Genomic DNA, 144,179 nt, shown 5'->3' with positions numbered 1-144,179 from the left:
GCTATGGCTCAGAAAGCCTATCCTCAGCAAATATCCAGAGCTAACAACTGTTCTGCATTTAGTTGACATGCACATGGCTGTGCTAAGCCTGGCCAATCACTGCTATCTCTGCTAAGACGCAGGCAAAAAAAAAAAAAATCCACAGATGTTAAATTGTGTCAGCTTGCCTAACCATTTGAGGTAATTAATTCGGCAGACTATTTTTTACTAAGTCTACAAAAACTACATCATTCCTCCCTATTGCTTGTTCTTTGCTTATTGTGTATATTGCAACTTTCAAAATCACAGACAACACACAAATGCTGCAGCACACATGACACCCTCAGGAAGCAAACTCCCGGCTTTTCTTAGTCCCCTCTGTGGCACTTCATGATTATGAGAATGAGTAGGACGTTTCTGTTTGTCATCGCAGTCTGCCCATGTGAAGAAGGTTTTGAAAGCAGATAAGATTCACTTTTTCAAAATGTAGATAAGGTGGAAACAGCTGATGACAAAGGTAAAGCTAGGGAAGGATAAAGCAAGGCTGTAGTGAAATGTAACAAGCTAGAGGAAGATGGACTGCAAACTCCAGCAGAGCTCTGGGAAGCCTCTGGAAGCAAATTGGGAGTTTCTGATCATTTATCAGACTGAGGAAAGGGATGTTGGTGGAATAGGTTGGGGGTTTTTTGGCTCTTGGATTGGCACTAATAAGAATACACCAGCTCAGTACTTGGCTCATTTTTTCTGTCTTTATGGCACACAGGACCCATGGAGAATATGAGGAAGCAGGACCACTGCCCCCACACTCCAGTGGGACAGAGGTCAAGTTTAATGTGCTCTGGTGACCTTAAAGTAGGGATTCAATATACAGGCATGGTAGAGTTTGTGGCTAAATGAAACTGCCCATGTAGACAATATTTGTAGTCACATCTGCACACTCCTGGCTCTACTGCTGTCCACAGGCCACTAGAGTGCAATTACACATTTGCACACTACAGCAATCGATATGCTCGCTCTCTAAGAGTAGGCCCAGAAGTCCAATATTTTTACAGCCTTGTTGGCCTCAGGGCCAAGCAGCTGCGTGCCTGTGCAATGCAGGCTCCCAGGGGCTCCGGGGTGAGCTGATCCCAGCTCCCAGCCTCAGCAGTTACCACTGCTCTCACTATGGGGAGCCGGCAGCAAGCAGCTGGGAGAGCATCTCTCGCCAGATCTCCAACCATCCAGGGCTTTTGGGGCAGGCTTAGCTTCTCCTATTTGCTTAGTCACCTGCAAAATCAGGCATTGAGATGGCTGGACCATTTTCACCTCACTGTTGCTCAGCTGTGGGAAGGTTGCTTACCAGTTGTTCATCTCTCGGGACTTCAGTGCTAGAGCTTGTTACCAAAAAAAGGATTATGTGCTCTTTGCAGTGCCTCACTAGTGCTCCCACAAGACACTATGCTCTGCTCTTTGTAGTTAACTGAGTGATGAAGTAGTTATCAGCATCTACAAGCAACGGGTAAAGGTGTTACAGACCTTGGAAAGGAAGCTGAGGATCAGAGAGAAAACAACCACTGGTGTTTTGTTTTGCATTGTCATTTTAAGGTGAGCTCTGGAATCATGTGGGTTTAGTTTGGCTGAACATAAAATCTGTATTCTTTGCCCTCAAAATTGTGAGAATAGACTAGGTAACAGGAATTCTAAAAGCTTATATGCAGAAATTAAATGCAGATAATTCCCCTCCCTTTTCAAAGTCTCTTTTTTTTTCCCCCCTTCTTTTTTTAAATATTTGGATTTGCCACTGCTGAAACTTATGTTCACTGGACTTTTCCCCTAAATGCCGGAAGGCTAAACTAACCACCCAGTGAGCTGGAAATGGATGCAAAGGCCATAACTAATGCCAGAAAGGTAAATCACTGTGACAGTAATAGTTTGTGGTCAAGATGCAGCGCTCAACTTGAATAAGAAAAGAGAGGATGCAAAAAGGCTCTTCCTTGGGTGCTGGGTTAAAAAGCTTGGAACTAATGAAGAGTTGATTTTAAATATGAAAAACTGAGAGTTTAGTTCAATTTCTGTTTGATTCTCTTCACTGTTTTTTCTGGAAAGCTCATTTCCAGTCTTTAGCTCCAAGATTACTGGCTGCCTTTTCCTGCATTATATGCTCTTTCATATGATTTCTTTTTCATATGGCTGTCTTCCTTCAGCTGTCTGCAAGCTTCAAAGCTGCTGACCCTGGTTCTCACATTCCCATGCACAGTGCAAGGCTCATATGCATCTCATAAAGTGATATTGCAAGCTTGCATCATTCACTTTGGGCAATTATAGAAAGAAGACAGGAGGAGAGGATGATGGACCGAATTGGTCTAAAGTATATTTACACATGTTTATAAATGTCTAAGGGAAACGTGGGAATGCCTTTGGCCAGCCAACCATCAAGAGGCAGAAAAGCACCAAAAGACAGGTCTGCGTATGGAAATAGAGTATAGTCATTGAACACAAAGGTTGAATAGCCAGTGCTGATCCTTCCTGGCCAACAGAAAAACAGAGCTCAACAAAAAATACCCTTGCTTTAATAACTGTATCCAGTCCTTTATTAGCAATGGGGACCTATCAGGAAAGTGAAATAGGAGAAGCTTTGAGACACATGTAACTCTGCAGAATTAAAAAAAAACCAAACTGTTCCTATTTTCCTTGTGTAGCATGCAGGTCAATCTCCAAAGCCAGAGGGGTTTCATGATGTTAGTGCACACTCTCACTGTGAATGACTAATGTATGGAGCATCATGTTCACCGGTCTCTAGCAGATTGCCATGCAGAGCCCAATCCAGTAGGAACTCACTCCATCCATCCATCCATCCATCCATCCATCCATCCATCCTTTGTGTGGAGAAAGGCCATTTCAACAGTTGCAAATTCCATACCTGCAGTAAACAAGACAGAGGCATTATACACACCTGGGATGTAAAACCTGGACTGTAAGAACTAGTCCATATGTATGTAAGGAGGTTGCAAAGCAAGGAGCACTCAGATTAGCCCCATAGCTAGGCAAAAAGCAGAACTTGCATGCTTACATGCACCGCACCCAGGCACTGGGATGCAAGCCCTGAGATGCAAGCCTGAGGCTTGCAGCATTTGCTAGTATCCTTGGAGTAGCAGATTTTTCATTTTCTCTGGGGGATATTAGCAAGGACAAGAATTTTTTAAGAGTTCCCACCACCATAAACTATTAAATATTTATTTGGTTGGAGCTGTCATCACCAGGAAAGAACAATTCAGTCAGGGTGTTTGACACATAGTACATGAGGCAGCTGATAACCTTGAAACTGTGGCCCCAGGCCTTGAGAATTAAAGTGTTCCCACAGGATGGAGATAGGATTGAGCAGAGGGAGGAGGGCTGGGAGCATTACTGACAAGGAGTAGGGTAAAAAGGCTCAGGCAGGGGAAGGCAAGGCTTTGCAGGGAGTAACTGCAGAAGGCAAGGATTCTGACCCTGTAGGTAGCCCTTCCCACGGATGTGTCCTCTGCAAGGGGGCTTTGTACATGGGTGCAAAATGCTAACACCCTTCCAATCTTACAGACTGTGGGCCTGTGAGGCAAGAGGCTCGTCTTGCTGTAACTTACTCCCACTCTGTCCTTGTAAGAAGTGTGGAGGAGTGAGGAGCAGGCACTGTGCTCGCCTTCAGGTGCCTTCACAGGCTGTCTGAGCCAGCCCTGCTCATCACCGCTGTGAGACAGTGGAGCAGCAAACACACGGCACCCTTGGAAATAGCTCAGCCAAACATCCTCCTCCACACAACTTCAAAAGCACAAACAGCACCTCACGCTCTCAGCCAGCCGTGCCCGCTGAGCCTGAGCTGGGGAGTCCTTGGGAGCTCATCGCTGCTCAAGGACAGAGGAGAGGGAGTGGGGTCTGCATCAAGGAGAGGCCAGGGAAAAATATGTTCATGCAGGTTCAGCCATGCAGCTGCTGAAGTTACAGGAAGTTTAGTTAGAAACATGGTTGAAATTCAGTGCTGAATTGGCACTGCGTACACCTCTGACCGGGGTGCTTCTTGTAGCAGTTGGCCATGTTTCTGTCCTATCAAGCCTTCCCTCCATGTACCCGTGTGGAACAGATCAGCTTCTCCTCCTGTGGGTTTCACAGGAAGCCTGGTGCAGAGAGCTCTTTGCCGGGCATGCAGAACCTCAAGTTCCTGCTACTAGGCCAAAACATCATTTTTTTTAATGGAAAAATCCATCAGAGAGGGCCAGGAAAACTCTGTGTGTGTGGTTTCTGCAATAGCTTTCTGTCTCACAGTTTCGAACCATTCTCCCTCTCCTGAGGCTCACAAGCCAGGTTTTCAGCAGAGCGGGATTGTCACGAGTTCTGCTTCTGGCTGCTACCTTTTTGGAGGATCATTTTAAGAAGGAAAATAAGGTGGTATTAATTTGAAGCAAATTCCCAGCTGGTATCTACAAACAGGAGCCCATAGTTAGGGCCCCAGTCACCACAGCCTCTTCTTTCTCTGGATCCCTTATGCTGCCCAGAGGGGCAAACGAAAGGAGGGGGAGCTGCAGGAAGGTGGCTGAAGTCCAGGTCTCAGACTTCAAAATTCCTCATCGCAAATTGCGCCTAGCAATTTTGCATCCATTCAGAGTTTGGGCCTTTCTTGGTGAGTGTTGTTTTTCCACAATGCTGAAAAAAAAAGCGTGACTTTATGAAAGAGCTTCAGGCAGGTTTTCAAGTTTTTGAAGTATGGAGTTATGTTTTGGATTTGTGCTGAAACAGCATTGATAATACAGGGATGTTTTCATTACTGCTGAGCAGTGCTTACACAGAGTCAAGGCCTTTTCTGCTCCTCACCCCACCCCACCAGCGAGGAGGCTGGGGGTGCACAAGAAGCTGGGAGGGGTCACGGCTGGGACAGCTGACCCCAACTGACCAAAGGGCTGTCCCACACCATATGACATCATGCTCAGCATATAAAGCTGGGGGAAGAAGAAGGAAGGGGGGGATGTTTGGAGTGATGGCATGTTTTCTTCCCAAGTAACTGTTGTGCATGATGGAGCCCTGCTTTCCTGGGGATGGCTGAACACCTGCCTGCTGATGGGAAGCAGTGAATGAAGTCCTTGTTTTCCTTTGCTTGCACATGCAGCTTTTGCTTTCCCTATTAAACTGTCTTTATCTCAACCCATGAGTTTTCTCACTTTTACTCTTCTGAAACTCTCCCCATCCCACCGGGGTGAAGTGAGTGAGTGGCTCTGTGGTGCTTAGTTGCTGGCTGGGGTTAAACACGGCATCTCTTTACCCCATTTGAAAAACAGCAGCCACCAGAATAAATAGCTAATTCAGTCTTCAGGAGCATCCATATATCCCCTAATAGATTTTTCAGGGAATTTTGTGCTGTTTTGGTAGGCAAACAGCTGCAGTTTTGTACTATTAGTCCTGACATATATATAGCAATACAGACACCCAGCATACACCATGAAGATGCTTCTGTCTCATCAGGAAGAGGACTGAGATCAAGTCCAAAGGTGCTGGTTTGCTGCTATATAGTATCCTGGTGCACCCACAGCAGCCAGGTGCAGCTCAGATCTTGACTTCTCAGGAAGGATGTAGCAGGTTAGAGAAGGGCAATTAAGACAGCTGAGAGGATGGAGAAGCTGCCTTATAAAGAGAGACTAAAAAGGCTAGTACTCCCCTGTTTGGAGAGAAGACCGAGGCTGAATATGATCAAGGTTTATAAAACTATGGAGACAGTAGATAGATAGAACATGAATATGGAGATGTTCATGAAACCCCACAATGCAAGAAGTTGAGGGTGAGAGGACTCAATTAATCTAGTAGGAGATCCATTTAAAACAGATTTGTAGAAGTCCTTTACACAGAGGGTGGTGAACTTATGGACCTTCTTGCCACAGGAGGGTGTGGAGTCAGAGAGTGTCAGCAGGTTCAAAAAGGCATGAGACAAATTCATGGACAACAGGTTCATACATGGATACCAAAAGGTATACATAGGTATATACCCTCTAGCACCCCAAATATAATAGCTGTGGTTGCTGGGAAAGTTCAAAGGGGAATGAACTACAGAAGGTGGCCAGGTTCACACATTCTCCCTAAACAGGGTCTCCTGCCATTGCCAGAGACCAGGCAGTGGGCTAGGTGGGTCACTGATCTGACCCAGTAGGTCATTTCTCATGTTCTGTGTTTCCCTGGAAAAAAAAAAAACAAACCACAAAAAAACCCAAAACAAAACTAAAAACAAAACCAACCCATATATTTATATACTGTGTATATCCGGCCAGTGGCCTGCCCATTGAGATTGTCACCAGAAAGGACAAAGGTAGTGTTGATTTCTGTCTTTCTGGAATAGGAATAAGACAATTTAATAACAAATAAATAATTGCCACAACCAAGGCTACCTGAATTTTGACAGATGTCCTATAAATGAAATTGGATGTTTTATTGCCAGTCCCCTTAAGGCTTTTAAGCTTCTGCCTCATGGAAATTTGTTTTGAATTCTTTTCCAACAAATAACTACATTAATAGATTTTAGCAGATGCCTTAACTAGTCTCTGTTCTCAATGGGAAAGTTACGTGAATTAAAAATCAGGGCTTTTATAGATAGGGAAAGACGTAAATGATACTAGGTTACTGAGTAAAAAGGGATCCTTCAGCAGGCAGACCTCAGCTGAAATCCTGCAATTATGCAAGGTGGGGCTCTTTTGAAAGGTCTCAGAGGAAGACATGCCATTCTCACCACGAAAATTTGCTTCCAGCAAACAAATTAGAGCCTCTGTGTTGCTGTTGCTGCACAGAAAGGGAAATAAGTAGAAGTCCTTTGGGGGTACTGGTGAGAAAAGAAAAAAAATAAAAAAGAACACCAAGGCAGATGCCCTTGGAGAGACCTGTAGACCAAAACCACATTCTCTATGAAGGAGCAAAATGAAAAACAGGAAAGAGTGAATCAGCAAGCCCCTGGGCCCATTGCTCTGCTGTTGAAGTAGTATCTAACCACGCAGACTGTATAGCTGCAGTGTATCCTCACTGATTGACACATGTCTAGTCTGTATATTTTATCAGTGGTTACCGCATCCTTTCTAATCACCTTCACAGCAGAAATGTGGGTTCCAAGTTGCTCTTATTCACTTGAGACATCCCACTGACTTGGGAGGGTACAGGCTGGCCCTTCCAACTGCATGCTGCAGGGCAGGAGCTTGTCATTGTTACTCGTCTATAAAATGTCACTCGTTGTTGTCATGGTATTTTACCAGTTGTAATTAGCTCCCTGTAGACATGGTATTGCCAACCCCAGCAATCTTTAATGGCTTAATTATCAGAGTCTTCAAACAAGAAGCATTGTGTTCTTTGCTGTCTGAGCCATTGTGTTCCGCCTTCACTCTTGTCCACATTCAAACAAACTTGAAAACAAGCAATCGAGATGAAGGGCTCACCACATCAGCTCTCTGCAGAGCTGCAGCTTTAAGGAAAACCACCAAACACTATGCATCTTGATACATATCTTATCAAGAGAAACCATCATTAAAAGCATGGATTCAGCCATCTCCTGCAAAACTTGCCTATGGTCAGCCTATTTGTAGCTGACAGGAGCCTCCCTTCATCCCTCTGTGACTTCTCTCCCACTCCTCAGTCCTAAGAGTCAGCCCAGATCTTAAAGGGTATAAAGAGTCTTGTCCAGATCCTCTGCAGGGACACAGATTTCACCCTCGAAGCCTTTAAGCTTACAGTGCGATTTAGAAGCCTGAACCTCACTGACTTTCAACATAACTTTGGCATTCAAACCACCTGAGAGCTTCTGAAAATATAATTTGTTTGCAATATTTCTAAAGACTAAATTTTTTTTTTCCTAAGTAAAAGCAAGATGATTTCAATTCATTCCCGCTGCGAGTTTTATGTTGCAAGTCACATCGAACCTTTAATGATGTTGTAGATCTTGGACAAAAAAAGGTCAGTTATGAAATGTATTGTTATCAAGTGATATTCTGGGACAGGTTTAATGGTAACAGAGGAAAATGTAAACTTTTGGGTCAAAATCAGGAAGAAGCACCAATATATCCTCTATCTTACAAACAAGCAATGCTTTCCAAAATATGGGCTGCATTCAGTTCTTTATTGCTGCCTGTCCCTTCCTAGATAATAAAGCACTTCACTTTTAGCAAGGGTTTACTGTGACATATCTATAAGTTTTGTTGTTATAGAGACTTCTGTAAAATACTCCCCCAAAATTATTTTTAGCTTGCTATCAGCATGTTCATAACAAGCAGATTGGAACATGGCCACCTACTTCATAAACAAATCAAAACAAAGAAAGGGGAAAAAAACCAAACCCTGAGTCATACCCTTGTCCTCCTGACAACACTGAGTCCAATGTCACGCACTACTGCCTTAGTAAGGGGTAAAAGTAGTTAATCTGTCTTTGGACTAGGTAGTATGACATTGAATTGCTGGCCAGTTTATTCACAGCCCAGAAAAGAATCAGTTGCAGATAAAATGAATAGACCCTTCACCTCCCTAATAAGCTCAAACGTCTGCTGTCTGTTCCAGATAATTCATCTTTGTCTGCTGTAAAGTGCACGTCACCTGTACCCCACTCAGGAACAGTAAACACTTACTCATGTAATGAAGAGGATTGCCTCTGGCAGATTAATTGCTCTGACTCCCCTCCTCCTTAAGTAAAACACAGTTTCTCATTTTTTTCTGGATTTGTTATTTCAGTACTTCATCCAAACACTTGGCAGAGGGGCAAGTGCCCTAGGCACTCCTTAAAACTCCACGACCAAGCTCCTCATTTTATTTAGTATTTTTGTAGGGCTGGGTTAATAAATAAAGTGCTTTACAGAGCTATGGTTTCAAGGAACACTCTCTGATTATTTATTTTTTTAAATGAATTTGCTTAATTTCCTCCTTTTTTTATTTTTTAAATCAGTTATGTAACACAAACCTTTCATGAAGATATTCCTGTTCTTGGCTCTGTATTTTCGCAAAGTCCTCCCAGCGGAGACAGCTGGAGTTACTTATGGTCATGTCACTGACCTTGAGTGAGCCTGGCACCCGTGACAGCAGAAACACTGCACGGTCCATACCAGCCTTGCACTTACTTTCGTGCGATACTGGAACTAGCGTGAATCGTAGCCATGTAGTAGGCTGAAATGCTCAATGAGGGCTTTTCATAGCGTTGTGAGAGAAGTTGCTTATCCTTTCTGGATGCTTGGCAAGGAATTCTGGGAAGGCTATGGAGGACCACGGGTGGTCTATGGCAGTAGCCTGCAGCCACTCTACGAAGCAGTGTAGTATGCCCACTTGACCGTATAAGCCAACTGATCCAAGCTACAGAAGGGTTTTGTGTGCAGATGGCAGCTAAAGTAGGGCAACACCTGTGCTCTAGCTCAAGTTAACAAGGAACACTTTTGAAGTAACTAATAAAGGAAGTTTGAGAAGCCATATGGTGAAATGATGACAAAGGAACCGGGTGGTGGCATTGGGATTATCTACCATCAGCCCTGAATGGGATGTGCTTCAGTGAGTTACAGGTGAGCATCCACGTGGCTTACTTTCCTGATCTGCAGAATGATGCTACCACATTTGCTTGTCTTGCAGAGGAATTAGGGAAGGCTAATTCTGCCATGCAGGATTTGCAAACCTTTTTGAAACCTTTGAGCGGAAGGTGCGCTGTCACACGTGCAACGCTTGTTTCCTGTTCGCCATATTGCCAGCACGTATGCATGAGTAGCCTCGGTTGATGGTGCTTTCTGCTTTCTCTGCAGTGACAAATGTCAGTTCTGCTTCATCAGTACAAGATGCTGGCACTGTCTGTAACACAAATCCTCTTCCTAGCCCATGCACCTCAGCGTGGTGGGGCAGGCTCCAACATGGGAGGCAAAACAACCCTTTGCCTCTGGTACCTTGCACCAGCACAGCCACGGAGTCAATTGCCTAAGCTGTGGGAGTCTGAAAGATGGAACCACACCCCAGGATGCCTCTCTTCCGTAGCACGTGAGATTGGAAGGAGAAGCTGGGGTCTTCCCTGGTTGTACAGACAACCTCAGGAGCTGGGGTAGCGCTTATCCCTATCCTACTCTCTTACGCAATTGAATAACACTCATTTTGCTACCAGCTTGTCTTTGCTACTTGCCTGACTTTTTAGTTTCACGATGGTTTGTAGCCATCTCCTGGGGAGATGGTCTGTAGCCTCTGAGCTTCATGTATTTTAGCAGAGCAGTTCTGTGTTCCTACTCAGGACAGAGAAACGGTGCAGCAAGCTGGACCCCTTTCTGGCAGAAGGCACCAGCCTGCCACATCCAGTGCAGAAAGCTGGCTCTGCCGAGGGAGCACATCTTGCCCCTGTAGGCAGTGGAAGGATACCTCATACATCTCTGTACAAGGCACCTTCTGCATAGTCCAACAGCAGTGTAGTTTTTGCCAGTGACGAGAAACATCACTATATAGTGAGTAAAGGAATTGGTGAGGACGATTCCTGTGCCTTGAAGGGAACAAGGAAATCATTGCGTGCTATAGGAAAATGTTAAGCAAAATCAATGCAAGAAAGAGACTGTCAGATGTGTAGGATGACAGGATTCAACTCCCCTGGCTGGTCCGTACATAGCCCTGTGCCACCTGTCAGTGCAGACATTCCTCTCTTCCTGACAAAGAAACAGGCACGACTGCCAAAACCATTGAGGAAAAAGAAATATTTTTTTAAATATTACTTTGAGGTCTGAGGACCGCAGGATCATTTTGAGAAGATTCTCCTCAAAGGGTGGTTGGTCGCCGTGGGGTTTCCCGCCAGCCCTCCCCAGGGCCGCCCGTAGCGCAGGGTGCAGCCCGCTGCACTAACGGTGCTGCTCTCCGGGTGACTCAGCTTCGAAATCTTAGGGGCAGCGTAACGACTAGCAGTGTTAGCTCACAAATGCTGAATCCAAACAGCAGTTGGAGCTTCTATGTCGTGGACACCTTCTGGAAGCAGGCAAGCTTCCTATGAACTTCTGAATGTTAAAATCCTCTTATAAAAATAAATAGGCTTCGGAGAAAGCCCAAGGGCATATTTCAGAGCACTTTGGATTTTAGCCTGTTTCAGCCTCTACTGCCAGCTATCCATCTGTCCTGCTAATGTACTTCATTACACAGCTAGATAATGAGCCTACAGCTCCTTTACTGGTGGGATTATAATTGTGAGAGGACAGGGAGACAAACTTGTTATGTGGGACTCAAGGCGGGAAGGACCATAGGGGGATTTTCTCATTTTTCATTCAAACACGGTTAGAGTACATATCGTTCCAGTGAAGTTATCCCCGTTAGTAAGAAATATGTCCCTTTTCCTGGCCATGGGGAAGCTGAACTCTGGTTCAAAGGACTTGCCACAGGGGCTCTCAGAGGTGATGTTTCACTGACATGAAGTGGTGTCTCTGGATCTGGCCATGCTGCCTCAACAGAGCATAGGAACAGCCAGACCGATCAGGGCAAGAGGAACATACTTTTTCTATTATGTTTTCCCTGCACATTAAAAGACAGAGATTTTAGATACAGAGCTCAGAAATGCTCCAACTCCAGCAGTCACAGCTTGCCTTTTATTCATGCCTGGAAACCACTCAGCTGGCACAGGTGGCTTCTGAAGGTCCAGCCAGCATGGACGGGATACAGCAGGATCAAGCTCTGGCCAAGCGCCTGCTCCTCCGCAGCTCCCCTCGCCTCCCACTGTTCCCCTTGCTGCCTGAAGAGATCCCTGCAGGTCTCATTTACACGGGTCAGCCTTTCCCGGGCTGCCTTGGGAACTTCCCCTTTTGCAAAGGAAGGATAGCAGGAGGCACATACATCTATTATCACCCTTTACCCTCCTCTACAATGGGTAGAGACTGATCTTTCTAGTGGTTTATGGCTTTAAAAGCTATTGTGTTTTCAGTTAATTCCTTGATTTTATCTGCCTGAGTCATTGATGACCTGATTGTTTTCATTTTAGTGGCTTTTACTTTGTCTTCCTTGGAATGGCATTGCCCAGTGGTACGCAGTTTGCCATCTAACTGGGCTAAGTATAAAAGAGTTGTTATATCTTGCAGTCATGGCAGGGAAAGAGGATTTGTTTTATTTTGATCAGTAGCCTAAATATTTTCGTATCAAATTTTGGCATTTTGAATGCAGAAAGGGCTGCCTTTGAACTCCACTTAGCTACTGGGAAATGGCATTTCTGCTTTATGTCACCGAGGCATCATCTTCTATAGATTTCTAATAAGGTTTGGATCTGACCGACTGTGAAATCGCAATGTCAGAATAAGTTGACTGTTTTCAAGTACATTTCTCACGTTAAGTGCTTGCCTTAGTTTAAAAATAATAGCTAACTTGGTATTTCAGTAATTTTACATTTCTCTTTGGTTATGAACTTCTCATGATTCTAAAAGTCAACTGTAATCTAGTCATGGGAGCACAATTATTCAAAGGTGGTGCAGCCAAAAAATTTAAAAAAAAAAAAAAAAAAGATTATACGCATACTGTACTTCTGGAAGCAGCCAAGAATAATAGAAGATGAAAATTGTCAGCAACTTCGGCAACAGAAATCAAAGCCTTCAGGAGAGGCACACAGATACTGAGACTTCCAAAATGCGAGGTTGCTTGGAAAAGAGCTTGATCCCAGTGCTTTTCTTCAGGGCACATGCAGGCTGACCCCACGGGTAGCTCGGGTCTCCTGACAGTCAGCAGCGCTCCAGTTTCAAGGTAAGAGTCTCTTTCTCTTATGCTATGGTACTTCAAATGGAATTGAGTTCCTCTAAGCTTTATGCTTGATGGAGCGAAATAATGTTCTAATTGTTGAAAGATTGGCTATTGGCCATAGTAACTTAAAAAAAAAAAAAAAAAAAAAGTCTGAATTCTAAAATAGACAAAAAAGCTTACACTCAGGCTGGCTTCAATGCCACTAAGCAGACTTAGTGTTAGCTGTGGCTCTGCCTTTAAATATCAGCTTGCATCCAGCACCGTCAAAGAAATATCCCCCTCAGAGAGCCCAATTCTCCAGCAGGACCACTCTGCTGGGGAAAACGTTGAAGAACAATGCTCAGGCAGAAATAAAAGGCCAAAAAGCTGCAGCTGCATCGCTTGAAAAATAGAAGCCCACGCTGAAAGAACAAGGGCTGCCTTGGACTGCTTGGACAGCTGATACTGTACCAATAGCAGGAGGCAAAGACAAGGTGTAATTCTGCTATCAGCTACCCAGTGTAATAGATGACAGTGGTGATCACATTACCGAAGACCCATTTATGCTGTATTCTGTTTTTCCATCAGGATAAATACCTCATTTGGTTCATTTTTGAGAAAATAGTGACATTTATTGGTTAATTGGTTTAATAAATAAATGTATACCACGTGTATGCATACTGAATGATTTCTCTCATGAACTCATCATAAGACCTTTGAACCTACTTATATCCTCATCCTTTGTACACAATAAATCTTATGGCTAATAACCATCACTCTTCAGGCAGATGTTAAGTATCAAACGCCTAGGCCATGATGAACGGTGACACAGGCACCCACATACCCCCCATTTATACCCAGCAAGTCCCACCACCCACGCACCCTGGATTGTCAAGCCTCAGAGCCCAAAGGCAGATTGTTGACATCCCTGGGAGGTACCTCACATACAGCAGCATCCCTGCTTTCCCCAGCTGGCCAAGTACTATGGAGGGCTTGGGATGCCTTACCCAGCCAGGCAGCAGCTCGCACGCACGCTCGCTCGCTCGCTCAACCCCTTTTGTAATTGCTGTGCAAATCATTCCTCACCTCACTGGGGCTTTGTGTGTGTTTTAACAAATGTCTCACAGCTTTAGTAGTCTTTGCACATTCAGAGAGAACTATCTTCACCTGGAAGGATGAAGCCTGGGACTCTAAGCTTTTGGATTTTCCTTTACATTTTCAGGCTCATTTTTCAGAGGAAGAGTGAATGACCCCCACACTCATTTTCCCCTTGTTTTTCCCTCAGCTCAGGTTGTCCCTTGTCATGTCTAAGCTAGAAACAGAACCAGCAAACATACCAGAGCAAGTTCCACCACCATTTCCTTAATCCAATCAAGCAGAGTTTAGTCCTACTGAGAATTACTCTGGCTAAACTGGTGCCGAAGGCGCCAATCGCTCCCAGACAGAGCAGGAAGCTCCTCAGTGCCAGCACTGCTGAAGTCCGATCTGCCACAGATTTGTACCCTATATCCTTAAGCCTTCCCTGCAATTTCCCCTGTGTCCCATCCCTGACCCTTCCCGGTCTTTTCCACGCCCTCCCCTTCACGCCTGCGAGGGCAAGTCCCAGCAAGGGCAGGCTGGAGAGGACGGCTGTGCCGACGGGCTGACCGCGAACTGCCTTTGGCATGCACCGGGGTGAGTTATTGCTGCCTACCTGCCAGCAGCAGGCTCGCGAGCGGGTGTGCGTGTGTCTCTCATCTACCCACATGCCAGTGTCATGGGTTATACTTCACAGCTCTGAGACCTCTGCTCCCTCTCAAATTTGTTTAAAATTAGCATATGGATGTAAAAGCTATGAGTGCCTGTGTGTGAGGGGCAGGGAGGGTAGGGCTGCTGAGACGTAGTTGTGAAAGCATAATTCACTTAGGAAAATAGGCTAAAAATAATAAAGCTGCATCATCACATTCTTTCATAATGCTTCAGAAGAACTGGAGTGGCGCTTACAGCTGCGACGAATCCTTATTAAAACGAAAGGGAAGTAGGTGAGGACAGAGAAGCAGCTCTGTGTCCTGCTCGCTCTGCCAGCCAACACTGGACCAGGGTGCTGGAGCCCCTCGTCCCATCCCGCTCCACACAGCCCCACTTACGTGCAGGCTGCAGAACGGGTGCTGAGCAAAGTCCTCACCACTCCACTCTGGGTTACCAAGCGGAGACCTCATTAAAACGTCCTCTTGGCTGAAGGGCTCCTGGGCCTCCTAAACAGGTTTTTGAAGACAGCTCGTCAGCAGGGATGAAGTCAGGTGTTAATCTGTGTTTCCCCCAAGCACGCTGGCTAATTAACTAAGTTCGCAGGCTGGTTCTCTGGGAGCTCTGATTGCATTTGTATGAAGGAGGAATATGACTGTTCAGGAAAGGAGAGACTGTAGGAATAGTAGGACTGTTTAGACCAAAGCTTTGCTGAAGTTTAGGGTATCTGAATACAAAATCCTGTGTGTATTCACCCCTAGTTCTGGCTTTTTTAAACATTGCTGCCCGAAGATGAGTATTCCCGTTATTGCTAACTTTTAGTATGGAGTGGAGCCATGCATGCAACCACCAACCAGCACGGAGGTGGTTGCCACATACAAGGAAGGCTCCTGCTGCAAACAGCTGACACACTGAGGATAAGATAGGAAGAAAAGAAAGATACAGATAAGAAAGAGAGAGACCACAGTGAACTGCTGAGACTGTATCTGTCAGTACAGCAGGCGGTGGTCTCAGCACGCCAGGAGCTGAATCACTGCAAACCGCTGTGTAGTAGGGTGTAGACAGAGGCTAAGCAGCGTCTTCTTCAGCAGAGCGTGCAGAAAGAGAAGAGAGAGGGCCATGGGGACCCAGCACAGCCTTACAGGAGAAAGCGCTTGGCTGAAAATAAACCTAGAGGGCAATGGCCCATGGCACCGTGGCGGTTCAGAGGTGAGAGTCAAGCTCGCAATGAGTGATGAGAAGGAAAGGAAGGTCGCTTGTTTCTCTGCTCTCATTTTCTGCCCCTGTCCCGCCTGTGGAACCGCCCTGGCGGTGCTGAAGGGGATGGGAGCGGGGCCGTGGCTGAGCCGCTCGGGCACCAGCCGCAGCACTTGTGCTTTGGGGCTTTGTTTTCCCTCCTTGAAAATTTGCTGTACCTAAGATGGGTAGACAATTTTAGCATGTTACAGTTAATTCCTTTTCTGAAACTACATTTTTCTGTGAAGACGCTCAGCTGGTCCCATCCCCTAAGCAGTAAGGGATATTGCTGTAGCAGGGCATTTATGTCCCTCATTTATATCCATCTCCTGGAGGTGTCTTTACGGCAGGTTGGTTGATGCAAAGGAATTGAACACCATGCTGGGTGTCTGTGCTACGTGGGACCTGAAGGAAAACAGGACAGATGCTTTCTGGTAAAGAGAGGAAGAAAAGGCTGACAATTCATGTGGTGTGATGCTGTGAGGGCTGCAATAAAAAAGGAGTCGACGTTTCTCTTTGACGGAGCCACGTTCCAATGGCTAAACAGGCTTTATAGTCAAGAAAACCCCACATTTACACTGCAGTAGAAAATAGTGAGCATACACTTTTATTATCTCATTAACACCCTCTCTCCACCTCCCCAGGATCATTTGGCTCCAAGTCTGGCAGCAGGGTACAATAATGTTCCCAGCAGAAACAGCTGGTATGGAGATGGGATATTGTTTGAAATGGCCCTCATCACCAGGTGGCATTTATCAGCCGCATGCAAACGCCGTGCTTGAGTAAGGCACTCTAAGACGGGTATATATCCAAAAAAACAGAAGAGAAGTACAACTTAGCAAAGAGAGGATTTGTAGCTGAAACCTCCTTTTTGGTATAGATGGAAGGGGAGGGAGTAATAAACAGTCCTGTTAAGCGCGTCTGTTGGCTTTAAACCAAGGTAATGAGGCATGCGGGTGCTTTGACAAGGAGCCAGAAACTGCATTTTGCCACCAATTTGACTTCTACCTTTTTTGTCTCTCTTAAGCTGACAGTAAATTCCTCACAGTCCACTGAGCATATCAAAATGGGGCTCAGGCTAGGTCTAATGCACTGTTAATTGGGGATATAACCTTTTAAAGTACTACTAGGAAAATAATTTACTTAATTAAATATTTCCAGTTGTGGAAACCACCCTCTAAGCAAATTGCACCACCTCTTCCCTCTTTGCACACACAAAATGTAGAATAAAAATGGATATGTTAATTTTTTTCCTGCACACAGCGTTTCCCACAGCCGTTCCTTCTCAGCTGTCCTTCCTAGGGCTGCTTCCACAGGAGAGAAGATTACTCTCGTGATTGGGTCTGAGAAGTGGGAGGGTGAGCTTCTGGCTCTGCTGCCCACCTGTTTTGCAGGCCTGGACAAATTTCTTAACCCCTCTTTGCAACAACTTCTTCATCTACATGGCCTGGAGACGAGCAGTGTCCTTCCACTCCATCACTCTGCTCATCGATTAAGTGTCCACAGAGCACCTTAGTCCTCCTTTGGTAGGACATGGACAGAAGAGTATTAAGAGTTTGTTCAGGCCAGAGCCCTGCCAGTCTGTTCCTTGGATAGGATATCGTTCAGCTCTAGGCACAACAGACAAACCCCTGCCTTTGGGGAACTGCAAGCAGCATGACCCCACCACTTGATCGAAGGTGCATGACCATACCAGGGAGCCACTGGTGGCCTGCATTAGCGGAGTCCGTGTAGGAGGCCAGAAGTACCCAGTCATTTCATACAAATCTGCCTGACACTTGAGAGAATCTCATCATGAAAGAAAACTTGGGGTTTGTACAGAGACAAGCCTCCTGAAAGGAGAGCATCAAATCTTAAACTCTTTTGCAGGAGTACTTTTATTCTCCAGATGCAGTACCATCACAGCCGGACTGAAAATGTCACCACTGGGCTTCTAGATCCTTTTTATGAGGTGAACACAAAACAGAAACAAAGTTTCTACAGGAGAACAAAGCATGTTAGCGATCTTTTAACAACCACCTCTAACTAACTTGCAGTACTTGCCCTGTGGTAGATAAGCTCCTTATATCTAAAAGGTGCCCTGCAGCGAAAAGATTGAATCAAAACATACCTACATCTTTGTGCACGGTAGCTGTTCAGTGTATAACCCATACCAGGTCCCCAACAAGTTCCTAGCAGCCGTATTTTGTCCAAGGCCATGTCTACCGGTATCTGCTAATGTTTCTGCTTTGCGACTGAAAAAATTTCCCCATCTCTGTGTATTTCGCCTGCCTCCTCCTAGGTACCACCACAAATATTTACAAATGATGGCTTGTAAGTGAGGCAGGCACAGCAAGACACACATTAGATTTGCTTGTACTGCTCGCACACTTGTTAACTTGCTCTCTCCTGCAAACCATTCAAAGGCTGGGAGATGCTTTCTCCAGCGTCCCCATCGCAGAAGCGTAGGAGGCCGGTGATGGGAGCCCAGCTTGGGCTCAGGACATCAAGCGCTGCTCCGGGGGCTGCTGCGCACACCAGGTTTGAAGGTAGCACCAAAAGCACTTTGGGGCATCCCGAGCTGTCAAAGGATGGTGTTTCTCAGCTGGCAGGAGATGCTTGCCTCAGAGCTTGCTCACTCCTCGCAACGAGAGAGCTGGCCAGCTGCAACACAGAAACCGTGTTTTGAACTGCTTCCTCAAAACCAAGGAAGAAAGAGATTTTTTTTTTTTTTTTTTGGCCTGTAATGAAAACAAAGGGGAAGTGGGGAAGCCACATTTATGATCTGGGTAGAAATTTTACTATCCACTCCAAGAGGAAGGATGTTTTCTGCCAGCTCTTCAGAACACCCGTTTTTCGCTGCAGCGCACCTCCCAGCAGTGCCGGCTCTACCGCTCGCTGGTGTGTTTTGACAAGGAGCTGCGTTCCTTCTGACATTATAGACTCGGAAGAGGCTACGGTAATCTCTTCACCTCATGCAGGCCACAGAAGAGCCCAAGTTCATTAATATCTGAGTTTATTCTGCATGAAATTTAGTCTGGAATAACCACTGCAAAATGTATCTTTAACAGCCCTCAGAAATAATAAGCCCTCAGAAAGACAATGTTCTGCTGTCTGAGCGTAGCAGTAATTATTTGATTATATGGGACATTTCAGACCCTTTCGCATGCAGCTATTATGAGTTGTCCTACCTGTGCCTGTTTCTGCGTGAGTTTTAAGTACATTAATTGATGCTGCACGCTGCCTCCGTAAGGAACATGTGAGTCATTTGGCAGATCATGTGAAGCCAGTTGGTGGGTCTCAGCCCAGGCCACAGTGGGGAGATGTCAACGTCACAGGGCGCTCCCAAGTGTCCATCCTGCAGCCTAAATGGCTGGGGCCCCCCGCTTTAAAGACGACCCTCGTTACAGAGGTTTATGTAACATTTGGATAGATGCCTCTGGTCTCTGGCCCTGTCAGTGTGATACCTTTCACTGGCGAGGAGCTGGAGCTATTTTTAGGATTCAATGGGGAAACAAACCTTCCAGTGGTCTTACTGCTTAATTGCTCTCTATTGCCTTAAGTACAATGGCTAACAGCTAAAATGGACTTTGGGGTGTTGCCTACAGAGCTCTGTAATGGTTTCCTGCTTTTTCTTTCTATTTGCAAGCTATTTTAAGTCGTTCTACCTTTCCTGGACTGCCCAAGAGGAGCTGTGTTGTGCGCTTTCATCAGCTGATTCTGGGAAATAACAGTTTTGCTGTTCTCCTGTTAGTAAGATGTTTCTTGAACGATTTAAAAATAGCACAGTATGAAACATTTCCATCTTCTCTCTTCTGGAGGAGAACTGAGGGGGAGTTAACTCTTTTCTGCTTCGCTGGAGAAGTCGTACAGCGTTCAGGTGCTCTAGGGCTGGAACCAGCCGACAGAGGCAATGCGACAAGGGCGCCTGGTCAGAGCCTGAGCTAAGCAAGGCCCTTGCCGTTGTGGGAGCCGCTGGCAGTCCCGGCATGCATGGCAGCCATGCCAGTCTGGACACAGCAGAACTGGGCATCCGAATGCTGACCTGCCTCTCTGCTGCTTTTACAGCTTGCTCAGAGGGCTTGCCAGCCAGCACCCATAGGGCCAGCTGATGCTGATCACGTTAGAGCTCCTCTCTGTGAACTGCTCCAACACATACTAACCCTAGAGTCTAAACCTAACCTGGGAACTACATCTACCAGACATCCACATCAGTCCTACAGTACCATCCCATTTTTAACCCTTGTTGGAGCACCTCATCACTAGCTGCTTGGTCTGTGCCTTGTGTTCATTGGTGTCTCCTTCCTCAGCTGTTTGGTTGCTTGTTAACCTCTCCTCCTGTTTTGTTTTGACCTCCCAGCACCGTTTTCCTTTCTTTTTTGGTCCTCCATCCCTGGCTTTCTCCTTTTTGCTTCTCCATCTCTGACATTTCCTCCAGGGGCACCTTCTCCTATACTTCCCATCTGAAGGCAGCTTGAAAGACAGCCATCTACGGTGCTGTCGCAGGGAGCTCCTTGGCAGCAGCCTGCTGTGATAAACCTGTATCTACATATGTTAGAGGCAGCCAGAAAGCAGAGGGAGAAGAAAGATCCTTTTATCACCCAAGCAGTAGAAGCATATGCTCATCAGACGCAGCTTCCCCTATCCGTTTGCACTTGCCATGCACTTTTCCTCTGGTCTGTGGCCCCTTTGGGACTACTCTGGTAACCACAAGGTTGGGAAATACTCTTTCAACCACAAAATGCAGCTTCCTCTTTCAGATGACAATTAGCTTTTCCCCGGTGCCTGTGTACAGCCTAGAAACATTTAAACAATGACTGGTCTTGGCCTGTTTGTGTAAGCATCTCCAACATGACCGCATGGTTGCTCAGATTTTTTCCCTGGTGGCTTTCCCTGGACACTTGTCTCCTCCAAACCTCCCCTGCTGAGTGCAGCCCCTTCCAGCTTTGCCTCCCCCTTGGAGTGACCCAGGTTTTCTAGGTGCAAGTAACAGCTGTAACCATGCAAATGCAGATTGACCGCATCATCCGGAGTTGGAGGAACAGCAGAGGTCGGTAAGAGTTTACTGGCACATGGTGGTGGTGGAAGGGCGAAGAGGAGAAACAGTGACACAGTTAACTACAAATGACTTGTCCCATTCTGGCTGAGGCTTAGTGCTGCCTTTGCTCTGTGCCACAGGAAGGGCTGCACAGGAGAGTGTTTGCTTTGGAGCCCGCCCCATTGAAATGAATACAAATATCCCCACCAGCCTCATGTGTCTGGGGCTATGGGGCATGTCTTTTCAGATAGGTATCTAGAGGCACATCAGGGCTTCAAACTAGTTCCAGAATGGTGCTACCTCATTTTGTTTTCTTTCTTTTCTCATGGGCAAGTATTACTTGTAGTAGGTCACCCTTGCTTTCTCTGCCTGCCCAAAACTGCTTCAAAGCACTGATTAGATGCTTATAAATCACAAGGGAACTATGGTATTTTGAATCACTCTGAACTTTGGCATTATAGCTGAGGTCTTGAATGCACTCTCCAGCAAATCCACTCGATATTGGTTTCTGTTTATTCAGCAGTGATGTCTTATCAAACTTTCTGGAGCACTCTGACAGAGACTTAAGTTTATTAAAAGAAGTCTGGATAGCAGAGCCAAGTTTAGCTGCAGCCAAGTTATTCAGTAAGACAGCAAGTTGGGTAGCAAAGCAGAAGGATAACTCTCACCTCTGTGGTGATGTCTGGCTGGAGAGCCTGCATCTGGTCTGTCTGCAAATGCTGCCATGTGCAAGGGTCCGTCCTGAACAGGAATTATCTGCACCCACAGCGACCCAGGGTTTCAACCTTAGCTCATGTGAAGAAGATGCCTGTGTGCCTTATTTGTCTCCACTTGAAAATAATGGGGGATGCCCCTCTACTCTGCTCTGGTGAGACCCCACCTGGAGCACTGTGTCCAGCTCTGGAGCCTTCAGCACAGGAAGGACATAGACCTGTAGGAGAGGGTCCAGAGGAGGGCCACAAAAGTGATCAGAGGGATGGAGCACCTCTGCTCTGAGGAAAGGCTGAAAGAGCTGGGGTTGTTCAGCCTGGAGAAGAGAAGGCTGTGGGGAGACCTTATTGCGGCCTTTCAATACTTAAAGCGGGCCTACAAGAAAGATGGGGACAGACTTTTTAGCAGGGCCTGTTGCAATAGGACAAGGGGTAATGGTTTTAAACTAAAAGAGGGTAGATCCAGACTAGATATAAGGAAGAAATTTTTTATGATGAGGGTGGTGAAACACTGGAACAGGTTGCCCAGAGAAGTGGTAGATGCCCCATCCCTGGAAACATCCAAGGTCAGGCTGGATGGGGCTCTGAGCAGCCTGATCTAGTTGAAGACGTCCCTGCCAATTGCAGGGGGGGTGGACTAGATGACCTTTAAAGGTCTCTTCCATCCCAAAGTATTCTATGATTCTATGATAATACTGGCCAAAATGCATTTTCCACCAAATAAAGGCCCTACAGACATGAGGAGAAACAGTAGTAAATTTTGCAAGAAAATGTTTTCCAGTGGGAAAATACTAAGTTGCTAATATCTCTCAGAAACAACTTATTTTCCATGAATTTTTAAACAACATGAAGGAAGGTTTCCAAAGTTGCTTGGCAAGCAGCATTGCATCATACCATGCATGGATTTTCCCACAAGTTTCCTTGCTCCTCAGGAACCCACCAACACTTGCCACGCTTCCCCAGCGCTTCCCTGAAAGAGATGCAACAGCTGGGAACGCACAGCTTTTACATTCCCTGATAAAGTACTTCCTGGGAGATATGGACTCGGGAAGCCTTTGACAACTACTGACTAAAACTGGCATGGTTCTTGTCATCTCCACCACTCCTTACAGCTGAATATCTGCACTCAAACCTCTCTACTGTAACGGCAGAGATCACGTCACTTCAAAGCAGCAGCTACCCCAGGTCTATGAAGCATGTTTCACCAAAGGGGAAAAAAAGTAGCTACGTCTGCAGTATGAATTTCCTGTGATTTCTGTTTCCTGGGCAATTCTGAAGAGAGTATTTTCATTTAAGCGTTGGAACAAAACCAAGAACGAGGACTTCGTACAAACAGTAAACCCCAAGTTTCCAGCAGCCCTTTGCACATGCATGTTCCCTGCCACGTTTGATGCCCCCTGCACAGCCAGGCTGGGGGGGTCTTCTCAATCCAGCTGAAACGCGAGCACTTCTTGAGGGATGTGGGAGGTATACGGAAAGGGGTAAGAGTAAAATATTTTTAATGGCTTTTTGTAATGCACCTAAAACAAAGTTACCAGGACTAGGTGCAGCCACAGCTTTCTACGGGCACAGCTTTGTTTCCCCAGTAGCAGCAAGTCATACTGCTCTAGCAGGTTAAAGTATGTTTTAAAGTGCTGCATACCTGTTCAAAATCCCCTGAAAATGCTGCATGCTGGTGGCCTTTCCAAGCAGCCGGGAGGGGACCGGTGGCTGCTGCAGGGCCAGGGCACAGCGCCCGTGCCGGGGGCCCGTCTTTCACAGGTTTGCTGCACAGCCTTAGCCAAAGCACTTTGATGCTGCCTGCCAGGCTCTCGGGCAGTGTATTAGCAATAGCACAAGCTGCCTCACACAGGGAAGTCGGGTGAAATTCAATGTTTATAAAGTACAAGCAGAATGTCCCAGGGCAGCATAAAATATTACCTTTTTTCCTTCATTGACACTCACAGGAACAGTTAATGCTCGGTTTGGATAGAGCTGACGACTTTGCTGTTGTTCATCATTTATCAATTCTGGATTATTGTGGTTGCAAATCATTTGGCTGATTTCTCTTTTTGTCTGTTTCGCAGATGGCAGTGTCCGTGAAGCATGACACCCTTGCAGGCATCTGCCTTACTGCCAGGCAGGAAGCTCGAGGACCTTTGGGGATAAAACGACCCTCAGTATTAATTGACCTCTAACGTTCATGGACTGATGCACTGTGATTTGTGCAGTCCTCCCCGATACAAACTCTCTCTGCCTGGGTCTCTGCTTGAAGACTGTGCTGCTTCCGAGAGGAGCCTCTGCCAGTGATGGGCCAGCAAACATAAGACTGTAATTTTATTGCTGTACTACTTAATGTTCATGCTTCAGCTCCAGTTCCACCTCTTCCAGGGTGGGGGGCCTAATGCACTTAAGCTGTAGCTAGACCAGGGCAGCATGGAATAAGCCCACCACTGTAATTTTATGTGACAAGAAACATGCAGAAGCTGCACTTCTCCAGCCGATGTCCTGTTTTTTCCAGGGTGGACAGCTAGCAGAGCTGAGGAGCTCCTGCAGGTGCAAACGGAGGGTGTTTCCAGCCCCAAGACACACTGAATCAGTCAATGTGCTGTTCTCTGCTGCCTTATTAGCAGTTAAAAACTAAGAAAACACAATGTCTTCCCCAAACATCTGCCTCATTTGCCTTCCTCTCAGCATAGCAACAGCCCGCGCCGCAGACTAGCCCTCATTACAGCAGCTCGGGGGGAAGCGTAGGTCAAATTCTTCTCGCATAACGAGCTGCAACCCTGTGATCTTTAATAGGATTATACTGGGGGAAAAGGACAGGACTCAGCCTTGTGGTTGCAGAGCAACTTAGGATTCATGGACATCAGTGTATTATCTGGGGACGTCCTGGACATTGCCGCCTCCTCCTCCCATTAAGATCTCTTTGTGCAGAGACACAGGGTTTGTTCAGCTGTTCCTGACCTCAGTCCCTGACCCTGCGCAGCCAGCACTGTCCAGCTGCCGGCAGCTGGGCCAAGTCCAGAGCGGGATGGAGCTGCCTGGTGAGCAACAGAAACGACCAGGCATGCTCTCTTGGGGCTTGTGCCTTGGGGTTGACTGGCTTTTCACTGAATTGTAGTACAATTGGGTCTTATCTCCTCCTAGCCCTATAAAATACAGCTTCTTTTCACTTTACAGCTCTCCCCTGGAGGAGTACATTGGTGACAACACGCAGGCTGGCATGTGCTGCAGCACTGGTGATTCTTGGAGGCAAACCTGGGAATGATGCCATGCAACTTTTTTTGGTGAAACTTACAGGACCGTTGCTATTTTTGAGGTCCCCTTATTCAAATTTGGTTGAAATTGGCTAACGGGCTCGAACATAAGGTTGACAAAACAGGTAGTCCACGAGATCACATGAAACTTCCTTCCATAGGAAACGGGTCTAAAACATACCTAAAACTAGGTAAAGGATTGCAACTTGTTAGGAAGAGGGGCAGATTTACAGGACAGAGCCAGAGCAGGTGCAGAGGTACATGCCCCTCTCCCAGGAGCATCCTTCTGGACTGCCCTCACAGCCAAATAGTTCATTCCCACCCTCAGTTAAAAGCTCTTTCCTCCATGTATGATGGACCTGTACTGAAGGGTAAAGACCTAGGCGACGCTGAATCATGCGTTTGCCACCTCCCACCGTCACTAATGCACTGTACGCTACTTAGGAACGAAGGTTCGGGGTTTCTAGAAATAGAGTGAAATAAAATATCATGTCATCTGCCTGAAGATTCAGCAGCCCACGTGTTCTCCCACACATGCTGCTGCGAAGGTACCACGCTGATGCTTTGGGCAGTCCTCTGGCTTGTCCTTCAGTAGCAGATTAGATTCCAGCTCCGACTCCTGAGCAGCAGCATGCTTCGGAGACAAGCGCTCACACCAGCAGCATCTACCAGGTGCGGTGGTCCTCTCTGCACCAGGGTGAAGCTTGCCCGAGTTCAGGACAGAGGACCACTACCAGCAATATTATCAGGACAGCCTTCATTTTTCTTTTGCAGGAATGGGATGATCTTACTGTAACCAAGCCTGAATACAAGCCCCTGTCTTCTCAATTTAGCCCACCCCTTCACTGCAAAATACAAAAGTTGGTAAATAAAATTCCTAACATATCCTAGTAGGGAGAAGAGATTCTCCAGAAAGCGTCTAGTTATATAATCTCTGCAGCGCTCAGATACCATGGAAATCGGTACAGAATAATACCTTGGCGAGCCTGTTGCATTGCAGCTTTATGTATCATTCACTGTTTGTTACCAAGCTTAAACCTCTTTCAGGGTTTCTGCACCCAGGCTTGTCCCAGTGAGTAGCTATATTTTGGGATCGCATTTCATTTTCCACAAATTCTACCATATTATTTCTAGCCATTTTTCCTTTCTCTGAGCCCCCGGGTCCTCCCTGTTCAGTAGTCTCCAGGAACCACAGCCAGATAATGCTTATTCCTCCACCTGGCTTCTGCACGGGGATATTTCTGAATATAGATTGCAGACTATTTAACATGGCACATCTCAGTACCACCCCATGATTCTCTTGTGCTCTCCACTGATACCTTGCTGCTGGCTATCCTTTATTAGCGGTGCTTTGGGCAGTTTTTAAAATTGCTAAGTCTTTGTCAGAGCCAAGGCAATTTGAATGATTTTTGAGGAACTCTTTTTAAATGTTTTACTGACACCCAAATATATTCCACCTTATCACATGCCCCCTGAATCTACTAAGCTTGCAATTCTAGGTGGTAGATTAATTTAAAATTCATTTTGCTGGGGCATACGTACATTTGTTAGACTGCTTATCCCATATTCTGAGGAAACTGCCTTGTAGGCAAGCTTCTATTGCTGGGAAGCCTAAAGACCAAAGTCCAAAAGGGTTTAGTTCACGTCCAGCTCCTGAGGTTGTTCACTCATTAAAAGAGATTTCATCTCCGTCTGCAAACTTCACGCTGCCTTCTGATGGGTCACAGGCTTGTTAGAGACTCTTGTCTTCTGCTCATTTTATGTGAGCGATTGTGATTGCAAGCTCCAAACCCTGATCCTCCCCTTGCCGGGGTCCTGCAGGAATATCTGATTTCTCCCTGGCCCTAGTTATTGCTGTGGAGCTCACGGCAGTTCAAGTCAGGCAGATGGGCAGCATCCAGAGGACCTGCCTTGGGGGATAAAGACTAGGCTACAGCTTTACATGGGTGGTTTACTAACATATTTATCTGAAGCCAGAGAGGTCACGCATCCTTTTCTTTAAGCACTTGGGACATTAGGAAAAAGCTTTGGACTGTCTGTAAATATGTACAAAATATGAATTATTCAGCATTGCTGAAGAGAGCTCTGTTGTTCAGGGAGCAACCCAATTCAAAAAGCTCTCCAGGTGTAAAGAACTATGAAAGAAATTATGAAAGAATAGAGAGGAATAACATGTGGCTTAGGCTATAAAGAGCCACGTTACTGAAACACGTGACAGGTCCTAGCCCTGGGTTTGCTGGCCCGCTGGCCGTGGGCACGTGCGTGTTGAAGTGGCAGCTGCACGCCCTGTGAGGAGAGAGGGATGTGTTTGCCTTGCACTTCCCAAGTGACACCGTTGCGTTTGATCCCCGACCCTTGTAACTCCATGTGCCAGTATCCACATTTACAGATTTTCTTGAAGCAGGTATCTTTGTACCAAGCAAGCTCACGGCTTGTCGGGCATGCAGATATCCTAGCTGGGAAGTGATAGAAAGATCCGGAGGATTGCAGAAGGGAAGGTATTTTGTTGGTAGAGAAGAGCAGATCACAAAATGCTCAGATCCTGAGCACAGTAAGGGTGAGCAATTAGTGACGAAAGGAATCCGCCACCGTGCAGGCAGCGATTTGGATGTACCACAATCAATCTTGGAAGATTACCTTTTAAATACCCCAAGTCCTCTGTCTGTTCTTCCCCTATAGCAGTCTGGGGGCTTCTGTTTGAATAAGCAACTTTGTAGGTAAAGACCAACTCTCTCAGCCAGCTGCTTCAGTGAGTGGTTAATAGGACGGTGCCGGTCTCTACACCCCTGGTGCGCTTCATACCTGCCCCAAGAAACAAGCCCCCGTCCGCACTGCAGGGACGTGTCCTTCAACACATGCCAAACGCATCTCCTCGCAGTATTTACAATGATCTATTGTAGCTTTTCAAACAATAAAAATGCAAAAGAAAGCTTTCATGCTGTAGGCAACTGCGAATGCTAGATCATTTGGGCCATTAACCTTCTTTCTTGTGGATACTGCAAACATTTAAAGATCTGCCTGGCTAAGCACCCTTTCATTAGCTCATGTAGCTGGAAGTTAGTGGGGAGATAGGAACCAATGAAACAGAATGCAATGAATGACTGCAAAGAAGATCTAAGTGGACTGCTAAAAGCAAAGTAGTTTTATTTTTCAATTAAAACCAACATTTTGATTAGAAATTTATGTATGTGTTGATTAAATATATTATTCCTCAAGAGGAAGCAAATTGCTCGATTCCTGCTGACATTATTTTTCTCCCCCCCTTTTTTTTTTTAAACCAGACAGAGAATCAAAGAATAATTTCCACCACTCTGCCTATGAGGCAGGTTTGAAAATTTGCAGCATTGCCTCCTAAGTCAATGGCAAAACTTTAATTGCCTGCAAGTGGAAAAAGACTAAGGCTCAAAGAGGTAATGCTTGTAGCACAGTCAAGCGATGACAGGGAAGACCTGAGAGGGTTTAAATACTATGAAGAGCAAGGAGCCAATTAGCAGAATGGACCAGGACAGAATTAGCTTTCAAGGGTAAAGATAGGAAAGGAAAATGTGGAGTATCAGGAAGGACTTCGTGGCAGCGAGATATGCGAAATTATCTCCCACGAGTAAAGTGGCAGAAGCTCCACTGCTTGGTACATTTAAAATTAAGTTGGACAAGCGATAGCGAGTGAATGCAAGATAACAGTTCTGCTTCAGCAGGAAGATGGGCTCAAGTTATTTTCATCTTCAACTCCTTGGAGCTGGCTGTTAGCACGATCGTTTCTAAGCAGGAAACTGAAAGCATTCGCCCAATAGCAGGTAACAGAGAGCTATGCCTGTACCTACTACCAGCTCTGGCAATTTGAAGACATTTTGCCAGACAGATCTATGAAGTATAGGAAAAACCATGAGGGCTGAGACTGCTTTTCAACTCTGCTAAATCAAGAAAAATGCAACACAAAACAAAATTCTAAAATAAATAGGGTGAGAGAGAAATTGAGAAGTAGATGGAAAAGAAAACAATAGGATATATATACACATATTGTGATCTAATCAGTTTACTACATAAAAGACAGTCGTTATAGCATCCTAACTAGAATTTACGCCTCTGGACTCTTGATGATGCTCCCCTAGCATGCCATGTAAGAGAGATGTGTCATCAATATTCTCTGGTCCCAGACTAAATTAGGCATTTTGCACAGGAGATGTTCCAAAAAAGTCTCTCTTTTGTGGCAAGGGGGGGCATCGGGGCTGGGCTGTGGTGGGTTCTGCCACTGATTTCCTGCACGACCAGAAGTCGCTTCCTCCACCTTCCCCAGGGGTAACCCCGATAACATGACGGTAGATGGGACTGTTTGCCAAGCGTGCTTCATCTTATGTCTCGTGCTCAAACCCTTGTGAAGACAAAACTCCCCCAGCTGTAACTAAATATTAGAGTCATGCACAGAAACAGGGACTTCAGTGAAGTGTGGACAGCAAAAATCACAGCCTACCATGGTGAGAATGTAATACGAGTATTGAAACTCACCAAAGTTAAAACAGCTCCTTTGCAAAGCAGCTGAGCCAGGTGTTGAGTTGCAGGCAGCCTTAACATGGTGGTGAGCCAAAAAGTTGGGTGGGAGGCAGGGGTTGAGGGCAGCTCTCTGCAACCACCCTGTGCAGCACCTGATTTAAGGCACACTGTAATCCACCACGGATCTGGCTCTCTACCTGTTTGCAGGTTTGGTGGAGGGGCTCTAGGATCTCTGATCCAGCATTGAGAGAGAGAGAGAGAGAGAGAGAGAGAGAGACAACCCTTAGGAAAAAAGGGAATTGTTGTGGAAAAAGCCTGCTATAACTCAGGAAGGCAGCAGGCAGCTTTGAAGTGGTATGAATCCTACATAGTAAAAGCAACCTGCTCATTTAATGCATTTCCTTCAACAATGGCTGGGAACTATAGGGCCCAGCTGTGCAGCACAACACATCATCGTACAGCCAAGTGGATACCTATAGATCTGACTTTAGCAAATTAAGCAACCCATTTCTGCTGCTACTGAGACTTGCACACGAGTCGTATATGAGGGGAGTGCAAAGACACAAGGAGTTAGATTTGCGCTGCTGCCAATGTCTGTTATCACAGCAGAGAGGAGCATTGTTTAGACAGTAGTCTGGGTCTTGAGATCTTGGCCAGAGTCATCTCGAAACTACAGGGTAATTTCAATCAGCAGCAGCTCCCAGGGACCAGCTAGGCTGATGGCACCACCGGCTGAACAGGGGAAGGACTGGCCAGATGGAAATCAGGCCTAATATATTTTACGCTTGGCAAATGTCACTATTAACAGTGATTGTGACCACTTTTTCCTCAATCCACACTTTCAAGTCACAGGCTCACATTGCAATCTGGTTAATGCTCAGAAGGGAGAACCAATCATGCACACCCCCGCCCCGCTATGTATTTTTCTGGGAAAAGTCACAAGGTTATAACAGGAAAAATGGGACAAAACTGAAACATTTCTTGGCTACAAGCCCTGTCCAAGCAGGGAGAACTGTTACACTGTGGGACAGTTTTCAGGCAAAAAGGACACAGCCCAGTCTCATACTTCATTCAAAACTAGGCTACCAAGAGCATTGGAGAGTACGCTGTAGGGAGTCCAGAGGACAAGCTAACAGAAACTCAAAAATTAGCCAAAAAAAACCCCCCATCTCTTACAATTTCCTAAAGCTCCACAAAACCATGCACGAGGAAAGCTGGCTTTCCTGGTAGAGGCAATTTTGTCTATACCGTATCTGTGCTGGAAGGCCATCTGGAAGTAGCTAGTACTACGTTCTCCATTGGGCTTTCATGGCTGAAAGATTAGAAATACATATTTGTCACATATATTGACATTCTTATTACCTCTGCCATTAATCTCATTACCTCTCCTGGCTAAGCTATTGCTTTCTTAAGCAGCTGACTGTACCCAATTAAGGAGTAAGCTGTGTATATCGAATCACATAGGTCGGACTTTCCTTCCTTCTCTCAGGAAAGGTGATTTTAAACAAAAGTTTCTATTAAGTGAGGTTGGAAAGAAATTCATCCTGGCTTTTATCTTAATGGTCTTTTGAATGTCACCTTTCCATTTAGATTCTCTTGTGATAAGCAGGGGCTTCCCACTGACACACAAAGGCTTTGACAGCTCTTTTCATAATACCTGTCCCTTCAGGCAGCGCTCTAATTCAGGGAGCTTGAGTGTCTATAGAAAGAAAAGCAGTGCTTATTAAAAAGAGCACACAAACTTCATCCACTCTGAGCCTCGTACATTATTCCCCTGTGAAAAGGATTTCCAGTTCCTCTTTATGGAAGTGGAGCCTCATGAATACAGAAAACCCAGTGGATCAGGCTGTTAGTCATGCCATGTCCCCTAGCCTTCCTTTAGGATAATAGCAAGCCTCAATTAGGTGCAAAAAGAATTAGTAAAATATCAGCACAAATTATTAGACATCAGACATCTATGTGAGACTTGATAATGAAGCACAAAGAATATATTTTTGTCTAGAAGTGTGTATCTGTTATGGTTACATGGCATTACTAGTCCTGTCTGAAATGCCCTCTCTGGACCTTTACAAACTCTGCATTTAAATACCTCTTGAAAGTAATTTTCATCCTGTCCCTTCTGCAATGAGAAAACAGCAGGTACTGGGGTTTTTTTATATATGTATTTTAATATGCCTGCTACAAGACCCATTAAAAACCACACCCTCACTGACAGTAACAGATTCTCTTTCTTCATCCTATCTTAATGCTCCTTTTGGTAGTCATCTCCTGCTATGACTTCTGAAAAATAGAACAAGCAGGCAAGCGAAGGCAGACAGCAAATCTTCTCACACCTCTTATCCAACTTTCTGCCATTACAAAAATAAGCCTCCAGGGATGAGTGCTTACCCCAAAGCGTTCAGTGAGGCAAAGGGAGAGGCACACAGGCATTAGTCCTTCAAGCAATGGTGTGATCATCATGGCTTCCTCCCATGTCTCTTCACAGCCTCACCTGCGAGTGATTGCTTTGATCATTGCAAGTGCTGTGGGCAATTTATCTATCAGTGTCTGCTTTTCGCAGCGCTTTGAAGAACGCTGCATTTGCAGGGCCCTTCACCAGGCATAAACTGGTGTAGCTCAGATGCAACGTGATGGTCTGGCCTAACACAAATAAAAAAGTAAGCATAGCTGTGTGTTGAATGGAAAGATCAAGCTGAATTGCAATGTAATCCTCATCTAATACTGACATGGAGGCACAGTCTCTGCCTAACAGGGTACAGCCAACCAAGAGCAGAGAGTTGCTGATTAAACAAGTAAAACAGCTCTGATGAGCAGGGAAATGCCGAATGCTTCCATCAGCAGTTCATTTAGGCAAGCTCTCAGCGCACGAGTAAACGGATGCCAGATGCTCCCCAGAGCAGTGCAATGATATCAAGAAAAATTCAGGTGATGGATGGATATGTAAAGCGTTAAAAAAATCAATTTCTTTGCACCACTTGAGAGCAATAAAGGAAGTATATCTGACACAAAAACTAGCCAGCGAAGCTGGGAATGCTGCGCTTCTGCCTGCTTTCTGCCCATTTCAGTTCATCAGCAAGATTTTCATGAAGGTCAACACATTTTAATAATGTCATCCTGGCCAGAGAACAAACAGTTTCCAAATTTGAGCAATTACTTTGGAAAAACTCAGGCTAGCATCCCCGTTCATTCACAAATTTGTCATTCTGTGGGAGGACCTTAAATTGGGTAGGAGGCTAGATGATAAACTTATGAGAAAAATTCATTAGACCCTACCCTCAACAAGAAAAGCGTTGCTCTTTGCAAGGAGAACAGAGCATTTCCTGCCATTCCTGTACGAAATGAGGCATGGGGTGACGCTGGCCCTGCAGCAGGGCAGCCGTACGCTGCCGCTCTCACCTGGTGCCCCGCAGCTCTTGGGGTGCCTCATCCCAGGCTGTGCTAGCGCAGCTCCAGCTCATCTCTGCAGCTCTGGCAGGTTTGCCTTGTGGGGCAACGAATATATAGGTTTTGGTCTTGCACTTCTCCCTGCACCTTGTGGCATAAATTATGCCAGCATGTTACCACCCCTCCCTATCTAGCCATGCCATGTCCTTTCCAAAAAGACTTATTGCCAAAGGCTTTCCTTTTCTCTTAGTATTAACATGTTATAAACACCCATTTCTCAGAAAGTGGCAATGGCATTCGATCCAACCTCGAGTGCACTGTTACCATCCTGCCCTTCATGGCAGTGCCTCTCTAAGAGACCCGGACTGAATATTTAGCCTGACAAATTATTCTTTCGGGGATTTGAAAGGATTTTTGCATGATTCTAGATATAAAACCCACAGGTCCGTGGGGCTTCATCAGTATCTCACCCACAAGTGGCATAACTACTTCAGGCATCGGTGAGAAAAAGCACAATTTCAGGTAGCAAACCCAGGAACTTCACAGGTGGAAATAAATCATCCCTTTCTGACCTCAGCTCTCAGGAGAGAACAGCTGTGAAATGCCACCTTCAGCATTTATCCTCATGGAAGACATTAGCCCAGCTTTCTGAACTAGCTGTCACCTTGGAGCAAGGGAAAGGAAAAGCTCTCACAACCAGATTAACAGACATACAGACTTATCATTAAAGGCATCAATACCTGACATGGTGAAATGGCCTCTGTTTTTCTTATTCATTGATATTTTGTTTTATTACAAGGCACGACAACACGGATAAAGACCTTTTTTTCCCCTTGTACTTGGACCAAAGCCATTTGAATAGGCTTAAATCTTTCCATCAGGTGAAACAAATGCAGGCTCACATAAATCCCATTTACAGCCCAATTTGAGGGAACAGGAGTCCTTGTTCTTTTGTTGTACAGTTTGCATTATGCTTACATATTTGAGTTAGCTTTATAAATCCTAATGCCTTCAACTATAAGGTATTATATATAGTATTTCATTTAAATTGTTCACAAAATGCACATAAATTTTTTACAAATCCTGATACAACTGCATGTCCAAACTCATGCAAAGTTACTTTCTCCATTAGCAGAATGATATGAGTATTCTCAAACACAAGAAGAACACTTTTTCCAATCTCTGCCTTGCAATATAAGCACCTTATGCAATATATATGCACATGCATATGTATATGCACATGCACCCTGTTATGGCATAGCTGATACAGGTTAGTTAGCAGGGGGTGCATGCATCTGAAAATTGTGCAGGGACTAACTGATAGTCTTCTGTGTTGCCATAATTCTTTCTCCTAGTGTGTGTCTCGTGGACCCTTAACGAAGCAGAGATCTAATGGGAAAAAAAAGAGTCTCTAACTGTGTCATTAAAAAGGTGATGTCTCGGTGCACGCACAACGTGTTGAACCCAGTCCTATCAGCTATTCAGCCTGGACTAACACCATGTGCCCTGTGAGACTGTGTTACCCAACAACCAAAAGTGGTTCTCTCCAAGAAAAGGAGCTGTTGGAAGACGATCGTGGGAAGCAGCCTCATCCCCGCCTGCTGATGCTGATGGCTGTCAGGATGCAGGTGGATCCCTCGAATTGGCTTGCAGGGGAGTGCTGAGCAGGGCTCTGACCGATCAAGTTGCTTCTCTTGACACACCTTCTGTTCAGCATTGAGCTCATCATGGGTTGATATTTGAGCTACTGGTGCTTTGCTAGTCCAGAGAGAGGAGAAAGCTTTAACAATTGCATTAGGAAGCCCCTGGTTTTCCCTGCCAGCATGTGCAGCATTTGCTTCAGGGAGGATGCTTCCCTACCCTCAGGAAGCACATTTGCTTATTGGTTTTATAGGACACCGTCATTTTTCTAATATATGCAAAGAAAAGAGGGGAAATAGTTTACAAGCTCAATCTACCGAAGTGGAATTGCGTGGGGCAGGTGAGGGCTTCTTCATCCCTCCACAGCACAGCTGGGAGCTTTGCAAAGAGAAAAATCACAAGAAACGTTTGTAGCGAAAGTGAAGGCACCCTGAGCATAGAGCTTGCGGTGAGACTGGACACCCAACCTCTTCCATTCAGCTTTGCTCAAGCTTATTTACAAGCCATGAAGTACAAAGGTGGAAGTATGTTACAGCACTACCCTGAGGCAATATCGGGCATATTCCAGAAGTGCTGAAGGGTCGTAGCAGAGAAGCACGTGGGGTTCTGCAGGTGCAGATCCGTCTGACCTGCACTTGTGGGAAGCTGAAGAGGATGACTCCGCTCTGCTTATCTCCCTCCGCTGACTGCAGAGGGATCCTGCAGGACTACGGATCACTGCTCGCTGCAGCAATCTAGTGGCTCCTGCTCAGCTCTGAGCCTCGCTGGGTAGCCAGATAACCAAACACCAGAAAAAAGGTGTTTGGTACCTGTGGTGTGCGGGAGGAGATGGGGTGACGTGTCCCTCTCGTGCAACCAGCGGAAAGAGGCAGAGCCTGCGGTATCCAGCACAGCCACAGGCTTTCCTCCAAAGTTTTGGGTTTTGAAAGCCTTCTGTAGCTGTCCCTTCACTGGGACAACTGTGTCGTGGGAAACAACCCCCCGGTGAGCAGGTTTGTCTGCTCTTCATCAGTGTCTGGCGCGTGTTTATCCTGCCGCACCGGGGCCGCGCGCGGAAACCCTGTGGGCAGGCAGTTCTCTCATCCAGGACAGGATGCGGTAAGCTGGGCAGTTCATTTTGCAGGGACTTTATTTTGTACAGAAGTGAGTTTGTGTGTTGTAGCTTGGGCAGTTAATTAAGAACTGAGAGCACTTTTCCCGGGGCAATGTGCTTGTTGGATAAAGACCTTCCTCAGAGAGGGCGGTTGGTATTATTTATGGCTTGAGCTGATCTAACAGCTTGCTGCCAAGGAAAGGAAAAGTCCCACTTCTCTCTCCCTGCGTTGACACCAGCCCTGGCAGCCCTCTGAGCTGGCTCTGCTCCCTCAGCTGGCAGAGGCAACCTCCCTAAGTCCCAGGGGAGCAGAAACCGGAGGCGGGAGCACCCCTGGCCTGGGAGCTGTTAGATCAGATCGGCTGCAAGGTGCAAATTCCCCTTTCGTGCTAAACAGAGGTGAGATGAAATCTGCTTGAAACACCTTGATCTGGCTTCTTGGTGTACAGAAATAACAGTAGAAGCTGATTAGAGCATTATTTTCCTGCAGGACACCTTCCTCGTTCACTAGGCAAAATGGGCTGTCCAATACTCCGATTCATTCACTGCACAACATCCGGCATGTTAGGCAAGAAACGTACGCCAAAGAGACATATAATTAAGTAATGAAGCAGCATTGTAACAAAAAGGCACTGAATGACAAAGTTAAGGAGGGAAGCACAACTTTATTTCTGTAAATGCCTTAATTCTGAGTGCTTCCATCAGGAAATGTGTCCTTTTCCATGTAGCTTTTAGCATAAGACTTCCTATTTTTTTAATGATAAAGAAATTGTATCCAACAGAATGATGTACCAAACCAAAGTAATGCCCAGTTGTGCATGAGCTGATTTGAGAGTGCGTCGCCGTGGCCCTCTCTGCCGTAAGAAACAGTCAGGTCTTTTAGCTAATTGATCTCGTGCTGCTCGGACCATTTTAGGGGGAAGGAGTGCTGCCGGCATTTCGTGTAGCTCTGGTTAATGGGCCAGAACTTCTTCATGTTTGTCATCTCAGCATCTCAGTACAGGCCTTGAGGATCGAAACTTTGAACTGAAGCACCTGTAGTGACCAATAGCATTTTCTAAGTACTTTTGTGGACCAGAGTTCAGCTCCTGTAAGTGCTGAATTAACCTATTTCCATGACCTAGAAATGATATTTTTTCTGCATACACAGCATTGCTGAGTCTCAAGGTTCATTGTGTCTCTCTGAATATTTGGTATTTTTCTTAAATCTCTCACCTGTGAAGAATGCGAAAATCTTAAATTCTATCAAAAAGGAAAAAGTTCTGATTATTCTGGTTGGAAAGAAAAACTCATAGCCCGAGTGGAGTCTGTAGATGCAGCAGAAGGCAAACCTCGCCAGGGCTGCTCAGCTGCAGGCGTCATTCCCAGCGCCCGTTCTCGTTCTTCAGCCACTTGCCTCAGTACAAAATAACAAAAAGTGGTTTTCACGCCTCTGCGCGCAATTCAGGATGTTACAGGCAGGAACTCGAATGACGACATGAAGTACAGATTTGCGCAGGCACGTTGTGGCATGACAGCGTCAGCCAGGAGGTGGGTGTTCAGGGGGAACGGTCAGCCGGCGAGCGGTCCAGTGACGCGAACGGGACCCAGCCAGGCCCCTGTCCCACAGCCGCACCCTGAGACCCGTCCTTCCGAAAGGCCCCCGCAGCCCCGCCAGCCGGGCAGGACCTGCGGCTCTCGGGTGCGGATGAGCTGGGCACCAAACAGCTGCTACGGGCACTCGCTGGCTGCAGGCTTTGCCGCGGGTCAGTGCTCCATGCAGCTGCAGTGGGTCTGTAACTGGGGTATGGCGGGGGGTCCAGGATGAGCTAACGCAGCAGAGCACGCCTTCGCTGGGGATGCTGCTGCGGCAGCTGTGAGCAGCATTTCGGCTTCGTCCCATCACCACACTAGCAGCATCGCTGCTGCTAGAAAGCTACTTTAAGCGTGACACCGTATAGAAATCTTACGGACATCACAATTTGTATTTAGAAAAGCCAGATAAGTGAGGAGTCTTGGTTTTGCTTGTGATCCTGATTTCTTGCTGCAGCGATGCTGTGACTTGAGTCTGGGGGCAGTGGTCACAGACCCTCTGAGAGCGCTCTGCCTGCGCTGCCTGTGCTGCCTGCTCCCCAAAGTTTCTGTCTAGCTCCTTGGCTGCGCTGGCTTCCAACCACCAATGACAATACATGTCACTGGTTTTTAACGCAGATGGAGTATTTATAGTTTAGGGCTTTTGTATTCTCTTCCATAGCTTAATTAGCAATATAATTTCCTGTAGACCTCCCTGTACTTGTGGGAACCGAGGAGAATGGCAATTACCGTGGAAAGGCAGGAGCAGGAGGGAGAGGGAGAAAGACACAGACAAACGCACTGAGCCATTTCTCTGCAAGTGGCGTAAAGAGGAGATGACACTGAGCTAATGCCGGTGGAGGGGGCTGTCTGTGGCAGGTTTATAAGGGAGTAATGAGTCATTTCGTGTTCAACTTTGGGAGGGTTCCCATATTGCATAGGAAGAAATCTCATATATATTGAAATAAACTGGCTTTAGTCTGCATTACCAGCACAGCCTGCATTACAGATACTTTCACAGTATCATAACCATGCCCAGGAAATCTGAACAGCTGTCACTGCCCTAAAATAATCGGGTTATGATAAGCACTCAAAAGCCATATTGTCTAAGGAAGTGTACAAACATAAAAGACCAGATCTGTGCAGTGAATCTAGCTTATGGCAAGGTACAGTAAGGGAGATGAAGGGAAAAATGAGAAGCAGCGATACGGGGAAGGAGGTCCAGAGCAAAGAGTTCCTCAGACACACCACTCCCGTGGTGAAACGAGGCTAAGCAGATCCCTTTCCCTTGGGCAGGTATTTCTCCCAGAAAACCTTTTTCTAGCCTCCAGTCCTGTCATGAGCAACTGGACTTACGCTGGTGCATGGTGTGTTTATATCACTCCAAAGGCTTTTCTCCTGACCCCTGTGAAGTGCATTGGCTGCAGAGAACCCCCCTGCAGAGCTGTGGCTCCGGCTGTTGCAGGGGAAGGGGCTACAACTGCAAAATTCAAGGCTGTGAGTTCAGATTTCCAACACCCCCAAGCACGGCAGTGCTTGTGGAGCTGGGCTGCTTTCATCGGCTGACTTCTAGCTCTGTGTCAAGTGAGTTGATTCAGAAACCCTGCCTCCCCCCAAAAATGAGAAAATCTGAAGCTCACATCGATATCAGTATTACAAAAACCTTTATAGCATGACATATATATATATATAAATTGCTTCCCACACTACTACTCTCCCATGAGGTGCATAAAACTGTTTTCACCTATGAGAAGGTATGAAAAGGGAGGTGGAAAGAATTAAAATGATCCAAAAGTCACCATAGCAGCAGAGCTTTGACTGCAGTCCAGGCACCCGTGCCTTGCTGCTCAGCTTTAACCTCTGCACAGACACCTTCTCCCACGGCATCCTTGGCCCCTGGTACAGCAGCTGCCAGCTGAGTCAGAATTCATGTTTTAAGCAGTTCTCACTCAAGCAATTATGTATTTTGCATGACTGTTTTGTAATTATGTGCACAACGGAGGCATAGTTCCCTTCACTGCCACCCTTTGCATCCTCCCAGGTGTCATTTAAAACTGGCAAGGAAAACATTTAGAGAAGAGTTAGGAAAGGCGAGCATCTGCATGCTTATGAATGAGAGAGACAGCCGGTAGAGCCATGCTTGTCCCCAGGCGTTGTTTATAAATTGTCTGCAGGATGAAAATGAAAACGCAGTTGCAGCAGCAAGATGCAAGCACCCCATAGCAAATCCCCAAGCTGGGCTCAGGCAGGAATGCTGAGCTACAGCTACAATCTTTTCTGAGATTCCAGCTCACACGGCCCACGCGCTTTCTGCCTAAACCTTTGTGCGATGCCTGCTTTGCTGCAGACATCCCAGGACATGGCTCTAAGGCTGCCTTCATTTCAGAAACTAGCATATATATATATATACACACACTGATAGATATGTATACACATAGAATAATGTGTCCTGGGATCTCTCCAGCAAACCAAGGCCTGCCCCTGTGCTACTCTGAAAAGGCCCAGAGACCAGCCACAAGGCTGAATCATTGCTCACCCTGCCTGAACGCCTTCTGCAGCCAGGTGAGCAAAGGCTCTCAGCCTGAACACACTGCCCGGTTTATGCTTTGCATGGTGCCTGTAAATTCCCCCTCCTCTTTCTCCGTCCCCCCACCCCTGACCATGAAAACACCTTGGGCAGTGACACGCCAGAGCTGGAAGCAGCTTTCCGGGGTGCAGATGGGGACCGCTGCGCCTTGGGCATTTGGGTGCACATGGGGCAGGTGGTTGGCACTGGGCCATTTTTGAGGGGCCAGAGTCGGGCTGCCGGAGCTGTCGTGGGGCCGTCGGGGCCGTGAGCAGCCCGCACACCCAGCAGAGGGCAGGGGGTGCTGGGGGCGAGGGCAGGGGGTGGGCGGTGTTTTCACCTTCCTTCAAGGCGCTCTTTATATAGCCGGTTACATAAAGCTGTGCAATTTGGCTCCTGTTGGGAGAGAAACGCAGGCGTAGGAGTACTGGTACACCAAACCTGACTGTAAAAGTCATCTGTGTGGTTTGGTTTTTTTTTCTATCATTCACCACTAATCTCTAAAACGGTTGCTGCTAAATATTTAATAAAACAGAGAATAACTTAGCAGTAAGTCATGGCATGACTCTAAACCCCAAGCTGGCAGCCGGAGGATGGCCCCCGTACAGTTTTCCAGCCATGCCCGTGCCAAGGCCTCCCAGGGGCAGCGCCCTGGCGTTCACCCCCTCCCCGTGGCAGGGGCACCAGGGGTGGCGAGGGGTGACGGGGAGCTTGGGGGGGCCCATCTGCTCCCTCCCCAGAGGAGCTGCGGTGGCCAGGGGTGAGAGAGGCGAGGGGGTGCTCCCCTCCCTCCATCCCCCTGGCACTGACAGCTCCTTGGCCATGGGGAAGGGTGAGCACGCATTTTCAGGCTTGGCACGAGAGTGGAAAAAGCATCGCTTCCCCCAGACTTGATATTTATTCATGTTTACGTGGTACATTTTGTGCCCGAGACAAAGCCCAGCTCTGCTGTGCCGCTGCGTAGCACCGCCAGCACCGCTGCTGTCTCTTTCAGGGAATGTGTTTTCCATAATGAAAACCAATTGTCTTGAAAATAGTTAGGGAGCCGTGCAGCGTAACATCACATACAGATGAACTCGTAATCACAGCCAGCGCTGCGCTCCGAGCCAATTATTCATTACCCAGGTCACTTCCATTCCTTATTTTCCATGGGGGGGGGTTACAGCGCAAGGCGAGGGAGGGGAGCGGCTGGTTGCTCGCAGCCATCCCCCGGCACACGTGCAGGGCTCCAAAGGCCTCCAACCTCTGCTGCAACAGCAAAGCTGGAGCGGTGGTGAGGCCTAGGAAGAAACGTATAGGGCTTTCATCTCATCACCCCTTGCGTTGTTCCTGCTTGGTTGTTTAACATCAGTCTTAGTTGTTTATCAGCTTCGCAGCAGGTAACACTGTTTCTGCTGTCTGGAGCTCCTGACTTCTCATGCCCAGCAGGTACCTCACCTTTCAGTATATAAAGGGGCTTGTAAGAAAGGCAGAGACATTTTACCAGTACCTGTTGTGATGGAAGAAGGGGCAACAGTTTTAAACTGAAAGAGGGTGGGTTTAGATTGGACATAAGGAAAACATTTTTTATGATGAGGGTGGTGAAGCACTGGAACAGGTTGCCCAGAGAACTTGTGGATGCCCCATCGCTGCAAGTATTCAAAGTCAGGTCGGACGGGGCTTTGAGCAACCTGGCCTAGTGAAAGATGTCCCTGCTCATTGCAGGGGGGTTGGAACTAGATGATCTTTGAAGGTCCCTTCCAGCCCAAACCATCCTGTGATGCTACCGCACACAGGTACCCATCCAGCACGCTTGTTATCCAGGCACAAGCTCCCAGGCAGCAGCTAATCCTTACCTAGGCTGGAGGAGCTGCACAGCAGACGAAAGACCTCCCCATACGCAGGGTGCCCACTTGACTCAGAGATCCCAAGCAGTAACACTTCCATGTGATGTCAGGACTGTCTCTTCTCACAGGTGCTGGTTTCCTCGGTCCTAATGCACTCAGCATCATGCCGAACTACAAAAAAAAAAGAGGTGGAGAAGACAAATCAGCTCTCAGACCTCAGCCGTGGCCCCTGTGAGCTGGCAGCAGGCAAACAGTGGTGGGGTCTGCTGGTGGGCAGCACAAGCAGCGGGGTCAGCAGGGGAGGTGGGTGCAGCACGAGCCGCTGTGGGGTAGGATGGGGGAAGGCTCAGTGCAGATGCTGCCGGTGAATGCGTCGGTGCTGCTGCCCTTATTGTGGGTTGGGTGACCCTCCCTCTGCCTAGCTGGCCCTGCGGCAGTGACAGGCTGGCACTGTTTGTCCTGGAAGCAATCGGTGCCAGCAGGATGTGTTGGCGGAGCTGGGGGGAGCATGGCTGCAGCTCCAGGGACACATCCAGGCTCCCTGAATGGCAGCGAGCAGCCCTGGCCGGCCAGGGGACCCTTACCTGGGTACTTCCCCGACAGCAGCTAACCTACCTTGAAGTCCGAGGCATTTTTCAAATGCAGCTTTTTTTTTTTTTAATCAGGTAAGGCACCCATAAAGCCGATCACCTAGGACACAACCAGGAGTAATTTTCAGGGATCATTCTCAGATTCAGTGACAAAAGACAAGACTGCTGCAGGAAGCTACAGCCCAGAGGTTTCCAAGCCTTAGGCGACAGTGAGCAAAGAACACTAAAACCAGGGTGCAGCAAGCAGGTTACCTTGCTATTCATAGAAAAGATCCTGAGAAGGCAAGAAATAACAAGCTGCTGGGCTCTGCCAGGGCCGGGCGATCGGTTATCACCAGCCCCCCGGGGTAACTTCTTTGCAGCTCCAGGGGAGGAAACAGCCCCAGCCTCGCTGTAGATGCACACAATATACATCGATGGAACAAAATGCTCCATTAATAGGAAACAACAAGAATGACAAGAAGAGGAGAAGCTGTAGTTTGTAATTGCTCCTAATATCAGAGCGCTGCTTCTTCTAGAAAGAGCTGCCATCTTGACACCCCCAGAGGGACAAGCTCCTACCGATTTTGCTTTCCGCACATCTGAATGAAGGGGCTTGCGATTGCACCGGCAAGGAAAGATGTTGTGTTGGCTTCCTCTCTCAGTGGGTGTCAGGGAACACCGAGGGCTGATTGCTTAAAGTGCTGGGAAACGCGAAGTTCACAAGAGAGAAAAAGTTAATGTACTGTGGCAGTGACAGCGCAGGGGAGGGGGAGCCGGTTTGCTCCAAACCCCTGATGTTCCCACAGTGAAAAAGGAGGAGGACTGGAACGGTTCCTGTTGCTGGGGAACATCGCTACGGCCTCTGCGTCCCCGGCAGCCGCTGCCGGGACGCGTAAAACACGCTCCGCCGACAAAGGAGGAAATTGTTTTCTACAAAGACAACGCTGACTTACCGGTGACAATCTCCTGCCTGCGTTTTCTGGCACCCGCATCAGATGGAGCAGGTAGGCTTGCTGGAGAGATTCACAAGCGCGCATGTCCCAAGGATTTCTTTCCACAGCAGGAGTGAAAAAGAGTAATTGAACTCCATGCAGGTTCATGGTACGCCTCTCCGAGCCATCCTGTGAAATCTGCCACGGCAGTAGAAGGGATGCGGGGTCCGCACAAGCAGCAGGGGCCACCCAGATCCTACATTTCGAGCAGCTGTGGTATGGATATGTGTCTGGGTTGCAGGAGTTAGCTGTGCATTTCCAAGAACTGCACGTGGAAACAGCAGCCATTTCATTCCCAGCATCACAGAGGAGCAGGTACACTGTGCCCTTAAACCAAGGTTTAATCTGCAATTTTGCATGAGAATGATAACGCGCCACAATATATACAAAACATTGCAGTGAAGAAAGCGGCCTATTATGACCTTTTCAGTAGTTTCCGAGACTGGCGTTTGCTAAATTTGAATTGTATTCAAAGTTAATTTGCACTTTTGAGGAATTCACCTCTGGTTCACTTAAACACAAGGGAATTACTGGTACGAGGCTGAGAAATGTTATTGGAGATGCCTACTTCATCGCTTCTAGAAAGACGAAGGCGGTCTTTCTCTTTCCTCACGTGTCCTTTCCCCAATATGTTTGTCTTCCTTTTTCTTGCTGTTTGTTCCTTTCTTCTTGTTATTTCCCTGGCCATAGGATCACTGACGGTCAAAGAAAATTATTGGTTGGTTGGGTGTCTTCCTTTCTTTTTGACATCTGAAAGGACATTATAAAACAATACCAAAAAATTCCAAATCAAACAAACTCATTCATCCCTGCCCTGGTCCACAGAGGGAAGGACACAGATCTGAGCAAAGCCAGCCGGCAGCAGAGCCGATGGGGGCGAGGGGCTCCTAGAAAATCACCCCGAGCTCACGCCGGGGCTGCGGCAGCGGTGGGGCACACGCTGCTGTCGCTCTCGGCGTGCCCGGTCAGCGCAGCTCTGGCGCCAGCCCCAGCCACCTCGGCACACCAGCGTCTCGAGGGCGCGGGATGGAGCGCAGCGGTGCACCGTGCCCTGACCGGCGGGCAACGCCGCCTGCGCCGCTGTGGGGGACACGGGCTGCTCTGCTCCCACGCCGGGTGAAGACTTGCTCAGCAGTTTTCATTGATGGGTGTGGGAGGCTCATCAATGTTAATACGTGGCGGCCCAGTAAGGTCCCAAGTACCTTATTTCAGGCTGTGGGATCCCTAAATCAAGTGTTCAGCCTCTGCCCTCGCTGGAGGGATTGCTGCTCTGCCCTCTGCTCATTCCTGCCCTGCCCCTTGGCACGTTCCCATTGCAGGGCTGCTGGGGTTGGGGTTGCATTCCCACCCGGAGACATGGAGGAAAGACTTCTGTCTTTAAAGCAGGGTCGATTCCCCGGCAAGGTAAGGGAGAGGCAGCAGCGCCAGCCCAAGGCCATGAACTCGCAAGGGCTTTCAGCCGCAGGCGCTCCGGCCAGAGCACCCCAGCCCTGCGGGGAAGGACTGCAGCGTCCTCTCCGTGCAGGATTAACGGGGCGGCTCAGCGCTGACCGATTGCGTGCGAAGGCTGCTATCGGCTTTGCTGCTTAGCTTAGCAGAAACATCTGGATGCTTCGGTAGGGGACGGAGATTAAAACGGCATCATTGAAAGAAACAACGCCAAAGGCTGGCTAGAACAGATGAGCAAGCAGAAAGCCAGGTGGGGATTTAAAAAACAGCTCTCCGCAATCACAGGCTTTGTCTTTCGCCGCGTCCTCCCCGGCAGAGGTTTGCAAGCGCCGGGGCTGGCGGGCATCAAAAGGCGGCCCCGAGCCCCCTGCTCGTCCGCTTCCTCCCGCGAAGCCCACCCTCCGCCCCCGGTTAAAAGCACGGCGGCCACGCCGGGAGCGGGGCTCTGCCGGGCCACAGCGGAGCCCCGGCCCGCAGCGGCTGACCGGCCGGGGGCCCCGGGCGCTCGGCGGGCTCCTGCCGCCACCTGCCGGCACCGGGCCCCGGCCTCCCAGCGGCACCGGGCCCCGGCGGCGCGGCGGGGGCGAGGGCGCAGCCCCCGTGCGCCCGGCGGGGAGCGGCGGCGGCGGCGCCCGGGGCACCGCGCCTCCTCCCCGCCCGCCGGCCGTTTCTCTCTTTCACACTCTAGGAGTCAGAGATTGCTTTTTTCTTTTTTTTCCTCCTAAATAGCTTTAGAGCTTCACCATCCTACCGCGTAGGGCATGCTTATTTACTCAATAAACCTAAAACCTAGCACTAACCGAGACCTGCTGCTCTGCAACTCTCCCCTCTCAGTCTTGTGTCTGACACAGCTACTCTTAACGCTTTTCTGATAGACTGAAGAAGGCCTAAAATAACGCGACTGTTCAGTTACAAAAGTATAAAGGCAGAAGAGGGAGCTAAAAAGGAACCGAAACGCTCAGCCAAAACATCCATCCATCCATCCATCCATCCATCCAAAGTTTTCTCTTGTTCACAGCCACAGCGTAACTTGGTGCTCTTTCTGTGCACGTAGCAAAGCCCAGGTGGCTCTCCTGAACTGCCAGGAAAAAGTTAAACCAGACCTCTTGCACAAGCAGTTCAATGGTGTGTGCTCATTTCTTGAGGAACTTGAGTTTCCACCAAAAGCCCCCCGGTACCCTGCATCATCGGCGCTATATGCCGTTAGTGCTGCGATACGACAAGCATCTAGGAAAAAAAATCCAAACCCCTTTCTGATGACGCAGAGCAAAATCCATTTAAGCTGATCCAACCAAAAGTGAAAACTCAGTCTTAAGAGATGCTCAAAGGTAAGCGTGGCAATGTTCTGCTGGAACCCAAGTATCGCCTGCTTAGTCACTGGCTCCTTCTGTCTACACAAGAATTATTTTTCAGAGGAAGGCCGATTAAAACACAATAGAGGATCATCTTTGGCATCACAAGGAAGCCGTGGGAGAGGCATTCCACTCGCGCAGACTAGGTGTACGGTGTTGAAGTCCTGTTCCCAGTTCCCAGACACGGGCTGAGGCGGGCAGGCACTCTGGGAGCTCGTCACTTGGATTCCTCTCAGGCAAAACTAAACTGGGAGATAGACTCCAACTGCGAACTGGGGCTCTAGCCCCCCCCCCCCGTTTTTACCAGTTGCAGTCCTTAGGCTGACACCAACAGCAAGAAACAGTGGACTACAGCGTAAGCCCGTCTTCTCCTTTGCCACCCCTAAGTCATGCTGGGAGCGCTGCTCATGTCTTTTTTTTGATATTGTCGCTGTTAAAAATACAGCTGGAACCTCAGCATAAGTTACAGATGATGAATCCAATGAGACTCACTAGTTTTTACTAAAAAGCACTTGTTTTTCCTTAAGAACACTTGTTATATTTGTACTCTCCTCTTTCATTCATAAATTAAGGCCTGAAGCAGCTGTGGGTCAAGTCACCTTGTCTAGTGACACCAGGCAAACATTATTCTGTTTTGTGGATAATGGGTTTTTTTTATATTAAAAAAGGACACATGCACTCTTTAGTCTGAAACACCCAGAGCTGTCTCCAATGAGTAAATCACTGTCATTTTTACGTTTGAAAAATTCACTTCTAACTCAGAGGTACAGAGAATTACACCATCATCTTGTCCTAGCGTGAAGATATTTGAGACAGTGTACAGACAGCAGCTGAGTATTTCGAAATTATTATCACTGTAGCAACAAGTGCTTCAGGCAAGAGTAGCGTTCATCAGGACTTTACACAATGCTGCACTTAGCTATCAGATCGAGGACGGCAGAAAGTTAGAAATCACTGATTAAACCGCACTAGGTAAAATATTTCCCTGGGAAGTATGAAGAACAGAAAATTACTGAGCATAAAGACAGTACAGTAGTGTTCTGGGCCTTGAAAAAGATTCAGAGAGAAAGGAAATCTATGATAAATACAGAAAATGCTTCAACAAAAACAAGAGGAAAAACATTTTAACTGTAGAAGAGAGGGCACATGGCACTCGTACTTATGTAAAAGCATGAAAACGGGCAATGCTGGCAGTAAAACAGGAATAGCTCGGCTTCTCCTTTCTACTACTACAGCTACATAAGAGAAATAATTTTAAAATAAGAGAATCCTTCATTACAGGGTGATTTGAGTAAACTTAAAATAGTCATTACAGGGAATTTGTGAGAATAACATCGTAAGAGAATGTAATAGTGCAATAAATGACAACAAGTGAAAAAAGGTTTTTTTTATTTCTCAGTGTTTCTCCACTGTCAATACTGTCCTTTTGCTGCAACATGTTGCAAAAAACTCTCTGCCTTTTCCATTTTAAACAGCTACAATATTTACAGGCTGTTTCCAGTAACACACGCAGACACATACACACTCACAGACACGCAGGTACATATATCCCTATCCCTGGCAAGGTATCCGTTTGCTGGTAGAGGCAACATATATTCATTGTCCATTAAAAACCAAAGCCATCCTCTCATTTATGCTCTACTCCCCTCTCCCTCCATTTCCTAACCAGCAACTTATTGTCAAGCTTTTGGGGGCATCTGTGTAGCAAGTTAAAGCATCCAGCTATTTGATCGCCATCTTTCAGCATTGTGGACTAGGTGTACTGGGATTATCTATTCAAACTGTACATACCAGAAGTCATAAAAATTGCTCATATTCAGATGTTTGTGACCAAGTGATGTATGTATACTCCCCAAATCTTTTGGAGCAGCCATCTTAATCACCTTTTTAGAAATATGCATATCATGCTGGGGTGAAACAAGCCACATGCTTTACTTTCCACCAAGGTGTTATGTACCCACTTTTTTACTAAGGCACCAGTAATTACCAGTATAATTTCTGGAAGAGTCCAGCGCCACTGAATGTACTGCATTAGATTATCAAATAGCAAGCCAGACAAGAAAAGAATAGATGCCTATATAATAGGTATAAAACTCCTTAATAAAATTAAGTACATAAAACCTGTGGTGGTATAACCCCAAATCCAATATAAGTTGAATAATATTTGAATAATATTGTTAATGGTAAGAAATGTGATCTATCCTGCTCCATCTTGTGAACGGAGATTCCTGTAATTGAGGAAGATCTTTAAAGCAATGTCTTTGTATCTACGCTCCTAGGTCGTATGGTGGTGTGTGCATTATCAGAGAAATGATCTGAAGGTTAATCCAATTGTAAGGCATCTCTTCTCCCCCCTCGCCCTCACACCCTAGTCCAGACCAAGCTTTATGGCCACTTGCCAAAGAGCCAAGGGCATGGACCTGTGCCACAAGTCTTCATCTCTCACCTCACCAGTCATCTAGGCTTCTCGTAAGAGTCCTTCAGTTCCCAAAGGGGTTGTGAACAGGGGGGTAAGGAATGCCTGGTGATGAACTAACACAGCTGACAGGAAAATTGAGATCACCACTCAGAAACGTGCCAAATGTCCCAGGCAAAGTGGCTGTAGGAGCATTCAACCTACATGGAATTACCTTAAAAAGAATCACCATCATCTTCCCCCTTGCTCTCCCCCCAACTCTGAAATCATTTCATAAATGCTGAATGATGACAGAGATTCCCAGAATTCATCACAAGTACCACACAGCGCGAGTGGCACAGAAGTCCAGGTGTCATCAGTGGTGTCACATACACATTTTAGGGTTTTGTTTTAATCAGCATATTTTAAAAGATTTCACAGGGAGGTGAAATGGGAAGAGGTTTTAAAAAATTAAGTAGCAGCCATTTTTACCAATGAACATAATCTGATTAGTGGGGTTTTCAAGCACTTTTCTGTAACTGAGTATTTGTTTTAGGGAGCAGTAAGTCCTCACGTATGTACACATAGATACCACCTTAAAAGAAATCCAAGAGAAACAAAACAGACTGGCATCCACCTGGAAGCTAAAACAAGACGACTCAACTGGAATGTTCTTATGGCAAGAGACTAACACACGGTGCAAGTGGACAGAGTTAAAGCACTCATCTATAATGGGTTTTCATGAAAGCTTAGAAAGATCTAAAAACAAACAAACAAATTGCTCTATGCTGAGCTCAATCCAGACTAACAGGACTAGTTTGAAAATACCCATCTCTTCCATACTCACAACAGGAGAAAAACATTATGCATCAAGACAAAGGCCAAAGAAAAGAAAACAAAAGATGAAGTTATCTCCATCTGGAACAGAGGTTTCCATGGACAGATCTATCCTGTGGGGAGTCAGAATAAAACAAACACCGTTTTGTCACTTGCACAGTGGAAACCGAGACAAACTTTGCACAAACCAATATAAAATCATTTATGAATCTTAAGAGTTCCAAATGCAGGAAAACTTTAAACAAAAAAGTTAATTTTCCAAAGCCTTATGGAAGAGTGAAATTTCAACTAGGTGGCTTCTGTTGAGCAGATCTGGAATAGGTACAAGCACTATGTGAATGGCTTCACAACAGGTGTCTGCTGAATATCTGAAAGAAGGTACTAACCTGCTAACTGGCCACATTAAAATCCATCTCCTGAAGGCAACACACCAAAAGCCTTAAGATAAAAAAAAAAAAAAAAAAAAAATAGAAAGATCCATCAATTCTCTTTGCCCCTTAAAAAAGGCTTTCTTCTTCCCCATCTGCTGTTTGCTGATCTAATTCCAAGCAGTTACATATTCTCTACAATTTTTATGTTAACAAGCCATTAATTCCTGTCATGTCTATTACCAGCAATGGGCATTGTTGTTATCTCACCCTGAAGAGAGTGAAAGAGATCGCCGAGAGCCAGGGTTAACAGACTGAAAGTTGTTTCAGTTGAGTTTTTTAAAAAAAAAAAAAAAAAAAAAAAAAAAAAAAAGTCTTTTGTTTTTCAGTCATTTGTCTACCTCAAGGCTTCAGTATAGGAAAAACACCTTGTGCAACTAATACCAAATGGGTGCCTATTTTCAATCAAATTCTTCTTTCTAAAACGAAGCAATATTCCTAGTGATACAGGAAGCCCCGTAATTACCTGAAGGGAAGGACACAGAATAAAAACTTAACTAAAACACCTTCAATTCAAAACTTACATTTTCTTCGTTCCTGACAGCAACATTACCAGACTGCTGAAGAAGGTTCATCTACTGTACTATGTTTTCAGATGTGCAGGAGATGAATTCAACTACATTATAACGTGCACATACGATAAACTACATGGAACAGCAAAATTATTTCAATGGTGGCAGATCCAGAACTGTGCATTTATACCAAGATTAAATGGGACTGCATATGCATAAACCAAATAGTAATATGCAACTGTAAGATGCACAGTATTTCGAATACAAGTTTGCATAGTGTATGATGTAAGCAAGGTCCCAGTATAATTCACTGGGAACAGTATCTAGAACGGACGAGCTACCAGGCAGGCAGACTTACCCTTTCATAGCTAGATGGCATACAGTGACTTGAGTCGGAACACCAATATTTCTTAGGTAGCTGTTTCTTCCTTTGTTTTTTCTCAACCCATGTAATTTCACTCTTACATTAGGTACATAATGGACAAGGTTTCTCTGATGTCAGAGAAATAATTACAATAACCTCTGTGGTATGTCAGAAGTCTCTTCTGGTTACATTACATGTAAAGAAGCGGAGGTGACTGGGAAGAAGATGGCTGCTCCCAAAAGCTAGGAGTGTGTGCAGTTTCCCCACAGAGTCCTACATAATTACAGGTCAGAAACAGGAAACAATCACAACGGGTACATTTTTTCGTATGGATTAAGAGACGTGAGTCATAGGAACTGCAAGTCAAGAACAAACCAGTTTCCCTCTCACACTCCGATGATAGTTCTGAGTTACTTGTTTCCCTGAATACACACTTTTAAAAAAATACAATAAAACCTAGGATATGTAACACATGAATAATTCAACTTCACAGTTATAAATACTCAAATTACACTTACATAGAATATATAATCACAGAAAATAAAATTCAAGTTATAGAAAAGAATGAAGACTAAAGGGAAAGAAAAGGCAAGGTGGTAAAAGTGATACAAGTTTAGGGCTGTGCCTTCTATAAAAGCTCTTTAAAAGTTGAAGTCAAGTTTTTGTTGTTTTTTTCATTTGTTTGTTTTTCTGGGGGTTTGTTGTTGCTGTTTTTTTCTTTTTAAATTGGATGGAATCAAAAAAACCTTCAAGCATCCATGAAGTAATCATGGACCTGCACCTCCCCCTACAAAACTCAAACAACTGTCTCTGCCAGAGAAGAGCCAATGAAACAACATAGCCAGCTCTGGGTGTAAAGAAGCAAAGTAGTCATGGCTAGTGAAGGGAGGACAGATGAAAGGTAGTATATCGGGGTCCACTTTAAAGCTAGACGTGTTGTATAGATTTGAGGTACCACTGCCACCACAATAGAGTCTGATGTAGTACAGGGATACTCAGGTGCTTTTCTAGATATTTGTTATTTTACCATTTATTGTGAAGAGGATGCAGCAAATGCACTTGTACGAAATACAGAACATAGAACCAAACCCATGGCACAGCCCTTACCATCAACATGTATATGGAGAGGGAGGGGATTAATCCCAAAGGCAATTTAAATAATGGTATTTTATATACTTATATTTATATATATAAATAAATGTTCTCAGCAATCTCAGGGTTGTTTTTAGTGCATTGCTGTAAAAAAATTAGTGCAGTTCTCATTAATGTTTAGCTCATAAGGAATAAGAATCTATACATCTGTTCAGTCTCTTCTTGCCACACCTGAAACCCTTACACTGTTCCACCAAACTGAAGGTTTGTAGTCAATTTCTTTAAAATAAGGTGGATGAATTCCACGCACTCTGTGACAAGACATGGCAATTTTTGGCAAAACAATTAGAAAAATATGAGGTGCTCTGATCTTAGAACTGAAAAGTTTGTTGATTTAAAGCATTACGCAATGCATAAACAAAATTTATAAACAAAAAGATATGTCTCAACAATCTATCCTTCATGCAAATGTTTCTTCAGCAGCTAACAACTTAAAAAAAAAATTTCTTACACTTGTTTATTTGGGGAAAGTGACTTAGACAAATCTGTATTTCAAGTCCTTTCCTACAACTGGACCGAAGTTTCATGTCCTGGGAGCTGCTGCTTCTGGACCCTTCTCTCTTCTGAACCGTTGGAGAAAGGGAAGTTTCAGTCTCAAAGAGATTTACACTTCAGCCCCAAGTTCAAGGACTCCAGTTTCAACAACAGCAACATATTTATCTTCGATTTGAACCAGCAGGATGGTTTTATCTATATGGGACCGACTACTTGGATCTCTGCTGCAAGGCACCCAGCGGTGAATCACCTGGAGGGAAAAAAACAGTATAATAAAACTTAAGTTCCACAGGGAGAGCTGCTATATCAAAGTTGTGGCTGATAATTCAAGACCCTTACAGAGCAAAAGGAGCAATAATATAAAGTGCTATACTGACTTAGTTTCTCATTTTTCAGTCACAGCATACCTACAGATAAGCTACTCATTGAAGTTTTGCTGGAGACCTGCAGCTTACCTGAGAATAGCCAGCCTTTGATTTGCATTTCAGCAGGAACAAACAACTTGACCCAAATCAGAACCAAACAGTCCTTGCAAAGTTAGTAACAATTGAAAAAAAAGTGTATACATATGGTTTTGGGATATTTTGATGCTCTAGCTGTAATAGTCTTAAAACACCTCAGTGTTCTGCAGCACATAATAGCACAGAACTGCAGTTTATCAGGAGTTATGTGTGAACTGCTGTCTCCAAGTCAAGTCCCACTCCCTGATTTTGTTCCCTACTCACTGTGAATTCAAGGTCAGTCTTTCAAGTTAAATTATTCAAAGATAATTTAAAATGAAAATTATTACAAAGAGGAAGGGTTTCAGAAACAGTGCCACAAACTACTGCCCCATACTCCCTTGGAGCTACAGAATTCAGGTACTTTGATCTGCTGCTTCCAAGGATCCCACCTGATACTGACCATCAGAAGGTCCCTTTTCCATACAGGCCCTTGTATGACCTTGCATGTCTCTGCTCAGCCGCCTCCATAAAAATACAACCCTCAACTTCTGGGTGCCCCAAAGGAACTACAAGGATGCTCCAGTAACATGGTTTTCAGTATTGCCAGATCCATAGAAATAGAATTATCTCAAATTTGCCAGTTGTGGGAAAAGAACCCTAAATTCAGGACAACATAAGGTAAAAAGCAAATACAAATAATTTTTACAAAATCCAGGACAGTACAGTTTTCAAGAGTTCTAATGATACAGGTGGGGAAAAAAGGATAGAAAACCACAAGTAATCTACATCTTCCAAGATCAAATCCAAGAGACCCCCTTAATCCTCACTATACCCAGGTGACAGCTGCCAATTTCTCTACCACTGGGTGAAGGAGATTCAGCTTTGTCCGCTGCACGAGATCTACACTGCACCTACGGGGAGAGCATTTCAGCCAGGGAAGCATGGCATCTTTAGTTCCTCTTTGTTTGATGCAACAGCATGATATTTAAGCTGTCTGTTCAAGTCTGACTTCATCGAAGTCTGTCCAAATAAACTTTTTATGCTGCTGTATGAAGTGGTGCCAGGAATATTCTATCCCCAGACACATAAAACATCTCCCAATAAAGTCAAAGTACTACATCCTTGTTGTCCAACTTAAAACAGGTGCCTTTGAGATAGCTACAGGCTGACTCCAAAGGCATCAATATCGTGGCTCCTTGAAAACTATGTATATGTGAAAGTTGTACACAGATTATAACTCACAGCAGCCATCCCCCCACACTCAGTTTTACCATCTCTTCTATCACGATTAGCATTTATTTGATGCCCATGACTAATAACATGCAAAATGATGTCGCTAGATAGTCAAGAGGTGATAAGAATATCTTGGGGGGGAAAAGGGTTCTTCTGCATGCCAGTGTCAGGTATCATAGAAGGATAAGGCAGAGTATACCTTAATCTCAAAGTCCTGGAAAAAGTACCTACAATACAAAGAGGATGGCTAAATTTCATTTCCTTGAAGAAACCCTATAATGTCTTTGTGTATTATATATACTGTACTGTATACTCAGCAAAATAAAAACCAGAGTTAGGAAAAATGCTTTTTTCTATGTAGTAGAAAAGTTTTAAACAACTGAGTGCTGAACTTCATACTGAGAGCACTGACATAAGGCTTTGGCTGGTGCTTTATGAGCAGCATCTCAACAGGTAAGAATCATTTCTGCCTGTTTGCAGAAAGGACCGCAGCCACAGGATCAGAAAGGGAAGACTGTCCTAAGCTAATAGCTTTACTGATACTAGTATGTTTAACCACAGGCAGCTGAAGCAGGCAGTGGAAACTATGTCATAAAGTTAAATCCTCTCTTCCTAATCGCACATAGGATAATCCAGTGCTTCCCCCCTTTCTTCTTAGGTTAAAAGATGCTCTTCTAAAAAACCTGCCAGTATGCTGCACCAAAAATAGATGAGAAGCATTCAGAACAGTAGCTTACTCTGACCTTCAAATCCTCTTGTTTTAATCTTTACGTAACGTCAATTACTGTACATGTCAGCATGCTGCAATTTGCAAAACACACTCACGAACTCCTAAAAAAATTTGTCCAATGATACCAGGGAACAGGACATGTTTCAATATAACCCTTTACATTCACCATCTTTACGACATCATTGATCTGCAATAGCTAACAAGTAAATTCCAGAAGTATAACTTCTAAACCCAACATTAACTATGAATGTTTACAATGGCATTCTACGCCTAGGTGTTACCTACAAGGTAACCCTACTATCTTAAGAGTGGACTGTCAACTATGATACAATTATTCATGGAAGGAATTTATTTCCAGGGCCCTTCCGTCACATATATATATAACATCAAGGTAGATTTGGCATACGCTGTGTTATCAGCATATTGCCATTTCTTACCTGAAGTTTGCACATACATCCACAGTGATGTGGATGTGGACTTCCAGACAGCAAAATCCAGCCCCTGAATCCAATTTACAAATAACGCCTCCAATTGAGGTTAAGTAGTCAACCAAAGCAAGTTCTTTTAAACTGTCAGAACTGACATATTCCAAAAGAAAATACAGTTGTATTGATGAATGAATGCAGACACAATGTCAGTGACTCTTCCCTTTTACTATTTATCACTGAAAGAATACTCACTGGAGCATCTTTATAGACACAAAGGTCTAAAAAATGTATGCCTCAGTAAAAATCAAAAATCCTCAAAGATAGAGCTGGGGATTTTTCCTCCTAAAGAGAGCCTAAATTAGGAGATAAATTTTCTGACTAATGCAGTGAATTTTTATAAAATGCAGATATAAAACCCCTAGGGAAAAGGGAGATGGAGTTTCAAGACATAGGCTTTTGCAAGTTTTAGTTACAGCAGATTTCCTTCTTAGAGAGTAAACACGTATCATGTATCTATTATATAATAGAGAGACATCTAAAGACAATCTTACTTAGCTCTATTTTCATCAGAATAATTTAAAAACAAGTACTGTTAACCATTCAGTTAAGGACTCTGTAAATTGACCTCCCATATTTGCTCAAGGATTGACAGTTTAAGGAAAGGAAAATGAAGGCTGGATGAATGAGCGCAATGCCTGTTCATGACAAGAGCTGGAAGAAGGCAAGGAAGGAGAGGTGGCTGACAACATCTGAATCATCATCCTGCGTGTTTTGGATACAGTTGCAGGAATATTCCTCTGTTTCAAATTAGGATTCTAGACGTGCTCTTCCAGCAACAGTGACTTGGAGGACAGCTGCTGATCCAACTTACTGCTATATGTGTCTTTGGCCTTGACATCTAGGCAAGCTGCCATAGAATCAAGACACTGCCTTTTTTAAAATTAGCTTGTCAACTTCTAAGCAAAACTTACATGGCCTTCCATGCCTTCCTGAGGACTCCAGTCTTTCCAGCTGTTTCTTCCAGCTTTTAGCCGTATCACCTCATCTGGCCACTGCAGCTCTTTCCTTTTTGACACGTTGATCCCTTCCAGTACTTGACTGGGATCCATTAACTATAAGCAGGAATTGAGTTTTGACTGTTAGTTCAGCCAAAATTTAAAAGAAACAGATAAACTGTAACCTTTTGCATACTTCCAGAGAACTGACTTTAACCCACAGAAATAAATTTCTGTACCATTTCAATGTTGGAAACTCAAACTCCAGGCTAGAAGAAAGCCTGAGCAGCACAGAATTTGGAAATCAGGCTGTGGTTTCAGACACAGCTGACAATATACCAGTTCACTGCTGTCTGGAACAGCAGCTCTGGTTCCCTTTCCCACCCCTTCTTTCAGTTAGACCCTGACATGAGCCAGTCATGAGGACCTGGCACAACATAAACATTGGCAGCACATGGTCCAGCAGCAGGGAGGAGTTAAGTGATGATGAGTTGTTAAAACTGGCTCATCACTTCTTACAGAGTATCTTAAGAAATATGGTCTTGGAGAATTTACTGTTAGGCTGAAGAACTATTTATCTACCAGCATGGTTAGTTGAGACCCACCCTGTGTTTTGAAGTAAACTGGCCTTTCCACAGGGGAAGCAGGAGAAAACTCCTGAAAACTTCTTCCTATTTAAGGACAGAGAACCGCATAATATCCAATATCCAAGGGCACGTGTCAACTTTGCCTGTATCCTCCTCATCCAGAGCAATTAAGCAGTTTCATAAAAGGGCCCCTGCCTGCAAACAAAAGCTACTAAGCACAGACCTGCAAAATTAATTTGTTAACTTTGCCCACTATGATGCAATTAACTAAGTTTACTAAGGATTACTCTAAAATGAGGTGATATCAGCCATGAAATCATGTTTGTTATGACCTATCCTATTAAATACACGTCTTGATGTTTCCCACTAATGCACTGCCAAGGGCATGTATGTGGGGCTAATAAAAGCTCAAAGAGCAAGAATACAAATTTCTGGATTTTCACAAAATAAGTAAGGCTGTCATAATTAACTTAGTCAATGGTGTACTGTTTTCTGCTCAGTAAGCCCATACTTGTGGCAATACCCAAAGAATACATACATATGAGAACGAATAAATACATATGAAAGTAAAAGCAAGTATTTTTACACTTACTGTTGTGGAAAATCTACTTGGTTTAAAAGAAAAAAAGCTAGTTGCTTTCTGCCCTGCAAATGAGCTGTTTAGCTTTACATGTTGTAATGAATAAGGCAAACTAAGTATGAAATGGAACCGAGTCCAGCTGACATTCTCAAAGCTGCACTACAGCAAAACATACAAGTAACGTAGACAGGGATGTCTAAGCATGAAGGAAGGCTAGTTGTCCAGAAAACCTTTTCCTCACATTAGTTCTCCCAATATAACTGCACAATAATTGTATATTGAGACATTCCAGATTGTGTGTGTATTTAAAAGCAGTGATTTCAACAACATACAAGGTAACACTGACAAAAGCATGTGGAAGCATAGGTTAACTTGTTCTTCTGGACTATTCACCTGGATTCTGTAAATAACGTCATCCTTTTTGGCTTGCATTTGATTTGCAGGGCTTGCGTTACCACCTGACTGAGTTTCAGTTGCATTACTCCCTCCTTCTGTCCCTAGAAAGCCCACAAGGGCGTGCTGTTTACAGGCTGGGATGCTTTGGCTGGAGCTGCTAGAAGAGGGCAGTCCATGCTGCGCGCTGACCCCAGTCTGGCCAGTAGGTTCCATTTGGTTCACCATAGATAGGCGGGACTGGATGGATGATGGGAGGTTACGAAGGGATATCTGACTGGTGGAAGAGCGCCGACAAGGCACAAAGCCTGCTGTGGATGTGCGAAGAGATGAATGACGACTGCCGTAGCAATAAGATGAATGGCTAGCTACTGAGGCACGGGCAGGGGAATGTCTGACAAGGCTTGACTGCACAGAGTGAGAGCTCTGACTGGTGCCTAAAAGTAAAAGATACAGAATCAGGAGAGTTTGATATAGCCTCCCACACACATTAGATTTCCAACACACAAATGTTTTAGCGCTTAGATACAGAACTGATGGGTCTAATCAACAACTTCTAAAACAGCTGTATTGCAGATCTCTGTTGCATTTCATATAGCAGAGCATTTGAATACATTCCATTCATCTTATCTTGGAATTACATATTCTGTTCAATTCACAACCCCTGCAAGACAAGTAGCTTGAAAAAATGCTTCAGCCTTGCTCTTCCCGCATTAACAATTTGTTTCTTAAAACACTTAAGTTTCCCATACTTAAGGCATTAAGGTAGGTAGAGATGTCCCTGTTTCAAGATAATAAATATTTTTTCTTAATATGCTTGACTGGATGTTCAAAGATTGAGTCAGAAAATTTGTTAGAGCAAAAACTGTTTTTAAACAAATTCCGCAAAATTTAATGCACTGAAAGCGAAAAACAGGAATTGCAGTTTATAAGCATTACTGTCACTGCTTTTCATATACTAAGTACTTGCAGATACCTCTCCACAGCTGACAGACCTACGTAAGTTGTGTAAAAAAAAAAGTTCATTCAACTACCTACACTTTCATATTCTTTTTAAGTAAAGGCAGTGTTTGGAAAGCTTTTTATCAGCTTTATTGTTTATCACCTCCCTAACTACAGATCACTACGGACTCTTGGATAGGATTCAGCTAAAATACTATGGAAATAGAGAATCCATTCCACTGTATAAATAAGAAATATAAAGACATTCACAAAAAATGACAAGTTTAGCATTTGCGGACAATATGACAGAAAAGATCCAATCTGTAGAGATGCGTTATAAAAAAGTTATTTAATCTATTTTGCCAGCACAACCCCTATCGCTCAAATCTCTGTTTGGGAACCTTGCATTGCATAGATCAGCACTGTAGTTTGAGATGAATCCAGCAGGTGTTAACACTACATAATCAAGTCACTTTTGTTTGCTTTTTCTTTTAACTTAGGCCTGATTGAAAGAGCTGAAAGGCCAGTTCTGGCTATAGGATTGTACTTGTATAAAATTGTTGCTTTGTTTTATTTTAACTTTACCCAGAGTGGAGGGATGAGTTGGTGGATGAGCTGCAGGAAGAGCCGGGGGATGAGCTGCAACAGGAGGGTGCTGTACTGCTCCAGGTCCCTGCCCTGTAGTTGCATTCCCTCCTCCTTGCGACATGCTGCTCTGCGACTCATTGATAGTTGCATTGTTACTTGTGCAAGAAGCTCCACCTCCAGCATCTGAATCTTCAATATTTCCACCGCTATTGCAGCCAGCTCCACAACCTTTCCTTAGTCTGAAAACATAATGCAATTGACACATTAAGTCAGGCCTCCTAATCATCAGGATTCTAAGAAATGCCTTATGATGACAAGCGAAAGGCTTTACTCCACACAATCCACAGCATTCCCTAAAATCAGATAAAACTTGACTTTACTTTCTCAGAATATGCTTTGCAAGTATGAATACTGCTTTCTAACAGATTGCAATTTTCTTCATGACAGCTATTCAAGTAACAGTTATTTATACTAAGTCAAATGCTCATATACCTTCGGCTGGGGCTGCACAGCTAGAAGGCGCGTCCCCTGGGTGGTGGATAGGGGATCCCTCTCTGGAGGGTGCACCGGATAAAATTGAAGGAGGTGCCGCGAACCAACGCAGCCTAAGGGAAGGCCACCCTGACAGAAAAAACACTGGCCCTCCAAGTCATGGGGGTTGGGCAGGAGGCCAACTACCTCCTCCCGGAAAAAAAATTGAAAGTTGCAGAAACGACGAGCATCAACTTTCAGAGATGGAAAAATCAGTAATGAAGTGAGGAGGAGGAGATGGAGCTGGATCGGTCATGTCTTGAGGAAAAAAACAACAGAAGACTGCGCTGTGGCCCTTGGGACTCCAGAGCACGCAGCCGCAGACCGATCGAAGTTGAAGAACGATGTTCGCGCCTTGTGTGCCTCCTGGCACTGAGAGAATTCAGATTCAGAAATGCTCATATAAAATAGCTTTTGAAAAATCAAGCCACCTCTGAAGTACAATAAAGCGATAAAATTCTAAATATAAAATGCTGGTAGAACATTCTGGTTATTTTGTAACAGTTTAGTAAAATTTACGCTCCTTAATACACCAGTCGTGTATTCTTATACTACAAAAATCTTTGTCTATTGAGATGAGCAGGAAAAGAATGTTGGTTTCTGGTTTTGGTTTTCTTATGTATTTGGTTTCTTGTTACCTTCACTAATGTATGCACAGTTGTTTTAAGCACATATTGCAATTATTTGAGTCACAAATTCTCATGTGAATTTTGAACATTCAGACAGTAGGCTAGCCAACATTTTCCAGTGTACACACAGGCTTTTCACCACACTGTTTGCATTAATAAACTTCAGATGGACATAAAAACACAGCACATTCCCCCTCCCTTCAATTCCTACTTTTATTATTTTTTCTTTCTGTCGCACTCAAATACACTGAGCACTCCTTTCCAATTTTATTTGCCCCTGGGATCCCCAATTCCAAAGCATGCGTAGCTTGGATCCAAATCCTGTTCTGTCTCATATTTTCATCTGTTATTCTATCCACATGTTGGACAAGCAGATGGCAACAGAAGACAAACACCACAGACTGTAGTAAGTGTGGCATATTCTGGGGTGAAGCAGCACGTTCTGTTTTATGTGCTGTAGATGTCTAAGTGTAAATATGACCATCAGAACAGCTACAGGACTGTTCCAACCGTGGCACCTGCTCCCAAAACTGGTAAGAACCGGGACACACATTTCTGAATGCCACACACAGCTGCCACTGTTGCTTTTGGAGCCACAGTCGTAAGAGGCCAGAAGTGCAGTAAAGGTTCTCATGGCCTATAAAACACAGCACAGCAAGAGTTTGTACTGGGTTACTGAGGGGTCGTGTGGAGGGAGGATTATATTATCACTTGAGTTACTTGTTCTGGCTCTGACATACCGTGTATTTATAAGCACTCATGAAATTCTGAACAACAGCTTAAAGCTTGAGTTACTATGTACAAGCATACCCTAACAACATTAATAGTGGCACTTGCATGCTAAATGTTTGCCAGACAGGAACCCTACTAAATAGTCCTGATTCCGTAAGAATGATATTATAGACCGCAAAAAGTGATGGTACTGAAAAAAATAATACAGAAGTTGCATTGTCTCTCATTATCAGAACTGAAGTTGTAGTTCTTGCATCTAGACTTTCTGTCCTGTTTTTTCTGAGCCATCATTTACATAGTTTGTGGCATATGACTTACATGCCTTGAAGATTAATGCTGTACCAAAGCAGTTGCGGTATGGTACAGATGTGCCTGAAATAAAAGTCAAGGCTTATTTATTTTTGTGCGACTGAATGTTATAAATTATGCCGTGTTGGGCATGGATGAGACTACTTAATGGAATATGAGAATGTGAACACATACTAATGAGAACTCATTTCCTCAACTCACCTGTGCCATGTAGACACTATGAAGTTTCTGATGTTTCCTAAGCTGATAGCTCCCCCGAGAATCTCCTTAAGCTGTTCATGACTATCCGAATAGGAAGTAGTCAAAGGTGAGACGTAGATTGGGTATCCAATTGGCTGGTCACAAGAGGAGTTGATCATGTTCCTCAGAGCTTGTTTTGCATTTTGGATACTTCCTCTTTCTGGATTACGATTACGCAGGAAGACAAGCTCCTGTTGTTGTCCTGCCCATAGGCCACGCACACACTCCTTATTCACCTGCAAAAGAAGACAAATAGAAAGGCTGTGTCAGAAAGTGAAACAATGAGAGTGTGTGAAGACTGCTTTGCAATGCCCAGGCCTTCACGAGTGTATGTAATATTGCACCGCAGAACTGCAAGCATTCATATTCACTTCTTGAAAAGGCTGAACAGGCTTTTAAAAGGCTGAACAGGACACAGGCTGCAACAGTGAGAATAAAGCAAAACTAAGAATAGGATGAGAAATAAGGTATTTTAAGTCAGCAACTGATTTTCTGATGAAATACTTCCACTAGCCTTCCACTAGACTTCCAGAAGAAGCAGCCCTAGCAACGGCAGATCAGTAACAAAAAAGTAATGATTTGGGCTGAAGTAGCAGTTTGGTATAGTTATTAAAATACACAACACACTGTCACATTGCAGAACATGCACAAAGCTTACCTTAATGACCCTGAAACTGAGATAGCGCTTATTCAGCATAATGATTTTATATTCATTGGTGCCATCGTCCATCACGTGACGCAGAGCAAGGAGGGAGGGAGAATTGGAAAGAACTGCACTCCGCCAAGCAGGGTCCCCTTCATGTGCTATAACCAGATTTTCTTCATGGGTTGTTATGGCTTCATAAAGGACAGAAGGATCATCATATTCATCTGGAGAAGTGAAGTGATCCTGTTTCCAAGAACACATGTTCAATAAGATACGATTAACGTTTCAGATGTAACTATGTATAAAAATCTAACATTTTACACCTCATTCTTGAAAGGCTCGGTGCATTGCACAACGTTAGACATCAAACATATCAGATACCTACTAGAGAACATCATTAAAGATGACCTCTTTTCCAACAGATTAGTTCTGTTTGCTTGTGTTTGCTCCCTTTAACTTAGAAACAAAATGACTGGAAGGACCTGTCTGTTATTGATTCAAGTAAATTTCTAGTTGAATTTTACACTAGATTTATATCTATTTATAGTGCCTGCAGAAGCGTTTCAGCTTTTTTGCTTATTCACAAGCCTCCAACTGTAAAACTCACTTAAATAAAGCACTGATTATTCACTGAGACTGTATTATATGAAAATAGCAATAGGAAGAAAACCAACAAGGTTTATCTGTATTTTCTATTAAAAAGTTCACATTAATACTTGATGACAGACTATTTCAGCATCAGATACTATCACACAACTTACATTACTGCCAGTCAAATAAAACCACAAAATTCGCACGTTCAATTCAGTATTAGGTCACGTTACTTTCTGGTTAAAAAGGATAGTGGTTAATAGCTAAATTCTCAACACTGGCTGAAGCCTTGATATGCTATTGCACTGCAAGTGAATAAAATCACCCGTTATAGATTAACACAATAACGTTCAGAAAAAACTTCTTCTATTGTTAGAGATATTTGTATTTTTCTCACTTTTCCTTGAGGAATGTTCTCATTCATATCCACTTAATTCAAGCCCATTCTGCACAGTAACCCAAATATACTGAGAACACTTCAGAACTGTTGCAGTGGTACTTCTGCTGGTTTCAACAATGATTTTGTAATTATTCTACTTTGCTACATGTACTCCTAACACTTATATGCACTGTGCTGAATTCAGGGAGTGTGTGTTACATGAAGTTGATCCAATCACTGTGAGCTTTGGGGGACTTCTAGACTCTGCAATGAAGGTAAAAACTGTTACTTTATTTACTATTTAAAAAAGTGCAACTAAGATTTGCCTACTTACTGTGATTTTCAAGCAATCTGTTCTTCTACAGTACCAACTTTTCCGCCCTTCACACAGTGCTCATCACTCAGTACATGCTTTCTTATACTTGCCGAGCTTAGTTAATAAACACACTGGACAGAATTTGAGATTGTTCATCTTCACCCTCACTTCACTATAAGGACTGACCCCAGTTTCAGCTTATTGAAAAGCAACCTTCTCATTCTCACCTGAAACCTTACTGATGGGATCAATGAGTAATGCCAAAGTGTCTGTTATTACAACACTTCAAAGAAAAAAAAAAAAAAAGAAAAAAGAAAAAACAACAAGAACAACAACTCCCATTGGACAGCTGGAGAGGGCTGTACAGCTTTAAATGGCATGATAACCTTTTAAGCCAACTACATATATGTGGGGAGGGGAAGAGGGAGGGAAAATATCAGAAAGGCTGTTCATAAGGGAGTTATGTCTAGATGGATATGAAAACAGGGCTTGACATGTTCTCGGATCTACATTTGATGCAATTTTCAAGCTCTGCGCATAAACTGCATTCGCTTTTCCTCTATAATCACCTTCCAGATGAGCTATAATAAAACACAGGACAAGACATTATACTTCCTCATTTTCAGTTGTCCATCTCTATCACATGCCCTTTAATTCTCTTCCTTTTTTTTCCTCTCTCCCAGCCGCTTATTTTTAAAAGAACGAATGCACAGAAATAAAAAGAACTGGACGCATCTTCCTGTGTAATCTCTCACCTGATGTAGCTTAAGTGACATCCGTATTCCAGGAACCACTACTTTCCTCAGCAATTCCATGTCAGCAAAGATCCATTCATCTCTAATTGAAGATATACGGAAGTCACCCTTAAATAGGGCATGCAGGCCATACAAGAAGGATTCCAGATTACTGTTGAGAGGGAAAAAAAAAAAATATTAAGAAAACAGCCCAAATATTAACAGAAATACAAACATATGCACAATTATCATCACTGACGAGCAGAAAATACTGAGCTGTACAGAAAGGCACACAATTCTTCTCTATAAAGATAACTTACAGGATAAGACAGGGAGAAGAGAACATATGAGTAAGGACGTGCGTGTAAGCAAAGCCTGGACACCAAATGTCTACATGCGCTGAACAGGTAGTGAATAAACCATACATGCAACAGACTATTTACACGGACTAAAGTAAACAGGAACACTGTGAGGTATGCCTGACTTTATTCTGAAGATTTTTAAAGAGAAAACTTTTCAGGGAATGTAACACCACAATGGACCAGTTAAGGAGAATATGTAGTTTCAGTTGTGCATGCTTTAGTACAGAATAAAAATCTTGACAACTTTCTCATGCTTAAAGGCATAATTTCCTTTTACTAAGCTAACTTAAGAGTGAAAAATCAAATACGCTCTGATCACTCTTGCAACTGCATATCTACAAGACCTTCGGGGGCAATTGGCTGGTACTTAGAAGAATCAGTCAACAGTTTCCATGAAAGTGAAGTAAAACAGATTTTGCAGTCAGCATCCAGCTGACCAACAGCTTCCACATCTGATTATGCCTCTCTATTTTCTTTTGAAACCATTACCTTGTGATTTCCTGAAAGATACAACTAGATTTTACATTGGCAAGTAAGTTGAGGCTGTCAGTCTGCAAGAAAGAGGTTGCCATATGATGACAGAGTTGAGCTGAAGGAGGTTTGTACAACACAACTGCTTGCCACAGAGCCAGCTAAACTGTGAAACATCACAACGGTCTGATCTAACTTCCATCGAGACATGGGTGTTCTTCATTTTAAGAAGCTGTCCTCTTCTTCCCCCTATTTGCATATAGGGCACATACTTGGTACTTGGAGCAGGAAACGGAGCTTACTTTTAGAACTCAACCAGTTCTTGTTTTTTTCATCAGTTATCACTGGTGCTTACCCACACCAGAATTCTCACCTTGCATTAGGTCAATAAAACAAAATGCTTAAATTCAAGTTCTCCCTCATTTGCTGTTCTTTGGTTATGTTTCACTGGCTGTTATAACGAAGACAGGTTACATAGCATATCTGTCCAGTTAAGGAAAGATGACATTAAATATCTTTTCCTTTTATGAAGAGGTACTAATACCTAACCTAGGAACTCTGGGGAATTTTGAGAAAGGGAAGCTTACAACAACAATATTTTATTACCTAGACATATGATGTGAAGCTGTTCCCAGTGCTCTCCGCCCTAGAACACACAGTCCATAACACAGTGTCACCAGGGGTGAGTCTTTACTTGAATCCAGTGGCTTGTAGTAACAAAAGAAAAAAGGAGTAGTCAGGTGAATGGAGTAAAGAAACTGTCATGGAAAAATGTTCTGCCAGAAGGAGCAAAAAGACCCAAACACGTACAAAGGTACACAAATTCAAGTGTACATATGTACCTACCACACCAGTTACTCTTGCTCAGACCTTCAATAGGAATTCTTTTTTAAAAGTTTTGCAAGTATGTAGAGTACTTGCAAAGGCAGACACACACATACTGTATTTGAAATAAGACAAATTGTAAGCTGAACAGATGCATGCAACATTCCTCGTGGATACTGTGTATCTTGTATGCAAACTGTCGATTAGCAAAATTATGGAGTTAAGACAAAAATATTTTTACTGAATAAAGTGGATTCTCACTTACTGGTTATGAGTATATAATTTTGAGTTAACTGAAAACTTCCCTGGACTACAGCTTTATTCGGGGGAAACTCACCCTCAGCTCAAAACCAGTAGTAGCTGTATAGGGTATATTATGCCCTAGATAATAGTATCATTCATTTAAGTCATTAAACCTGATTTTCAATACCTACACAAAATATTTCACAAGATCGTGACTTGGAGGGAAACAATTTTCTTTGGCTGTTGTTTGTCATTTGACTGCAGAACACTTTAAATCTTACATCTGCTAAAACGGGCTTCTAATTAATCTTTTACCTCCAAAGCAAAGCTGAACTCTGAAGTCACAGATCCTTCATTATGCACATAAATTCCCATTATATTCCTGTCCCTTTAATCTCAATCAATTTCTGCTTATTCTCAAAGGCAACACTACTTTACAAAAAAAAAAAAAGCAAACAACTGTATGTGGTCTAGTCAAACAGTAAGAAGTCAAGGCATTCCTCTACAAACATACTAATATTTCTATTTAAAAGGTGGAAGGATTTGGAGAGAGGAAAAGGGTTGAATGTGGGATGATCATTTTCACAAGCCAGTAATTCCACTGGTTCAAAGGAATGGTATAGTATGACCACTGAGAAAGCAGCAGTTGGTCTTATAAGCTGACAACGGGTATTTGGTTTTGGGGTGTTTTTGTTTTGTTTTGGGGTTTTCTGTTTAAGTTAGGGCTGATTTGTAAACACTGGCATCTAAGCACAAAACATCAATTCTATAAACATACCCTTTTGTATGTAGGTAAATGCCTGACTAAGATTCAACTGATTCATTTGAGATGGTAAATGAAAATTCATTAATGAACAGGTTAAATCATAGACTACTTACAGAATTTATTTAAATTCACATCTCAAGAGCAGAAGACCAAAACCAGTAAACGACATATTAATATTTCAATTCTAAATCTTTATTTTAAAAATCAGTATTAAACCAGCCTGTAAGTCAAACCAACAGGGAAAAAAAATGAGACCATCCTAGAATAGTGAATGGGTCTCCTCACATGTTCATACTTACCTTTTCTCTTCGAGAGCAGCAATATTCTATCCAGTTCAAATATATCATACAGAAACTCTCTCTCGAGATCCCTGCTAGACGGTGGTCATAATCCTCATCAATATTGGGGTTAAATGTTGGGTCTACATCAACATAATTGCGGTCTGTGCACAACCGCAGTCCTTCCTGCATTGTCTCATTAGCTAGCCATTCCTCTAGCTTGGGGGATGTTGTGACATAATAGATGATTCCCTGAAACAGTAGTAGTTAAAAATACAAGTCAGTATTGCAACAAAAAAAGTCAATCTCAATTGTTCCAACTCATTCGCATTATTTTCCTGGTAATGAACAAAACTGACACACGGTAGCATTTATTTAGCTCACAGGTGCAACTACTGTGCACAAGAGAACACAATACAGGTTTGTATACAGGCATATTTTTCAAAGACTGTCAAGATTTCTGAAGCATGCACTGAAGTAATAAGGAAAGGAAAGAAGGATGGGACCGGACTCACTGTAATTTTGCAGAAAAACAAATACATAGGATTTTATATCTAGTTAACATGGAGGCTTAGATATTGAATTTCTAAAGAATTCAAATGCTAAACAAAAGACAGGACAGTTTAACAACCTGGGCGGGGGAGGAGAACCAACAACTTGTGTGTGTGTGCACGTGCGTGTGTGTAAGTATCTTGGAAATATTTCAACCTGAAGTTTTTCATCTTGCTGACAGAGGGTTGCTTATGAAAGATCTCAATTAGTAAACTGATTATCTGAAGACATCTGAGGCCTAGAGTCCTCTTACAACTGCAGGGCCTTTTTTTTTTTCCTTTAAAAAACAAAAACAATAAAAAAAAAACCCACACAAAAATAAACAAACTAAAAAATGCCAACCAAGCCAGAAAACCAGGTTTGGACAGACAGCTTTTAAACACTGAAGCAGCTCAGCTTTCTCCAAGACAGACACACTATTTATTTAACATTTTGTTTACAACACATCTATCACATTTGGGTAACAGCTTTCAAGTTTCTACTCCAGCTTCAGCTAAAAAGTGTCCTCTCTCTGTTCCAGACTACAGGGTCATTGTTCTGCTCATGCACCAGAGTATCAAGTAATCATCAGTACAGCAAACTCTGTCCTCCTTTGATGGAGGTGTTCATACATCTATAATTTGTATCACATTTTATGATCCTCATATGAAAGACGTATATTAAACGTTCAAGACGTTAAGCAGCTCCCAGATGTAATCTAGCCTACCACCCCCCAAGGGTTGCACTGATCTGAATCATACCTTCACATAGTAAGTGGTGAGAATTTTCCGGAGATCAAAGACTTGAAGCATGGAAGCTGCACTGTTGTCAGTGATGCTATAACCCTCCAGAACATACTTTGTCACAAGCACTTCCCAAGCCAGCCAACGCTGCCCAAAGGCAGCATTAAAGGAAAGCATGTGAGGAAGGTGGCCTGGTTCACAGCAACAAAAACCTTCATCTTCCTCTACACCTTCAGTAATGGCCTCTACTTCTCGTTGCTGGCAATAAGTTCCTTAGGAGAAAATAGACAAAAGAAGAAAGGGTTGAACACTTTACATGATTGCTTTCATTTTGACTTGTGTTTAAAAGTGTTTAGAATCCAACCAATCTCCAATTACGCTTCTGTAAGTGAACTATCTGCCAATGAGCACAGAAGATTTGCATAGCTTAATTTATCACTTTAGGACGACATTTTCGTTAGGTGTCTCTAAGAATCAATTATGGTAGCCATGTTGCACTAAAATGGAAAGAGATTTAGCATCAACTCCGCTAGAGTGAGCTAGTTTTCCTCACGAGTAAAGGGGGCATAAAGAGGTCCTGCAGCCCATTTTCAAAGCAATTAATTCACAGGATGGAACTGGAAATAAAAGTTTCCAAAGCAGAAGTCCACTTTTTAGTACAGACAGTTAAGGAAGTGTAACACACTCACCTCTGAATTCAAGCCCCCTCAGCTGGAAGGTGACCAAGCCATTTCCTATCTCTATAAGGTGTACTAGTGCATTGAGGTAGTCAGAGGCTAGGATGAAGCAGTCCCCAGTACTATAGTTTCCCCACCGACCCAACAACAAGTCTCCACATAGGCTGTGCTGAAGGGAACGGGTTAAATGTTCATAGAAGATTGAATTCAGGTTGTTATCATCTGAACCTGCAGGAAGATTGGATTTGGGTTATCTGAATCTGCAGAAAAACATCAAGCTTGAATGTCAATTATCACTTCACATTGAATCCTACACTTTTCTTCACAGCAACTTTGCTTCAAGGTTGTTCTCCACACCCCACCCTCCCTTTTTTTAAGGGACAACTACTCCAAATGAATGAGAAGTGACGTTTAGTATTTTTCACCAAATTTCTTCCCTTCTCAGTCACTCCTCCATTTTTCAAATTATTCCTTCAGTTCCACTCATGCATCTCTCATCAATCTATTCCACATAATAAAGTTCAAAAGCAAATGAGCACAGAAGTATCTCAGTAGTGACTGTTGTACTGGTCTCATCACCATGACATTGAGACACCCTCAAATAATGTTTGGCCTTTTTTAATTACTTAAGAAGAATTAAAAGCAAAACAGCTTACTGCATACTATAATTATAAATAAAAAAGTAAAGCAGACACACCTAAAGGTAAGGGGGAAACAAGAAAAAATTACAGGAGAGTCTAAAGAGTAAAGCAAGAGAGAGATTATGGAGGAGAAGATAACAGTAGACAGAACAACACAAAGGTGGGGCAGGATTGGAGAAGATCAGAGGGCAAACTGATCATGAATCCTATAAAAGTCCTATGAAAGTCATTTACATTTGAAAAAAACACCACTATTCCTCCCCCCCCCCCCCCCCGCCCCCCCAAAGCCACCAGAAGAAAAAAGCCACCAAAATCAGACTAGGAAAGCTACCTGGATTTCGATCAAGCTGCGAAGCCAGTCTTGTATTTGAATGATCCACACGCTTTGTGCTGAAAATAATAAAAGAAAGAAAACTTAACACAAAATTTATTAGTGTAAGAAAATCTAAGGGAAGAAACCACTAACAGAATAAAAATAGTTAAAAATATTCCTACTGAAATAGTTTCAAAAAGTTATTTTAAAATAATTTTATATGCAAATTTGCTGCTTTTCTCATGTGTAAAAGTATTTTCTGCCTACAATAGCATTATGATCCAATACCTAATAAAGTTTGTTCACAGTAGGTAGCCATAGGATACTCTTCAGCTTTAGATATAAGTGTATCTATTTTCTTAGACAGATATCGTGACAAACTTAAAAACAATTAAATCAGCACAGCTAACATTCCAGTAGACTTTAGTGAAAGGACAATTTTCAGAAAGGTATTATGTCATTGGCTGAAGTTACAACCTTAACTCTTTAACATAAGATTTGGAACATTGTATTTAAACTGTTCTTGTGTTAGAAGGGAAAAAAAAGCAATAAAGCAGTGAAATGAAAAATTAATTCTCCATAAATACCAGAACTATCCACTCATTTTGCCCTATGCTGTTTATCCAACACATTTAGCCATAGTTACATTATGAAAAACAAAGGACACAAACTTTAAAGGTCTTATTTCACCTACTTGTAGTCTCTTTCCCAGAATTTGACAGGCCTGGCATATGAAGTGATGAATATTGCACTTCCCAGAAAAGGATTCAGTGGAGTAGAGAAGAAAGCTGACACAGCTGCTTGGACAAACAACATTGCAGAATCTGTAGGATAACAGAATTAAGGAAAGCCAAGCAACAACTACCTTTTTTTCAAGCTTCTGTAATAGTACCTGAAATAGACAGCAACACCAATTAAGAGCAAAACAAGATCTCTAAGAATTTTTATGCAGCAAAGTATCTTTACAATACCTCCAGCAATAAGGGGATTATTTTTGTTTTTAAAAACAGAGAAATAGGTGAAAATTTGGCACTAGACATGGTGGTCATTCTCTTTCGCAAAATTCTGCGGACAATACTAACTCTACACTCCATTCAAACCAGTCTACAGAAGCTTAAAATGCAAAACTCAAGAACTAAAACCATAGTTAGTGACTCTTGAGAAAGTGAATGACTGTCAGAAGAAAAGCTGTGTCATTTTCAGAATGAAATAACTCCTGCTCCATGTCTCTCATGTCAGAATTCTATTCCTACTCTATCTGCTACTGTAATTTGTAGCATTGTAGCAAGGCAGAAAGTGTGCACAGTTTTTCATAAATACTCACTAAACAAACCTGTTCATTCAGTAGATTTAGCCCATAATACATAATCCATTATAACACAACATTCAGAAGTTATAAATACACGACTTCAGGAAAAAGTCTGAATTTTCAAAGGATACGTGGCACAGCAAAGGGCTGGGCAAAAGCATGGAAGGCAGATCCCCATGTGATCTGCCAGGGAGCAATGTAGGTATATACAAATCTCAATTTATAAAAGAGTTCCCAAAGCTACAGGAAAAAAAAGAAGAAAAGTAAAAAAGAGAAGAAAAATTTAGTGATTTGGCTGAGAATCAACATGCTTTGCAGAACACAGATATCCTGAGGAATTTACTGGTCACCCTAGAGTTCTTACTGATCTACCAGAAGCCTTGAGACTTACAAAACAGACATAATAACAACGCAAGTAACATAACATGCACTTCATTGTTCTACTAACAGAAACTCATGACATGTTTAGAAAGTTACATATGCCTTCTCAAGCAAACATAAGTTCTTTGGTAAGGAGAAGTCTTAGCTACCTTGTAGCATATTGATTACAGTACCAATAGGACTGATAACCTGGAAGATTACCTATTGGTTAGGACTACCTGTTTTCCCTTTTGAATTACCTGAAAAAACGAGAAATAGAGTTAAAGTTACCTTGCTGAAGAGTATGGACATGAAGAAGAGATCTAGCAGCATGGTCTCAGTAAAACTTTTGTAATCAAAAGTAAAGAAGAGCACTGTGAAAATAACAGTGACATACTGGCACGTTGGGCTACTGAATGATGAACGCAGTAACTTCAAGCCAGCTATTGTGATCATTAAAGCACCCAACCTGTATAAGAAATTCACACAAAAACAGTTACTTACTTATCTGCTGTCTGAAAGGGGTTTAAAGACCACTAAATTGTTCCTGTCATGCAATGCCAATCTCTTCAAACTCAAGTTTTTGATTTGGGTTTGCTTTTGGAGTTTTGGGGGAGGGTGGTTGTGGTTTCATTTCTTGTTTTTTTAAGACAACTTCAGATTTTTTTTTTTTAAAGGCTACTATCCAAGTCTTTCTATCTGTATTCTCAAGCCAATCAATGTTCAAGGATTAGCATTACTTGTAAGAGTCTCACTAAAAAAAAAAAAAAAAAACAAACACAAAGAAACAAAACAAACAAAAAACTCCACACACCAGAGGTGAAATATCCTTGTACTCTGAACAGAAACCTGGTCTTTAATTTTGGTTATGAATATTAACACGCAAAAATGCTAGAATTGCTCTAGATTAATCAGCAAGAGGATGCTAATGAACGCTGGATTATCATTATTTCCTGCATGACTATACTGCTCCAGCTTATATTGGGGGAACTGCAACTTAATGATAAACTTAATGATATTCTTTTCCAGAGTAACTGACAGATCAAAGGGTTATAAAAATAACATTCAAGTAATGTAATGTCAATATCCCTCCCAAAGGTCTTGTAGGGACAAGAGTAATGAACCCAAGGCAAGAACTGACTAGAATCCAGGGATCATTAAACTTAAAAAACCAAATCCACACCCAAGAAATCCCACACCTGCCCCCCCCTTCCATTTTGTTTCAAGATTTATTTTCTCTACAACACTTCTGTTCTAAATTAATAGAACTTCAAATCCAAAAAAGCCACCTGGGCACTGTTCTTGGAGGCAAAAAATGCAGGGCCTATTAATTGAACTCTCATTTGCTGAGACAGTCAGATACACTGCTCGAGGGATTATAACTAAGGCTCAATTTAAGAGGCAGTGTGCAATTCCATCTGGATACTTTGGGGCTGGAAGGCCTGGGGAATTCCTTGATGAGAGCAGAAAGCTGTAGAGGGGCTGAAAGCTGGCACACCAACTCAGGGAACATTACACAAGTCTTAAGTTTACACCTGACAAAATACCAGAATGTATTGTCACTATCTTGAACTTGTAGTCCAGATAATTATATTATAGACTCTGAAGATCAACAAGGAAATTCTGATATCACACTCCTAGATAATTCTGCAACCTGCAATCTTTATAGTATATGCTATGAATTGAATGATTTATCTTTGTGTGGGTTCCTAGTTTAACACTGTAATACTCCATTCAGTTTAAGTCAGCAAGGTGCCTTAGCTCTGTAAGAGCTTTGAAATAAAGAAAAACTTGATTTATTTCTTGCCTTAGTTTTAAGGCAATAGCATTAACTGTCTTTCCATTGAGGCCAGAACTCACTATTTAATTTCCCACCACAGTAGACATACTCAGATTACTTGATTAGCCTTTTCTACTTACTCGGTATCCAGTTTCTTTGGACTAGCAATATTCTTAGCGCTGCTACTAAGTTCATTGAGGACTATCAGTGGATAGATAACATTCTTCTCTACAAAAAGGAGCCAAATGTGAAGTTTCTCAAACCACATAACATGTGCAGCATCTATCAAGATATATTAAAAAGCAGAAATCAGATTGCACTGTCAAATGAAACTCATCTAACAGAATAAAGATTCTTGATCCAAGTAATTTAGGGAGTCAAACACTAACTGTATTCTCATACTGGACTTTCATAGTTTTATCTAACCAAAATAAAGAGAAGCTCCTTCTAAGCTACTGTCAGCACAAGGAATAAGAGTTTTTGCACTGTTACACATCTATACAAAATGTATTACAATATAACAGTTTGCAAGCTACTTGCTTACTGCACGTGGCAGGAGACAAACTGGGTTGCCACCTTTTCAATAATTTCAACATTGATACTGATGAAGCTGTTTGACATTATACATTTTATCTTATGCTAAAGGATGTCTTCCAACCATATTCGAACCGGAAGATTTCTGGTTTACAACTCTAAAATACAGAGGAGCATACATAACTTGCCAACACAAATGTCTAAGACTTAAGAACTTCTTTTAAATTTCTACAGTAATTGCAAAATATGTAACAGTATTGCTATGTTTCAAATTAATGCAAATGAAGATAATGAGAAAGTTTATTTTACAAGGCAGTACAAATATAGGCTGGAAGAGCCCACGTCAAAAGTTATGTTAAACATTGCTGCATACATAAAGGGTTAAATGTATACTTGAAAGAGGCTAGAAAAAGGCCCACCCTTCTTCATTGCTATGAAGGACTGCGCATGCCTAGATGAGCCCCAGCAAAAACTGAAGTTCCTGTGCTACAACAGAAGCCATGAATTCTCTTGAAGTTACAGGGACCAAACTGGGAGATGCTACAAACTTACATTTAACATTACTGGATATGACTTTCATCTTTCCTGAAAACACTACTACATATGGAAATACTGAAGTTGGGTATCAGCAAAAGAGCACCAACTGTAGCATCTCTAGTTTCGTAGATTAAAAATCTAAGGCATACAATTGCACTTTTCACTTCTTCCTCCAAATCAGAGTTTGGCATCAAATTACAATCACTATTCACATTTATCCATCTTTACACCCAATCACTGAAAAAAAGCCCACAATTTAGACATCAGTGAAAAGATCACACTGCATAGCTGCTACAAAGGTAGGAAGTCTGTGAATCAATTCTGATAATTCTCTGCTCCTGAAAGCAGCAGAATGCTACTTTCTTTTCATTACTGTCTTACCTTGAAAACTAACTGAAGAGAAAAAAACAAAATAAGCCATTTTTGATAGAAATTTCTTAAGTCTGCCGTTAAGAATAAAAATGTTCCAACAGTGGAGACCCCACAATCTACCACTACATTTACCCATACTGGAAAACTGATCAGCAGTATACCTAACTTCATCTTTTCTGCAGCCTCCAGGGAAAGATTTCATGGAAACGTAGACTTTAACACAAGGTGCAAGTGCGTGTCTATGCAGATCAACTAGCAAGACTGGTCCCTTAGTGTGTTTTTCCATTAGCAGGCCACTTGCACTACTTTGTTGTTCAACATGTCAACAATACCATTAAGAATCAAATCCATGCCAAGATGAAATCTCCAACAGCATTAACCATATCTAATCCTTTAAAACATTTGAAAACTTACTATCTTGAAGAAGTACCTAGTGAAACACACTCTGCCTTTTTAAAAAATTAAGGCAATCATTAGCACAAACTTTGCAACTTAAGATTTTGAGGACTGTGCTTTAATGGAACTGCTCTGAGATAATGTTAGCACATGTAATATATTATCATCATCAGTTAAGAGATACATAAAATGTCATGGAATCAAAGCATGAGGAACTGAGAAACTAAGATGCTTCTAGGTCAGATGTCATTACTCCAGTGGTGAGAATAGTAAAGAAGAGAGATTTAAGCGTATCAATAGGTAACACAAGTTGGTCAGCAAATACAGCAAGTTCAAAAAAGTGTCATGAATGATACTTACTTCGGACTTCAAACTGATAGTACTCCTTGGTTTTCAGCAGCGGGTGAGAAAAGCAATGCCAAGGAAGTTGCTTTCGGAGTTGAGGCAGAACATAATGGGTCACAAAGCCTACCGTACCCACCAATGCATAGAGAACATAACTTAAAATAGGCTAAAAAGAAGAATTGAAGAAATTAATGTTTGTTTTATAAACAAAATCATACACTAATAATGTAATACCTTTTCCAGCATCTAGGCAGGTGCTCCTGTAATAGTAAGTTGGGAATGTATTTCTTCATGAGAAGCTGTACTACCAACTTTAAGATCAAACAAGAAATGCCTGAGAGAATAAACCACCTGTTTCTAACAAATTTTCACTAAGTTGATAAGTATTTTAAAGTAAAAATAGTACACCGATCTTCCTTCATAGTCCATTGCTTCTGACCCATCTGCATTTCATTTTATAAATGATAAAGCTATTATCCTCTAAAGGCTGAACCCAATTTACATTTTCATCTGCTGGATAAAAGGAGGTATAAGCATAAGTAAAAACAAATCATTAATCTTATATTCTCTTGAGAAGAAGGTGAATAAGAAGCCTCCCACCAAGACCACTCTCTTTCACAGAAGTCACAAAATACTACTATATTAACATGGTATGAAGATTGGATTTTGCAGTAACACTTTCCATAATTAAAATTTTCTCTGAATTTCTAGATATGTCATAGCAAAATTAGGATTGCATTACCTTGTTATAAGCTCTTGATTCAGAAATTCTGTGAAGCCTAAGCCTATTGAACTATACAACTGGTGAAGAGCCTATAGCCAAGTTTCTCAAACGTGGGAGAAAGCAACGTTCGGGACGAGTGCTGAAATCCAGGCATACAATAGAAGAGATATTTTCCTTAAAAAAAACTGGTACACCTGCTTAAGTAGGACACTTCATCTGAAAACCTGAAGCTACCTAAACACACATGCTTTTTAAAATTAGTTTCTTACTTTAACTGTAGGCAGCAGCAGGAAGGTAAAAATCCTTCTAAAATACATGCAAGAAACTTTAGTTTGCCAGACATAAGGCTGTTGATAAGCTAGCCAATGGTTCCATTACAGGAATACCAAAATAAGAAATTCAGTAACTGCAACCCTTTAGGCAAATGCCTGTACTTAAACAAATTCAAGCACAGGATCTGGTCCCATGTCATCATCATCAAGTAGGAGTCATATATACACATTAAAAGTATCCAAAGCAGTAATATTAGCTAGAGTGACAAGTAAACTTGAAACTCAGAGGCTCTTTGAATTCCTGTAAATAACCATTCCAGTAAAGGGGTACTCTCCTATACTATAAACAGCCACACTAGCATGCAATTGCTGAGTCAAGGTTCAGCCACTTGATCTTTAAGGGTCAAACCTTTTAAACTTTTTTTTTTTTTTTAAGTTTCATTTTTCCTTACTCCAAAATGATCCTGACGCTATTTAACTAAGACAGAAGAAGCAAAAGAGGGCATTTTGTGTCAGAGACTAAAATAAAAATTCAGAATGTAAGAAGAAACTAGGAAAGAACAGGGGAAGAAGAGTTTTTGAGCACATAAAACTGGAACATGAAAATCTTCAGTCGTGTACTTGTCACACTATATATTTAAAGACCATCTAAAACTAGCGAGGAGACCCGGTGCACTACCAGAATAAGCATTATTATCACATTAGAGTATTTGTACATAGAAGACAAATAGCAGACATGATGTCTTACCTGTAAAACTGTAAATACTGTACTGACATGAATTGCAAAATAGAGTACACCAATGACTATACACACAATCAGGTCAGACTGCAATCGTTCACTCTGGGGAGTCAAAACAAAATAATTTTAGAAAATGCCAGCTTTGGTTGTCCTCTTCAGATTCTTAATGCCCATCAGCAGTTAACACTGAAACTGATTAAAGATTTTCAAATTATGCCAGTGTTAATTACTTCCATTGAAGTTATCAGAAATTTCACAAGATAAATCTTATGGCTAAAGGCATTAGTTCAAATGAGTGAAGCGGAAAGACGCATACGCAAGGTGGGACAGGAGAAATTAATATACCCAATATATTCTCTCTCTCATTCTGGATGGTGAGGGGGTATAAGGACCCCCCTACAGCACTGACGAAAGAGCTGGAAGGGGTAACCAAATTTGCCATTTATGATCTAAGAATTGCTTAAGACTATGGGGCAATTAAGAGCTCTGGAAGACAGCTGCCTAGTCAAAGCTAACGACCAGATGAACAACTAGGCTCTTAAACCCTTTTTCCCCCTCCTTAGCAGAAGGGTAAAGGACAGCTTTGGAATGACCCTGAGGAATCAGTTTAAATTTTCTGTTACCCCTAAAAAATGAAGACAAGCTGTTGATAATGGGCAAAAAAAGAAACAAAACGAGTAATGCCAGACTCAGTCACAAGGGGGCAATACGTACTTAGGGCCACTACAACTCCAAGTTTAGACCTGTTCCCACTCTGTAAATGCATTATTAATATTTCCAGCTCAGAAAATCATTAAAGGATTAACTACTCCAAAATCGGCCAAATAATTACACACAGCAATTATTGCTGCAAGGTCTTAATTTCTTGGAATACAAATTTTTATTATTTTTTTTTTAAATCAGTAAGTCTTGATTTAAAAAACACTGAAACAAAGAATGTATCATAATCCTCAGCTCACTTTGGTGACTAAAACCACAGTTTGAGAGCTAAAGAGGACTTTGCAGCTCCTATGGTCATCCTCACCTATTAAGCATTAAAACAATTTTAGTGCTCTAAATATTTACTTGCAGTTTCCACACACTGCACCTCGTCATGCTGGTGCCTGCTGTACTAGGAGAAACCCATCTATACTGTTATTCCCCTACAGCCAAGCCCTACACAAGGTTAAATGACTGTTCAACCTTCTTTTGTACAAGTTAAACATACTAAGCTTCTTAAGTCTCTCACTTACTGCTCCACTGTGCAAAAAAGAATAATGTTTAAATATTACCACCTTCATAAATATTTACAGTGAATTTGTACTAAAAATTCAAAGTATGTGCTAAACTAAATGGAACAGGTTACAGCTGCTCTTTAAAAAAAAAAAAAAAAAGCACACCACAAAAAACCCACAACGCTTTCTATTGTTTTTATTTTCTGCTTCCGGAACAGCATGCACAAAGCTCTTGCTCACAATTACTAGAAATACTCAGTTAATATAGTTTTGCTACCATTAACTCTTTCCCACTAACTTCTACACAAAAGCAAGTATCATTTATTATTATCAGTATGAGCTAGAAGAAAATCCTCAATGATACTTCACTGAATTCACACTAGGGAATTCCAATTCTCTCACATGCCTCCTTTTAAATAACTTAAATTGCAATTTATATTGCATTATACTCTTAGTGTAGTACATTGGTTCATCTACAGATTTAAAGGAAATGCTCTGATATCCATTCTAACCAACACCACGGTAGTTAACAACTGTTGTGAGCTAGGTAAGATCCAGATAGATGCTATACAAACCAACATAAAGTAAATGCTTAGATTGAATTATAAAAAAAAAAGCCTACTTACCACAGAATTTCTAAGCTTTTCAGGTAAAGGATCTTTTACTTCAGACAGAGGATCCTCAGGGTTTTTGTCTTCAGAATTAGGAAAAAATTTTGATTGCACTAAAGAGCTTAAAGACAGACAAAAAAGGACCCACTGAAAAGCATGTATCGTTCCATGAGGTTTTAGAAGAATAACAACAAAGTCAAAAGTTAATCACAAGTTGATTACAAGAAAAAATAATCCTGGCATATTAGCGCTTTCACATGGCTGAGCAAATTTACAAAGATGAGATCTCAACTTTATAAAAGAATTAGTTCTCTGGTTGTACAGAATGGCCACCATTAAAGACGAGCAGCCAGATGTTGATCAAACAGCAATTTCTCCAGTACCAACAGGAGTAACTGAACAAATACTGAATTTTAAGTGGAGTTCTTGGCACTCATGAAACAAAACTTTAGTTCATAAATAACTAAACAGAAATGTAACTTGGTGCAAAGTTTAGAAGTGGTCTATTTGTCAACATCAATTAGAAAACCAAGAATTCCTTGGTTTAATTCAAACTTCAACAGCAATGATTAATTAATGAATTAGCCATGCTAACCAAAATACTAAATTCTCAGCAGACCTTGCTGGTACTGAAGCCCCAAAAAAACCTTATACCTAAGCTTTTAGAAGACCATATGCAGCACTGCTAGCCATACACCCAAGTGTCTGGCAACCCCTCAGTGTGATTTTTCTTACAATACCCTATGTGGTACAGAAATATGTATTATTTCATTTTATGGACAGGAAGCTCACAACAGAATGAGCCCTAGATCTTGAAAGGCAATTACATATTGCAATAATGTATTGCAATGCTTAACTGTGCCACATCCGGCTAAATAGGTGAACCTGCAAGTCAAACATAAGCATCCAGACTATAGTACTTGGAAAGAACAAAAGAACAGGTATCTAGGGACAAGGACCTCATACCAACTAAGTAAAGTCACCTGAACTAAGAGTAACAGGACAAGGTTTAGTTGTCAACCCAAAGATAAGAATTTTCCTTCTGTGTGAACACTCACGAATCATTAATCTCCCTGTCCACAGAAGAGGCCCCTCACTATCTACCCCAGACTACTGCTTAACAAATTCATCCAACCTTATGGCTAAATTTAAATCCAAGTTCAAGCACTGCCTAACCCAGGTATGTGACTGAGCCTCTATTGGCTATTCAGTGGGAGGTGTTTCTCCTACTGGAACTATTTTGTTTTACACACGTAATTATTAACTGAATCAGAAATACGCTCATCATCAGATCAATACTCCAACTCAGAATAGCAACATGAATACATGTTTCCCCATGCTAGACGGGAATGCTCATCACCAAAACAGATACTTATTGTTTTGCATCTGAGATAAAGTTATTTGAACAAGTGCTTTGAGCGTACATTCAAGATAAGAACACAGTAATGAATTGAGAAAAACAGTTCAAAAAATCCACATGTGGACTTCAGCTTAAACTAGTGCTTTGAGCACCTCTTTAAATACAGAAAGGGTACAGGTTGTTCAGAACAAGTGCACCTGACTCGCATTTTGGAGAACATCAGCAGGCAGTTAAATTAGATTTTGGCATGTAAGTGATTTGCCAGAAGTCACAAAGAAAGGTGGTTGTTAGAGCAGGAACTAAACGCAAAATTTGAGAATTTATCTCTAACTACTGAACCAATATCACACTATTTTTAATAATGCTGGTGACCAGTTCAAACGGTACTAGTATCTAACATTATAAACAATGTTCCCTTGCTACTTGCTTCTTCCTTGGGGAAGGGACACAAACTGAGTCACTTACAAAAGTACAGAAGGGTCACTACTTTGTCTGCTGAGATGATATGATATTGCCACTAACAAACCACAAAATATGGAGAAGAGAACTGGAATATGCTGCCCATCCCAAGAATCCTGGAGATAGAAATGAAATGTTAATAAAAAGGAGACAAAGTATGTAACACTTATCTGACACACAAGAATTATGTATATATTATAGTAATAAAATGGAAAAAATTAACTACAATTCCACAAAAATTAAACAGGACTTCTAGTACAAAAATATTGTTCAATATTTACGTATGTATAACTACCGATCAGAAACTCTAATACAGTGTACATCCCTTAAGCCTACACCATCTTAATCACTGAACAGTCATCAGTTTTCATAACCCTTATGAAGAATTTCCTGCATTCCTTGAGACCACAGGTTCTTAGAGATGCATTTAGTCACTTCTTAATTTTGAAAGTTACGTATGTTTTTACTGAGATTTATGTTTTTCTAATGTGCTGAATTCAGATTAAAACACTGGTTTTATTTTTGTTTTCATGAACTGTACTGGACTGGCAAAGATGGAACAGTGATTCTGTGCTAAAGCTTGTTTATCTTGAACAGATGTGTTTACAAAAGGCTAATGAGACAAATGTACAAATTCACAGAAAGCTAATGATGATTTGCGGGTGATAGCATCATGGGAGTACTTCCTCTAGCAACTTCTTACTCTGTGTGACGAAGTGGAAAAAAGCCAGTCAACTCTGAGTTGGAAGGCACACATGCTACAATTAATTGTGAACTGAGAGCATTTGATTATTGACACACACCTGAAACTAACAGACAGAACCAACACCACACTGTTTTCAAACACAATGGCATTTCAAGCAAGGAAAAACTATTGGTTTTGGTGTGTCATTCCCCCCACCCCTTGCCAGCTAACTCTACCTTTTAGACAGGCACACATCTCCACTTCGGCCCTACAAACTATTTCTTGGTTTCTTTTCAAGTCAAGATTAATTTGAAAAAGGTACTTCTAGTTTGCAGCACTGGAAAAAATAACTCACATGAGCCATTTTGAGAGGTTAACAAACCAACACATGAAGACTGCACTAGAAACAAGCCACTATAGATTTTTTTCAAGAACCAATGTAGAATGGAACTGATGGTAAATGTCATGTGTTTTCGGCCACAAAAAATAGCCTGTTAGTGCAGGCACAAATCATACGCCTTTTAAAAGCAAAAAAAATCTGCTTTGTTCCTGCATTGCATCTCCTTTATTGACATCACAGCTGAGGAAGTATAAAACCCTACCAAATCAGACTAATATTCCTAATTCACTTTCTGCATATTTAAGTATCTAAGATACAAGGAAGCAGAGAACAAAACCAAAACATTAATGTATGCTGTGTCTAAAATTTTGCTCACCTTCAGGGCACCATAGCAGAGTCCATACAACAATGCTACTGCCACAATACTACAGATAAAACTGTAAAGTGCTGCAAGCAGGCTTGTGGTCGCTGAATATCATAGAAAAGAAAGAAAAATTAAACAGTGTTATGTAATGAGGTTAGAATACAAAATATTTCAGATTGTTTAAAAAAGATATCAGCGCCCTAGTTGCAACACCCCTCCGATACAAAAAAAAAAAAAATTTCCAACCTACAGGAACTACTTGTATTTTCCGCTACAAATGATTCTTTTAAAGTGCAACTTATGTGGCTTTATTCACCTCCTCATGTATTCAACAGCATTACCATGGGAATGGTTAACAACAGCAAGAGAAACCAGTCGAGGAAGAAAGTATACTTTTTGACAGGCTTACTAGAACAGTAATTCTGTTTCTCAATAATCAACCAGAAGACCTTCAGCTTTTTTAAAAATACAATTAGTAGTCTATGTTTAGAAGGTAGGAATAGTCTAATCACTAAATTTTTTAACTAGCCTACTAATCTGATGGCTGCTCCTAATGTAATGCTTTTGCCACTAACAAAAAACAACACTCACCATTGCCACCGAAGACATGAATATCCAGCTGTTCACAGAGATACATCACAAATGTATTCACCTGAGGCAGGAGACCAATGAAGAATACTATAGGGAAACATAGTGTAAACACTACGGAGAAAAAAAAAATAGTTGAAAAAGTGGTGAATGTGAAAGGTATAGCATGCTAATATACTCTTCAGTTTAAGTTCTAGGGTATCACACACACCATTTAAGTCAACATCACTGAAGTATTTCTACTATTATTTCTAATGAAAACATCCATTATGTAAATCTCTACTTCAATGACTCAGAACTGACTAAACCTAGAGGTTATATAGACCAACAGTCAGAAAATTTCTTGTACTTCCGTTTGATCGCTGTAGAAATGGATACAGGCCAATTCAGGCTTTCCATTTTTATTTACCAAAGATGAGCCAAGAGTGTTTACAGATTAGAAGATTCTTAAGTTTTCACTCGTTGTAAATGAGGCTTATCTGAGCCTAACTGCCTGTCTGGCGTTACAGGAGCAAGCTAACACCAGCCACGCTGACGTAAGAGAGGCCAAGCATTTCACCTCTGGGTTTTCTGCCACTAATAACATCTGACAATTTTACTCATTTTCCCACACCACTTCTGAAAAGTTCTGATCCTAAATGACTTTTTAGTCCTAAATGACTTACTGAAAACGAGTAACTGTATGAAGCATATTACAGGACTTAAGAATGCAAAGATAAACGAATGCCACTTAATTTTAAAACAGAGAATGGTATGTCCCAAGCTGTATATATAATTTACTTTCCATCTTCAGGAATAAAAGATGAAGAAATAATCTTTTACATGACTGTTAAGTAGTTCACGTATAATTCACAAGCAGCAGCATACCATAAGTTCTAGGTTCTGAGGGACAGATGGATCAAACCATGAAAATAACCCTAGCAGACAATCTGACAGTTTAGGGAAGATTTTCTATAACCTTATTGACTTGTAGGTTCCTTGACCAAAAGAAGAAACCAATTTTCAAGTATCCTGTAAAGAATCACAAGTCTCAATTTTAAGTTTCTAACTTTATATCCAGAGAGTGGTTGGATACTAAAGGTTATCCCATTAGATACATTTACAGTAAGGTAGGTACTGAGAATCTGTTTGGATTGGTCGTCGTCCCCCCCCCCACTCCCTGGTAAAGTTAAATAACTAAATGTTGTTTAAAAACATGTAGGTTCAGGGCTTGGGAACAACACTGAGTTCTGCATCTTTTTACTGATACAAATTAGGAAATATAAGACCAAGGACCAGCTACTCAGGACCTGAAGAAAATATTTTTCAGAATTCTCAAGTCAAACCGTTATCTCAAATCATTACTCAAGGAAGCCTACATAAGAGGCAAGCAATAAAGTGTTCTCTCAATGACAGGTTAAAAAGTTGTTTCGTGAAGGCCCGTAAATCGAATTATCTTGGGACCACTGAAAACAAAAATTACAAAATAGATCTGGGAATACACAATTTATAAAGAGTAGTCCAGCAAAAAGCCAACATTCCTGATGGCTTTTAAAGTCTGTAACAAAATTGCTCTCTAATGGGGACCACCTAGGTGAAAACAGAAAATAATTGTTATAAATGTGGAGCAGATTTAGACCAACTGATCAAGTCCAATATGTGGGACACAAAATAACTAAATATAAAAATTTATACCAGTCCTCACTTGTCTGTTGGCAAGGACACAGCAATTATGTTATCTAAACACTAAGTTTGCCTTGGCCTGCACCTGTGTTGTTCTAGTAGCTATGCCTGGGAATGGGAAAAAAGGCAGCTGAGATTTTTACTTTGTGCTAACAAATTATGTTTGCTAGCAGCCACCTTGCTTTGCAATACACACAAAGCTTTTTGAAACAGTGCTTCAGCAACATTAAGAGTTGCTCCAAGGCAAAGGTGTGCGTGTGGGGATAGGTTTTTATTTTGGTTTGGTTTTTTAAGAAGTGAGAGCTGTTCTGGCAATCTGATTTTTTTATTGTTAGAACGGCTAAGAAATATAAATCACGTAAGCTGGTGCAAGATACCTGAGAAGAACAGTAAAACAAAGATCAAAAAGCATTCAGAACTCTTGAACTAAGAAGTTTTAAAAGCCAATCCCAAAATCGACACAGCCTGGTGAAGATGCCAGCACGTCATTTTAAAAAGGAAAAAAGACTCTTAAGTACTTTTTAAAAGTAGGTCACTTTCACAATACAACACACCACCTACATACACATTAATGTATACCCATATCCTCATAAGGTAATACATAATGGCAATGACTCAAGGTGATAGAAAAGGGAAGAAAAGACTTCTGTAATTGACAGAGCATAAACAAGGGGAAATGAAGCTAGTTTAATATCTTGAATAAGTCAAAAGTATCTGCTGTCTTAACTTCTTTTTCTATCACAGATACAGAATTATGTATGCCAGTGCATTAATAGATCCATAGAATCTGTAGAAAAGCACCTTTGGAAATGCCTGGACAATACACTGTCCATAAATAAGTGTCTTGGACTTCTTCTGTCTGGACATTTAGATTTAAATACAGATTTACTAGCAGAAAGTCAAAGGGGGACACACTATGAGGTATGAAATTCAGGATGCTCCTAAAATCAAGTAATAAAAACTAATTCCCAAAATGCCTGAGTCAGTAATTCTTATTAATCAATTAAAAGTAAAAAATAAAATAAAATTTTAAAGAGAGAGAAAGAAGAAGAAGAAGAATCAAAGCCAAGACCAAGTTTTAATTTTTCTTGGACAGAAGACTGTCCAAGAACTGGAGGGCATGCAGTCCTAACATTTAACTGCTGTAGTCTTTCATGCACAGATATTTTGGTACAACTGAAGAGCAAGTGTGTTCAATTTACACGAATTCTTACAGATTTTACTTCCCCTCCAAAGAGGTGATCCAGAGAGGATCACCCAAATAACTTTGCTCCATTAAAAAATATGCACAAAGTTCCCATGATAAGATGGTCTTCAAATGTTTATATTGTGTCTCTCCTTTCTACAGGCTCTGCCTGAGATTATGTAGCTGTTACTATTTTCAATAAATTTTGTAAGTAAATAGGGGAAAGGTTTGTTGGGTTTTGTTGGAGATTTTTTGTTGTTGTTTGTTTTTCAGGTTGAGGTTTTTTTGGGGGTGTGCGTGTTAAATGCCAGCAGTATTGTGAATGCACTGTGCTGCTCAGAATACAATGAAAGTACCTCATACAGCTCAAAATTATATTTTTGGAATTGCTGATAGGCCTCTTCTGAGGAGAGACATATTAAATAAGGTTTAATCTGTCTATAATGTTTTTAAAAATTGCACCCATACTGTTCTACCTGATTGCTAAACACAACCCGATTTAAGAGATCTCCTACTCATTTGCCACAAGCCCCTCTAGAGAGTACAAGAGAGTCCAAATCAAAACATTTATTTAACTACTGAACAGCTAGGTCCAAGCACAGGTCAGCATATCCAGGTCCAAGTAAAGAAAAACAGAAGGTTCGGAGACAAGGACTAAGGTACTAGATAATTAAAAAACTAATTTTTTTTTTCCTATGACACCATATTAGTTGACATCTCTGCAAGTTTGTTACAGCAAAGCTGGGGGGGGGGGGGGGGGGGGGGGGGATTTTCCCATAAACTTCAGCAAAGCTAAAACTACTCTTTCCAAAAGAAACTGCATTTAGAAGGTGATGATGCAACAGTACCATAACAAGATGCGGGCGGGGGGATTTCTGCTGTGGTGAAGCAAACAATTCAAATCCACAAAAAAAGCCACTCACCTATAACTAAGTCCCTGGCTGACAGCAGCAGCAATGGGTTGGTGAAAGCCATTCCATACAACCTGAATCTTGTTGTAGATATGTTTCTGCTGCCATAATCCAACAGCCAAATAAGACCACAACATAAACAGAAATATACAGGCCTACTATAGGCTATGATACGATTATGACCCTGTTTAAAAAAAAAAAAAAGAACATTTGTTTCATTATTAGCAGAAAAAGTAATTGCTACTCTTCTGTTACGGGTAACTGCAGAACCGAAATTAATCATTGTTCATCAATTAATGTGCTGTCACCTCAACACATCCTTAAGTTTTGTTCCTAAAATCCTTAATGCATTGCCTTGCAGTAATGTCTTTTTTTGTGGCTTTGATATAATGAGGACACAACACTTAGATTAAGTTAGACTAAGCCATGTTTACCCTTATTCTCTGCTAAGTTTTAAAGAATGTTTCCTGCAATACTAAATGCCAGAGAAACTCTGACTAGGCTTCATAAGCAAGAAGGAATATACTAATTTTGAAGAAAAAGCAATTAAAGTTTATTACTCAGATACTGCTACAGCTGAAAAAACCCAAACAAACCAACTGTATTTGTGTGTTCATTAAAATATACAACTTATTACCTAAAATAATATGAATGACTTGCTGCAGAGAAATAATGTTTTTTTCAGTTCTTATGTAGGACATAACAGAAATATTTTGTCTTGGCAATCTAGCAGATGCACAATAGAACATAAACATATTGTGAAACACTAGCACATTAGCATTTCCATGCTCAAATGTTAATGCTCACTGGAGCATTACATACTCAGCTTAATAGAGTGAAAAAGTAAGGCTGTGTGCACACTAGGACAAACTGAATGATCTACAAGACCAGAATAGAACATCAAAGCTGCGTCAGTTCATACCAGCATAGCAAATTACAACATTAAGAATACTTCTCAGTACAATTGCTTGAATACTAAAGAGTCATCAAAAAAACCTATCATGATATGGCTCTGTAGCAAAAGCTAGGCTTAAAACAGGGAGGGCATGATTTGCTAAATACAAACAAAGTGTATGGGGGGGAAAAAATAACATCAGTTCCCTTCTCAAACACTAAGACAACATAAGCCCCTTGTGTCTTATGAGAAGGCACATTGAAGAAATGCCAAAAAGATCAAACCAAAAAGGTCAATTCTCTGGAAGTTCTAAATCTGCAAGGTTAGCACAGTAGCACATGCCCATGACTTACATGTCGGGGGGAAGAAGAATCTGGCTGAACGCTCTGAAACCAAAATGGAAAGACAAAAGTTACCTGATCTACAGATAAGTGTGTTTACCTCCCCACACACACATTTTCTTGATTAAAGTTCTTTTAATAATATCTACAATTAGTTTTACAATTGTCAAGCTACTCTACAGCCTTTAAATAGTACAATGTATTAAACCATAAACTCTGTTCAAAGAGTACATGTCTATAGCCAAAGTTTAAAAAAAACACCACAATTCATTTTTAGAACTTTTACCTTTTTTTAAACACAAAATGTTAAGCACTTTAAGTTTAAATCTAATTTCCACCATAATAGTCTAATCATAAGGAAATAAACAATCATTCTTTAATTACAAAAATACCATTAAAAATTGTCTAATAAAACCTAAGATTCTAATTAAAAATATGCTTAAATATAATTGCTTAATATGAATGCATTAAGGTGTATCCACTTAAAAAAAAAAAAAAAAAAAAGATAACAAAACCCAAACCAAAACAATAACACTTCAAGTTTAGTACGTAGGCTGTTTTCAACCAGTAAGAATATGCTCCTCTTTGGGAAAACAAAAAGTGCATGAGAACAACAAATAAAGGTTTGTTTAACAAACATGCAGAACCATTCTAGTGAAGTGACCTTGAATGACCATCTATCAAACTTTCCATGAAGCTGAAGTTTACTCATTTCTTTTTAAATTATAAACAGGCAGTTTTTTCCTTAAAGCTCTAACCAACCTGCAACACCCAACTGAAGTTATTTCTATTCTTTATAGAAAGTGAAGATAGAAATTAAAATACCTTCAATAGCGAGTACTGACAACTGGCTATTACCAGGCAGAACTGGAAGACCCAAATATCCTTGAAAAAGCCCTCTATAAGAAGTACAGAGCCCAGAAATGCAACTAGAATAGCTAGGATGACAGCTAACACGTTTTCAAGGATCTCACGATTCCTGTATTAGAGGGAGAGAAGAAAAAAAAAAAAAAAAAAAAAAAAGAGACAATTAAAAGCTAACTATGTCTAGAAAAAGCTGCAAGGGAACAGTTTGGGTCAGAAGTTAACAAGAGTTATGCTGCTGGTAGCAAAGTGGTTAAGAATAGATTTGAACTTGCATAGACATACTAGCACGCTGTCTTTTAGCAAAGCTAGGAGCTACCAGGGTTTCAATGATAGCTGAAAGCAATTAGTATCTTATGGAATTGACCTTTAAACAGCAGAAGATATCTTCAGAAGATAACTTCAGAAATAATTCAAATGCTCAACCAGAAGCATGGTCTGGAACACAAATCTATATTCAAGGCTCACATGGGATGATTACAAGCCTGTGAAGAATATATGCACAATACCTTATCTGTATATAATCTGTCATTCATGATTTTGCAATGAAGAAACTAAAAATACTTTCACTTGGCTAAGATATACCAAGTGGAATAAAGATAATTCCATATGATATTGGTAGTGCTTAGGAATAGAATTAACAGTATTTCTGCCTGGACAGAATCACTACTATATTGCTTATCCCAAAGAAGTTCATTACCAAAATTTCATTACCAAAATTTAAATACTCTATATATTCCAAAAGCTGGTAACTGGGGGGTCACCTTCATTTTATTCCACTAGGTAAATGCACCAGGGACAACAGGTTACAGTCTTAGATGACTCTTTGGAAAAATGCTTTGGAACAGCAGGAAAATTCTCTCTACTTGCTGAAATAATTCAAGTGTATGCCAAGTTCTAGACCCTTTCAATTTTTGTGGGTTTTTTTGGTTTTTTTTTTTGTTTGAGTTTGTTTTTTTTTTTTTTGAGAAGGTTATTTTCTAGCTTTAAAGATTAGCAACAAATCTCTCTTTTTGACCATTCAAATATGTTATTGCCCCACTCATGCAAAGTGAGAGGTTTTGTTCTTTTTCCTTTTTAGCATTTCCGGAAAAAAAAGGGAAAGTAGCCTTCATTAGTTTACAAGAACTGCATTTTGTATTATTCTTTCATCTTTCAGAGAGTACAGTAAATAAATACAACTCTCCAAGGAAAGCTTTATCTGTCTTACAGTTTAGTTGCCATTTTTTAATCTTTACTTTCTGAGGTCTAGTAACATACAAGGATCTCACCTATCGAATAAAGCCAGTAGAGTTAATCTATCAAAATTGATGCTAATCCAAAGCTTAGGCAGGATCCAAAAGCGATAGTACTGCTTGACTTTTTGAGCTGCTTCCTCTTGAGGTTGCATGTGGTCCTGAAGGTCAGGGCTCAGGTCAATATCTTGCTGCTCCAGCAGATCTGTATCCATGGTTAGCAGCCTGTTCAACCTGATCTGAGGAAGAGAAAGCTAAAAGAAAGTCAGTATTAGCAAAAGCTCATTTTTATTATATCGCTATATTCTACTGAAAACTGCTTTGGAAAAAAATGCTAGAACTATTTAGTTTCACTTCTAAGAAATTATATGTTAAACATTCAGTTCTGAGGCTTCTACTTACTTTTCCTGTCCTTATCATGGCAAATGAATAGCACCAGCAGCAATAATAGCTTGCATAGAACACAACTGTTTGGCATTTCAGCATATGCCTCATTTCAAATGAAGTATGAACACATCTTCCAAGCATATTACCCCATTTACCCTGAAAACTTCAAATTTGAAGACAAGTAAACTGATATGTGAACAGGAATAATGTATACTACAAGAATAATCCAATTTTGAATTTAAATAAAGTACAAGACATTTCTTACAGTCAGATAATCTGCATGCACACCCATGCTGAATGGTTGTTTTTGCATGACAAAGCAACATATGCATGCTTTAGTGGTCAAATTCAAACTCACTACATTCAGAATATACTCAGAGACAAACTAAAAAAAACCTCTGCCCTAACTAGTCAAGTACTATTTATGACTGACTATATTTCTCACTTATTTTGTAGTCTGTCACTCCAGAGTTCTCTTGAAAACACAGTAATACTAACGACCATAAAGGACATTTAAGGAGAGTACTCAGAAGGTTAAAAATTAAAGTTACTACAGTATGTATGTGTCAGCTAACCCACTTTATAAACTTCCATCGACAAGCCAAGAAACATCTTAATGCACTGTCCTTTATTCGTAAACAATATCACCATTAAAATGTCATTTAATGAAAAAATCTTCATAATCTTTTAAAGCAAAGAGTAAAATTCAAATACTCATGTCACCTTTAGGTGTCAAAATTATAGTTTGTTTGGGGTTTTTTTGTGGGTTGGTTTTTGGTTTGGTTTTTTTTTTGGTGTTTTTTTTTTTTTTTTACAATTACCTTAAAGTTTAACATTTGATTTGTTGGTTTTGAAAGTTTTTTCAATGACTCCTTAAAGCATCAGTGTACTGTAACTATGCTCAGCCAGCTTTTCCTTCCTAGAAAAATACTAATAAAAACAACAAGCAGGAACGCTCCCTTTCTAAAGGCATTTCAAAAGTACAAAACATACTATCTAAGATAAGCTGTGTCAGAAAACAGGTGCTTTTTTGACAACTTTTTAAAAACTTGGTTTCTTAAAAGGTAGAATCACAATAACATAACATTTGTCACACTAATAATAAATTTCAGTGGAACTTTCCATTTAGGCACACGGGCTAAGCTTTTATCAATACGGGTTTGCCTTAAACAGAATCATCCCCTCCAATGGGACCACACTGGCAAACCAACAGCACATAACAGGTAATGCAGTCTCCTTTTTGAAGGCTACATTTTCCAGGGGGATGGTAGAAAGCAAAGAAAGTTCCTCTAGCAAACACCAGGTTTGACTGGTGATCAAAAGCAATTGATTCTTGATCAAAAGCATGGTCAGGCTTTTGGAGGTCTCTTTCTCCCTCTGCCAAATGCTGAATCCGTGTTTCATTTTCCCTCTTGATTAGGTCATTAGGTACTTCAATGTACTTTACTTTGGTTTCCTAGCTTAAGAATCATGACCTGAAGAATCATCACTATTTGCACTGTTTTCATGACACAGCAATATCAGACTTCAGAATTAAGAGTACAGATATGTCTGGACTTGACAACAATAAGGTTTGAGATCACAAAACTAAGGAATTCTAAAGCTATTTGCAGTATGAAACAGTGTAAACCTCTGCCTTTTTTTCCCCAGTCGCTCCTTGTGTATGAATTAGAATTTTGTACAGCAGATTCCAAGGACATATTTTTAAGTTCCCTTCAGGGAAATTACTGAAGTTTCTCTTGGTCAGAACACGAAATTTATTCTTTCTGCTGCCTGCTAACCTTAGTAATGCACAGAAGGAAAACTCTGCCCGAGCTGTCTAGTCATCTCTGGAAACCTTTACAAGGTATCTCAGAACATCCAATTTCCATGTGATTTAAAAAAATCACTATGCTTTAGATAGAGGAAACCATTTCTCTAAGTTTTAAAGCGCTATGCAGAAAGATGAATTTGTATGTATATATGAAGACGCTGCAACAATAAATAAATACTTTCTCTTCATTTAAACCCAGGCAAAAATCCTTCTTAAGAACAAAGAACTACCATATAGGATGATTAACCAGTGCTATGAAATTGGAAAGTCTTCTGATTTTTTGCATGCTTTAAAAATAAATAAGAAAAACTTACTAGATCATGTGGATAAAAGCGAACTGAGGTAGAACTCGATACGTGAGAGTCCGTGTCACTATAAGAACAGGGGAAAGACTTCAGATTATAAAACTACATTTTATTTCAACAGGCCATTCTAATTTTCTAGTGTCTCAAATGAATTTTGACTCCTTGCAAATTTTATCTAAAAATCTTTCTTTAGGTTTTTCTTTCGATCACGTATTTTAAATACAAGTATCCACTTAGTCTTGTGTATTGTAGTAAATTCTGTAGCTATAGTAAATCAGGAGACTCTTTACCCTTACTTTTGGTATAATTTTCTCAACACCTAGTCCCTAAATTGTCTAACAAGGATTATCATGATAATAATTATTCCACTTGAAAAAAAACAAAGATGTTTTATAATCTGTTAGCTACTGATGTGTAAACACGCATCACATCTCTAAAGGAGTGCAGAGACCACTATGTGTTGACATACAGAGTTTTTGTTAATTCTATACTGCTTTTATCAAGGCCCCAAAACTGCCAAAAATAGTACATATTTAACACAAGCATACCGAGTTACTTAATCTTAAATGGCTTTTGAGAAACTTAACTTCAAATAAACTTAAACCTCTGGTAAGAAGAGCAAAATTACTTTGCAATTTCCATTCATTAGAGATGAGGAGAAATTTCTCTTACTGTATGAGAGTCCATATCCAACCATTGCTTTTTTTCCCCAATTTTGGATAGCTTTTGGATGTTTGTTTTCCATGTAAATCACATGGCTGTAAGACTTGTATCAAATTTATGCAACTTCCCTTCAGTTCCTTGCCTTAAGATAAAAACATTCTTTGTTATCAATTTTACTTCACTGAAACTCAAGTATTCTCTAAAGCTGAGATCTGATTATTTGGATGTGGCCAGTTTGTTCCTTCCATTAGCACATATAACTTCATAACAGCAGCCGTCAGCAAAGCCATTGCATCTGGAACATGCAAGCAGTAGAGGCAGGCATTGGCAGCTTTGTGCAAGGAATACAGAACTTTTTGTCAAAGTTCAACTCTACAAAAGACACTTGCACACTTTCACAAGAAAGATTTGAAGATGGGAGCTTTTATATTCATTACTCCGTAATTCCAATAGCTATTCCATCTACACAGGGTGGGAATTTCTAGCATTCAGCATGACGCAGTAGCTTCAGAGCAGTTCTATGTAGTGAAGTGGATTGGGGGGTGGGCACGGGAGGTTTTGGGTTGTTTTTCTTTCTTCTGCCTCCTGTCCCTTCAGAGAAAGAAAGGGCATCTTTCCAACAGCAGATGAACTTTCCAGTATGTAGCTGGCTATTTCAACTGTAACTCAAATTTTAACCTCAGGCATGTTAACACTTCCATGTATTGTTTCATGCCATCTATGAACTTCAGAACAAATTTATCAGTTTACATTTGCTTCACAATTGGAAGTTCATTTGTAAATAAGTTAATAGCCATTATGGTCAACAGCCACCTACTTTCCCAAAACCTGGGTTAAATCCTTTAAGAAAGGCTTTCTATAAGCCAATCAAAAATGCATTTGTCAAGTTCTCAGTTTGGACATTTACTGCTTAAGCTAATAGTAGTCTTCATTTTCTGAGATTTATTTAAGAGGAGAAGATTATTTATGCAGTTAATGTCATCTTCTAGTAAAAATCACTTAGGTTTCAAAAGTAAAAGTATAAGGATAATATTTTTTGTAGTCCATACTAAATAACCTTTTAAAATTAAATTAAAGATTTTGTTGCGGTAAGACAAGAATCATCACTCTTGACTGGCCTTCACACACACCAGATGTTGGATGCTCTTCTTGCAGCTGGTTCAAAGTTCACAAGTGACATGTCGCAGCCCCCTGTCTCGTAGAGCGTAGAACTGAACTTACCTATTAAAGAAAAGGTCAAAAGCAGGTCAAAATTTCATAATGTTTCACCCTACTGGCACTAGTTTCTATTTATTAACTTACTACTGAGATCAATTTAGACATCTAAATTTACATCAGTGTCAGAATATAAAATGTGATTACACATTAACGTGTCACCAGTGCAGACAAGACATTAGCTACTCAGTCCTCTTTCATACTATTTTACATGACGTATATACAGTAAACTGCAATACTGAATTAAATTTACGTTTGTATTTACAAGATGTCACCATTAACATAACAGAAGTAAGCCTTTTTTCCCTTCGAGAATAACCAGGCGAACAACTTGTAGTGACCAGCTGCTTCAGTTCTTCCCTGTCCCCCCCCTGCCCCAGTAGAACAATCAGTAAATCATTCACTATCAGCATTTAAGAACCACGGCATTTAGCTAAGACAGAGATCCCTGAAGTATCCTGAATAAAATTCTTTTGAGAGGCACATGTCTTTTTGAAAATAAACACAAAAAGAGTGAAAGAAGTGGCTAGAGATGGTTCATAAGTTATACCTCTAGAAAAACTAAAAAAGGAATGGCAGACAGAGATTTATTCTACAAGCCAGAAGGAAACACTTCAGTGTAAGAAACGAAGACTGCAAACTCTCAGATAAACCATTTGGAGTTACTGGAACTCCATTAACCATAATTTCCTAAAGTTGTTATTAAAAACTTTTTGAATGAACAATATCAAGCTATTCCTAAATATATTATTAACAAAAAAGTAGCCAGAGATTATAACTCAAAGGATAAATTACCTTACTCACAATATGATGTTTTTACAGTGCCCTTCTCCCACAATAGTCTGGTCAGAGAGATAAGCACTGTAATTTCCCCCAAATGTCAGGTTCAATATATTTCAGCTCCAAATGCAGGAAGCTGATTTTGAAATCATGATCTCATATTAAGTGTTCTGCCAACCTCTCCATCTCTTCTAGCTCAAAACCCTTCTTAAGCCATGATGCAAAGCATGCAGTATTTTAAGATCTGCTTATACAGAAAAAAACAAACAAAGAAAAAAAACCCAACCAAAAAAAACCCACTTTGGAGCATCTGAAGCAAAAATTGTGTACACCTCACAGCTGCATGTCTTGCAGCTCTTTCTTCTGTTGATATGGGATAATAAGCAGTCCCAGGAGAAATACCTAACAAGATCAGAGCTTCCAATCTTCCCCCTTTCTGTGAGAACATAACCTACTTCTGACAGTGTTTTTGATTAAAAAAAAGCAACAAAACAAAAAAAAAACCAAAACAACACAAAACAAAACAAAAAAAACCAACACACTATGATCCTGCTCCAAATTCTCTTCAGACCCACAGACAATTAAGTTCAATTTAGAAGTGTTTGAAAGCGAGAAGGTTAAGAACCTCAAACTGCATGATTAAAACTGGTGAAACTAGGGAAAAAATACTGGTATACTGAAAATATCTTCATAACGCTTTCTACGCTCAGAGGGGGCACTTCAGACCAACAAGAGACATACCACAGCCGTGCTAAGACCAACCATTCTGACAAGACAGTCAGCCACATAGTTCAGGAGTCACGTATAGCATGCGTCAGAGCTCAGCAACGCAACAGCTCTCTCTCAATATTTAATTACATCTGCTATAGGCATGTGAAAGGAAATACAAGTAGAAAATTCACTTGTTAGGGTTTTTCCCTCAATAGTTAAGATTTTAATGAAGCCTTTTAGTTAAATATCCTTTGTTTTTTAATGCATAGTGTAGTAAACAGTTGTTACTTAAGTTCAAATTTTAAACTAGTGCAAGAGTCTTCCTCCCCACAACTAACAAATAACTTCAGTTACACAGGTCTATTTCTCAACTGCATCACTAAAAAAAAAAAATTTTCAACAGCAAACATGAAGGTATTAGATAATACACTTGAGGTTCTATTCAGGACAAGATTACGCATAACTTATTACCGAAAAATTTTCTGTGCAACCAGTCCTTAAAAGAAACAAGCGAGTTTGGGTTAAATTCTTCATGGTTTTGCACTGCCAAATTAAGAGTCTGGAAATTAAACTTTCTGATTTTTAAATTAATGACATTCTAGTCACAGAAATTAGAATATACTACTTGCAAGATATAACTTCCCATCCTCTTGGGCTGAGATAATACATTAGATGTATTTGTTTCAAAAGAAGCTCACTGAACTGTTGCACTCATGTCAAGCATCTGAAAAGGGCCTGAAACTATGAAAAAAATTTAGCATAAAACACTTCATGTTAGAAAATATCTACAGTTCCCTCACATCCAACTCGTCTTTGAATCTGTCGATTTACTGCATTTGTGTTGCTGCTGTAAGTACTGCATGGCTGTGGTGGGATAAAATAAACCTGGTTAATAGAGACACAGCAAACAGGCAAAACACTGAATTCCAATTGCTTACACACAAACTACAAAAGAGACTCAGGTTCTGCCATACTTGCAATTCACCCCCCCTACTTATACAGACTTCCAATTGAAGGTTAGCTCTCTGTCGAGCAAAGCATGGCTTCTCAATAAAACAAAGGTGCCTGCCTCTCCCCGCCCCCCCCCCCCTTTTTTTTTTTTTAAGATCAAAAGGCTCTCCAGAAAAGCCTCAACTCATCTGAAGTAGAAAAAGATGACAGGACTATTCAGTGCTGTTGAGGACACAAACCCTAAGGTCTGACTGGAGATTCTACAGCTGAGCTCCAAAGTCCCATCAATTAAATACTTTTAAACTGTGTGAGATAACAGCAGCTTCCTCACGACACTCTCAAGCTCTCACCAAGGATCCCAACGCTCACAAGATTCAATATGTATGGATATACCTAGCACTTTTAGTTACCCTAGAAATTTTCTCTCCCTCCCATTCCTAGCTCTCCCACAGCATCCTCTGAAGTATTTTTAACAGCATCACACTGAAGAAGCTTAAGAAAGTTTTTTCTTTCTCTAAGGACTGTAGTTTTATCAAGTTGTGAACAAATGGCAGACTCAAAAGTTTATTTTTCACATCAAGAAATACAGCCAATAGCATGTTTGCCCACTAAACAGAAGTGCTTGTAACTTCTTTCCCCTGGCCTGCTCCAAAGGAGAGCTGTGAGTTCTTAGCAAATTAAAGTCGCCCAAACAATATTCTATTTGGACCAGGTTATAAAAATAACAAAACCAAGTCCTCGATACTCAGGCACACAAATCCAAAACACATCTTTGTTCTGACATGAAGAGAGGAAAAGATGAATGCACTTCCTTCAAAACAAGTTTCCTTGTTTCAAAAGACAAAAATATCTCATCACCAAGTCCAGAGACAGCCACGTAACAGCTCACACGGTACGAACTAGCCTTCCCACAGTTAGGGGAATCAATGAAAGCCACAGGCTGATGAGCTTACACAGATGAAACCTGGAAGACTTAAGTGGCTCACAATCCAACTAAAATGGTGCTCTCATGGTTTTCTCAGCCAAGTTATTTTCAGCACATTGCCCAGTCTTCCATCTAATAAATATTACTTTGTTTTAAACCTCTCACAAACTAGTTCTGAAAAACACTAACACTTTTTGACGTGTTGAAGCCTACGCCATCATTAGATCATTATGATATATTCATCTACTAATGATAATATTTTTAAAATCCTAGTCAGCAAAACCAACAAAGCCATAAGAATTTGAATACTCTGTAGCATGTAAGGAGCTATCATTTCCAAAGGTCAAAATGTTACCTTCAGCTGCAGTATGAAGACTTAAAGGTTTTCAGTTAGGACACTTCAAAGCAGTTCATTTTTTATTTCTATACGAAGTTTGTCAAAAGAGTAACTCACCTATTATGCAGAACTCCACAGACTACAATAGGGATATTTTCAATAAGAACAATGGGAAGTGAGTATTTATTTTCTACTTGTACTTTTGAAAATACTCTCCCATCCATCCCAAATAAATTAAGTCTACTTAATTATAAAAAGGTATTGAGAAACTGATTCTAAATTGTTTTTAATCAAATAAGTGACCAATGTATACATTTATATTTAGAGAAAAGTTTTGATCTCCGAGACCATCCAACTGCCTTCATAAATTAAAATACTTCAATAAATCTGAAATATTATCACTTGCATATAAGTGATACAATCGGAAGTCCAACAAAGCAGTGTAGCTGGATTGTAAAGCTCCAGACGACCAGTTCTCTTTAATCACAAAAGCAATATTCCTCAAAAAAAAAAAAAAAAACAAAAACCAAAACACACCATCATCTAGCTGATGACAAAAGGCTGTTATTTCACCCCAGTTTCAGAAACTGAGCATCTGTTCTAGTAACGCAGTACTTCGTTTCCTAACTACCTCACAAATTGCAACACCTACAGCCTTCGCTGCAAAGACTGAAAAATCCCACCCATCGCCTACATGTCTCAAAAAAATCAGATATTAGTGAGAATAAAAGGCATCAGTACTGCCACACTGTGCTCTGAAGACTTCATTCACTTAAGTCATGGTATGTCTTTTGCTGTTTTCTGGATTCATGTTATATTAATCCTGCCTATAATCATGGCATTTGGTCTGCCACCTTTCCTTTCTGTCCTGCATTCCTCCTATGATTTGCTTCATGTTTACTGTTCCACATTAAGATCCTTTTTCATCATTTCAAGTTCCTTCCCCTTATTATCAATTATGTTGTTGTTGTTTTGTAATCTTTCTACTTTGAACCTTGAAGACTAAAGATAATGTCTCAAAGCATCTCTTGCCTTACTCTCAGGACAATGCCCAGGAAGAGATGACTGTATATAGTCACCAGACTGGATGTAGGTTAGGTATAACACAGTAACTTTCATCCTTCATAAAGTAAGCCACCAGAATCAAGTTAACAAACACAAGTCTTTAAAGCAAACAAAAAAATAAAAATTGTGTGACGTGTTAAGAGCTGCAGCTTGACATCAACACATAAATGGAAAGAATGTAGAAGCAGATACTGCACTAGTGCACAAAAAAAAAAAAAGTCTTAAATACGGGGGCTTTTAACATAAATTAACACATGCCCTGTTAGTCTTCCAAAAGAGCTGGAATATGCTATTAGAATTTCAGTAAGAAAAGAAATTCTTACGTGCATTGTACAGAGATATATATATAACCCCATCTACTGTATTTGTCACTTGTATTTGCAGTTGCTGTAAATCAGGTTTTGTTTCCATATCATCTCCCCAGCCTCTATTTTCAATATTTTTTCTGCCCTGGGCAGTCAGAGCAATTTCCACAGTGACAAAGAATTGGTCATAACACCTGCATTGCTTTGATCAGCACCAGCATAAAAGTTAAAGAAAAAACAAACTACTACCCTCCCCCACCCCCAAACCATACACAATCTAAACTAAAGTAACAGGGTCATCTTTCACTGTAAGGTATCTTGGGACAACAGAGCAAAACCAACTGCCTTCGACTAAGGGCAACAGAGCAGTAGTGTTACTTCATTCCTGACTGAGGTTAAAAAACAAACAAACAAACAAACACACACAACAACAAAACAAAAAACCCACACAAAACAAACACACACCCCAAAACAACAACAACAAAAAACCCACAAAAAACCCAACAAACCATGTACCAGTTATAAGGAAAGATACTCTTCCTTCTTGTCAGGCCTGATAAAGGAATCACTCATGTGAAAGCTTCCACGATTTTGCCAACTATTTTACTCTAACAAAAGATAGTACCTGTCACACAAAGCCTGCTACACAAACTAGAAAATTTGATTTTTCTAAAAATAATAAAACCAGATCTTGCCTATAATAGCTGCTTTCACACATGGAAGGTTTCTAAACGGATGCTCAAGAGCTTCAGATCAGGAATAAATCCTTATTATACATCAGATTTTTAACTGAGCAGATCCTGGAAGTTTTGTGCCTCCCAAAGACAACATGCTGCCCCATATAACTGCAAGCACAGTACACACAAAATTTCAGAAGAATTTAGCTATATAAATTTCTGAAGACTCCAAAACACACCAACTGCAATGAATACCCCTTTTTAGAGAGCATGAATGCAATTTGGAATTTCTTAAGTGATCCACTTTGAGTTCTACTACAATATAGTAATGCAAGTTCTTAAATAACTCAGACTTTAAACTAGATTGTATTTTGCTTATATTCATTTTTTCCTTATATTGCATAGCTAGATGGTGTAGAAGAATAGCAACTTGTTAGCCAAACTCAAATTTAAAGGGGTACCACAGCCTAGCAACTCTTGAAGTCTTCCCCACTAGTGGAATAAGATGACAATTCACTTAGCTTTTAGTACTAGGTTACAGCAAGGTCTGAAACAAGTGTTTTGTCAGTGTTCTGAGCTGACTTGTGCTTCATGTTACTACAGCTGACAGCTGCTCAAAATACCGTCACTGATAATTGCCAGTTCTAAAGAAGCCCATTTCAATAATTTGAGGAAGAATCCCATATTAACGCTGAAGTCATAAGTAATTCAGGCCATGTATAGATAGCTGCAAAGATCCCTGCCAGGAATTTTTCCACATCTGCCCCTGCGTTACTGTGTTGCAGGAGATCAGTCACTTACTATGACCACCTTAACTTCCTTCTCCATAGCAATTTTATTAGCTGCACAGAAGTTAATAAATAGTTAAGAATACTACGTAAAATGCACCATGAAGAACTAGGGGACACTAAGGCTCTGTGAAATGATGGCATTTGATATAAGAAAGAGTTCAGATTTTCTTCCAATCTCAAACTCCTAAATTCGTGTGTACATGAAAAGTAAAGCACTCATTTACATGAAGATTTCTTTTTTAAACAGCAGGCAAGCAAGATTCATCTAAAAAAAGTAAGATCAAGAATTCCTAGGGACCATAACAAATATTTTTTTCAGGAACCAGAAGTTCCTCAAAGTTGGTATCAATCTCTGCCCAACTACCTGTGGCAATGCAAGAAAACTTATGCATTACATGTTACACTGTTCCAGTCATGAAAAGCTCTCACACCATCACTATTTGCGTCTATGCATCCTTAGAGCATTTCCCATTGTGCATTTGTTAGAGAAAGTGCCTGAAAATGCAACTGTGAAAGGCAAGGAATTTATGAGCAATATGGCCGTCTAAGAAACGCACCTACAAGATTCAGAAACAAAGCTAAGGTTAGCTGATTTTCACCGCATTATTACCGATATATCTGCCGTATTAAAACTTCCATGTCACCAAGGTTACATAAGGCCTGCATACCAAGTTCATCGTGCAAACTGCTACCGCCTACAGCAGATGCAGTGGCATGTGATGCTTCTAAGTGGACACTCCCATTTCTCACCAGCAAGGAGGCGCTAGCGCCGAGCACAGCTGCCTGGGAAGGGGGGCGGGACTGCACTCTGACCTGGGAGGAGGGCTGCTGGCCTTGCTGACCATCTTGAAGGCTACGAGAAAACACGCATTGGGGACACATTACCAGGGAGAAGAGAAAAATAGCTAGAAGTGAAGCAAAACAAGATTTTTTTAGTTTAAAGAGGCAAATTTAAAAGAGTATACCATTAAGAAGCCACTTATTAGGGTTAAGATGATAACCCCTCAGTTCTATATAACAGACTATTTGGACACCGGTTACGTCAGTAATCTAGAGATACAGGTTCCTGTCCTCCTTCTTAGAAGCAGTATTGCTTTCTACCATCTCCCCAAGTCACCCTCAAGTATATTCTTGTAAGTCTTAATTTGTGGGTGCAAAAGCAATTTACTGGTGGTTACTCTAATTGTAGACTAACCCGAGGTATCACCTACCTACAGTACTGACTATGCCAGGCTTCTCACAATAGTTAAAGGGTCCTTTTTGCTCACTGAGGTACGACTTGATCAACTGTTTAGTTGGCCATTCAGGTGGTTTTTGGCCACAATAACATCACCTCTCTTGCTATTAATCTGCCCTCTAACTAGAAAACGTCTTTAAGCTTTGTTAGTAGCCATACGCTACCACAGACCTTGTAGATAACTGTAGTTAAACATTTGGATTCAGAATTTTTTTTTAACATATTAGGAATGCTTATAACAAATTATTAATTGGCAAAAGTTTTAAGTCTATTTTGAAATTATTTAGACAGTATAGCAAAAACTTTATTACTCAGTATTACTACTGCAAAGAAATTCTTCTATACCCAGACACATACCTGTACAAAAAAACAGGTTTTAAAAGTCAGCTTGGGCTTCAGAGAATTTTTTAAGTTTATAGCCATGTAAGTAGACAATGCTTGAAAGTCTTAGTTCTCCTCTTCACAGCCTTCTCATTGCAAAACTATTTTATAAAGCTATTTAACAAAGTTTGATTTTTTTAATAGCTTGTTTAATATTAAACATGGCAAAGTGTCAGAATACATAACGTTTACACTTGTATATCACATCTACTTTGCAAGATTAGTGTTTTTATTATCCTTCATTTTGTGCGTTTAAAGAAGGTACATGGCACAGTTATTAGCTGTGGGATGTGATGAAATGAAATTATTTTTTTTAGACAAAGACTTTATATTTTAAAGACTACAGAAAATATCTTAAACTCTTTTGAAAAACAATCTGTATCATCTGTTGCTTTTAACATTTCACTGTTTACAGTGTGACACTACAATTGGCAAGTAAGGCAACTGAAAAAGCAAGATCTTACTAAGAGTTGAGGGGTTATATCTGATGTACTTGCTTTTAACAATATTTTCTAGAACATCTAGTTTTCAGTTCTTTTGTTAGAGCACCACTGGAAAACAAAATACGGATATAAGTATAAGAATGGGTGTTAAGAAAAGCTCATGCAAAATAAAGCAGACATGCACACAGCTCATGAGGTAAAAAACTGCAACTCATTATTTATCATACTCTAACGTATTTCAATCTGAACTTTAAATTCGGTGTTTTGCTGCTGCACACAAGGCTTCCTGTGAGCTACATGGCAACAAAAGCCCGACGGAAGCTCACAGATCTGCCAGCCGTCATTGTCTGCCTTAAGTATTATCAGCAGCACCAAAACAATGCTAAACAATACTGCTTTCCCTTAAACAGTAGCTACGTATCAAAAGGTATATGCAAGTTGCCCTTTCAGTGGTTATCCATATCTGTCACAATAAAGAAAAACCCAAAACATTGACCTTAACAGATTGCACATATATGCAAAAGATACATTTATTCTCTGACTAATTAATAATGATAAAAATAAAATTCTGCTTCAGTCACTTACGTTCTCGTATCAGACACACATGCATACACCATTGACTACATCATTGACTACATAGAATGCCAATGCATACTTATTTTTAAAGTGCCCAAAACACTGTTGACATTTAGGCAGGACAAAAGCAGGGGTCGCTGGTTGTTTTGTGGTGGGTTTTGGGGTTTGTTTTGTTTTGAAGTTACCAGGCAAAGCACTCTTGTGTCTGATTTAGCATCAAACCAGCAGAATTTACTAGACCAGGTTTTACTTAAAACGTCTACCATTGCCAAACACACACATACATAACGCCATTGTCTCTTTACTAAACATTCCACAGAGGAAGTGAGAACTAATTGTTCTAAGGGAACATCCTCACGACATTCAATTTTATGCCAGAGTTACAAGATTAGGAGATTAAAGTTTTGCTGGCAAGAATAAGAAAGAAGTAACATCAGGGCAACTAAAGATTAGTAAACCTAATACTGTTAGAAGTTTAACATCTGAAGTCATATGGATTAGCAATATCAGGAACTAGACCGAGGCAGCTCACCACTAGCATATACAAGTAATGCCAGTACAGTTGCAGTGATATTTTGAAAGGATCTTGGTGGTAACTGGCTAAAAAAAAAAAAAAAAAAAAAAAAATCTGTTTTTCTTCACATTTCTTCCTTATGCACAATTTTTTTTTAATCTTTCTTAAGGGTTCCTTCTTCCAGCAACACATAGAATTTACACTTAATTTAAGCTACACAAATAAAGGAAAGTTTTTTCAGACTATTAATCTAGAAATCAGAACAGTAATAAACACAGTTTTTCAGATACACTCCACAGTTGGTAGTTCAAATGGAATTTGTGTCAAACAAATCTGAAAGCACTTTGGTGTTTGGTTGGACTAAGGCAATTTAACTCCACTCCCAGGGACAGTCATTTAACATCACAAGCAATGCTTTGAGCAAAGTAACCCCACTAAGTATTCAATTCTGAACATATGTTTATAATACAAGTATTTTTGATAATGTGTGTCATTATGTCAGAGAAAATACAGAAATTTTGTTTTGTTTGTTTGTTTTTTTTATTTTTATTTAGAAAGGAATAAATTTAGATAACTGGAAGATGCATAGAGGAAATACAAGGCTAGAATATTTGTTCTGCATTTTCACCCTTGAACATCTTGTCTGATTAAAAAGTTACTTCCACCAACTTCAGTTTTCTCATGATCTCTCACTGAAGTCCAGTCTAACCCATGGGAACCTTAATGGCTGCACTAGAATGTAAAAATGAGGCAGCTGTCAGCCTCATTTAAAACAGACTCCTTTATTTGCCCTACTTTCTGTCTAAGAGAAAGAAAACTCACTGCTTTCTGGCTAATGCACAGTTAAGGAGCTCTGATTAGCCTGCACAGCCTCTTACGAGCCAATACACAAAACTATACTACCCTCCTCTTAAAAAAAAGAAAGGAGAACACAAAAAAAACCCATAAGCAAGTGAATGCAACGGAGAGTAGAGCAAAAGCGATCTAAGAGAATGCAAAGTTTTAGCAGCCCTTGCTATGAGGTAAATCACTAACTTAAAGTCGGACAAGCTACATTCAGCAAGACCAGAAGCTTAACAAAAAAATATCCAAAATGATGTGATTACTGCTACATACTGCACTAGCCAATAAAAACACATCTAACTAGTTTCAGTCCTTGATGTGACAGAAATCAATCCTTCATTTGTTAGATTTTAGCTACCATTCTTGCAATCCTCCTGCCTGAGGAAAATTTACAAGCTTAGTCCTTGATTATTTCAGTGGTGCCACAAAGATGGCACAATTCCTCCCCCATCCTCTATTGTAAAGTATTTTCTTTTTATTTGCTCAGTTTCTATAGCTTTTTCCACTTAAAAAAATTACACAAGTATTCCTGAAACACAAAAGCAGACTGCTCCTATTATTAGAAGATAACTTAGCATATGAAGGAACATCATTAAGAATACACAACATACACAATTATTCCTGCATATTCATCATATAACTGGAGGAAGAATTACTTTGATATGCACGGGGGAGTGTTCCTTCCTCTACAGACAATGTTCTGCTCACCAGATTCTCCGGCACCATAGGCAACCACAGGATTTGAAGATTTAAAAAGCAAGTTTGAAAACTGATTGTGGTTGCTACTTCTACGGTTCAAGCTGACAGACCAAACAGAGTTGGTGTATGTAACATATCACTAGGCTCAGTATTGTTAACAAATGGGCCAGTGAAGACTGAGAACTCCTGGGATACATGTATATAGCACATTTTAAACATCGCCAAGGCATGCAAAGTGCCACACAATTAGATTTAGTACTGAGCAATACCGTGTATTCTATAACAAAGGCATCACTATTACTTCATTATTTCTCTTTTGCTGTAAAAAGCTGCAGGATGTTCATACAATGGTTTACCTGTATTTTAGATTTGGAACCTCTGCACGTACGGTTTAGCTCTTTATAATGTTCTGCCATTTTGTTATCTACAGATGTGAAAAGTGATTACAGTACTAGTCCCTAATGCTTACTTTCTTAAAGAAAAGCAAAGTGAGGAATGGTGAATAATATTTTATTGGGTTTTTCTCCTTGCTTGAAAGTAAAAGTTGCTGAAGTTTTTGATGAAAAACAGAGTCTAACTTTGTTAGCATTAGTTCATTTTGTTATCAATCTGAAATCAGCTATAACACGTTAGAGACTGGCTATCCTGATCATTTTGAAAATAGTGCCACATATACATGCACAATTCAACAAGCCCACAGTGACATGCAGTGACAGCTCAAGGAGGTTATGGTGGGGAAGGAAGTAAAAAGTGCTTTTCTGGCAACACTGGTGGGTGTGGGGAGAAGTGGTCTGCTGCATGCATGCTAAATATGGTGGAACATTTAGATACCCTACCTGAGGGGTGATCCGATGAGCAATGTAGGAGGGGTAGGGTTACTCCCTGCATTGTGCCGGCGTCGTACTGCCTGACGCCTAAATGTGCTGCGTTCACGACGAAATGTGACAGTCTCCTCGCTGGCTTGTGCTGCTGCATCAAGATAGACTTTAGGTCAAATAAGAACCCATCCTAGTTACGTACACAGTAACTTAAGACTCCTTTCTTCCCCCTGACCCTCCCCAAGTTAATGAACTTGACTTGCAACAACAAAAGTAGCTTATGCACTGACTGTTCAAATAACCTGCCTCAAGACAGGATCAAGACACAAATTATTAGTAAAAATTTGGGTGGCTGGGTGTTTGGGGAGTGGGGTGTGTGTGTTCTTGAATACACAAATTTTTTTTTTTTACCCCCCCCCCCCCAGATCCAAATAGCAAGGTTGCAAAAAAAAGTTGGATATCCCAGATCTCTTCCATTTACACAGGGCAGGAAGAAACAAGACTGATCTTGCCCTTTATCTCATTTAATACCTTTTATCTCATTTAATACCCTTTATCTCATTTAATAGATAATTAAAGGAGAAGCCTAAAGGACAACCTAGAAGGGTTGTCTGCAACTCCTCTCCATAATATTCTCTTCCCAATTTTATAATTTCTGCCAAACAGGTAGGGTTGAGGTTAACCTCATCACACCTCCTCAGGGGACAAAACAGAGTTGCTTTTCTCTTTTTCCTCATAAGCACCAAGGGATACATATTGCTCATTTTAGACTAGTTACACTACGATTTGGAGGAGCAGGGTGTTGAGATTAAGTAAGAGAATAACTTCTTTGTAAGGACTGGTGTTTTTGCTATTTCAACTCCCCAAACAAAAACAAACAAAAGGTTTCATCCATTTATAAAGAAACACTGTAAAAAACAGTTTGTATGTACTCAAGGGAGCCTAAGATTTTTCCACAGATTACCCCCCAAAATCCACCTGTGCTGCCTAAGCTTCACAGCCTGAACAACTTCGGATTTGGACTGCTTTGTGGCATGTCTACGATCTCAGAGCCTTCCTCCTGAACCAGGGAAGCTACTAACCAATTTGAATGCAGAGCACTAGAGAGCTCAAATGAATAGGTCACAGAGAAAATAGGTTTTGGCAGGCAAGTGAAGGAGGAGGGGAAAAAAACCACCACCAACAACAAAAACCCAACAACTTGACATGAAGTCAGTGCAAGAAGAGGAGAATTGCAATCTTGAAGGGGAAGTCACAACTTGGTAGCCTGTTACTAGAGTGAGAAAACCAAGGATTGTGTCAAGCCAATAGAGAAAAAAAAAAAAAGAAAAAAAAAAAAAAGAAAAAAAAAAAAAGAAAAAACACTAAGGGAGCAATGCTTTTTTTATGCCAGAAAGATCACAGGCAGAATAGTCCATGTTCACTTAAGCACATTTCAAGTTACAACATTCCTGTCATTAAGCTTTCAAAACTTACCAGCAAAGAATCTAACGCTGGTCTGCAGGGAATAGCAACCCACTACTGCTGTGTATTACTGCCATAGCTCAAGCAACAAAGACTGCATGGAACAAGACTCTAATTCCACCCATGAGCCGCAGGTTATCAAGTGAACACTGTACGTGAAACTTCAATCTGTAGTTTGCTTTAAAAGCTAAGAAGCTACATGAAGTGATATGCTTTAAGACCAACATTAAAGTTACAAGCATTTCATTACCAAAACGTCAAAAGTTAAGGACGTCCTTAACTCGGTCCTTTCCCATATTTTCAGGAAAACTGTGGGATTGCTCACTTTCTCCTCACTCCTCCACAACTGTTTTTGTTATTCTAAGCATGAATAGATGATGCTTCCTTTTCAGTGTATTTCAGCAAGAATTCAATACATTTGTCTTGTGTTTTAATATACAGCTTTATGCTCTGTTTTAATACACAGCCTAAATTTCTTCAAGGATTTCTTTAGAGCTCTCATACTTGAAGTACTGGGAAAGTGAAACACACTAAACAAGATAGTATGAATCCTGACTTTTTTCTGGTGGATTAAGTTAACACACAAGAGGTCAAAACTGCCCACTGATTTTGGGTGCCAATTTGTAAAGCTCCATTTTTCCAGTGTATACATCAGCATATAAAAACTTATTCACAGCACAGCTTCCACTGACTTCAGATGCAAAAGCAATTCCACACACTTCTGCTAATCAGGACATAGTTAAGCACCATGAAATAAAGAACAGTGACTAGTCTTAAATGAAATGTAAACATCTTAATTACCATTAAGATGGTAAACATCAGCATTACATCTTAATTACCATTTGCAACTACTTAGCAAAAGCAACATTCAAGTGCAATTCTTCAAGGCAGCATACTTAACACTGACAACATCTGGTTTTCTTTTCATATCCTTTATTCAGTAAACATCACCTTCTGCAATAACTGAAGCCCAGATTATGGAAACACTAGAGGTCCTTCCTACACAGCTCCAATTTATCACTAAAGCAAGTCTACCTCAAGCACTGACTGAGGCAGTGTCCTGTGAGGAAAACAGAGATACAAACATGTCTGAAGACAAAAAAAATTAAAAAATCAAAATGCAAATGTACTGGGGATTAAATTCAACACTGCACAGGCAGATAGATCTGGCATTTGCTAACTTTTTATTATTTTATTATTTTAACCTTTAAAAAAATCAAAGTAGATTTGGTGTAGCTTTCTACCTAATATACCATGGGATTTTTGAGTTATCTTGAAACTTTTGTTCAATGCACATCTTCTATATACGCTCTTCCTGAATGTAGGTGGTGACATTCAGGATCACTAAGCAAGTCTATAAGTTCTTCTAAAAAAACTGCAGTTTTTTAGCCCAACAAGCTCCAAGTCTGCTAACATGCAACACCTCAAGAAGCTACATGTTGAAACCATGACTAAGAAAGTAAAAAAAAAAGCTAGTTGAGGATTACAGTGTGTTTGAAGTGTGGAAAGCCAAGCAGAGTAAAGTTTGGGTTTGTTTTTATTTGGTTTTTGTTTGGGTTTTTTTTTGTTGTTTTTTTGTTTTTTTAACCCGAATTTAAAAAACACACAGGATTAAAAAAACCATTCCAATATGGAAAGCTACTTATCTTAATATGTATTATTTGTATTTCTACTTGTCTTTAATGAGAAGGAGCAGTACAGCTGCTCATGAGTTCACCAGTAGGACGTAAGATAAAACTCCTAAATTATCCTCTATCATGCTCTGACAGCAGTTTAATCATGAGGGAAATAGCTTTGTTTTAACATAAATAAGCTTCCTTTAATATTTACAAAGCAACATAGTGTTTTAATGTTTAAAAAATAAACTAAACAAATAAAAGTCTCTCTGTAGGACAGCTTTTATTTTTTTAAATAGATCTTTAGACCATGACTCTCACTTCTCCAACGCTGCTACTTCCAACCACTTACTCTAGACTCCAGAAATGTAAGATCCAACATCTACACTCATGTACAAAATCTAGATCTAATAGGGAGAGATAACACAGGTTATATTTTTACAGTTCCTGCTTACTTTAAGTAAATCAGTAAAAGACGACAAGCCTTTCAGCTTATAGTGTTTGTTGTTGAAGTCTGTTCTATTTTCCTGTTTTATTCTAAACTTTTATGTTGAAACACTACACTTCATTAATGTCAAGAAATTTAAGTATAGATTTCTTCTGCATTTTATCATATGAATTTGAGCCCCCAACATTATCTGTTCTCAAGAACAGAAAAATTAGGTTTGAGGTTCAAAGTGCACAAGTTAGAAATACAAACCAACAGCCGAGATCAATAAAATAAGAGGTGGAGACCTAATGACAACTTTGTAGCAAACTTAACCCTCCCACACCTATTCCCAACTATAATACATCTAATTTCAAAGAGGAAATAATTTTTCTTTTGTATTTGTTAATGCAACTGTGCATATGAACACATATTTATTAGAAGTCATCCTTTTTTTTCTTTCATTACACTTCTGATTGGAAAAAAGCCAAATTAGCAGTTACACACTTAGAAAGTCATGAGGATATAATTTTGTCATCATACATTTGGAATGATACTTTCCCAATAAAAGGACTAAAATTTATTGTAGAGAAAATTCTAGAACAACTAGAATTTCCCTTTGCCAAACAGCTGGGATTATCTGAACACAGGCTGAACTACCCTGCCTGCAGGTTATGCCTTTCCAAAACTTCTCTTTCTATACTACACAAGTGTTTTTGATTTAAACCTCTGTAGTTCCTCAAAAGTTTGAACAGAACTGAAGACTCAAAGTTTTACACTACAATTATACAATTGTTGTACAATACAAATAGCTTTAAGAAATATAAAATGCAAATATTTTCTTTCAAACAGGAACATTTACACATACAAGCCAAAACATTTACAACATCACCCTGCAGGTATGTACCACTGCTTCTAACCCAAACTCAGAAGATGGAAACTGAAGAAGCACGAGATGAAAAAGCAGAATTTCCAAGTTTTATTGCATCAACAAGTCCCATTTCATTTTTGCTAGGCAGAAATGCTAAACCCCAGTGCCTCAGATAAATTCCGAAATACAGATAAATTCTTCCCAAGAAGATTCCTGGAAAGATATGGTATGAAGGTAATACAGAGGTAAAGTATCCATGTGGAAAACCACAAGAGTTCTCAGGATAAAAATTGCAAACTTCAGTCTGACTGGAAAGACAACAAAAAACCAAAAAACCTACGCACAATGGAAACAGTGTCCCTCACTCTTCTCAGGAAAGAAAAAAAAAAACATCACTTGAAGTTTAGATGGTTTTGAACGTGAGTCAGGTTAAGTGTGGTTAAACATGTGCATGGAACCTAAGAGATGCTTGGACACGCTATTTTTCTCCCTAGCAAATGGGAAATTGTGGTCTACTTTCAACCACTTGTAATGACCAAGCCTAGAAATTCTCAGTGAGAGCTGAAATGAATAGTTTATGGCTCATGCATTCACATAAGCAATGAACTCTGTCTTGTAACACTGAACATAACTTGCCAAACCAAATAGCTGAAATTTTGCTCTTCTGTATTGAGCATCTATATCTCATTTGCGTTCAAAACCTGAGAAAAGTCACACTTCTCACATGCATTTATGGGTTAACACCACTACTCTCCTCATGGTTGAGGCATTTGTAGTCTATTGTCATGTGCCCTAACGCTCTTTTAAAAACCATACTTGTAAGATACCCAAGTAGAAAGGATTCTGTTCAGTCCATATCTTCAGTATACAGTTATTAATCACCATGGATTCTGCACCATTAAAAGACCTACAATTGCAGGGATTTCTTATACTTCTCTGATGAAAAAGCAAAGTATTGGCTTATAGTATTATAACTTACTGTGGACATTTAATGAAAAATATCACTAATGCCAATTTCTGAAGAATGGAGATGTGGGCAGCTAAAGAGAAACAATGAAGAACAGAGGGACATCTCTGAGCTATAAACTTTTGGTAGAAAATAGGGCAGAGGAAAACAACACACAATTTAGGAAGGAAAGATTGTCACAAAAAGAAAAAAAAAAAGAAAATGGAAAGAGAAACAAAGGAAGTAAAGCCCAAGACTTCAGTGTTGTGGTTGAACGTATGAAAAAAAACAAGTTTGAGACTAGGCCGGAGGAATATTTACAATTACGTCAAACCAGTCACTACAACAATCTGAAAAGCAGAACACTGTCAAGCAGGGAATAACCAGGACAATGAAACCATCTGTTTTGAATTCTGAAGCAAACATTTTTACAGACCAGCTTGACAGACAAATTTCTATACTGATGCCAAAGATAAAACTAGGAGTCTCAGTTATTCTACCTCACTGTACTTCCCACTTGAATTATTCCACCTCTAAAAACATCAGGCGTTATTCACACAGACTTTTTGAATATAATGTTGATGGACTTGGGGTCAAAGAGCTAAAGCTATGACGTAATCTGATCCCCTGCCCAATATAGTCCCTACATCCAGGGATTTGTATATCAATAGCTAGTAGTATGTTCATGCAGCAGACAAATGTTCATAACCTACATTAATCTTTATGAAACTTAATTCTGACTCTGTATTTGGATTTATTCACCTTAAGGAAAAGATGCTTTAAATCTTTAGAACACAGAGCCTTTCCAGCATAAGGGGTATTCTATATTAGTATATCATACACAGAAATTCATGTTTGCTTTGAATGGCCTTCTATTAACTCTAACACCAAACGTTAGTTAGTAGCCAACTTTGATATATCCTGGAATTATCTTTCATAGCTACATCTAGCAGCAATGTGAGCACTTGCATTACAGTTCCGAGAGTGCTCAGAACTTTCTCGGCTGTATGCATAACAATAAATCCAGGTACATTTACAAAGGAGCATGAAAAAAGTGGCTTATAAACTTAAGTTAGTAGATGCACCTTTGTATATACCAAGTATCCAAAATTCTTATTCAACTCCTGTTTAATACTTGGCAAATTTACAAACAACACATGCTACTTGTCAACAAAACTGAACCATTCTTTCCAAATAAAAAAAATTACTGCGAGAAGTAGTTGCACAAACACTACCAATCTAAGACATTTAAATAACTCACTCCCACAGCAATGCAAAGTATTTTAGAACTACTACTACTTCTGGTTTCTTTGGGAGGCTTGACAGAATTTAACCAGGGTCAAATTTTATAAATAATATTCCCAGGGGGAAAAAAAAAAAAAAACAAACCAAAATTATATGAAGTGCATTTTGCTTAATTTTTAACTTTTGGTATATGCTGTAATGCTGTGGCATGCAGTTCTCATCAAGTATCCTGAATTTCTCTTATGCAGCCCTGCAGAACTTTAGGTAGAATATCTACTACTCTGTAGATGACACACTAAGGGAACGTGTTTCTACGAAGTAACAGGAAGCCTCTTCCCAGCAGTACTCAGGGCTTCTGCCAAGCAATTACACACATTCCCAGCTCTCAAGAGCCACTGCGGTGAGATGGACAAAACCTGAGGTTTTTGTTTCTTTGTTTGTTCCCCATCACCACCTTTATGGAACCACAGAGTATCAGAAAGGTGGCAGTTATTATGTGACATGAACATTGGCTGCATAGCAGAGAACTGAATTGTACTTTTAACTTTGGAGACTATACTAACGATTACAGGCAGATATGTTAAGTATATATGTACAAATACACACAGACTGAAAAGATGAAGAGGTTTCCATACACCATATGAAATGCAAGATCCTAATCCAAGCTCACAAAATCCTATTTTGCCTGCCTGTAGAGATGTAGTGAAGACCACAAAACACAAAAGAACAGTATGAGCTGTTACTTTGATATCGTTATGCAATGCACAGAAGGAAAAATGCATTACATTACATGCAGTTTCATTTACAAAAGGGTATGTAACTCAAGAACTTAACGTAAATAAATAAATCTTAAATTACAGCAAGCTGTAAAAGACAGTAGCAACTTAAAGGGTGCATCTTTTACAGTTAATATAAAGCCGGGGGAGAACACTTGACTTTTCGGGTCAGCTCAAGTTTTACAAAACATCACTGTATCGCATACAGCATTGTGTTGGTTCTTTAAATCTTTACAAACAGCAACCCAGAAACAGCAAACATCTGACAGTAACCAGGCATAGGAGAGTATCAAAGTGGTATTTCCAAAATATCACTAGACATCTAGGGAAACTTTTAGACATCTAAACAACTTCATCTAACCCATAACCCATCAATTCACTAGCTACTTTTTGATGCTGAGTAGCAAGACATCTTCCATTTTTTTGTTATGTACCCACCAAGTGTATTTAATTACAGAATTTCCACATGTTGTTTGTCTGCATTTTAATGAACCGCGATTTCTAGTCAAATGAACACGTTATCTTGTAAAAAGTGAGTCATTCACCACTTCCTGGCATAACAAGATAGAAATGAAACTGCTAAGTTGTATCTGCTGAAGTAAAACATGTACAAGTTCGTAGAGCATCCCGCTTAGTAGAAGATCACTAAAGGCCATATCCATTACGAAACACATTTTAGCAGTTGTACAAACAAGTAAGAATGTACTTTTTGGTTTACTCCCTAAAGACTTAAAGATAAAATTAAGTTATAATTACTGATTTAAGTCATATTTGAAAAACAGGAACTGAAAGCTGCTGACTGAAAAAGAGGAGTCAGTATTAACATCAGTCTTCTGGTTATCCAGCATGCATCTGTTAATTATTTGTTTCAGAAAGTGATCATAAGCAATCACAGAAATTAAAAGATATTTATATAAAATCATAAAATAACCCTTTCAGCAGGAGGTTGGACCAGACAACCTCTAAAAGTCCCATCCAACCAATATCCTCTGATCTTATGCAACCCAAACCAAGTTTATTCTGTAATTCATCTACTGCATGTAAATAAAATAATTTCTTAATTTTCTCAAATAATTTCTACGTAACTATACATCATATGTGTGTATGTGTATTACACATACATGTCTTTAAAAGCATTCCCAGAAGCTGAAGACAACTCATTAGTGGGAAATACTGAATATAAAGCAACAAAGAGTTAAAACATTTTCTCTGATTACTATTAGTCACAGGTAAGCCCAAAAAAGAAAGCCACAATCAAAGGTACAGCTGTTACAAAACTTGTAATATAAGCTATAAATTTGGAAAACAAAAACAAAAAACACACAAAAGAAAAACTAGTAGAAACAAAGGACAACACGAATGAATTATTTGGATTGATCATGAACAGATAAATTAAAAATAATTACTGGCTTGATGCTAGACATGACTGCATAAATATTTAAGTAATGCTAAAGAAAAAGTGATATTTTTGTTCTGTTTTCAAAAAAAGCAAAATGACATTCATTTCTTACAATCATAAAGGAAATATTTCCTGTTCTATTGGTAATAAGAAACATAAGATAGCGCAAGTGTTATTAATCGTATGTCGTCATCAAATCTGGAGAACCTGAATCCACATTGCTTCTTAAAGTCAGCCTGAAACCCATAGCAAGCGCTTGCCATTTATCAAAAATACTAACAACTTCAAAATTACCATTATCTAAACAAAGTTCAAAGCGGAAACTGAAGAGAATAGTCCGGTGAGAATGACAGCAAGACTTCCCTGCTTAAGCCGCTACAGATTTGTAACTTGAAGACTGCTTTTAAATGTGTTAGGGTTGGTCTTCCCCACCATTTCACTCTTTAAAAGAGCAATCAAAATATTTGGCAATATACAGCAATCAGTCATGCACTGATTACTTCAGACAACTGATGACTGGTGAGTGCATATAAAGTCTAACATGTTCTGTAAGGTAAGGTATATTAATCCTTCGCATATAAGGAGACAACTTTAACAGTTTTAAGCTGTAATAACACAAACCAAAATGAAATTAAATCTTGTGCTAAGGAGAATATACAGTCAAAACTGTAAATACATACCGCAGACCTTTTATTAGTCAAATTACTCTCAGTAGACCTGAAGAAGAGCTGTCACTTTAACAAGCATAACAAGAATGTGCGTTAAGTGTTTAGCTTGCAGAGTTAGTACTAAAAGAGCAACCTGGACTCTCTCATTAAAGCTGCTGCAGAACTCTGTTACTAGGAATACCAGAAAGACAGAAAGTACCAATACATGCAGATTTTTTTTTTTTTCAAGTGAAGGCATCTAAATAGGTTTGAGCTAATTGTAAACCAGTCATATTTGATCAGTAATCAGTACACAGCTGAACTTCAGCATAGCACACTTCTTCACCAGAAATTAATTGTACTGATTTTTAGAGTGTGCTCTTATGTCAGTGTCAGGGGGAAAACAAACAAAAAACCCAAAAAACCAACCAAACAAAACCAAAACACTTGTGTCATATCTCATCCCACTGTGAGCTGAAGTTTCTCCTTTTAAGATGGAAGAGTCACTATATTTGCTTAGGCAGTCTAAGTAACCAGGACAGTAAATCTGCTACAATTTCTTAAAAATATCTATGTCTTGATCTGAAATACAATTTTATGAAGCATTTGTGTGCTTAGCTAACAAGATCCAGATTATCTGGTAGATATTCCCCTCAAACAATCCCAAAAGTCAGACTGAAGTAATTAGCAATCCCATACTGCTCTGAAAATGTATTTCAAACCCACTTATCTTCCATGACACAAAAAGCCTTCCAGTTAAGGCAGTCAATATGGGTAACCAAGAAGAGAGACTGAAATGTCATAACAAGTGATAAACAAAAAAAACTATTAAGAGGTCCAAAAATTTTTTTTAAATGCCCCTATTAATCTATATTAATACCAGCTACTACAGGTAAGCTTATCTTAGTACTCACATTACACCAGGCAAAGCAATAGTTACAGAAAGCAAGAGGAAACTACATTCCTCTCTCCAGCACAAGAAGGTTATTGTGTTCTCATAATGGGGACCAAAAAAAAAAAACAAAAAAAACCAACACCCCCCCCCCCCCCCCAAAAAAAAAAACACAAAAAACCCCAAAGTAAACACCACTGTCTAGCCAACAATGGCAAGGCTAAGCAAAATCAAATGCCTAGGAGAATTCAGTTTAGTAACTAGACCATCATAAGAATGCACAATTCAAGGCAGCATGGTAAGGGTTTGGGTTTTTTTTTTTTGTTTTGGGGGCTTTTTTTTGGTGTTTTTGTTTTTTTTTTTTTTTTTTTATACCACCTCAAGCCACACCAGAGAGTTCATCTAAGAGGCAGCAGTAACTTCAAACAATCACTTCCATGTTCCCAATTTTCTAAACTGCGCAACTTTTCAAACAAAAATATTGTTAACTTTTAAAATAGCACACATAATTTGAAGTTTGAGTAATACAATGGAGCAGGTCTGATTCAATCAAATAATACTTTTAATATACAGCTCTGGTTAGCAAAGACTGTCAGTTACAAACCTGTAATACCTCTACCTATAGATTTCATAACATTTGTTTGAATTCAACTCCCATTTCTGTAGATCTTCCAAGAGATTATGAAGGAAATGCTTTGTCAGTTTTACTACTCAGAACAAAGAAACAGGAAGATGCTTAAGTATAGTTGTAACTTAACTCATAGATACCAGACTCATTAACAAAATATGGCAAGATACTTCTGATACGTCATTTACTTACCTCCACTTGCTGATTCTTGCTCTTCCCCTTCAGGAAACGTAGCCTGGCTTGGTAAGCTATTCCTAGATCGAGTGACTGACTCTAAGTGTGAAGCCCTTCCCAACAGAGATAGCTCATCTAGCACCTCTCCTTCTTTGGCTTCCAAATCAGATTTTGAAGTGGTTAACTGTTTTATGTTACCTGGTGCCATTAAACTATTTGGGTCATTTAAACAAGCTACAGTACCACTGTCCAGGCTTAATACTCTGGCACGATTCTTGGCACTGTTTGTGCTAGAAGTCCGGCGTGTAGATCGTTTTTTGCTAATTCCTTCAGAGCTTACATGGGTTTTGTGAGCATTTTCAGGGTCTGTGCCCCCACGTTCTTTAGAAACGTATTTGGTCTTTAGAGCACTGTACTTTCCCTCAGGAGACTGGCATGAATGGGAGGTGGTGCTGGAAGAGCTATCGCTGCTGAACTGGTGAGCTGACTGCATACTTGATGTCCTGCTCAAGTCACTTTGATCACTGGAGTCCTCATCGTGACAAAACACAGCACTGTGAGGTTTAGTACCAGATACACCTCGGAAGGAAACATATTCCCTGTGCCGACTTGAATCAAAACTACTAGCCCGCTTTTTTCCTGTCCTTCTCCGATTGGACTTGTGGGTAGAGGCTGTTCGATGTATTAAACTAGAAGATTTTGGTCGAACATCTCCTTCTTTTTGTTTTCCACTCGTTTCTTTAGAAGCTCTTGAATCTACTAACACAGCTAGTTTCTCACTCTGCTCATCTCTTTGTTCAGCAGCCTTCCCAGGCGGCCTGTCAGCTTGTGTGGTCAATTCATTGGCATGTGGGTTCTTATTGGCCTCTTCTGAAGCAGAGGCACCAAGACCTTTCTGACTGTGCATCTCATCAGAGGCATTAGAACCCTTTACCTCTTGAACACCACTGTTAGTGCTCACTTCCACAGCAGTCCTTTCGCTACTAGTCCTTTTGTCAGTAGTAGAACTACTGTCATCCTCCGAGTCAACACCACAGTCCTTTTTCTTACCATCCTTTTTCTCTTCTCTAGGAGACTCCTCCTCGTGCTCTGACAACACACTTTCTATATGCGTTGAGCTAGTGTGTTCACTTTTATAGCTACTGATGGTACTGTTAGTGTCACGGTCAGTCCCACTGCAATAGCTTTCTGTTGAACCACTGCTTCTAGTACTCAGACTTCTGAGACTGTCCACACTTTTGTCTGCTTTCAAGGATTTGCTCTTCCCACTCTTAGCTAATGGTTGAGGGCTGCTACTTTTCAGAATGTCATCTAATTGAAAAACTCCTGAAATGCAAGAGTTCTCAGCCAAGGACTCTCTGGATCCAGAAGGGGGCTTGGAAGCTTCTAACTCACTGACAGGATCTAGTCCCCGTCTTTGTTGATAGAGAGGGAAGTCATTTAGTGAAGCATCTGGAAAAGCAACAGCAGAGCTAGAAGTCCTTGGTACACCTCGTGGTCTATGATCCTTCCTATAGGAGTGAGAATGCAGAGTTACAAGCGAAGCTACTTCTGTGTCACATGCACTGGCTTTAGACTGGTCCGCAAGCTGGTTGTTCGAGAGGCACACTTTGTCACTGTTGTCTCTTGGCAAATCCTGTCCAGAGGATAATGAAGGTTGGATGGAGACAAACGAGTCATTCGACACCAGACGAAAAAGCTTCCGATCAGTTGCCAAATCTGTTTAAGTACATATTTAAAAATATTCGTGTAAGTTATACAATCTGCTTTACAACTGCTTGTTTGTATTAGATAAAGTAAATAAACTGACAAATCCATTTGCAAGTACTATGCATCACATTACCATTTAAAAGATTTCCTAGCATCTGGGCAAACCTGACAGACTTTTTTTTTTTTTTTAATAAAAACAAAACCATGAACACCAGGTTATTCTTAGCAGCTAGTAAAAGACAACACAATTCTGACAACTCCCCAAACTCCTCTATTGCTCGTGTGTCTCAGACAATGTTTTTATGTATCCCAAAGTTTCTTAATCATAAAAGGGTACCCTGCCTTTTGTTTTATTTCCTACATGCAGTAAACTGTTTGTTTCACATAAACTTTAAAATTATTAAAGAAAACAGAGTAAACCCCATTAACTTTGAAGTCACAAAAAACCCCCAAAAAATCACCTTTCCTACCAGGTACCAAGTAAGCTCACAGTTAGCAAGGATGCAGGCACTGGCACAGGTCTATTAGTACTATAATGAAGCTCCCTACGAAGTTATTGAGTTTTACTACCTCTAAAACTGGTGCTATTAAAGCAAATCATGAGGATTTGCTGTCAGTTCTTGCTCAGAACAATTGTTTCTGTCATCCATCACAAGCCATCTCCTGTCAAAGTGTCCACCTGCAGGTAGTACTGCAAGTCAGGCCACTTCCCATTTTGGAAAGCCACTAAAAATAGAAGATCTGGAGGCCAAGTTAAGTTACTACAATTGCTACATTTTTGTAGAGTGTATTTGCACACGTGTAACTTCACAAACAGTTCTGTTACTCAGCTGAAAGTAGTAGAACCCTGCTGCCTACTACAACTGCACAGCCACCTGCAATTCTCTCTTTTAAACATACTTTCTACACTGAATCACACAGTAATGACCGAAAGGAACCCATCAGTCTGGTTAGATTGGCCAAAATGAACTATAGCATTCCGAGAGTTAACTTCGTGCTAATCGCCAGGTATTTTAAAATCAGCAAACAAAAGATTTCCCTGCAGTTTTATGCTCTGTTTTAGTCTGAGCAGATTTTTTCCTGGCAATAAAGCTACATGAAAAATGAGATCTGAAGCAAAAACTGGACAACTGAAGAATACAAGCTAGCATTTTCCTTACATACTGGGAAAAAACAATTACAAAACTCTGATAGCTTGCATATTGGAAGCAATCTATAGCTCCAGAAACACAGAACTCTGTGCAGGATTATTTACTTTACAGAAAAGCAAGCCCAATTTAAAAAACATTCATTTGGCTGTACTGGAAAGCAAAGCAAGTTATTCTACAATTAAGTCCATGAATCCCAGGCCACTTGCTGTATGAGAGAGATCGTCTAGAGACATGTAAGCTAGCTATCTTTCAGCAGTGAGGAGACAGAGAACACAGTAAATATTTATTACCTGCTGGAAGATGCCAGAACAAGAAACATGTAGCCATAGTTAAAAGTATTCAAGCCATGCATCCCAGGAACTTAAAGTAATTGAGAAAGGAAACAGAGAGCTTCAAGATACCCTTTCTTAGAGTCTTATCAACAAATTGCATGAATTTATTTAGCATGTTAAGCAAAGGGTCTTTGGTAACAAAATACCATGTTTAATATGCAAGAAGAAGAAATTTTACCTTGTTCTTCACTCCCTTCTTTACATAGGCTAGAACTCTGGCCAAGACTTAAACTGATATCGTCAGAGGTCTTGGCAGTGTCAGTATCTCCTGTGAATTTTAAGAAAAAAAGAGTACTAGTGCTCAAAGTATTAACACATACATCTACATATACTGCGGATTTCTCACCTGTCATAAAAAGACTCTTGCTTTTATTTCTTCATTTGCAGGTAAATAACAATAATTACAAGTAACACAAGATTTCTCTTGTCTTTTAGAGGTAAGTATTGTCTATTCTATTTCTTTTATTTTGTATATAAGAAAGTTTTCATTCAGCTACACAAATCTTCCATGAAGAACTGGAAAAGTATCTTACACAGAACTCAATGGAAATAAAGATATACCTATTTGAATATTCCTTTTTGCATGGTTGACAATAAAAATGAGGGGTAGACTGTAACAAAGCACTTGTAAAGATAAAAAAGGTAAGGAAAAAATCAGGAAGGTGGCAAAAATTCACATCTCATTTTCTTTTATTACTGGCTTAAATTTACAAGATAGCAACTTTGCATATTACAAATAATTTATCTTTTTGTCTCAGAGCAGTTCACAAGGGCTGTCCTGAACAATACTTTTGCTAGCTGCCAAGCAACCAGAAATAATCAAGTCATTGAAATACAATACCAGAAGGGAGACTGGTTGCACAGTACTCAAAATAGTAGAGAAAAGTCCACTCAAACCAACCCCTTGGCTCTGCATTTACAAGCAGAAGAAAAACCTGTTGTTACATGGAAAACAGAGCATGGATTCCAGGATTTTCTCTTCGTGTTTTAGGCACATGATTTGCAACTCCAAGGAAGATTTCTTCCCATTAGTAAATACTGTACTTAGCTCACATAAAAGTTTTGAAGATGAAGAAGGTAGACAGTATTTGGAAACAACATGGTAAACAATAGTCATTTGAAGTGCTACTGCAAGGTAATTTTAAGAAGTAGCCAAAAATCTCACCTTTGATGGTTGCTGCTGTTCCCAGACGAGATAACCCAGATCCAACCTAGAAACAGGGAATTATGTAAAAAGCTGTAAACTTTCAGGAATTACCCAACTGCTGTTTCCTATTATTGCAATGCATGCATTTGCCTATACACCGAGGAGAGATTTTTCAAAGGCACAAAAGCCTCCAACAGCACAGTGCTGTAAAATCCTTTCTGACTCAGAATGTTTCCACTGCAAACAGAGATGACAAGGCATTTAATTATGCATCCAACTATATCACTGCATTATTCTGTTTTATAGCCAATGTACTTGGAGATTTTACTATGCTGATTTTAAAAACAGTTTCTCATCTAGGAATTCCTTGAAAACACTTAATGTAGAAACAAACTGCTAGTGCGGTGGTGCACTAATAACTGCTGTTGTAAAGCTGAATGTTTAATGCAGTCATCACGGTTGCCTAAAATGCTTAAAGAAAACACCATGTTAATATAAAACTTATCTGTTCAACATAGTAAACAACAGGCTAAACTCAGAAACTGCTCCCATTGGAAAAGATACATATTTTTACCAGGGTTAGTTTTCAGGTCTGGCAGTTGATCTAATGACCACGTAACCAACAAGAACCTAAGTGTTGGTACGTGGAAAGTAGCAGCAGCATGAATAGGGGATATGGCAGGATGATTCCTGCTAGCAGCTGAATAAACTGAAATCAATTTAACCTAATCATTTTACTGTATCTTTTTCCTCCCTCTCATTCCTGCAAATGCAATTTTTCTTTTGAAGACAGTTTCCAAGCATACAGATTACAGTTACCTCAAAGCAAGTAAACTGGTTACTGAAAGACAGTATTCCTCGATCTATTCTTGGATATTAGTTACTATCACATTTCAAAGTTATAGTATCTGCTTTTCAGCCATGTTCAATGGCCAACCAGCAGACGCGTACCTCTTCATATGAGAACTAGCTAGCCATTTAGGTTTGCAGTCTGCCTTTCCACATACATCCTGTAGTCTGTAGTGGATTATTTTGCAGAGGTGCTAAAGAGAACTTAAGTCTTTCCTTCAACAATATTTCCAATACTACCTCTCTCAAAGAACTCCGAATAGCACACAAAAATGTATGTGTCAAATAATTAAACCACTCAGAAATAAGATAGGCAAAAGGCAAAATCTCAAAGGCAAAATCTGAACCCAAGATACATAAAAATTACAGCAGTTTGACTTTACTGTATACTTACTGTGATGCTGTTTTTTAAAAAATCCCTAGTTCAAATGACTCTGGGGAAAAGAGAGCATAATTCTACTAGTTCTTCTCTGCAAGCACAACAAATGTAAGGTAATCTGAAGATGTGTGCAGATTTTATTCAGCCATACTACAGAAGAACAATGGCTTTGCTACGTGTAATGCAAAAAAGCAGCCAGAGCTTGTTTAATGCATTTTCTTTACTACACTGTCATGCGCACTTTTAGTTAGTTATTTTGCCATGTTTCAACTTTTTTTTCCATTCAGTAACATGCCTTGCTGAATGCTGTAGCTGAATGCAAATGCATCAGCATGGGAAAGCTATTTCACACAAAAAACTGAACAGAACTCAGGTGCTTACTGTTCACATACCCTTTTAAAGCTGCAAATTCAATCACAGGGGACTACTGAGCACTAATTTTATCAGCATAAACACATTTTAAACACTATACTTCCTTTAACTGTATTATATTGTCAGCATTAAAGCACATAGGAAAGAACACAGAGCTTCTTCACATGCTTTAACATTAAAACTGTTAGGAGTATGTTTGGAATAGTTTTTTTCCAAAGACCAATCAAAGAAACATGATCCTGTCTTCCTACATGGACCATTGCTTCCTGTTCCTTTGAACAGTACAGAATACCTGCTCTCATCAAAGGAGAAAATCTCTAAGAGTATCTATGCTGCATAATTGAGCATTATTCAGATAAAATACCAACATTAGCATAACACTGCACTACATTATATACTGCTTGCTCAGAGAGCTAATTAGAAGGACTTGATATTGTAATAACACACCAAGAATTTCCACCTCACTCAAAAATAGCTTCTGTATCTTTAATTTGATGCTGCATTGCTCACTGTCAACATAACCTTACAGTCTGGCCAGTCAATCTATCCATCCTCATGAAGAGTTGGTAAAAAAGATACCACGACTGGCTAAACGTCACGAGCCAAACAGAAGGAACAGCACATGCAGCGCTATGGAAGTTGAATGCCTAAATCTAGCAGACATAACAAGGAAACAGAACAACTTCCCCAGTGCAATTACAAGGCAACTAGAGCATAATGAAGTTGCATTAAAATGTAATAAAGCCAAGTTCTTCAGCACTTCCACCTGGTGTGCAGCAGCCCCTATTTATTGCTTTCTTCCCACCCCTGTTGAAGCGTCAAAATAGTGAAGATTTTGCAGAGGTCATCCAAAAATAAAGTTTTAGTCTTTCCATTTGTACCAGTTTATCTTGCTTTGTACTTTAGCAAATTAACATTTTTGACTCCAGAGTCTGAACTGTCAGGAATAATAATTTTCAGAAAGCCGTTTAGCATTGCAAGAGATAATCAGCAGCAGATATGTTCTAAGACGACTTAACAGAAGCCTCCTCAGATTCAGCACAACTGTAGTTTGCCAATTAAGCATCTAAATGACAGATCAAACAAAAGTAAGGGAGGAAAACAAAGTTAGAACACAAGGATGAAGTTACAGCTTGAGCTATCTAACGGCTCACTGATACCAAAAGGAAGAGGGAAGCCCACCACGGTGGGTCTTGGTACTTATCTGATGATGCTCTGAGTCATTTTCATTTATTAAATCAGAAGAAAGCTAACTAAGCAAAAGGGAATACTTTCTGATGGGACAGTAGGTTGCCGTATAAAATCCAGCCATTCCCCAAATGAACACAAGATGGGATGAGCAAGAGCTATGCAGCTGGGAGAGTGCAATGCCACCCTAACAAAGCAGTTAAGAAATACAGAAAGTTAAGCTGTTTATCCTAATACAATTAAAGAAAAAAAAAAGGTAAAATAATAGGAAAAAAATCAGCAAAGATTACTCTACAGATTACAAAGCCAGCAGTACTAAAGCAACAACTGCAGTAGCTTTAATCCTTACCTGGCTGTTTGGATCTACCCCAGCATAAGAATTGCGTGAACTACAGCCAACAGGGGGAGTTGCTTCTCGTATGAACTCTGACATCTCAATCCCTCCACCAGGGTCACTGAGAGAAACATAAAAGAGAGGAAAAAAGAAAAAAAAAAACCAACAAACATTAACCTACCAGTCAAACAGAAGTTTGTCTGTCTACGCTGAGTGCAGATTCAAAACGATTTTTCCCCTTTTCAAATATCAGGGGCTCAAATATATCCCAGCATCTCAGATGAATACTGCCCATTTGACACAGGAAGCTCAGTCAGAGCTGGAGCACCCCATATACTGTCACAGAAACTGCTGCCTTGTAAAGTCCATGGTCACCAGCCAACACAAACCGTTAAGACCTAGGAACTACAAGGCATTTTGAAATGCTGACATCTGAAATTCTGTCTATACATACACACATGTAACTTCCGTATCATCTGTTCAACTACAATACCCAGAAATCAATCAATAGAAAAAGTACTAAATAGAACTCTTTCAAAGAGCAGGGAAAGGACTCAGGTTGAAGGCACTTGTCATTATCCAGATCTTTTCCTTAGACTGGATCTAGGAGCAAAAGTAAGGATGGGTTAACCAAGAAAGCCACACACTGTCAGTAAAAGTTACTGGAAAGGCAGAGACATACAGGGACATGGTATCTCTCCCAGGGATGCAAACCACTTCTTTCTACCAGACAATAACTTCCCTTCAGATAATTTACCGGCCCTACCAAGAAATATTTTCAGACACAAAATATATATTCTTACATCCTGGTGATTTCGCCGTTTCAGGATTAATAAGTATTGGTTTGAAAGTATTTTCTAGATCAACATCACCAAACTGTAACTCAACATAATTCAGCTTGTCAAAGGCAGATATTTATGAAACAAAAGCAAGTTGGGCCAGTTCATTAGGACAACGGGGTGTGAAATGAGTTGGGGACTACAACTCAGGGATCCAACCTAGCACTGTTTGTTAACTGCAAAGAGGGAGAAGTTAAGGCATCCCTTTTCCTCTCCCAATACAGTTCTCCTCAACCATCCTGATCCAGGAGACTTCGGAACAGAAGTAACTGCAGTGTAATTTGACACTGACACTCTCTGCTCCTTCCCAAAGATCAACAACGGCCTCCCAACAATCAATGATTCAAACCCTTGGCAAGTCCACTCCAACATTTTGCTGGAGAAAGAACATATCCACAACCCTCCAGCTGGAGTAAAGAAACTAAAGATGAAGCCCCTCTGGAGAAGGGGACAAAAGTGGACAGAAGCACTGCAGGACTTACTTAATAGACAGCTAGTCTCATAGGAAAGTCTCAGGAAATAAGACCAACACCTAATAATTTTTATAATATATGGACATCAATCTAGGGTATTATAAACAAACTGCCTGTAGACTAAAGGACCTGAAACATCATTCATTCTGCAGCACGACATTTCAAGCTGTTGTCATCTCAGAGAGGCATAAAGGTACAACCTTGGGAACCATTCTAGATAATACTAGAGGCCCCTGAACCTTCCTACATCAAAATGTAGATGACAAAAAAGACAGTTTGAAGTTAAGAATATATTACTTCAGTAAAAATAAGTTAACTTAAAAGACAACCAGCCATGAGTCAGCAGAACAATTATGGTCGGACTCCAGCAAATTGAAGACAGACGTGAAAAAACACCATTTTGGTACAGCTCAGCAGTGAGACACAAGTATGCTCTTACTGATGGCTGTTTACAGAGCCCTGTCTGACCTGATATTATCAATTATGCCAAGGCAGAACCAGGCAAGAGAAAAAAAAAAAAAAAATAGAGTTCAGCTTCAATAACTTCAACCAGCTTTAGCCAAACAAAGTCTTCCTTACGTAAGATATTAAGAACACATAAGGACATAACATGAAGTTAAAGACTAAACTGAAAAAATTCTCATTTAACGTTTAAGTTCAGCATACATTATGATGACAACTGAAGATCTAACAAAGAACGCCTTTCACAAAAAGATTAAATTCCTTTCCTGTTTGAATAATTCATTCAGAAACACTGCGTATGATTAAAGTATGTCCTAATGAAGTAGAAAAATAAGTCAATGTGAATAAGCTCTCATGCATAGAACTGGGTAGTTAGCCAGGGTGGGAGAAGGAGGTGATTTTGTTTAAATGTGAACCAACAGATATCAGCATAAGCAACAATAAAACCCAACGGTACCACTCTACTCACAGCTGCTATATTCTGTGACAGCACACACAAATTAATGGATTAACAAAAGCTAGTAACAAACAACGACAAATATAGTCTGCAGGAACAAGCAGGAAGTACAGATGTCTAGGATTAATCATTGCATGCATAAGGATCTGGACTACAACAGCATGTAGAATCCCTTTTTGAGCTATTTTCTGCTAGTGGTGTGGCCAGTCCTTTCTGCTATTAAGTTCTACAATCAGTTTCTTACGGGTTGCTGACTTCATACCTTAGAGCAAGTGCTACGCTTTTCCGTTTGCAAGCAAAAAAAACCTGAAGTGACATTACTACACAAATTGAGAAGCCTGAATAAATTATGTCCAGCTGCCTGCAATGGAAATTGCTGTGGAAGAGGCATCAAGAGATTGTGCGAAACAAATTAAAACTAGTGTTTCTAATTATTAGTAACTGTCCTACCTAAAATTACTATCTGCAGCTATATTACATTTGTGTGTCAGAGACTAACCAGAAGTCTGAAGAGGCTGTAAGTCTACATGAATTCAGAAGTTTAAAACCTGACTTAGGCTGACTGACTAAAGAAATCTGATATTCTTCCAGAGAGAATCTGGAATGAGCAATTTTGATTCCACGACAAAGCAGAGAAAGAGTTTATTCTTTACTTTTGAACATCATCTTCTGTCCTTAATTTCCAACTAAAATAGCAGGATAACTAGTCAGGAGGTTGCTCTCAAAACACAGAAAGACCAGGGCATGTACTGCAAATGCTAGACCACAACAGTTTCAAGTATTAAGAGAAGTTTTCTTTAAAGCTTGAATCATTGATAGAGTGAAAAATGCAAAACAACTCCAAGCTCAAGAAAAGGTCTGCCGGCCACAGAAAACTGCAAGGAGAAGAAATAGCAAAGGCAGGGCAAGAGTTGTAGAGATTATTCCCCCCCCCCATTTTTCTTGCTCATACTTGTTTAAGTAGATTGTACATAACTCAAAGACGCAACAAATTAGGAAACTATTCTCCAGCTGTCAGTTTTGTAGAAGTACATATGAAATTCATGTAGTATCATGATTACAGCTCCCCCATGCTGATGGAGATTGGCGATAGCAGTGTCACCAGGTTAATACTTTATGATACTTTGAACCATAGCAGTCATTGACACAAGAAAGAAGCCGTATTCATATCCTCAGAAGCAAGACTGACTTAAGGGTTCTAAGGTATATATGTGGGTCCACCGATACTCAAAGATTATGCTTGCACTGTTCCTTCTACCTTTTATGTGAGATTAAGAGCCTGTATCCCCATTACCTGTTTTCATGAAACCTCACAGAAGCATTACTAACACCACCCCCTTAAGTATGAAAGCAACAAGTGCACTAGAAGCTACAGAACACAACTCACATTCCTATCTCTAATGAAGACTAATTTCTTTCAAAAATATTAACTAGAGAATTTCACCTTCAAAAAGAGGATGAGGAAAAAAAATAAAGAAGACATTTCTTAGGGAACAGTAAGTTGTTCTTTGCTTAAGCATGCCCAAGTTTTATGAAAAGATCAAACACCCTCAGAGTTTGATCCTATTCACAAACCAATGTGAAATGAAGATAAATGAGCAGTTCAAGTAAACCTACAAATGACAGCACATAGTTTTTGTCAGATACCCAAAAGCACCACTTTGCAAATAAAAATCTTCAGAAAGAAAGAACAGTTCTTAGAAGCTAAACGGAATCCTGAACGTAACTTTTGAATGGAAACCAGACTATTGCTTAATCCTTCAAAAATACTAATATTCATATCTAAAGTGGTCTCAGGGAGGGAGGGGGGTGGGGGGTGAAAACTCTAGGACAGCTTTGCATACTATATTCTCTCTATATATTTGGTATCACATGCTGTAGCCTAAGCTATTAAAACTAATATTCTGATTATGCAAATATTTAAGGTAGTATGTTGGCTTAGATCTCCCCTATATCCACCTTATGCCAGGGGAGCAGAGTTTAAAAAAAAGAAAACCCTACATACACACTTTCTTCCGATACAGTTTTTTTATTAGTGTTGCAATTTAACTTACTAAGAAGGTGACAGCTCAATATTAAACACTCACACTAAATCCCCTGTACTGGTTTGAATGTTATCCCAGAGTTCTTGTAAGCTACCAGGCAAAGATTAGTATATACTGTACATCCCACTTACCAAAAAGTAACTCCGTAATTTCTGCATTGACCTTGTTCCCAGTTCTAGTTAAGAGACCTGAAAGTGGGAACAAGGATCATATAAAAGTTAATGAAACTTCAGTTGGCAAGCAGGACACACAGCATCAAACTAACCTCTACTTCTGAGCTCACAAATGCTTATAATGTAGTTACTTGTCCCATGTCAACTGCTCCTTAGACAAAACAGAACTTCTGAAACACCCAGAAGTAATTCAGAATACTAGTAGAAAGAAGTCCCTTGCCAAGTCTTGGCTACTGTTTTGGAAGCAAAAGCTATACGGCTTAAAAAAGAAAAAACATCTAAGCATCACAACTAAAACATGCATTAGCAAGGTTGCATTGAAACAGAACAGACCATTAGTTTACTTTCATGAATTTTATTAAGCAGAATAAGCATTAATATACATTTAGGCAAGCATTCTGCCAAAATAGCTCTATACAGTTTTAGTAAGGTATGTGGTGATCTAAATGGAGTCACAATTAAAATCAGCAGATTTAGTTACCAAACACAACATGGAAAAAGGGTCAGGTTATAAAAGATTGATACAAGAAGTTACTGTATATCAACTTTAAAGGAATCCAAGACACTAACAATTTTTGCTAACAATACACTCCCTAAGCTGAGAGCAGATGCAGAAGAAATTAAGACCCATCTCATGAGAAGCTACCCCATATGCACAATGAAGTCCTTTTACTTCTAGGCTGAGCATTTTAAAGAGCATCATTTTAACACTTCCTTTTTTTAAGCATCCTGATAAACAGACTTAAGAGGCTCCTTTCAACTACATTTCCTTATGGCACTTGTCTCCATGTAAAAGTTTCAGGGGGTTTTTTGTTTATTTGTTTTTAGTAAAACACACACAACCTTTTAAGAGTCAGGACAGCACACCAATTGCCTCACTTTGAAAACTATTCATGGCTACTAGTACCAGAAACTGACAGACAAGAGAAAGGTCTTCTTTAAAAGCTAACAATTCAAGGCTGATTTATTTCATGCAGTCTAACTCTTAAGATGGCCTCAATTATCTGGAGCCAAGCAGAGGCTTTGATAATAGAGCTCGTAACACTTCCACAGTCTGATCAGACTGGTTAGGCTGGCCTTGTTGATGAGTCATCTTTTGCTCTTCTTTCTCCAAATAGTCTGGTCAGAGGAGGAAAACCTCTGGGTTTTTTGATGCTGGCAACAGCAAAGATCTGTGGAAAGGAATCACCTCCTATTGACAGTACTTCAGAGTCATCACTTTCATTACTGAGCTGAGCAATTCCAGAATTTCCAAATTCACAAGACAGTATTCTCCTGAAGTAAGATTATGACTGAAGTCAAGCATTGTATCTGACTCCTGCTTTTGCAAAACTAAGCAAACTGAAACCCGATCAGACATTCCTTTTGGTGATAAAAGACAGCATGTAGTACGTGGTCTCTGACAGCTAGATTTTTAAAATTAAGTCTACTGCTGAAATAAGATTACTTGTACTGGTTGCGTTCATTAAGTATTTAGTGACCTAATCAGCACACATTTTCCATGCTATTGTTTCTGTGCTTCCAGCATTTTCAATATTGTTCTGGAACTCCTTTGGGGGAGGAACCAGGAAATTAACATGAATCCATCACTTCAAACCTAATACATAAATAAGTCTGCTTTTAAAGACCAGACTTAAGCAGTCTTTCAGAACTATGGAGCTCTGCATCTATAATCCTCAGTGTTTATTTCAACCACCATTCCAGTTACACATCTGATGAAGACAGGATGGTTTATTATTTGAAGCAGTACACAAACATCAGCAGACACCTTACCTGGGCCCATTGCTGTCTTTCCTCTTGGCTGAAACATTGCTTTGTTCTGTTTTTGCACCTCTGTCCATATGCTCACTGGCGTTCCTCTCCACAATTTCTCCCTCATCCAGTGCCCTGTGCAAACGGTAATTCACCATCTTCAAAACGATAAAGAGAGCTGCTATCACCGGGCAGTAGACAGCTACTATCATCATGGAAGAAGGAAGGGCCTTTCAAAAGAGAGTAAGAAAGAGTTAATGAACACAAGGTCAAATGTCCATAAGCATACATAAAGCTACGTAGAGTTTAACAGTTGCTTTCATACGGAGAAAAATATTGATCATACTGAAAAGGAAAGTTTAAAACACACACCCCTACAGTCAAACTTTATGTGGAGACTGTTAGAAGTCTAACAGCATAGAAAAAAGGAACAGTTGGACTACAAGGTACCAAAGCACCACAGCAGCATGCTAAGTAGACCTATCCCTGGATCCTGAGAATCAAATTCAACTCTTGTTCTCTTTTTCCAGGCTATTGGAATGTAAGACCTAGACTAGGAAACCTAGAGCTAGCATGATTTTTGTGTCATACCCACTATTCTTGATTAGTTATTATTAGTTAAAAAAAAGATGGGAAGATTTTAAGCAACTTGAAAACTAAACCAAGCACAGGGTTTGACCTTATTTCAGGGCTAGTATACAGCACCAAGTCCATTTTGGAAAAACTGATGCGAGTTTGACAGCATGGTAGAGGGGAAAACCTGCTCAACTACCCAACATAGATGTTTTGACTTAGCTTGTCAGCTTCCAACAGCTACTCTTGCATGCCAAGACACTGGTAAGTCACAAAAGCCAAACTATTCCCTACCTGCATACAAAAAAAAAAGGCTGTTTACATTTGTAGCTCACACATTTGCACATTATTGTGGACTACTGCGTAAGATCACAGGCTGCAAAGATTATTTGTGCTAGACCACTACATGCCTACGGAGAGGCAGCCAATGTAGATGTTTTGAAGAGAATTTTTCAGCTGTGTCAAAGGTGGCCAGAAGCCACATGAAAAACCTCAGTTCTGAATTCAACTTTTGAAATTCCACTCAGAGTTAAGACTTCTCATGCAACTTTTGCTGAGGCCCATAAGGGTTTCATAGACAATCACTTCAGCAACAGATATTGATTAAGTGTGACCTAATAGCTGTTTAAAAGAAGCATTCAGAGTACTAGTTAAACTTCAGATTTCGCTTCAAGGCTTTCACCCTTCTAATTCACCTTTTATTCATACTTATAATTTTGCTATTTCCCTAGGCAGTCACTAAACAAAATGAGATATTAACTCTTAGTCTTCATCCACAAACAGACCACTTTCCTTACAAAAGCAACAAGAGTCTGTGTTCTCAAATATTTTGCTGCATCACTACCCTTTACCCCACTGATGGTGTAGTTTGATATAAAATCCTAACAGCCATAAATATATATATATACACACACACAGACATACGACAATCAGAATTGAACAGCATTTGTTACTCAGCACAAACATTAATTTAATAGATGAGAAGAACAAATGAATTGTCTTTTTAGACCTCCTAGCCCAAGGAGAATTCCAGCTTGTTTCATATACCTAGTCTCCCTCCCTATACAGCCCATTGCAAGAGAAGAGTCTTTAGGGTGATCAAAGCCCCATGCACACCTTGCAGAATCAGAAAGGGAACACGACTGGAGAATAAGAGAGAGCGCCCTCTCTATTCTGCATACAAAGCTAGTTTTAGTCATTTAAAAGAGATCCAATTACAACATTCATATTTCTACATATTCAAGACTATTAGTCCTAGAAGAACTAGCAGTGCTCATCATGAGTTTAGCAAAAACACTGTTTGAAGAGATCTCCAAATACAAAATATTGTACTAATATAGGGGATAAAAGAATAAACATTTCTAAATATTGTATTGACTGTTGACTTCAGAAGAAGACCAATCCTTATTCTGGCTGCTCACGTCCTGGCAGTAAGCAAAAACAAATAATCAATGTAACATTTCTAAAGCCAAACAAGTATAAATAATTGAGTCTGGAATCAATCAGGAGCCAGGTTACTTATTAGGATTCTTTTCTTAAGAAGATCAAGTTTAACCTACCTTTTCCTCCAAAACAAGTTAACTCAACACCTAATACAACATTCGAAGCAGGACAGGCAAACTAAGCTGAGGTATGCTAACTTAGATTTCGCATGCTGAGCTGGACAGGACCCTGATGGATAGGGAGATTCACTTGCCAAGCACCACCTCAGGAGGACAAAGAGGAAACAAAGCTATTTAAAAACAGCATCAGTAAGCAACCAGGAGCCACAATGATGCTAATGGCATCCATACAACCCCTGAAGCAATGCTACAAGGGTTTCCTCAAGAAATGCGTGCTTCCGCTTCCAAGAACTTCAGAGGCTGCTAGCTCCCTGCAGGCAAGGGCAAGCCCATTAACTTCGGCAAAACATATGAGCTTCCTGTACTTGCTAAGCAGCCTGCTACCCAATCACAAGCACAACTTCAACTATCCGCTCCGTTACAAGTACCTAGTGTTCAGAAGCCATTACCAGAAGAATCAGTTTAAGGCTAGATGACAATAGCTAGAGTTAGTCTGTAAAAGACATGCCTATCCTTTTCTATCCGGAGAGCTCTTCAATTTCTCCCCTCCGCTCAGTGAGCGGCGAGGTCACACAGTGTATCCAGTTTATCCTGTGGAATGCAAAATCTACACATCCTGTTCTGCAAAGGAAAGCTTTGAGAACAAGCGGGGAAGGTGGCAAAACCCCTCATGTAACTTGCAGCAAACCCAATAAAGAATTAAAGGGTGCTTTTTCTTCACATTCTATTTCCACAGGATTGCAGAAAGCTAAAATAAGTTAACTCACTACTTCTCATTCTTCGTATTCATTAGTAGTTACTCCTCTCTGGATAGAGCATATGCTCTGGAAAGAGAAGAAATTTTAGCATGTCTGGCATACTCTGCTGTCTGATCGTACTTAATATTAAGTCTCATGCTGCGGTACAGCAGTGCTACCCACGGTACCAGCAACTTGCCTGCATTCCAGTCTCAAGAGGAAGAGTTACTGCAACATAACCTAAATCACTGGTGCCTTCTCTACTTTTCTTTGCCAAACTTAGAAGCATTCAACTTCCATTTGGGGTCTTCTCTCCACAAGCCAATGCGAGTTAAAGTGAGATTCGTGTTTTAAACCGTGCTTGACATTTCACCACATTTGAGGAGAGACAGGTCTCTCACCAGCATAACTGAGCATCCTATACAATCATAGAATGCTTTGGGATGGAAGGGACCTTTAAAGGTCAGCTAGTCCAACCCCCCTGCAATCAGCAGGGACATCTACCACTAGATCAGGTTGCTCAGAGCCCCATCCAGCCTGACCTTGAATGTTTCCAGGAATGGGGCATCTACCACTTCTCTGGGCAACCCGTTCCAGTGTTTCACCACCCTCATTGTAAAAAATTTTTTCCTTGTGTTTAGTCTAAATCTACTCTCTTTTAGTTTAAAACCATTACCCTTGTCCTGCTGCAGCAGGCCTTGCTAAAAAGACTATCCCCACCTTTCTTGTAGGCCCGCTTTAAGTATTGAAAGGCCGCAATAAGGTCTCCCCACAGCCTTCTCTTCTCCAGGCTGAACAACCCCAGCTCTTTCAGCCTTTCCTCAGAGCAGAGGTTTTCCATCCCCCTGATCACTTTTGTGGCCCTCCTCTGGACCCTCTCCAACAGGTCCACGTCCTTCCTGTGCTGAGGACTCCAGAGCTGGACACAGTGCTCCAGGTGGGGTCTCACCAGAGCAGAGGGGCAGAATCACCTCACTCGATCTGCTGGCCACGCTTCTTTTGATATGGCCCAGGATACAATACCATCTTCAAGACGGGAATACAAATATAAATCCTGCAAATTTGCAGCTAGATCTCATTTCAGTTCTTTTCACAAGTATTAAAGCATTTTTATTGGGCCCAACAGACTAAAAACCTCAGGTTAGAGCTTGTTAGCAGACACCAGCTGGCTACAAGCCTGTAGCTGCAACAGCATTTCAGAGAACATCCCATTTTACTGCACATCTCCAGTCACTTCCATTAGCACCAAAAGAAAACACACTGTAGGAGAGAGAAGAGCTAGACATGACCATACAAAAACTGCCTGCTTTAATTACATTCTGTTGCAAACCTCAGTCATCTACTGGCTGAACAAACCCAATCATTAGATAAACTCCCAGCTGAAAGTATTTCCCTAAATCTTAAAGGGAAGTTAAGCAGTACTCTCAAGGAGGGTGAGGGGGGGAAGGACACTGATTTCCTACCATCTTTCCCTCAGGAGTTACTTTCCAAATTTAAACCTTTCAAGATAACTTATGAAATCCACACTACACACGTGCACAGATATCAAGATGCAAGAACGCACAGGTGAGGAGTGGGACTGTCTGTTCTGGAAGCTGCTGGCTGTTAGGTCAGCTCAGTTGTATCACAGCACACCTTTTGTGAAAGAGTGGGTAGAAAAAGCTTTAAGCACTCCTAGATTCTAGTGGTCAACCTAGAACAGAAAAGAAACCTCAGACCACCAGTTACAGGACTAAAATACTCCCATTTGAATTACAAAAGGTCACTGCATCTTGATTCAACATTTCAAATACATAAGTGCCAGGAACCACATGGAATTTCACTGATCACAGGCTGTGCTGCATACTTATGAAGAAACAAAGACTATATGGATCTTACCTAATCACATCTAGCTTTAGCTACACACTACAGATGCAATGAAGTTTCCAGATTCTTTTCAAAGAGAGATGTGTAGGTGTTACCTGTTGAGAACATTCATAGGAAAGTCTCCCAACCCTAATCAGATTGCAAGTCCTTATGTAAAAGTGATATCAATCGAATGTTCACTAAGCAGTAACAGTTGTCTTGTAAAATGCTTTAAAGTTCAAGCATTTTCAGGCCAGTATTTTAGAGAAAGATTCATACTGGAGAACAGGAAAGATCCCAAAACAGCAGATGTAGTTTTGTCACCATTCTTTGTTTATGAACAGCCAGAGCCCTTAAGAACTGCTGTTATCAGGAAGCATGTTCAGTTACATGTTATCTAGTGTTTGACTGAAACCTTAATGTGTACAAATGAAACTCGAGTAGCCAAGAAACTAGATGTGGCTTACAACAACGTGGGACACCAGGGATTCTCATCATACAACCAACTTCAAGTACTTAAACTCTTAGTTTGAGAAACAGAAACTTTCAGAAACTTCACTTGAAGAAGACTTTCACATGAAGCTACGTTTGTATGACCTACTTCTGGAACTACATACACAAGTCAGGAAATCAAGGACCTATTAAGTGAACTGTTGTCTAAATGAGCTTGACTTTGACAGACAAGTTCTGTAGGTGCACAGGAGCCCATCACCCCAAGCAAGGTACAGTCCTGGCTCCTCTTCAGTCACTGGCAAAGCTCCCTGAGTGCTGGAGCCAAGGCTTCACCCCCTCCTGCGCACGTGGTGGGGCTGAAACAGCATTCCGACCCTGGAAGCGCTTTGGCAGCCTCCTCTCTTCCCCTCCCCCTTGCAACACTGAGGCATAACATTGGCCTCTGCATTTAGGGTATTTTTTCCAACCCTACCACTGTATTTTACAACCTAGTTGTACAGTTTCCCCATATTGTAGCATATTTTCTTCTCCCAACTTGAGTTTTGGATTAGAGTAAAAACAGGGATCAGCTCTTACGACAGATATGCAGATCAACGAGCACAGTTGAGTCTGTTACTGAATACAAATATCCAAACAGGATAGATTTAACTAGTCTAGAAAGCAGTATTTTTGTATGCATGCTGCCAAGCCACAGATCCAAGAGAACAGACTCAAGCAGCTTTACTCAAGCAGACATTTCTCTTCCTTTACACCCCAATTCCTTCATTATCTACAATTTTCTTTTTGCCACACTACCAACAAGGACAGGTTAAGTGTATAAATACACATGAGAAAAAGTATACAGATCTGTAATATAAATACATTTATGCATACATCTGTCTTCTCCTTCACACAGGGTACAGACCTCACTTTCATGTGCTTTAGCTCAGAAGGCAGGTGAGGGACCAAGGAAGAAAGGCTAGCTGAATTCTACTGCTTATTTCTTCAGTTGGTTTGCACCATGCGTTAAACTCATCAACCCTAACAGCACTGGCATACACGTGCTAAGAAACACACAGATTTGTGGTATTACTTGCTGAGCACAATCATTACCAGATTCCATTCTGAAAATACAGGATCAATAGAAGGAATGCGCAGATGAAAGATTAGCAACGTTGGGTGCAATAAACCAAATCTTTAAGCAATAAGTGCATCTAAATTACCATATCCAAAAGAGATTAAGTGTTCCATTCCTGTTGGGGGTTAAATAACATTTGAAAGAAGTGATTAACTTACTGTAAAATGCATTCAGCCTTGAGAGCCAGCTACAAGCAAAGTTCTTAGGGGATCCCTTTGCCTTTGTTGCTACGAAACAACTTGGGAATAGCTACAGTTATTGCTGCCCCAATGCATCAAAGCAACATTATGATCTTGGAATTCCTCATGTGTGGAAGTTTTACAAGTAATATAAAACCTGCCAGCATTCCAAGTCTTTCTATATACCTTGTTTTTTAAACACACGGGGTTGTCTGCCAGCAACAAGTCATTTGAAGCTAGCTTAGAAACTCCCTCCTACACACCAGTGAGCCATGCTCAGAATTCAGATTACGATTACCTAAGACTTTTTAAGCAAGTTCTGCTTATTTATGTATGTCGTACAGCAATGCAACATTTACTGATTTTTATTCTGAAAAAGAGCTTAAGAGATGCTAGAAAGCTAAGATGACCATCACGGTTCTGCCTGTTTAGTTTATGTCTAGACAACACTTAAACTGCAGAGGGTGGAAAGAGGGAAAACAGCCAAATATGATTCAATCTGCTTTAACTTGTGACTAATCTCCCTACTTATTCTCAGGGAAGTTGGCACTTGTTGTTGCATCTTTAACTTGTCCAGAGCTATGAAGCAAGAGAATTTCTCTGACCTCAACAAAAGCCAAAGCAGCTTGCTTTCGCCTGTCTTTTTCCTTTGCACAGGAAAACAAAAAAACTTTAAGGAACACTGAAGTTTACCCCATAGTATGGGCAACTGAAGCTTAACTGCTGCTTTAAGAGCAGCAGGAGACTCAAATGCTGGTCCAGATTTATCAGTTGTCAGAAGACCTATGTACAATATAGATCAGACCCTTGAAAAGTCTCCTGCACATGCAGGATATACCTCACCACACCTTTATGAACAGCTTTCTCAGCAAGGCAGTACTAATTAAACAGACTACTCTGTCAAAGCAGAAGAGCAATACTTCTAAACAACAAAAACGAAAAACAAGCTACATTTGAATAGATACAGATTCACAGGTTTTACAGAGAGGATCTACTTAGTTGAAAGCTTTAGCTAGCTGTTGTCACATTAACTTTGGTCTTAAAAGCAGTTTGTCTCAGCCTGTGGTTTCCTTGCCAGCAGTCTAAAGTTTTCAAACAAAAAGCCTTGGAGCTACCTTTTCCAAGACATGGTAATATGAATTAAAAACTAACCGTACAAGGCTGTAACCTCCTCTTCCACATTAGCTATTTCTTAGTATGAAGTGTCTCATACTACAATCTTACAAATTGCTTTTTAACAAAGCAAATGCCTGACCCACAGCTCTCAATCTCTGCACCTGCACTCACGTAGAGTTTTTCCTCCAAGGTTTCATTTACTAACTCTCATTTTTTTCACAAGGCAGTTTCTACTTTAAGTTGTCACAGCATCTGGACGCATCAGACTTGTAAATTACATTCTACCTCATATGCTCAAAACTGGTCACAGCACACCTAGTATGATCACACCTCTCTACTGAGAAATCTGAAGTGAAATATTAGCATTTCATAATTTCATAAATTACAGACAACTTAGAAAAGCACTGGCCAGCAGAAAACTACCCCTTTATCTCGTAACTAAGCATACCTCTCCTATGTTTGTTTCCAAGTCCAAATGTCGAGAAAGTTTCTAGGTTTAAAGGTTAGTATTTTAACAGCTCCGATTGAAGCGTCAGATACAAAGATATACTCAACGGGAACTCTCCCAAACCAAGTATACTAAAGTCTGGACACAAGCAAAAAAAGCCAAAGTAACTTCTTGTCAGTAACACACGGTCCAGATAGATACACTGCCAGCCAGCACACAGTACACTACACCAGGGCCAAATAAACTTCTAGGTTATGGACCCTGAAGCACATCCCTCCCCCAGTCTCAAAAGTCAGAAGAGAAAGAGATAGAGCTCGCAGCCAGAAATACCGGTGAGATCTGACAGCTTCTACAGAACCCCTGCTTTTTCCTGGACTACCAGTAGATCCGCAGTGGAAGCTAGCGGAGTTATGCCCAATTTTGAAGGAAAGCAAGCAGAAAAACGAAGGCGAAGCGCCAGCGGCCGAAGCCCTGCCGCGCCCGACGCGCCCCGCTAGCGCCCACCCACATCCTCCCGGTAACAGGTCCCTGCTTCCGAAACGCCGCAGCCGCAGGCGTGTTCCGGCCCGCCTCGATCGCGGCTGCCGGGCCCGCCGCGGGCCACCGCTCACAGCGGCGGGCGCCGAGCGGGACGAGCCGGGGGCAGGCGGCCCCGGGGGCGGCCCGGCAGCGGCGGCGCCGCGGGCAGGGGGCGCGCGTGCGACGGCCCCGGTCCCGCGGCCCTTCCCGCCCCCCCCCGGGGCCTCCCCGCCGCCGCTGAGGCGGGCGGCCCCCCGCAAGGCCCGCCCGCCCCGAGGCCCAGGCCGGCACCCTTCCCCCGGGCGCGGCGGCCTGCGCTCACCATGTAGAGGGTGAAGGGGAAGCCGAGCAAGAAGAGCCACAGGTAGAGGTGCAGCGCGTTGACCCCAGCGCCCTGGTGCGGGTCCTGGTACCAGCCGCCGCTCAGCGCCGCCCACACGCCCTGGCGCAGGATCTGCAGCACCTGGGAGCCCATGGCGGCCCCGCTCCGCCGAGCCGGCCCCGCTCTATCCGCCCTGCGAGCCCGGGCAGAGCCGCGCGCCGCCCGCGCTCCGCGATAGCCCGCACGGCCGCAACCGCCGCCGCCGCCTCCCCAGCAACGCCGCCGCCATCTTATGTCCGGGCCCCGGGCCGGCCGCCCGCCCCCGCGCCGCCGACAGACCGGCAGCCCTTGCGGCAGGGGACGCCCGCCCCGCGCTCTGTCGCCGGGGAGGGACAACGCCGCGGGGGCGGGGGCGCCCGCTACTGCGCCTGCGCGCCGCCTGCGCGCCGCCGCCGCCGCCGAGGAGGAGAGCAGAGCCGCCGCCAGCGCCCCCTGGCGGCGCGGAGGAGGGCGGGGCGGCGCGGCGCGGCCCGGCTCAGGCCAGCTCGGCGCTGGGCGGGCGAGCGGCCGCCGGCGGCCCTCATCCCGCTCCCGGGCCCCAGCCCCACCTGGCAGGCGGCGGCAGTCGGGGCCTGCCCGGAGCACCGGAGGGAGAACCTGTCCCCCGGTCACCGAGGCGCGCTCATGCCTGCGGCCTGGCCAGGGTGGCCCATGTCGTGTCAGGATGCTCTTAGAAAATGGAGGGAGACACAACCGTCACAAAGGGCTCTTCCTTCCTCTCTCTCAGGGCCTTGCTCCTGGCCGGGCACGCTGTCCTCTTCTTCTGGCAGGGCAGAGGGACACTGTCCCCTCGTACACTCTAATTCTTTAAAATTAAAGCAAGAAAATTACCTCGCTGATTTTGGAGCCCTTCTATTTACTGGCAATACATGATTTTACCAAAACCCTTGTGTGCCCGTCCCTGCCACAGGGTTTGCTTTGTTGTTGCTCTCAACGCATACGAAGCCAGAATCAGTTGGATTTATTAGAAAGGAGAACACAACACAGCAGGCCATGGGTACACCACAAGTCTCTCACAGATTAAAGTCTCAACTTCCCCATTCACGGATTTTTACAGAAGGTCACTCGTTCTCATCAAGTCCCGGCTTTCCAAGCTTTCCCCTTAGACAAGCACACCCCAAAAGTCACAAAAAGACTACAAAAGGAGCAGATTAGGGAAGGAGTTTTGAGAGTCCTGTTGAGTAGGGGAAAGAGGTCTCTTTCTCCAAATCCTATGAATGAATAATGCTGAGGATCCCTCCTTAAATTACATGACTCTCCAGTCATATTTAGGAAAACATAGCTTTAAGGGCATGCTGTGATACTGTCACTGTGGTGGCAGAAGTATCCCACAGAGGTTCTGTCCTGAAACCAAATTATTGTCCCACTCCAGCATATACAAGACAAGGGAATGGCACCTTCTGGGACTCTGCTGCAGAGAAATTGCAGGAATGAAATAACCCGAGCACTCAGTCATGACTCATGATGAGCACGCATTTGGGCTGGCGTTTTCAAGAGGCTGCGTTAATGCCACAGTCTCCACAGCGTTTTTCTCCCTGACAGTGAACCAATGGCAGCATTTGGCTATTCTTGGAAAACCAGAAGACAGAAGTGACTGACTCAAAGCAGATGTAGATGATCTTTTTTTGTTTCCCCAGTGGGAAAGTAGGGAGAAGGGATGCACACAAAACCCCAACCATGATAGCTCTCTCCCCCCAGTATAAACAAATAAACCATTTTTAACTTTATTGTCTCAGATGGTGCATTTTCAAATGTAAGACTGCTAGCAGTATTTTGCAAAGGAGCATTTTTTTCACTCTGTCAAACAGGATTGAGATATGAAAGGAAAAAAGGATGCGGGGGGGGGGGGGAGGGGGGGAATCCAAAACAACAGAGAAATCCTGGAGACAATTATCATGGATGGGGAGGGGGGAAATTCCCTTTATCCTTTTGGGATAAAGCCAAGCATGACAAGCCTCACCAGTTACAGCAGGCTCAGAAAAAACAAAAACTATGAAGCCTATTTCAACTACATCATTTGCCAAAATACCATTACAAACTAAAATTACAAATACAGCTGTTAAAAGTTGAAGTTTTTAGAATGTGTTATCCATAAATGTACTATGATACTGTGACACTCAGGATTATGAAGCATTAGTTCTTCCAGCAGCAGTTTTATGAATGTTATATAAAAGCTGTTCACCTTCTCCACAAAAAGGAGGAAAGAGGGATAACATTCATTAATAACATGTCTGAAGGCCATAGTAAATGCTTTAAAGACCTTTATGCTTCTGTTTAGGAGCCATTGATTAAATCTGGACAGATTAGCCTCAGCCTCATAGTAATGATTCATGTTAAACAGTGCCCCTCTGTGAGAGGCTGGATGCTGTGGAAGTTTATGGCTGCTTCCGCAGCCCTGCTCCTAGAATTCGTTGGACCAGCCGTGGAGTGCTAAAGGCTTGGGGGGGGTGGGGGGGTGTTAAAGGGGAGAGAGAAGAGAGAAGGAAGGAGAAAAAAAAAAAAAAAAAAAAAAAAAAAAAAAAGCAGCACCACACCAAACAGAGGAAAAGCATGGATATTACAGCCTCAACCCTGATCCAAAACACCATAACCTAGTTTAGCACAGATAGCCCTGTTCACGAGCACTTCATCGTGGGATGATCTAGTCTGTGTCCAGTAAAATAAGCAAGAGAATATCATGTACTTGAGAGGACAATTAAATTTCATTGTTTAGCTATTTAAATGCAAACAGGCTGAAAACATTAGGACACAAGATGGAAAGATAAAATTGATAACAAGCCCAGTGGTAGGCATCATTAACAAAGCAAGAAAAAAAACCCTCATTGTTAAAGAGAAACAAACGATCCACATCTGGATAGAAAGTAACAGCAGTAGACTGAATCTATGTGTTGAATCTCTGCAATCCAACAAATAACTAGCTTATCTTCTACACTATACTTTAGCCTTGCAGTACTTCTTAGGGATGAGTATTACTCTCTGTACAGGAAAAAGGTGTGCTCTAGGAAAAAAGAGCATGACATCAGTGACGAGTAAACAATCTATTAGATAAAAATATTTAAGAGAGGGGACATTAAATCAAATGATTGGAGATCAACCTATTTTTCTCCAGCATCTCTCTTGTAATTCAGTATGCCAAGACTAAGGCAAAGAAGTAATTTGCCACATAAGCCAGCATTACACGAGGAGACCAACTTGAAACTGTAACTGTTATTTTGGCCAGACAATACTTCAGTTCCGTTTTTCCTCACATTCTTTATATATGTACACAGTCAAGTGCTCTCCTTACAACTGCAGGCTATTGGGGTAACTTCTGTAGCAAATTAATATTATGGGCTCTCTTAGGTATGCCATCATATTAAAGACAAGGCAGGTTTGACTTGGACTTGGCCAAGGAATAATGATCTTGTAATCATATAAAGCAACTTTTTTCTTTACTTCATGCCACACGCCAGTGGGTTGAAAGGGCATTTGGTAAATCAGGGCAACGCTGTATGTGGTACACAGCAGAACGTAGGTTATACTAAACACTCAGATGGGTAAACTAATCGCAGTTTCTTGACTAGCCTTATGAGCACACTTTTTCTAATACATGATATTACAAGAACAGGAAGTTAATCAAAATAGTAACAAAACACTGAAACCTGCCACAAAAATGCTTCAACATGTTGCCATTTCTAAGAGTAACATTGCAGCATGCTTTGCACCATTAGCAGCCTTTTGGTCTTTCTTACCTTCTCATTCAAGGGAATGAAGTTCTACACTCTCCCTCCAGACATCTTTTGTGGGATACCCAAAATTATAATTTTTAAATTAGTTATCAAGAGAATTCTTAAGTTTTATGAGAGCATAACTTAGATAATTAGGACAAGAGGTGGAACAGAAAGCCAAAAAGAATATTTTGCCTAAATTGGGTAAAATTTATTATGTCCAGAAACAAGCTTATGATTGGCACTTCCTTGTAATTTTTCATTACAGTAGTCATCACAGTGTGATACCAGGCTGTAAGTAGCTAATAAAACAATCAGCAGAAAGTAACAAAAACACTGATTTACTCACTTTACAGTTATGAGGGTTAGCACTTCTCTCTCCATGCTGGATACAGCATTTTTTTTTCAGATGAAGATTGACAAACTAGGCCTTGGTGGCTCACTACCAACTTTTATTTACTTCTTCCTATTGATTCCTTCTCTCAGGTTCTATAGTTAGACAGCAGCATTTCAACCCCAATTTTTGGATCCTGCTGACATATACTACTTACTGTGGATTGGATACAGTATCCAAAGCAGCAACTTTGACTCCAAAAAGAAAGAAAGAAAAAGACAGAAGTCGATTTTCTTTATAATTGATCAGCTTAGGAGAGAAGTGCACCTACCTTTTGATTTTCTGAAGCAGCAACAGTTAAAATATATACTTGCTACTTGGGCATTAAGAGTCTTTGCATAATT

The 144,179-nt window shown here is 41.1% G+C and overlaps 1 protein-coding gene and 1 long non-coding RNA gene across 12 annotated transcripts; both read right to left on the bottom strand.

Annotated features, from left to right (window-relative positions):
• Positions 1-39,599: 39,599 nt before the first annotated feature.
• Positions 39,600-41,802, bottom strand: LOC309593207. The gene is made up of 3 exons (XR_014228732.1): positions 41,728-41,802; positions 41,122-41,283; positions 39,600-39,682 (listed from the first exon to the last, which is right to left on the bottom strand). It is a non-coding gene; the product is annotated as an uncharacterized lncRNA (long non-coding RNA).
• Positions 41,803-43,079: 1,277 nt separating this feature from the next.
• Positions 43,080-139,986, bottom strand: PCNX1 (pecanex 1). Of its 11 annotated transcripts, XR_014228749.1 has the most exons (38): positions 139,675-139,986; positions 130,825-131,033; positions 124,618-124,723; positions 121,499-121,544; positions 120,512-120,601; positions 117,159-118,859; positions 106,074-106,206; positions 101,213-101,397; positions 93,918-94,008; positions 92,134-92,191; positions 89,656-89,873; positions 88,346-88,499; positions 87,533-87,565; positions 86,297-86,468; positions 82,529-82,639; positions 81,950-82,041; positions 80,555-80,664; positions 78,745-78,850; positions 76,914-77,006; positions 75,185-75,335; positions 73,126-73,267; positions 71,497-71,674; positions 70,977-71,085; positions 70,231-70,360; positions 69,555-69,613; positions 68,595-68,810; positions 67,924-68,177; positions 66,653-66,883; positions 65,126-65,226; positions 63,708-63,858; positions 61,679-61,909; positions 60,982-61,256; positions 58,577-58,818; positions 57,050-57,486; positions 55,466-55,606; positions 50,008-51,910; positions 49,096-49,147; positions 43,080-43,426 (listed from the first exon to the last, which is right to left on the bottom strand). XR_014228749.1 is itself a non-coding variant. In XM_082317561.1 (36 exons), exons 1-36 carry the CDS (start codon positions 139,825-139,827, stop codon positions 51,770-51,772), a joined length of 7,050 nt encoding a protein of 2,349 aa, XP_082173687.1. In that variant the 5' UTR covers positions 139,828-139,986; the 3' UTR covers positions 46,878-51,769. The 11 variants fall into 11 exon arrangements, 7 of the variants coding, with proteins under 7 accessions (XP_082173687.1, XP_082173690.1, XP_082173688.1 ...); XR_014228750.1 differs by lacking the exon at positions 43,080-43,426 and adding an exon at positions 46,878-48,822 and having other exon boundaries at positions 49,096-51,910; XR_014228751.1 differs by lacking the exon at positions 43,080-43,426 and having other exon boundaries at positions 46,878-49,147.
• Between the last annotated feature and the right edge of the window lie 4,193 nt (positions 139,987-144,179).

This window comes from Platalea leucorodia (assembly GCF_965183815.1).
Source record: "Platalea leucorodia genome assembly, chromosome: 7".
NCBI classification, from domain to species: domain Eukaryota; kingdom Metazoa; phylum Chordata; class Aves; order Pelecaniformes; family Threskiornithidae; genus Platalea; species Platalea leucorodia.
The sequence above is the reverse complement of the archived record's forward strand: the minus strand, read 5'-3'. Positions and strand labels throughout refer to the sequence as shown.

Bases quoted from the DNA above. Each gene is read 5' to 3' on its own strand.
- PCNX1 (XM_082317561.1), bottom strand. From the start codon at position 139,827: ATGGGCTCCCAGGTGCTGCAGATCCTGCGCCAGGGCGTGTGGGCGGCG. The intron at 121,545-124,617 runs GTAAGGATTAAA...CCCTGTTTCTAG, and splicing joins GGGTAGATCCAAACAGCCAG to GTTGGATCTGGGTTATCTCG. The intron at 92,192-93,917 runs GTGTGTGTGAAG...CTGTTCTTATAG, and splicing joins AGAAGAGCATCCAACATCTG to TGACACGGACTCTCACGTAT.